The sequence below is a fragment of the Streptopelia decaocto genome (genome assembly GCF_964273445.1).
Source record: "Streptopelia decaocto genome assembly, chromosome: 20".
Taxonomy (NCBI): Eukaryota; Metazoa; Chordata; class Aves; order Columbiformes; family Columbidae; genus Streptopelia; species Streptopelia decaocto.
Window position 1 is genome coordinate 682,437 of NC_138675.1, and position 143,000 is coordinate 825,436.

The 143,000-nt window shown below is 54.4% G+C and overlaps 1 protein-coding gene across 4 annotated transcripts; it reads right to left on the minus strand.

The window, feature by feature from the left end:
* Positions 1 to 11,376: 11,376 nt before the first annotated feature.
* On the minus strand, positions 11,377 to 117,759 carry EPHB2 (EPH receptor B2). 4 transcript variants are annotated; one of them, XM_082069709.1, is made up of 15 exons: positions 117,699 to 117,759; positions 112,778 to 113,462; positions 64,791 to 64,946; positions 63,901 to 64,236; positions 40,359 to 40,483; positions 31,257 to 31,419; positions 30,493 to 30,601; positions 30,263 to 30,327; positions 26,612 to 26,734; positions 25,943 to 26,190; positions 24,591 to 24,806; positions 21,069 to 21,218; positions 17,075 to 17,268; positions 16,266 to 16,421; positions 11,377 to 12,688 (listed from the first exon to the last, which is right to left on the minus strand). In XM_082069709.1, exons 1-15 carry the CDS (start codon positions 117,753 to 117,755, stop codon positions 12,580 to 12,582), a joined length of 2,892 nt encoding a protein of 963 aa, XP_081925835.1. In that variant the 5' UTR covers positions 117,756 to 117,759; the 3' UTR covers positions 11,377 to 12,579. The 4 variants fall into 4 exon arrangements, with proteins under 4 accessions (XP_081925835.1, XP_081925833.1, XP_081925834.1 ...); XM_082069707.1 differs by having other exon boundaries at positions 30,215 to 30,327; XM_082069708.1 differs by having other exon boundaries at positions 30,263 to 30,330.
* Between the last annotated feature and the right edge of the window lie 25,241 nt (positions 117,760 to 143,000).

Below are 143,000 nucleotides of genomic sequence, written 5' to 3' on the forward strand. Positions count from 1 at the left end.
GCTCGCTCTTGGTAAACTGGGGCCAGTGGGGTGGGAGGTGAGATTTCCAGACAGTCAATGCCTTCGCTGCCTTGAGACCCTCCTCCCTGCCTGTTCTGCATGGAGGGGCAGTGTCCAGGTGGGTGAGCATCCGCCGCACACACTTCCACATGGCTCAGAACTACTTGATCTCTCTCAGGGACCCCATTTTTTATGGTTTTCCTTCTCCTGGGGCTTGTGCCCCTTGCTGCTCATCAGTCCTGGGTTCTTGGAAAGAGTTGTCACTGCAGGAAACAAGGGGGTCTGCCCAAGCGCCTTCAGGGGCTTCCCAGGACCCCAAGAAAAAGGGACAACGTTATGCCCTATTTGGCTACTTCCAGATTTGTAGTGTGAGAAGGAATGATGCTGATTAACAGTCAAAGAAAAGCCCTGCTAGGTTCATTGGTTTCAATCTGACGCTTCCCACTGGAACTTCTCATTGACATTTCAGAACTCAGGTGCAGGGGATGGATTCGGCAGGTTCCGACCTCAATCCAGAGATTCAGATGTACATCCAGCTCCTGCTTTCTAAACGTGGCTGTGCACACGTGTCATGTGAATGCAGAAATATTTACCTCAGTTACAAACAGGTAAAGCTGAGCTTCTACTGACACATGTATGCGTATACTTCTTTTTCCTTTGGAAAGGAAGTAGGAGGGTGACAGAACCAGACATCATAGATCTGTGATTATGAACTAAATTATTGATGTTCTTATTATGAGTCAAACTCTTTATTGCAGCTGAATGTTAGATTATGACAGCTAATGGGTCTATACAGCCTATTTGCTATATTATTTGTATCAATCATCTAAACTACACCTAGTTCTTTCAGTGTGCCTGACTTTAGGGTTGAAAGATTGCTGCAGAGAAGAATTTGTGAATAATAATTAAAATAAAAGCATTGAGTTCATTTCCATGGAACTTGATCTTTTCGCTGATTTGCAATGATCATTTACATATGTGATTTTCCTTTTTTTACATGCAGGGTTGTCAAGGGAGCAGAATTCTCATGAAAACAGCAATGATTTACTTCCAACATGGGCTTCAAGCTGGGAGGTGGTTGTTTAGACACCAAATTGCCTTGAGTGTCCTCCTCCTGCTTGCAATTGTTTGTCAATGCATTGAGCAACTGAAATGTTGTAGGACTAAGATATCCCCTCTTGCTCCATTAATAATGAAGACCAAGCAAAACCACCACCAAAGTCATAATATTGAAGTTCTAATACTCAAACATGTACAGATATAAATTTGTAGCATCTTTTTAACTAAAGAACAAGTTCATGACAAACAAAATGTTCTCCTGGATAATTTACAAGTGGAGCAAATGGCTACATTTGTCAATTAATTATTCAGACTAAATGGTTTAAGCAGGGTAACAGTGATATCTGTTTATCTTGAATTCATTTCCCAGGCACTAAACAAGGCCTGGGTATGTTTTCCTCTGTCTAAGAGATCAATATCCCTCGTGTTCATCTACCATAATATTTATACCCAAGCAGGATCACTGGGAAGGGCAGAAGTTGGACGAAGCACCTAGAAAAGAAAGCCACAAGCAAATGCTTCAAACTTTACAATTCACATTTATTTTGAAAAAATGTTTTGTTAAAAATACTCCTACAAAGGCATTGGAGCAGCGGGTTTCTGTTTCCTTTATAAATACATCTGATTTATTTCTTTATTTTTCTCAGTAACATTGAAAGACATCTGACAAAGCCAGGGGGAGCCCTGGTCTGAATGGAAGACACATCCCTGTGTAACAAGGACCTGCACACTATCTCCCCATTCACAATTAAAAAAATACAAATACTGTCATGAAAAGTGTTACATTGTCCACAGGGCCATGGCCAACATACTGGACGACCATGAGTAGGAAACCAGAATTGAGGACGCCCCTGGAGCCCAGCTAACATCTTGGAGTAGTGTTAGGATGACAAGATGTAGCATTGACTAGACGTACTTGTCTTTGGGCAGCTGGAGGATACACATCATTTCTCCATCCTAATACCATCAGCCCCTTCCAAAGCCATGACCAGGAGGTCAGAGCCCAGCAAAACCTCCTCACCTTACAACCCTTCCCTATGACCCATGACTCTTTCAGTGAATTTCTGACAGCTCTGCACCTTGTCATGTTGGAGGAGACGTATGAGCAAACCACAGAAATGCAACACCCTGACAGCAAAATGGATTTTTTGCCACAGTTCTCAACCACCTTCTTCCCCGCTGCATCGCTGCCACCTCCCCATCTCACCTCTCAGACTCCAGCGCAAGGTTTTCTCCCCTCAGAACCTTCTTGCTTTCTCTCTTGCTTTAGTCTCTGGCCTTTAGTCTCTGAGCTAGGAAAAGGTCTTCCCTGCAAGGACTCTTCCAAAATGTTCAGCTATGTTGGCTCTTCAGTTCCTCAGAAGTCCACTGATACATGGCATCAGGGGCTGCAGAGGGCAGTTTGACCATCTGTGCCAAGTTTCCCCTGAATGGAGGTCTTTTTGCTCCTAGTTTCAACTCATCTGTGTCCTGAACCCCACCACCTTTGAGACCAAAGCTTGGCTAAGTGAGTGGGCATCATGTTTTTACTTGAGACAGCGCTTTGAAACAGCAGGCTTATTTCTCCAGCAGGAACCGCTGCTGCTTGGCTCTGGCTTCAACCACTTGAACACTGCCAAACATCTTAAAATAGGGTCTCAAAGCACACCCTGGGTAGATTGACTTCACAGCCCATCCAAAAGAGACAGCACGGCACGGAGTGACACAAGGATGGCAAAGCCTTTCCAAAGCAGACCTGGGAGTAGAAAGTGTGTCCTCAGACTGATGGGTTCATAATTTACCCGTGGGTAAGAGGCAAGGTTGGACCCTTTTCCCTGAACTATTCCATGGGAACATTGACCAAGGATCCTGACAAACCTCCCCCAGTTTCACACAATTTTCTACTTCTTTATCCAGGAAGATCTGAGATGTGAGGTGCCTGATGTTTCAAGCAAGGAAAGGGAGGAAGACAGATAGGCAGAGGGAGGATTTTTTCATGGGAAGAAATGTAGCTAAAAACAGACAATCTGCAGAAACATGCTGAGCCAGTTCTGAGGAAGGGAATCCTTGGTGATGGCCCAAACCTCAAATCATCCAGCCCTCCTGTACTGGAGGCAATGAAACAACACAGAGAACAGATGGCTGATGATGGCAAGCAACAAAAAGAAAAGTGTGCAAGGGTCAAGGTCTGAAAAGTGGATAGAGAAGTCACTGGAGGGCATCCAACAGAAGCCCCCTGTGCCTGGATCCACAAGGGAAGGACCAGATGCAAACCCCAGTCCCTGGTTTCTCCCCCATCAGCTCCAGCAGGATGGCACAGGGTGTGCTGTAGTTCGTGGTCTTGGCTCAGGAAGGCTGTTACGAAGAGGACAGAAGCCATACCAGGACCTCAGCAGGAGAATCTGGATGACCTAGGAGAAGGGCCACAGCCTGGCACGCTGGGCATGTGTGCACCAGTGACTGCTCTCCTTGCAGAAGGGGCTCATGCCAGGGCACCCACGAACTGCAGTTGTCTGAGAGCCCAAGCTCATGTTTCGTTTTTCCAACCTCCTCACCCACCACGGAGTCCTTCCTTCCACCCCTGGGTTTTCCCTGCCGAGATCTTCTCACTGTTTGATGGGAGAGGAGTGACCAGACTCGTACACCCTGCACACAGCTCATTCTGGGAAGGGTGAGCTGGGATGACTCCCTTCCTTCCTCTGTTGGATACATGGGAGAAAGCTCTGGAGCTTGGAGGCAAAACGCTCAGTGCTTCTACTGGCCTGAGGGACCTAACTACAACCTGACCGCGTGACCCTGAGCAAGTTCTCACTCCACAAAACCACAGTATTTTGGGAACTCCTGCAATTTGAACTCAGCTGTCTAAACAAGAATTGCACCCTGAGTTCTTTGTGGCTGTCAGTCTGTATCTGTCTGTACCTCAGTCTGGTGGGAAGCCTTGGCTCACCCCTAGGACACGTGTTTTACAGAGTGTGAAGTGCTCAGGTACGGTGGGAACAGACACAGCGGTCACTAGAAGCTGGGCTGGCCAGCATGAAAGCCATGGCCCTACAGCTTGGTTTCCCCACACGAGGGCTTCGCTGTCCCACAATAAAAGCTGTGGTTCTCACCTGACCCCAGTGCTCCTGGGATCATTAACAAAGACCCATCAGAGACCATATAAAATCATCAGCTAGAAACACCCTGGTTGTGTCCCTTCCAGTCCCCACTGGAGATCAGAGCCCAGAGGGGGCCAAGCAAGAAGTACAAGTGCACCAAACATCGTGTCCCTGCCCTGGTCTCCTACAGCTTACAAGGGTCTGCAGGGCTATACAACCAGGGACCGCTCTGCTCCAGACAGGCCCGTCTCCCACATCCCGGCCTGCTCTGCAGAGGGAAATAAATCACTGCCCGGGTCAAACAGCTTTTCACTTACGCTATGAAGGCAGCCTAAGCAGCAGAAGGGTTTTTTCACCTGGATCCAAGCTGTCTCCAGGTCAAAACCCCAAACTCAGCTTCAGAGCTGGGTCAGCACTCTCAACCAAACCTTGTATTTAATACCTGTATCTTGTCCTGGAGCCTCAACGCTCAGTGTCTGCTCTGGGTGCCTCTGGGATTTCACCGCACGCACCCAGCCCTAAATCACTCCTTTGCACCAACACCTCTTTGCCCATTTTAGCAGCTTTTTCCAGGCTCCTTTTCTGCATTTTAATCCTGAGGCAGCTCTCATGGGTCCATTTGGATTCGTGGTCAGATACCCAAGCAACCAGCAGTGACTGCTCACGCAGGCTGAGGAACCTCCTCACGCAGAGTGGCAACAGTCTCACCGTCACAAACCAAACCGTCACAAAGGAAAGAATGGAAGGGACCTCTCCTTGCCCCAGCAGCCCCCTCTGTGCATCAGGTTCTCTGAAATACAGAAGGTTTGAGGCAAGTATGCTTCCATAGGCAGCTTCCGCACCCAGAACACGGTGGATCATCAAGGCAGTCTCAATTTTTGTGCCATTGCTGCTGTTTGAGGCGCTGCTGACACAGCGCGGTGCTGAGCCCCAGGGACGCCTTGGGCTACACGGGAACTGGGAGGAGGATGCAAGTGCTTTGCTGACACGGGGAGCCCTCTGGCTCCACACAGAAATCCTTCACCAGGAAGAGTGAAGAGTGGAAAATCAATGATGCTCGATCTTTGGGCTTTTAAGAGATTTAAAATGTGCCAGTCGCAAGAATGTGATGGTATAAAAAGAGGTGTTGTAGGAATGCTGTTATACACCCCGTGCCCCCAGATGTCCGTGACCCAGAAAAACTGGAAGAGGTATTTTTGTGTTGAGATTATTCTTTCACAAATTTGTCCAGTCATCTTTTGAATCCATCAAGTGCACGGTATCAACGTCCTCCAGCAACTACTTCTGTCCTTCAATGATTGTGCTTTGTGCCAAAGAATATTCTGATTCATCTGTCTTAGTGCTTTTATTGTGAAAAATAGTGACTACTGCTTATTCACCTTACTTTCCTGATTCAATGGCATGAAATGTTATATCATCATGGTTTAACTCTGTCAGACCAAGAATCAAAATGTTTATCTTTTTCACCTCCCAAAGACTTCTGGCTGTTGCTGAGGCCCGTATCTGTATATTTCTTAGTTTCTGTGTTTCCTTTTCAAGTTGAGAACAAAGTATTGCTGGTTTTTGAGAGAAGCTGTACATCAGAGGTTTGCTGGCTCTTAACAACATTCTCCTGTGAAGGCCACTGAGCGCTCATATTGGTTACCAATCAGACACTTCACATTTATTGTCCACCAGTAAAGGCCAAACAAGGGTGTGGATTTGTCACACCATCTGTCTCAGGCTGGTGCCCACGATGCTCAGCTGTGGTCTGGTGCTTCTGTCAACCTCCATCTCCCAGGCTCACGAACCAGCTCGGTCCCCACAAACCAGAGTCAGTGGGGTGGAAGTGGGAAGAACGGCAGCTCAGGGGAAAAGGGACTGCCAGCCTAAACCTGAGGTTAGAACAATGTGTTTCCCCCTAGACTCCCTGAACTCCTTCCATTAGTTTTTGCTAACACAGCTATTGGCTATTAAAGACTTGACGAAGTTTAATCCTTTCCTCCTAAACTTAGTAGGAATCATCAAAGGATACAGAACGGCACCTGTGCAGGAGCTGACGACTAACCTTAGAGGTAGAAGAACAGTTGAGGCAACCGAAAAATTCCTGAAATTTACTGGAATGAAAGAAGTGGAAAAGAATCAACCAAACATCTGTTGTTCTTTTTTCACGAAGGCAAAATGTATTTCCTGAAAAAAAAGAGGCACGCGAGGTCAAGTCTTGTGCCTTGTTTGCAGGAACAGCAATAAGGGGCACTATGAGTATCCATCACGTCAGTGACCGATGGTGCTACGGAAGCGGGGCTGCTGCTGCGCTCCTGCGAGCACAACAGAATCACAAAAAAAGGGGGAGAGAAACTGCCGAATCAATTGTAAGACAGCTGAGAATGTAGATTAAGAGAAAGATCTGCGGGGAGAGAGGACTTCTTGCTTACAGACCCAAATTTCTGCAAGTAACGTTTGTAGGTGGAGTTGGCAGGAATAACGGAGGGAGAGTAATAAGGTAAATTCCGGGGAATATTGGCACAGTGCAGGGAGCGTTCCAGGAGAACTATGGAATATTGCAACACATATGGAAGCAAACACAGACCAAGGTTGTGTGCGGTCTTTGGGAAGGGCTCAAGAGTTATAAGAAGCAAAGTCATCCTGAAGAAGACTAAAGACAAGGCCAAAATGTGACTGAACATAAAAACCCCACATATATTCTGCATAGTAGGACTCAAGCAGCTCTCAGCAATGACAAGATGAAACAAAACATACAGAAGATAATTTTTTGGTGGGAACTGGTTGTAAGACAGCCAGTGGCAGAACTGTGTGAGTTGTGAACATGGTGGAACCCGCGCTACGAGCAGACAGGACCAGCGCTCAGGCCACAGAGCTGCAGGACAGAATGTGGCTGTGTTGACCGCAAGCAGTTACAGCTCAGATCATGCAACAATGAGGACACGTCCTTTGGCTTAACTGATTGATATAAAGGAGTATTGGTCCTAGAGATGAAAGCATGTCCAACGCCAGCTCACACAGAGATTGCAGTGTAAAGGGAGGAGAACACAGCAAAGAAGACAATTTTTAGGATGCCTTTATGGCATTGGATAATAGTCAGCAGAATATAAAAATGAAGTTGTTACTATATTAGCGGTTCATATACCTTTTAAGGGGGAAAAACTGAATCCTATATGTGAAGAATTTTTTTAAGATGGAAAAGACCTACATTAAATGAACCTCAAGATAGACATACAGAAAGGAAGATGAAATACATTAAAAATACTCTGCTAAAACAAACCAGACAACAGTGATACTTCCAGACACTTTGGATTTAAACACCCAAGGCAGCCACAGTTTTATTACATTATCAGAGGATACAACTGTTAATGATGCAGTGGAGTTCAAGCCCTGACTCCAGGTTTTATACAAATCAGCCTGGAAAATGTAACAAGAAGATTTCTCAACTGCTCAAACCCACCAAGAGGTTTTTCCCTACAGGCCACTGCTCATCGGCAGACTGCGTGACGATGACTGTGGGAGAGCTAATTCAAAAAACAACTTCGAGGGGTGTGGGAAAAGCATTATTAGCACTGCCAGCACCTCATACTGATAAAGCATCCTCCTTAGCTCATGATGCGCCAGACCAGGAGGCACCTGTGTGCTGGATGGTGCTTGAGCAGCCAGTGGAGGGAGCAGAACCTGCTCAGCAGACCCTTCCAGCAGATCTCCCAAGCCAGGGCTGCAGGAAGATGTAGCGGTGCTCCCTCCCCAGCCCCCACGGGTACTGTTTTATACACTTCCTTACACACGGTTCTCTTCTTGCTAACAGAGGTGTGTACTGGTTCAGTGATGCTAAGAAGATGACTCTGCTATATAATGACTGGCAGGGAGCTGTGGGATAAAACTCTACATTTTAATTATAATAGTAAATTAATACTGCATAACCTGTGAACCCTGTGACAGTCACCTTCACCTGGACCACATGGAAGCTCCAAGCGTGGATTACTGCCAATGAAAACTACTGCTTGGCACTGAGGATGCTACGGAGAGGAGAAATCAGACTGTAGCAAGCAGCTCCTTGGCTGCTGAAACCCACGAATCTCCATTATGTTGATGGAAGGCAGTTCTGAGATTTTACTGGGGAGGGAGGAAGATAATTTGGGGAGGGGAGTGCAGGTCACAGTGCCCTGTTTCTGTGTCCCCACAGGTGCAAGGGCAAGTGATTCCTCAAGGGCAAGCGATTCCTCAAGCCAGTGCCGTACCTCACAAGTTGTTTTCTTCCTTTTTTCTGGCACACCCCTGTGCTATTAAATCCAGATAAAGAGCTGGTGGCAACAGCTGAAAACGCCCCACTAAACCACTAAATATATTAGCATGGAGACTCTTTTAACTTTTTATTACCCACATATACTTTGCTTTCTCCGCTCTGACCCATGATTGTCTGCACGATTTGAACTTCCCGCTGCTTTCAGCCCAGCGTCCCGCTCGGCTCCGCTGCCCGCGCCGGCCGCGCCGACCCGCAGCAGATGGCAGCAGGGAACAGGAGAGGGCGGTCTGGAAGAGGCTTAGAAGATGGAGGGGAAATGCCAAAATTGCAACAAGCTGCCTGAAAATCTCATCGTCACGGTTCGTGTTAAGTATTCACACATGCACACATGCACATGCACAACAGTATTTCACAGTGTCAATGTTAGCAAGTGCCCTCTCCCCTTGTTACGTGTTCTCTCCATGAAGTTGAATTTTGCCATTAGACTCGTATGTCACAGCAGTACATTTGATATTCACAAAAATAAATAAGTTAAAGTCACTTTAAGAACGTGACTCTGCCCTCCACTGGAGCAGCTCCAGAGGCATCTACAACCAAAGTACTGTGCAGGAACTCGGTTCCTCGTGCTCCCAGGAGAGCTTGAGGGATGCAGAAAATTGCAGTCATTTCTATTTAAGATCATTTCTATTTAAGGTCCGGTTCTCCGTTAGTCCTACATGGTCAAACACAGGCAGATGTCACAGTGATGCCTGGTACAAACAGATGGGAACGTGTTACTCTTAGTACCAACACCGTGTGATTTTTGGTCAGAAGAGAGACGAGGATGTGCTTTCTGTGTCCTGCTGACAGCAGCCACGGCTCTGGCGAGCGGTGGACTGAGCTGGGGATGGTCCTGTCCTTCACAGTGTGCTGGGTCTGATAGGTAGATGTGTATAATGGTAGTTAGCCAGGAGATTCAGTGCAGTAAGACAGAATGTCTCCAAATGAAGAAGACCTGAAGTGCCCTTCCAAGCCCTGTCTAATAACGACTGGCCACTGCTCCTCCTTCGTGTCTGCTGGAATGCGAGGGATGGCAGAGAACAGTCAAGAATTGTCTGGGAAGGACAACTGAAGGGCATCACGTGCTCCTTCCACATGGCCGCCCCACAGGAATTTGCTGGTGAGCTTTCTAGACAGACCGTTCTCCCTGCAAAGCTCCCTGTGCATAAAGTGGCCGGTTGGCTGTGGCGAGACAACGTGGCTCAGCACCATGGACTGCCACCAAACAGCTTCAGACGCCTTTGGGAAAGACCGGCAACCGTTCCTTGTTAAATTACAGCAGCTACAACGTGCGATGGAGACGCGCTGTGTGAGCAGCTCCCGCTGCTGCTCCGCGCTCCTGCGGGACGGGGTGCAGAGAAACTGCTCGTTTCTCCGTGTCCTCTGCAAGCACTTCGTGTGGTTTAGTTGACACCACCGATTTTTGCATGCTGCTCTTTCAAACTTGAGTCCATTTCCTGACCAGGAGCAGTGATTTAAATGTAAGGATATTAAAAGCATCCCTTGGCTATAGACACACAGGCTAAAACAGGCCGGATACAGGACAGAGAGCTGGTTACGTCCAGACACCACCTGCACACAACATGCCTATAGTCCTCTCACCCCTCTCTGTACACCACCTGAAAGAGACATGGACAATGGCACTGCTGTCAGAGCGGGCGGACTGTGGACACTGAGCGCAGAATACGTCCCTGTGCACCCAGCACACACCTGCTGCTGATGTTCGCGTGACTAGAGATGCACTTTTGGATGCAAGAACACAAAATGCTACATACAAACGCAAATATAATCCTGCACTAGAGATTTCAGGTGAATCGGGGCTGGAGGGAACACTCCTCCAGGTGAGGCCCCCGCTGCTGGAGCTGTGCACCAAATATTGGGACACTGCAAGAGCTGAGCAGAGCAGTAACTCACTTGCTGCCACTCAGAAGTGCTTCATTGTTGGATCTGGTCTGGAAGCAGAAAACACTACATCTTTTATAAATGGCCCCGTATTTACAAGCAGTCTAGGGAAATGATGTCTGGCCACAGAGGTCTAGACAGCTTGGGAGTTTCGTCCACAGCAGACGCGCTTCCTTTTGGATTCAGCTCCTGGAAAAAACAGCAAAGCAGCTCCCAATGAACACGCCTTTACCACCTCATGCTGCTGAAAACCAGTGGAGAACCGTAGGAATGACACGGCAGTGGCAGACAAGGGGCTGTAAACACGAGTTATGCTGGCCATGGCTAGGAGATGTGTGGAAATGTGCCACGCATGGCCAGAGAGGGGTGGTCGTAGGCATGTTTGAACGGATATGAGGTGGAACTGAACAGGGAGAATAAGTCCAGTTCTCACTTGTAGCCCCCCTGCACTTGGCTGTTGGCATTTACACATACCAAAGACCTGGTCAGTAACTGAAGTATTTATTTCCGTTATTTGTAAATCCACTGATTGACCATTTGGCTCCAACCACAGAATTTTGCCTCCAGAACCTGAGCTACCAGATCAGAGCTTTTTGCCTTTGCTGTTGCAGGGTCTCCTTGCGGTGACCGAGACTGAAGCCATTTCAGAGCCCCCGGCACATCACCCAATGAAGGAATGGGTGCCCAAAGGCCCCAGAGCACATCTGCACCGTTGGGTGACCGTGGCGAACCACCCTCACCCTGGCAGCTCCCCCGATCAGACTCCAAACACCACGAGCTCCTCCTGGAGGCCCGGGCTCAACTGCCTCCTGTGGTACGTGCACCAACCTGACACCTCCCTAAGCAGCCAGATGTTTCCAAAACGCTCCGATATCCAGCTGTGGAGTCATTGCTTCCTCCCACAACTCATCACCCTCCTGTCTTTCCCTCCTCAACACAAACCACGCCCCCCCTCCCCAAACCCTCCGTGATGCCGCTCGCCCCTGCACCCGCGGCCCTGAATTGAGCGGGTGGTCATTTCATCTTGGCAAGCAACTGCAGACCCAACAGTCAGAAACATCTGCCAGGCCACGACAAACCGCAAAACAACAAACAAGCAAACGGGAGGAAATGTGCATATAAAAACATTTTTCTCCTGGCATATTGTCAATAAGCTGCAATTTTTCCTTCCGCAGGGAAGGGTTTTAAGTTCTTGGATGATATGATGCTTGGAGATGTTATTTCTTTTTCATCAAAAAAAAAAAACCCCAACCAACCAAAAATTTCCAACCCCAAACTCACAAACTGGTCTTAACAAAACAAGATAAAAGGACAAATCTCCCAACAATGACAACCGAAAAATAAAGGTACACGTCAGCATTTGTAATCAAAAACTACTACATACTGTACTTGGGAAGTCTTCCGGGAAAAGATCATTGGCATCTAGTGAGGACATCACTAAAAGTCTTGTGCATATGATATGTATGAGACAATGATGCCATTGGAGGGTAGATGGACGGACCCTTAGGAAACTGTCTCTCACAAAACTGTTCCATGACAAGAGAAAATAAGAGATGTAAAAAGGATTGGTTTTCCCCATCCCCACCCCCCAAAGCATTACAGATTCCTTCTCGTTTGTTGGAAACAGCCTCTTCTAGTCTCAGTTTATTTGTTTTTGTTTTTGTTTTTGTTTTTTAAAAAAAGTCTTCATCTTTTGAAGAAGTCCATCGGTTTCTGAGATGCACTTGGTTCCACAGCACCAAAGAGCTTCAGCTCGCTCTCCCCTTCGATTTGCTAACAGGGGTTTTCCCAGAGCCACCACCCCGTGGGACGAGGAGAAGTGCTTCTCCTGACCTTTCTTTCCATTCATCTTCTTGAAAAAGTCTCGTTGCTCCAGAGGTGACCGGGCCCGGCTGCAGCAGCCTTGTGCAAGAGGAAACAGATGAAGCTGCTCTTTTCTCTCCCTTTGGAGACTCCCATTGGTCTTGGAGCCTTTTTCAAGAATGTAATTGCTTTATTATTATTTAAAAATATTTCATAGAGTTTTTTGTTTGTTTGTTTGTTTGTTTCAAAATAGCTGTCTTTTTTTGTTCCCTTTTTCCATTGCTTAAATTCTAGAAGCTCTTGGCAACGTCTCGTTTTGGATGACAGGGCGTTTCTTCCTGTTGCCATGATCCTCAGAGCAGCTGCCTGTCTCTGGTCCATGCAGAACAGTCAGGAACTGGAGCTCAGACACACAGGGGCAGAGGGGAGCAGGGCCTCGAGGAAGAGGAGCAGGAGGACACGTAGCTATCAAACCTCCACAGACTGAATTTGGTTCATCTGTGCTCTCATCACCTGGATACTGTTCAGAATCTTCTTCTGGTGTCCTGCTAAAGTGACCCCAACTCGCAGAATGTCCCTTTGGGAGGAAAAGAAACAAACACCACATGAACATCAGGAGGCATTTTCTCACAGCAGAACAAGCCCGTGTACGACCGTCCCGCTGGAGCGCGGTGCGTGGGGAGCTGAAGTCTCCACAGATTTATTCCACAAACGCAACCAATGCATGCAAACCCGGTGAAACCTCTGTCTTCCTCTTTGACTCGTCCTGGCTTATCCTCCCCATCTTTTCATTTGCTACCTACCTGCAATGTCCCCAGAGCGCTGGAAGCCTCAATCGAGAGCGTGAAACCAAATACCACAGGCTCTGCTCACTGCTTGCATGGGGATTTGCCTTAGGTTTTCCAGCCTTGTATCACTTGGGGTTTTTTTCTATACATGTTTCGATCCTCTTTCTCATTTTGTGACACAGTAACCCATTTTTTTCACCCCTGGAGACCCAGGAACAGCGTGTGTTACACCCTCAGCAGTGTGAATCTCGGTGTAGATGATGGCTGTTCTTGCTACTTCTACTTTGATCTCATGATGCCATGAAGCGATAAACTTTTGCTAGTTATCCTCTTTGCTAAATTACAGCAATCTATTTTTCGCACTGCTTCTATTTTGTATAGGTATTCGGCACCTGGGAAAAGTAAAGGTCATGCCAAGAGCATGACTGTGACTCTGCATTGTTCCTATCTCTGATCACTCCAGCTGAGTTTGCTACTCGGCTCCCTCTTGGTGGATAAATCTCAGTCATGAATTCTTCTGATCGGGGAATGGGTGGAATTCATGAGGATTTTCAGTTGCCTTTTCTCCTTCCTTGAGTGTCAGGAGCAGACTTACAAGAGGAAGCATGGCAAAACCCTCTTCTGTTTTAGAGTGAAAGTCAATGAGCAAAGGGTAAAAAAGAGATCGAAGGAAAGGTGGGAAAAAACCCTCTAGCATGACTGGCACATGAGTCAGTAGATTTGCTTTAGAGCTTGCCTCTTTGTTCACACAAAAGGAGCATGAAGAAGGAAAGGTGGTCATGGGGTATGCCATAGGCAACTGACTGGAGACCACCCTGAACAGCTTCACACCAGTGTCCTCTGAGATGGGTGAACCCAAGGCACAGCTCTGCTGCTGCCCGGACTCGTGCTCAGCAAAGCAGCTGGAAATGCGCTGACACACCGCGCAGCTCTGGCAGCGGGACGGGGTCCCTCACAGTGGTTGCTTTTCTTGCTGAAGGGCTTCCATTCCGTCCTCTGCCACAGCCAGCTGTGCTGAGCCAGGGAACGTCCCCCTGGATGAGTCTGGCACTTGGTCTTTTGCTTTTGTTCTGATTAGGAACAAAGCCTAACGTCTTCACTCACGTCTGTAAACCAGAGTAAGTCTGTGGCTCTGCAGAGCCCTGTGCTTCCTAAGCTTTCTGCCCTGGACATAGATCCTTTGGCAGCCCAGGTGTCCCAGCCTGCAGACAATTCAGTGAGAAACCCTTCAAGTAGGTCAGCGCTGAAAACACGTGGATTCGGTGAACTGAAGCAGTATTAATAAACATTTACACTTTGCTGGCTATGAAAATTTGAAGAAAACTGTCTCATGGCACTTCAGCTCCACTTACATGATTATCTGCTTCTGCAAAGACCAGCAAACATTAGAAGGTGGTGTATCAATCCAGGCTGGGGATGGAGGGATGGAGAGCAGCCCTGCGGAAAAGGGCTTGGGGGTTCTGGGGATGAGCGACTGGACACAACCCGGCCATGTGCGCTCACAGCCCAGAAGCCAATGGTGCCCTGGGGTGCATCCCCAGCCCTGTGGGCAGCAGATTTGGGGGATCCTGCCCCTCTGCCCCGCTGCAGTGCTGGTCCAGCTCTGGGTCCTCAGCACAGACACACATGGAGCTGCTGCAGAGGGGCCAGAGGAGCCACAGGAATCACCCGAGGCTGGAACAGCTCTGCTGGGGGACAGGTGAGAGAGTTGGGGGGTTCGGATGGGGAAGAGAAGCTCCGGAGAGACCTTAGTGTGGCCTTTTCATACTTAAAAGGGACCGATAAGAAAGATGGGGACAGACTTTTTAGTCTTTTTGTGACAGGACAAGAGGTGATGGTTTTAAATGAAAGGAGGGAGATTCAGGCTGGACATGAGGAAGGAATTGTTGCCCTGAGGGTGGTGAGAGCCTGGCCCAGGTTGGCCAGAGAGGTGGTGGATGAACCATCCCTGGAGACATCCCAGGCCAGGCTGGACGGGGCTCTGAGCAACCTGAGCTGGTGAAGATGTCCCTGCTCATGGCAGGGGGGGCACTGGGGAGCTGGGAAGGTCCTTCAACACAAACTGTTCTGTGACTTCCAAAGGAAAAAGAGCTTGGAGAGTCGTTCTCTCTGTTCTTATGATCAGTCAAGCAGGTGAGAAATGTGAAAGGGAGGTTTGTCAAAACCAGTGTGGACATGAGCTGAGGACACCCTTGTGATTGTGATGAAGGCACCTGGAGACGAACATGGGGCATATTGTGTGGGACCTGGTAATGGACAGGGAGCAGTGGCATTTAGGGGCACTGAGCATGTCTGTGAAAAAGCAGACTGCAGTCTGAACTGTTTGCTGTTATATATGACACAACCCAGGCAGGGCTGGGCTGTGGTGCGGGTGTGATGTCCCAGATTGGTCAAAGTTCTTCTTCCCTGTCCTTCAGATTTTATGGACACTCCTCCTGTTGTACGGACACAGCCCATAGTGTGCCACAACCATCCCCAGGGCCCTGGGGTTGTACCACAGATACAGTCAGTCAGAATTACCATGTGATTTTCCTGGCAGCAAATACGAACAAAAAGCCAGAAAAGGTCAGTTTGGCTGTTTGCGTGAACAGATTCTGATTCATTGGTAGATTTAAAGTCTGGAATTAAGCACCAAATCCTGGTTACCAGGCACAGAGATGTTGTAGCACTTACAGATGGCTTCAATGCTTGGTGCTTTCTTAGGCAGGGTTTCTAAAGCCAACTGCAACCAACCACAAGCCTTTCACCGAGGCATCAAAGCCCAGCCAGTCCCAAGGGATTCAGAAAAAACCCCCGAATGGATTTCAGCTGCTTGCTTTCTCTGAAGAACTTGCTGAGGTTTTGTCACTGAGGGCCGTTTGTAGCGGGTGCAGGACAATTCAGAACAAACCTGAAACCATCTGGACTTTCAGAGGCCTTTCTCAGACACAAATTTGTTTGCAGTCTGCTTGTCTCCATCACCAACAAGCCAGACATCCAAGGGACTGCAGAGTCTAAAAGCGCGCTCGAGTGGATGGAGAATTGCCTGATGCTGGCCTGAAATCTCCTTTTGTTCCATGCTGGGGTTCTGGAGACCCGTATAGGGGTTTTGGTTTTCACAGTGGGGACACACAGCATGATAGTGTGGAAACGAATTTTGCAGCTATGGACCGACAGACAGATGCACAGTCTGGAGACAAGACAGAGCCTGCAGAACTGAGAGCTCTGCAGAAACTGAGCGGACCAAAAATGAGTCCACCAAGCAACACATTCTGTAAAAGTAAAACTACATCACGTGAAAATTAAAACTAATTCAATAACAACCAACTGTTGTTAAACTACTGAAACTTCTCCTTGTGCTTTGAGACTAGAAGCCTGGGAACTTACTCTACAGTCATCTGAGACACTACGTCAAAGGTGGTGAAGCCAGCACTGGCAAAGCTCTCCTTGTACTGGCTCATCTTGATGGCATCCAGCCATTCATCCACAGTGTTGAAGCTGGTGTAATCCGGGATTGTGCGGTCAAGAAGGGGGAGGTTCATCCTGCAACACAGAAATGGGCAATGAGCAGAACAGACAGCAGCACGCACACGTATTTCTTCACCCTCCATCAGCTGGAGGGACCCGGACCAGCACCATTCACAGTGCCTGCACCGCACCATATTAAGAAGTACCACCCAGAAAGTGCTCTGTTCAACTGAGGGAATGACTGTGTAGAGCATCAGAGAAGTCCTTCTGGGTCAGTCTGTACAGGAGAGGTAGGACACATCAAAGGTGATAGGATACAGCTCTAAAATCCTGGGTGCACAAGGGGGGAAAGTACATCCTCATAATGGGGCCAGCACTCCCCACAAGTTGGTGTATCCCCATCCAGTCCAGGGAAACATCATAATGCCAACTACCAAACAACGACATCCAGCCAGCCAGTTGTGTACATGAAACCAACATGCTGCTCTACCTGTGCACAAGGACACTGCCCAACTCAATGAGCTGTCTGCATACACCAGACCTAACCTGTTCAAGGAGAGAGATCAGAGTGACCTTTACATCTTTGATTGGCCTTCATATAAAGGACCAAACAATGCAGGCCAAGCTGCCTCTAAAATAGCTGTCCTAGAGAGATGCCCACCAGGACACAAAGGACAGCAGATCTGCAAATAGAAACCAAAGGACAAGAGGAAGACAGAGATACGTACCCAGAGGAGAGAGGTGCCATGGCTTTCAGGCTGTTGGGATTTCGGATCATTTTATCTAAGGTGTTGACAATTTGCCCAAATTTGGGTCTGTGGTTTCGATCCTTCTGCCAACAGTCAAGCATTAGTTGGTGAAGGGCATTTGGACAATCCATAGGTGGTGGCAGCCGATAGTCCTGCTCAATAGCATTTATCACCTGCAAGAGGAGAAAAAGAGAACAATACGGCGGCAATGAAACCTATTTAACTCCTAATGTTCTTGGATCCTGAGAGTGGCTGGCATGGCCAGCCATTCCACAAAGATGCTGCTGTGCCTGTACTTACTGCTGCCCATCATCTCAGCCGCCTATTCTTGCAGCAAAACATGACTCCATAGCTTCCAGCCCTCTGCATGCATGTTGTCCTCTAAGGTGATGCTCAGCCGACACACAGCCTCGCTGACTGCTTGTGATGGGCTGTGCCCATCAGTCTCCTAATCTGCGAAAAGAGACCATCCCTGCTACCTTGACAAGGATGTGTGAGCCTGCAGCTCCAGGCTTGAGAAAGGCGAGTCAGAGAGAAGGGTTCGTGTTTTCGGACAGGCACACAGCCCAGCCCAGCAGCTCACGGGAGGAGAACATCCCATCCAGTGACGGGTCTGCTCATGAGTTACAGGTGGGGGAACCTCCCTCTGTGCTTTCCTTCCTCCAGTTGTGCTTTCTACTCCTGCCAACAACCCAGCCCTTCCAGGTGACAGTGTCATGCCAGGGGACAGGGCTGGGGGTGCTGAGCCAGCAGTAAGAGCTGGATCTGCCCACAGTCCCGCGTACATGCAAACTGAAGCTCACAGTGGGAAGGACCGATACCTTGGTCAGAAGAGCCAGGCACAGGAGAACTTGGCTACAGCTTGCCCACGTCCCGCTGCAGCCCTGTGGGCCAACTCAGAAAGGCTTTGGCTGCTGACTTTGGTCTCCCCTTACTGCACCACATGACGTGGGAAAAAGCCTGATCTTGGAGTGTTCCGTGGAAACAGCACATGCACAAGGGCTAGAGGATCTTCTACAAGGGGAATTCAGTCTCCCTGTCACTCTGCACCTGTAGCCCTCCATCCTTCCCTGGGCAATCAAGGGGGATGGAACTGCACAGCTTCCTACAGAGACATATGTTCCTCCCACAGAGGCACTGACAGGCTTCTCCTTACACATCCTCTGGTCATATTCACAGCACAGGCACTGAGGGGTGAGCAGAAGCAGCCTTGGACACTAGAAACAGGCTTGTGCATGGCAACAAAAAACATAGCTGAGGATAAAAACCAGAACTGCAGTAAGAGAAATCAGGGGCAGCATTTGGAAATGACCAGCTCTTCACAGAGATGATAAAAAAGGGGAGGGAGGTTGATAGAACCCTCCCTCAGTGGTCCAGAGAAGGACCTCAATGTCTCTGGCTGTTCTCACTGTGTCCTGCATACTTCCAAGGACAGAAATCTGCCTGCTGGGCCACCCCAGGGCTGTATCACCCTCCTGGGGAAGGACTAGCCATACCCACACAGCAGCGTGGTGAATATATTGTTGAGCAGGAAGGCTGCATAGACAAGATCGACATTACTGCAGTTGGGACCGGGAGAACAGCAGGGAAGGTTGGTGGAAAGGTGACAGTGGCGTGCGGCGGTGGAAGGAGGCTGCTGCCCCAAGGGAGGGCGGGTGGCAGGTCCATGACAAGCAATCCAGGGTGTGAGGTGGGCATCTGGCAGGGTTTACGATGGACTGTGGGAGAGAACAGATTGGGAGGGTGCTCCAGACACTGGTGCGCACGGCCAAGGTGCTGGGCAGGCTGATCCCAGGCAGACAGGGCTGGCACTGCTGCTGCAGGATGCCTGAGTCCTCCCGCCCCTCTGCCCCCCGCCTGGACATGACGGAGCCCACTGGGCCTGGGAAGGTCTGAGCTGAGCCATCGCTGCTGTGCTTTGTGCAGCTCTTGGTGCCCCTTCAGGGACTCCGCCAGGAGGAGACATGTCCCCTCTCCCAGCCCGCTGGACGGCAGATCTATCTGAGACAGAAGGGAGGGGAAGCACGGGGCGAGCAGGGCTGGGGAGGGTCATCACAAGCATCAAGAGCTCGTCTACAGCATGGATGAAACCGTTTCCCGACAAGCTGCCCGCTCGCTGCCAGCAGACACGTCCCGCGAGGGGGCACAGGCTGCACGATCCGTCTCCTCTCCCCGCAGCCTCCCCAGGCGCTCACACCCCAGGGTCAGGAGGCTAATCTGCAGCGAATATTAATACTGTGTTCTCAATCACAGGGAAGATCAGCTGTAATTAAGTAGTGACAGCTCCCGGGGTGCAATGTCCTGCGGCAGAAGAGGGGGAAGAAGAGGCTGGGGACAGGCAGCGCGCAGCAGACGGGGCTGTGCCGTCCCTGCCAGATGAACCGGTGCCACGGCAGCACAGGGGTTGCGGCAGGAGAAACCACTGAGGGAAGAGGTCTGGGAGAGGAGGACACGGGAGGGGGACAGCAGAAGGCTGTGCGTACAGAGCGATGCCAAGGCAGGGACGAGGGCAGTGGCACCTGCCTGCAGGAAATGCTTGACACTGCAGGTGATAATGAAGCCTTAACAGGATGGAAATTGTCTTTTCCAAGAAGGACATGCCCCTAACCTCTTCCCTTTTGGCTCAAACAATTGATGTAAAGACTTTTCTGGTATGCTAGGGGCTGTGGCAAGGCCATGAACAGCCAAGGATGCTAAGATATCATCTGTCTGCTCCAGGCGTTGAGGACTCACTTGAACAAATTCCCCACCAGGCACTAGGGAAGAAATTGTCCCACTCTGGAAAAACCTGGCATGGCATGAATGGAGTTATATTGACTTGATAAAGGTCCGACTTTCCATTGGGGAGGAGGAGTTGCAGGACTCACTTGGCTCTCACTCTCTCCCTGTAGGGCAGGGTGTTTTGTGGGCCCCACAGGATGATGGAGATGAAGGTGGCAGTCTGAGCGCTTCCAACGGGCTGCCCAGGACAGCTCTGAAACAAGCTGGAAGCCAGGCAGATGCTCAACATGCAGGTTTGCAAGACCCATGCTTGCAGCAGGGTGGGAGGACAGGCCTTCTGCACACAAAGGGTGTACCCAGGACCTTGGTGTTAGATCCAGAGGGTTCACAAGGCAAAGACTGCATGAAGAAGAAGCCCCACACCAGAGGAGTCTTCTGGACACACATGTGCAGGTGTAGCACTCTGCATGGCGCTCATTGCCGCTGGACAGATGGGCTTTGGTCACCCAGGTAATCAGGTGAAGAGCAGCAAGGAGAATGGCACTGCTGTGCTGAAAGGAGACTGCAGCCACAGGTCATCCTCAGGTGGAGGAGAGGGCTCACAGAAACTGCCTGGGTCTCAGGGAACAAGGACTGAAAGTAACAGTTCCACGTGAATTAGAGATATAAAGTATTATATTTAAAATTAAGCATGTCCTGAAATACCTTGCGGTTTTGGTTTCTAGCTGTAAGTTGCTTGGCTTCTTATACACCGCAGTCCAAGTTTGCCATGGGAGATTTAATGACCATCTAGTGGAAGATATCCTTGACCATGGCAGGGGGGACTAGATGGGCTTTAAAGGGCCCTTCCAACCCAAACCATCCTGTGACTCTGTAACAGACCTTCACTAAACCTGTGGTCTCCTGCAGATGAAGAGCTGCCGACTGCTCCAGGAGCTCCCGGGTCAGTGGCAGCATTTCATTTCCCACCCACCCGCTCCCTCTCCACATGGACATCTGTCTACCACCCCCGAGGGTGCTCACATTAACCCTGTCCTACTGCAGCGGGTGTTGGACAGTCCCCAACCTCTGCCACAGCAACAAAACGCGACCAGAACAAAAGCCAAAGTTATCCCCATTACTTCTTCCAAAGAGGTTGACCTTGGACACATCTCCCATGACAGAGAAGGCTCTGGACATGCCACAGGTTGGGTCTGGCTGTAGTCATGCTCCCAATTTCAGTGTTTCTGCTCTTTTTTTCTTAACAACTCACATCTTGATTGGTCATATCCCAGTAAGGTCGCTCGCCATACGACATCACCTCCCACATGACTATTCCGTAGCTCCACACGTCGCTGGCTGATGTGAATTTTCGGTACTGAATTGCCTCAGGTGCCGTCCACCGTATCGGGATCTTCCCACCCTGCAGGAAACACAAAGGGGACGGTAACTGAAAGAGCAACGGGAACTGACCAAGATGAGTGTCCGAAACATCTGCGTCCAATGCGCTGATAAAATCCAGCAGGAAAGGACCGCAGGAATATCCCTGTCGTTAGATCAGGGTGGCTATGGTTTGTCTAGTCAAGTGTGGGAAGCCCTCAAGGATGATGATTCCCCCAGTTTGGTGACCTTTTCCAGGGCTGCACAACCCTCCTGGGGAAGATTTTCCTGTTATTCATCTCGAACCTCCCAAGCCATGATTGTTTCTGTTGCCTCTTGTTATATCATTGGTACCACTGCAAAGAGTTTGGCTCTGTCTTCTTTGTAACTGCCCTTCAAGTACCACAGGTCACTTGTAGATGTTCCCTCATCTCTTCATCATATTAACCAAGCCCAGCTCCCCCCACCTGCCTACTGCCATCACAGTCTTCAGCATGACAAAATGCCCATTGTGCTGGTACGGTCTTCTGTAGAAAAATTAATGGCTATGAACACAGAAAAATCCAAACTAATCCCCTCTGAATCTCCCTCCACCCTTTTGCTGTCACCTAGCTGCCTCCAGAGCAGAATACAAGGAATTAGAACACCGGTCTCTTCAGCTTTCAACATCTCTAGGCTCTCTGAAGGCGGTGATATATCATCCTCTCGAGCAGAATGCATCATGTGTCAGTCTGTTCGTTGATACATATGTGATCCAGCAGTTTTGGATCCTGTCCATTTCTGGAGGCAGGAGGAGTGAACATGCTCTTTAGTATGGCATGCTTGGTCACTGGGGGAAATGGGATGGACTGAGTGGGCACTGGGGTCTCCATGGTCCAGCAGCTCTGGAGACATCAGGACTGTCCACTCCCACGGGAGTGATGCACCACGGGGCCACAGGGACACGTGGTTCTGCTCCAGCCCTTGCAGCCTCCTGAATTTCCACCAGGGTCTTTAGACTTGAGCCGTTCACAACTCAAGGGACCTTCTGAAGGGAAAATCTTCCCCTGTGCTGGAAAATACGCAAAATTGTCTAGGTTTTGTGGCTGTGGGAAGATTAAGGAACATTATCTTTTTTTCATTATTCTAGCATGTACAGGGTCCGAGTCCCATTAAGTCCTAGGAGACCTTTAGTAAGATGTGGTAGTTATTTAGTGACAAAACAATGTTCATTAGTCTTCTCACTGCCACAAACCTCGGAAGAAATACTCTGTTTTCCACAAGAGATGGAGGACTAAGCATTCTATACCAAATATGAAGTTATCTCCATCAGGCACACTCTTCACAGAGCTCCTGACAAGCAGTGGATGTTAAAAATGACTAAAAAAGAAGTCCTAAAGTAGAAATCACAGACTGGATATACTTGGGGTTTCCTTGTGGGAATAATAATTATTAGTTAATTATAATAAAAAACACTCATGCATCTCGGGACATTTGAGGATGATGCATTTTGAAGGGAAAGATAACATTACTTCTGGCACTCTGCTATTGTGGGTGCACATATTCTGTGGCTATAGATAATATATGTCCTGCTACTGTACCTGCAGATCGAGAAGAATAAATGAGAGATGACAGAGAGGAAAGCTACAGGCACAAGAACAGGAACAGGAAACAGCAGTAAACACCAGAAGTTTCCATGTATTTAGCTTAACAAAGGGAAAGTTAATTGGATGTAAGGATCACGTTGTCAAAAACAAACGTTGCCAGTGTTTCTAAAAGTCATGGGACGACTGTGTATGACGTTGTTGTCTGACGTTACACAAGTTCAGATGAGAACAGAAGTGCACATTTTTAGGTGTTTGTTGGGTATTCGCCTACTGTTACAGTTCACTAAAAGCTATGGCAGACACCTCATTGTGGCCACTTTGAAAGATCTGGGAAGGATTATTTCACAGAATCACAGAATGGACTAGGTTGGAAAAGACCTCAGAGATCATCGAGTCCAACCCTTGGTCCAACTCCACTCCATTGACAAATCATGGCACTAAGTGCCATGTCCAATCTCAGTTTGAAAACCACCAGGGCCGGTGAGTCCAGCACCTCCCTGGGCAGCCATTCCAATGCCTGACCACTCTCTCTGCACAGAATTGCTTTCTCATCTCCAGCCTCAATTTCCCCTGGCAGAGTTGAAGCCCATGGCCCCTTGTCCTATTGCTGATGCCTGGGAGAAGAGCCCAATCCCCCCCTGGCTAGAACTGCCCTTCAGGTAGTTCTAGAGAGTGCTGAGCTCAGCTCTAAGCCTCCTCTTCTCCAGACTAAACAAGCCCAGCTCCCTCAGCCTCTCCCCATAGGGCTTGTGTTCCAGTCCCTTCCCCAGTCTTGTTGCTCTTCTCTGGACCCGCTCCAGCACTTCAATCTCTTTCCTGACCTGAGGGGCCCAGAACTGACCACAACACTCCAGGTGTGGCCTCCCCAATGCAGAGCACAGGGGAAGGGTCACTGCCCTTGTCCTGCTGACCACGCTGGTTTGGATACAGGACAGGACACCATTGGCCTTCTTGGCCACCTGGGCACACTGGTGGCTCCTGTTGAGCTTCCTGTCCATTAGTCCCCCCAGGTCTCTTTCTGCCTGTTCTTCCAACAGATCACGTGCCAGCTCTGTCAATACTTGCTTCCAAGAAGTCCTGTCATAGACACTGTAGGTAGGCACTGATCCTGTAGCATCACTCAGAGCGATGCTGTACACCTTCACAAGCAATGGTATTTATGAGAACTCCTGGCTGCAGTCTCACTGAACAACAAAGTCTTCAAATTATCCTTTGATCCCAGTGCACATTCTGTAGCCTGAGACAGGCCACGAATTCCCAGTGGCACTTGTGTCACTGCTAACCATGGTGTTCCTGGGAGGCTATAGGTGATCACGAAGCCATTTCTGGGAAAGTTTCTCTAATTCGGGAATACTCTCTGGATGTTTCGGATCTAGTACTGCAGGGCTTCTCCCAGCACAGTCCCCACACTTCTTGTTCCTGGGCCTGTGACATGACATGAAAAGGATCACGGCCTCCCAGACAACTGGGCAGCACAATCGGACAAAAACCCCAGACTTACTGCTCTGGTGACAAATCTGTCAGGACAGCATCTCAGAGGACACGTGCTGGATGGGAATAACACATCATCCCAACTCTGGCTTTATCGGGGACATGTTTGGAAGAGGCTCGGTTATATACAGAAGTGACTATAGGGCCCATCAACAGTCACTGGACAAGACCTTGCAAGAGAAAATCTTCTGTGGTTCATTTCATTGGTCTTTCCCATCTGGCACTTTATTTCCACTGCTGACACTTCGACAAAGTGCTCCTCAGGTCAGCAGGGAATGTCCCCATCTCCACGACTCCTTCCTTCACCGCCCTCCCTCCCCTCCAGAGAGCAGCTTTACCAGTGCGCTGGTGTAGGTGGGATCAGAGGTGTCATCCTCCAAAAAGCGGGAGAGGCCGAAGTCAGACACTTTGCAGACCAGGTTGCTGTTCACCAGGATGTTGCGGGCAGCCAGGTCCCGGTGCACGTAGTTCATGTCGGCCAGGTATTTCATGCCCGCCGCGATGCCCCGCAACATGCCCACCAGCTGGATCACGGTGAACTGCCCGTCATTTTGCTTAAAGGAAGAGAGAGAAAGAGGCCACATCAGAGGAGCAAATTCACAGCCCGCCATGGCCAGGCAAACAGCCAGTGGCCTCTTTCTGTGCTGCATATCCAGACACTGCTCTGCAATGAGTATGTGTGTTCCCTCCAAAGCAAGAGGGTGGGCAGTGGGGAGCTCACAGGGGCTGGAAGTCGCCTCCGCACACCCTGTGGGCATTGCTGTGGTGGCTGCTGTCATCTGAGGGTGGCAGATCTCCCACACCTTGCACAGGAGGGTTCAGGAGGGACAATCTATTCATATTAAGCAGATTATGTCCCTTCAACATAGTGAATTAACCACTTCAAACTCAGACCTATAAATATTTCGACAGAGCAGCTTGAGGTGAAGTCCTGCTGTGCTAAAGCTACTTCAGACTGTCCCTCCACGTCCACAGAAGCGGTTTGTAAATGCATCTGTGGGCATGTGGACAGGTAGGTGCAGCCTTTTGCTAGTATGAGTGGACACACATAGCAGATGAGAGCCTTGGTGCCACCTCCACGTCTGTTCCTGACGCACAGACCTCTGGACGGCACAGCAGCCGCCCCAGTGGCTGGGGACACTGGGCAGTGAAGGGCCCTGTCACACGGGGTCAGACCGGGAGCCTTCCTCTCCAGGTCCAGCTCTGGCCCAACACGACCTCTGGGGCTGCAGAGGGGCCAGAGGAGCCACAGGAATGACCCGAGGCTGGAACAGCTCTGCTGGGGACAGGTGAGAGAGCTGGGGTGTTCGGATGGAGAAGAGAAGCTCCGGCGAGACCTTAGTGTGGCCTTTCAGTGCTTAAAAGGGGCTGATAAGAAAGATGGGGACAGACTTTTTAGTCTTTTTGTGATAGGACAAGAGGTGATGGTTTTAAATGAAAGGAGGGAGATTCAGGCTGGACATGAGGAAGAAATTTTTTTACAATGAAGGTGGTGAGAGCCTGGCCCAGGTTGGCCAGAGAGGTGGTGGATGAACCATCCCTGGAGACATCCCAGGCCAGGCTGGACGGGGCTTTGAGCAACCTGAGCTGGTGCAGATGTCCCTGCTCATGGCAGGGGGGGCACTGGGGAGCTGGGAAGGGCCCTTCAACACAAACTGTTCTATGGTTCTATGCTCCTGGAATCTCATACCCGCAAGAAGGAGTCCAGTGAGCCATTCTCCATGAACTCGGTGATGATCATGACTGGCGAACTCTTGGTCACCACTCCCTCCAGGTGGATGACGTTGGGGTGGTCGAACTGTCCCATGATGCTGGCTTCACTCAAGAAGTCTCGTCTCTGCTTCTCCGTGTAACCAGACTTCAGGGTCTTGATGGCCACAAAGATCTCTCTTTTGCCAGGAAGTTTGAGATGCCCACTGCACACCTCACCGAACTCCCCTGCGAACAGAAGGAAACAGGTAGGGCTTGTCAGCCTCCCAGACCTCTGCCTTTCTCCCCCAGGGACCCTGCTCCGATGGGCTCCAGCCGTGCCCACCCTGCACACCCCTGAGCCAACCGCCCACCGTCTGCTCTGTGCTTCCTCCCTCACCCACACCAAGGACTCCCCTTCAGGTGGATTCATCACTGGTGAGGAGCACTGGACAATATACGCACATGGGAAGTCTCTGTCTCCAGCACTGATGGACTTGCTCCTCTAGCACTGGACCACCTGCTCCTGATAGCCCAGGCTGGGCCTAAGTGTAAGACCTTACTGACACTAGTCTTCCCAGTACATGTAAGGCTAAATCCTCATCAAAGCCTGAGACCACAAAGGAGACTGTGCTGCTGAGGACCAGCCCGACATTCACAGTTCACCTACCTGCCCCGATCACTTGCTCAATTTTGACACAAGAGATATCGATTTCTTTTGCAAATTCCCTGACAGCCTCATTGGGATCTTCATAGGTGAATGGATCAATATAAATCTTCATCCCTGGAGTCACTGCATAAAGGTGAGGGAGACAGTCAGACAGACAGATGCAAATGGAACGACCCATGGCTGGCATCAAGGAAAAGAGAAACCTATTTGCGCGAGCAAATGAAGCATATACAGCAAAGCAATTTGAGAAAGAACACGCAGAGCCACATTTGCACAGGACTGTTGAAGCTGGATTCTAATGAAACTGTTGGGCAGCGGAGGGCTGTGCTGTTAGCTGGGACTGCAAACTGTGACCACGGAGAGCCACACACGCTCTGCGGCTCGATTCAGCTTTAGCACATCCAGAGGGAAAGCAAGGGAAGCGTTAGCTCTCGGGAGGCGGTGCAGAGCACACCAGTGCCACGCGATGCTCATCGTGCTCTAACGCTGCGAGAGGACCCTTTGCAGAGACTGCAGCTCTGCCCCACTCCTGCTGCTTCCACCTCGGCACAGCGTCCGTCAGAGGTGCGGGGAAGGGGAGGAGGAGAGCCGGGCTCAGCACACGCGACAGGCGGTGCCGACGGTCTGCCTTGGGACGCGCACTGCGGCACGTGCTGCTCCTGGTTCTCTACATGGACATCTACAGCTCTAGGTGCTTGGTACTACTGACACAGCCACCAAAACAGATTCACTCCTCCATGGTGGGTGTCTGTGACCCCTCAGGGACACTGCAAGTGGGACAGACACTCCAGGCCCATGTTCTCCTGACAGGTAACCCTGTCGGAGGCTGGGTTCTCTCTTACTAGCCTCAGCATGACCAGGACAAGCTGTAAGGGACACTGGGGAAATTGCAAAAACCAACTCTTCCTTCTAGGCAGAGCAGAAGACACAACAACATGTTTACGTGGAAGGCAATGGCCACCGGAATGGTGAGGTTGGACTGCTGATGCCACCTTGCACGCTACCTACACCGTGGGACAGCTCTTACCTGCAGTCCTGCAGCTCTCCCCTTTCTATACTCATTTTGCTGTCCGCTGGCTCACCCCAAACTTGGGGGTGTTCGGAGAGCAGAGCTCACAGCTCACTAAATAAGGAGCCCAACACAGAACCAGGGACATGAGTCCCAGCTCCATGTGTAGGATGCTGGTAGGGTTGAGGGAAGTTGCTGCAATGCTTCCATAGTTTACAGGCTCCCCACACCTTGGCAATCATCTAACCATAACCTCTCCATAGCAGTCACTGCTGGGAGCCAAGCAGGGACTGTGCCTTGGACTGGTGTTTTGAGCGACAATGTGGCTAAAAGGCACCACACGCCCATTATCAGCTCATCTCTATCCAGTGGCATCGAGCCTGTTCCGACACTTGTGAGGCACAGCTACTAATGCCACCCCAGCCTGAAGCTGTCACGTTACGCACCAGACCCCGGGAGAAAGTGTGAATGTATGTTTACACATGCAGCACGCACTGACAAACAACTGAGAGCTGCATTTCCATAATCTTTCTCAAAGAGTGTCATTTTTCCTGGGAAGTTACAGCAACGCGGCCAGCACGCCGTCGCGCTGGCACCGAGCTGCAGTCTGTGCCTTTGGGGAGATGTTTCCCAGGCAAATAGAAGAAATAGTGTATCCTGTGCTGAAACTACTGGTGTTTTCCATCTGAACAAGGCCCTGGTCTGTACAGCAACAAGGTATAAAAAGGACAGAAATCTGCAAAAGCTGCAAGTATAACGTGAGGTAAATAACAACTGAGATTTGAACTGTCCTGGTTTTGTTAAAAACAAGTTTCTCTTTCAGTGAATTTTTCCTGTCAGCTAAAGCCTTCATATTAACTGCGTTTTCCTGGAGAACCAGACACATGTTTTGGTAAACCTAGCAATGGAATGCAAACTTATTGATAAGCATGGATGGACATCTCGCGAGAGGGGCGACGAGAAACAAGTGACCAAGAAACTGACCAACTGTGTATAACATCCCATTCACGTGAATACTTCATATAAAAGTGGGAGATCACGAGGATCTCGTCCCTTTTTCTTTATGGCCGACATTAGGAGAGGACCTTGCTAGTTGTCCTTGCGAACTGAGGCCTAGTGACAGACTGAATCCAGCTCCGGTTGGCTGCAGAGTCCAGTCCAGGACTTTGGTGGCCGGCTCTGCAGTTGCTGAGACTTTCAAGATTGGTTTTGTATATTTTGTATTATTTTCTCTATTCTTATTAGTAGCATTAGTAAAACATCCTTAATTTTTCCAACTCTCTTCTCTCTGTCCTTCTTTCCCTCCCGATCGCCTGTCCTGAGTGGAAAGGGGGGAGAGGGAGGGGCAAAAGGGGGAAGGGGAGGGGGGAGAGGGGGTTAACAATACATCTGCCAGGGTTTTATTGTCACCCCGCGATCTTAACCCTCGACATGAACGAAGCAGGATTGTAGTGACAGGGCTCTGGTAAGGGAGTAGAAAGGTGTTGCAGAGGGCACAAAGCCAGGGACTAATGAGGGGAAGGAGGATGCACCGAGGCAAGGGAGGGTGGCAATGAGGAGCAGGAATGCTGGATGTGAGGGAGCGCCCTGCAGAGATGTCGGAAGAGAGAGGCTGCAAGAGAGGGCATGTTACGCATTGCATTATATACCCATAGATATAGATACACCTGACACCTATTACGATTCTGGGAGCACTGGGATGGGCTCAAGCAAAGGCACCAGGAGGTACGTGGCTCCTGCAGAGGACAGCGCTCTGCAGGACGTGCCTGGGGTGGGAGACGGGTCTCGCTGCTGCCCACGAGCTGGGCAAAGCTCAGGAGCTGCAGCGGCAGGACAAGGTGCGGTGGCAGGGCCTGCGTGGCAGAAGAGGGTGAGGCTGCAGGGCACACGGAGGGGTGCGTGTTGGACACAGCGGGGGTTTGCAGAACACACAGGAGTGTTTACCGCACAGCTGGCACCCGTCAGCACACAGGCCTGCGGAACACGGGCTACACGAAGCAGGGCAGGGGTGCAGCTCACAGGGACTGGTGGGGAATCTAAACTGGAGAGGGTCCAGTGTAGGGCAACAAAGATGATTAAGGGAGTGGAGCACCTCTCTTATGAAGAAAGGCTGAGGGAGCTGGGGCTCTTTAGTTTGGAGAAGAGGAGACTGAGGGGTGACCTTATTAATGTTTATAAATATATAAAAGGTGAGTGCCACGAGGATGGAGCCAGGCAAACAATGTCGGTGGCAAACAATGATAGGACAAGGGGTAATGGGATCAAGCTGGAACACAAGAGGTTCCACTTAAATTTGAGAAAAAACTTATTCTCGGTAAGGGTGACAGAGCCTGGAACAGGCTGCCCAGGGGGGTTGTGGAGTCTCCTTCTCTGCAGACATTCAAAACCCGCCTGGACATGTTCCTGTGCGACCTCACCTGGGCGTTCCTGCTCCAGCAGGGGGATTGGACTGGATGAGCTTTTGAGGTCCCTTCCAATCCCAAACATACTGTGATACTGTAAACTGCACAGAGGTCCTGCCTACACATGCACCCAGCTGGGTGGCCTGAGCCCCCCCCACATGCCGCAAGGAATGAGTGAACAGGAACACAAACCGAAGAGAGAGCGGACCCCCAGGCCTGGCGGGGGCCCGCGGTACGTACTGTGGCCACTGGTATAGTGCTGCAGCTTGTCGGTGTACTCAGAGTCAGCACGCTCAAATCCCCGTCTTCTGGAAAGAAAGAGAGTCCTGAGCACCAGCACGGGTCCGGTGGGGCCGAGGAACGTGCTGCAGGGGCATGTCCTTCCCCTTCACCTTCCCCTGCCACCTCCACCCCAATCGCCCTGTCCTTGCACAGCCCCAGCCCTGGGTGGTGCGCTCAGACTGACCCACCTGTTGCACACAATAACGATGACGACGACAGCGATGAGGAACACCAGCCCTGCCGCGGAGGAGCCGATGATGAGCGGCAGCTTCTCCTGGACACTGGTCTGGTACTCGGCTGGCACGCAAGGAAGAGGGAAGAGGTTACCAGGGTACAGGATGGGTGTACACCACCAAGTTCATCAAGGTCAGAGCATGGCCCTGAGCACTGCCCTGCATTCGTGTGGCTGCTGCTGTGGGGCGGGTTTTGTCCCGGACAGCTCGTGCTCAGGCATCAGCTCAGGCGGCTGTGACAGGGGATGTGCTGCTGCAGGAAAGCTGGATGTAGCTATCCCTTTTGAGTGGGAAAGCTCAGTCCCACGGATGCATGCTGTGCCTTGCTCCTTGGCCTCGGGGGCACAAAACTGGCTCGGCCTGTTTTATTTAGCAGCACAAATTTAGAAAATAAAGACCCAAGTCTGCATTTGTCATCAACAGCTGTGCACATGAAAATCATAAATACTGTTTCTTCTAAATCCAACTGAATGGCCATGTCCCCATGCCAGAAGAGCCTGGGAGAAACTGGCTTACATTATATGATTCCCTGTATGGACCACCAAGTGCTCACACCTCTCTGCAGGTCTTGCCAGGTTCAATAAATGCCTGTGACTTGTCAATGCAGCCTTGAAGAGGCTAAAAGCAAAGGGACCAGCACCGCTGCCAGTGCATCTCCATCCTGTTCAAGTCTCTCTAGACCCCGTGTCACCTTTATGCAGAGGCAGCTGAAGACTCACCTTCAGTCATGGTCTGGAAATACATCTTGCCGCTATACCGGCCATACCCGGCCACGGTGCGTGCGCGCACCTGGAAGACGTAGATGGTGCCGGCTTTGAGGTTTTGCACTGCCACAGTATTGGTGGGACTCTTCACTGTTGTTGAATTTAACTCACTCAGATCCTGCCAAGAAAACACAAATCTGTCATCAGAAAAATGAGTCCAGAATCAGGTGCTGCATTTTGAGAAGAAGGAAGCACAGTTCACCAGGGCAGTGTGGGTGCAGAGACCGCCACGGGGACACCTGAACAAACAGGCCACTCCTCCACGCCTGCCGCCCCACGGGGAGACACAGAAGCAGGGATGGGAGCAGGGAGGCCCCTGGGCTCCCCACCACCTCTCAGGAGAGGCTCTGATGAAGGTGTCAGCTAGAAACCTCAGGTCGCTTCTCCAAGCCTGAGCTCAGTGGGGATGGGAACTGTTTCTCTCTTGTGTGCCGGCTTTCTTTCATCACTGTCCCCCTTCCTCAGCCTCTCCTCCTGTGCCTGGACTGGCCTCAGCACCCTCTCCATCTGCTCTTCCCAATCTGGAGGTGAAGTCGACCTGAACACAGGTGTTTGGACCCCAGAAGTACTGCACCACCCGCTGCCCAGAGCCTGCTCCTCCAGGGGCCACGGCCAGGTTTTCAAAGCTGGGAAATCAAAGAGCATATTTAAAAGATATTTAAAAGACACAACGAGACTACTTCCACATTTTTGTCTTGCCCCTTGTGCGCAGTTTTTCTAGCTGAGGACTTGAGCATTCCTATCATAATGGTATAGATGGTATTGCACTTGTGTAGGTGACGGATACATCACTGCCCTTGGCAATTATGCCCTTAGCTGAGCATCCAGAAGCACCGGTGGACGGGCCAGGATCTCCTTGTGCCAGGCACAAGAGTACAGCCACTGTCCCCACCAGGAACAGGCAGAGACAGGTCAACAGCAGAGGATGAAAGACCGTACTGAATGTGGTGCTTCCTGTGATCAGGGCAGGCTGGCCAGGTGCCTGCAGCCACGGGGTCCTGGGCATCAGTGCAAAGCAGCAACGCATGAAAACAGCACAATGCTTCTGGAAAACAGAGAAATCTTAGGAAAGCCAAACTGAGTACGAGCCCCCATTTTTATGGGGGACACAGGTACCAATTTTTAAATCAAATTTCTGTAGCTACTTTGAAAGCGCTTATCCCTTCTGGTAACACTTCTGCTCTGGCAGGTAGGATCACTGGTTGGAACAGATCAGCAGCTGACGGCTCAGAATCCGAGCGGGCAACTTTACAAGCGAGTCCCTGAGATCTGCTGGCTTCAATCACTGCAAAGGGCTCGGAAAACCCAAGAGCTCCCACCCACATGCAGACTCCCCAGTGAGGTGGGAGAACCTCACGAGAAGCAGGCAGGGATGGCAGAAAGAAGAAGTCAGCCACACCATTTGTACCGTCCCATCAAGTGGACTGAGGGACTGGCCTTTTGTCTCGGTGTGTAACTCCGCTGCGGGGCCATGGAGAGATTTCTTCTCATGCTAACACCAGGTGAGAGTGAAACTCTCAATCAGAAGCAAAGTTTCCAACCTCTGCAGTGGGCTCCTGGAGGACAGGGGGCATCAAAGAGGCAATCAGGTAGGAGGTCCCTTCTGCTAATGAACCAAGGTTTCCCGCGCGGTGATGCGGGTTGTGCAGGACGTGGCTCTCTGTGCTGCTTTGGCTGCCTGTAGGAGCCCATGGACAGTCTGCACCCAGCTCTGCAAACCCCGCCTGGAGGTGTCTGTGTCCTCAGCTGCTGGGGCACCGGATGAATCAGAGCTTGTCTCGCCCTCGAATAAATGATGGAGCTCTCCTTTATGGGCAGTTGGTCTCCTTTCTTTTCCACTGTCCACATTGTTAGCTATCTGGTGACTTTGCCTTCGTGTTCATCCACTTCTGAGAACAGCGCTGGTGCCTTCGCACAGAGGATCCTCTGCACAGCCAGAAGCTGCGGTTCCAACAACATTACAAAGAACAGCCATTCACTACAGGGCTCCATACGGCTGACCGTGTCGAACCAGTGTTCTCCTGCTCCTGGGAGAGTCTGGTGTGTTCTCAATTGGTCACCATGCTGCAGCAGAACTGCAAGTCCACCAGCATTTGCAAGGCTGATTATACTCTATATGACCTGGGTTTGTGCAGACTATTGGCCTCACAGCTGAAAAGCAGCTGAAAGACAACATTAATGGAGATAATTACTTCTCGCATTAAGCTCTTGATTGCGCAGTGCTCCGGTGTGGATGGCTGGTAAGAGTGGTCTGGCACAAATGTGTTTCTCCAAGGGTGAAGTCAAACTCAGAGGCTTCAAAATGCTGACGGCACGTCATTCTGCAGGTAATGCAGAGCAGCTCTGCCAACTCCCAGGAGACCCCACTATTGACAGCATCCAGAACAGTCTTCTCTTCAAAAATCACAGAATCACAGGATGTCAGGGGTTGGAAGGGCCCTGGAAAGCTCATCCAGGTCAATCCCCCCATGAAGCAGGAACACCCAGATGAGGTTACACAGGAAGGTGTCCAGGCGGGTTGGAATGTCTGCACAGAAGGAGACTCCACAACCCCCCTGGGCAGCCTGGGCCAGGCTCTGCCACCCTCACCGGGAACAAGTTTCTTCTCATATTTAAGCAGAACCTCCTGTGTTCCAGTTTGCACCCATTGCCCCTTGTTCTATCACTGGTTGTCACCAGAAGAGCCTGGCTCCATCCTCCTGACACTCCCCCTTTCCATATTGATCCCCATGAATGAGTCCCCCCTCAGTGTCCTCTTGTCCAGCTCCAGAGCCCCAGCTCCCTCAGCCTTTCCTCACACGGGAGATGCTCCACTCCCTCCAGCATCTTGGTGGCTGCGCTGGACTCTCTGCAGCAGTTCCCTGTCCTGCTGGAACTGAGGGGCCACAGCTGGACACAATATTCCAGGTGTGGTCTCCCCAGGGCAGAGCAGAGGGGCAGGAGAACCTCTCTGACCTACTGACCACCCCCTTCTAACCCACCCCAGGTACCACTGGCAGCTTTATCCATCTGGACCTGGCGCTGAAGGTGCCTGGGTGTCACTGGGGTGTTTGGGAATTAGACTAATGACAATGAAAATCTCAAGTACAGGTACACAGATAAGAAAGATCAAGAAAAGATGAGCACACAGAAAACGGATTGTCTTGTTTGTCTGATCAGCAGCACTCCCTTGGACCTTTCCCGGGCAGACTAAGAGAGAAACAGGACAGGAAATGTTCACAGTTTTAGTGTTTAAGGGCTCGGATGAATCCTCCCAGGCCCTTGGATGGCACTAACAACACAATTGTTTTAAAATCATTTGTCTGACTGTTTGAGGGAAGCTCATCTCTTCCCCTGGAGAACTTCAAATTGAATGCAATGGCAGGGTTACAGGACAGTTCATACCGGGGAAATTGATGTCTGTTCAGAAAGGTGTGCTTGTGTTGCTGCTCTCTAATCCCAGACCGCGAGGAAAGAGCATTTACAGCTCTCCACCCTCCCTTATCAGACTTATTCTTGGCACATTGCTCAGCCATCGCCTTTCCAGCCATTCACTTCAGACGCTTCTTTCCCCACTCTGCGCTTCTCCAGCAGGTCCAGGGCAGCCCCGGCGGTTTCAGTCCAAGTCCCTTTGCTGTTTCTCCCAGCTTGTTTTCTTGCAGGGGTTTGTGCTTTGTTGTTGTTGTTGCTGTTTTTCCTGCTGATTTTGGTTAGAGTTTGGAAATCCTAATTCAAAATAACACACTTCGTATTTCCTCATAGTTTTGATTTTGAGTCCTTATCTGGTTCTCCTTCCCCTGAGCCAAATTGAGGCTGAAACCAAAGTGTTATCAAAAAATACTCTCTTGAAACATGGAGAGTCCATGAAACGCTTGAAAGATTTGCAAAAATTGTTTCTAAGAAGTAAAATGTCAACCGACTTAATTTGGCAGACAGCTCCTCTGTGTGTGCACAGCGGCAATCTGCTCTGGTTCCCGAAGCAAACAGAGCCCCATGTACACAGCCAGGCCAGGGCCGGGTGCCAAACCGTCACACACACCCGAATTTCAGCCCCCGCGGGATCCAGTCTGATGGAGGGACGCTCAGGTGCGGCCACGGGGTCCTGGGCCGCTCTGGGGTGGGTTGTGGGGCTCGCACGGGGAGCACCGCTTGTGGGGAGACCTCAGGAGCGTCTCCCACAGACAGGTCACAGTATCACAGTATGTTTGGGATTGGAAGGGACCTCAAAAGCTCATCCAGTGCAATCCCCCCATGGAGCAGGAACGCCCAGGTGAGGTCGCACAGGAACATGTCCAGGCGGGTTTTGAATGTCTGCAGAGAAGGAGACTCCACAACCCCCCTGGGCAGCCTGTTCCAGTGCTCTGTCACCCTCACTGAGAAGAAGTTTTTTCTCAAATTTAAGTGGAACCTCTTGTGTTCCACTTTGATCCCATTACCCCTTGTCCTATCATTGTTTGCTACCGAGAAGAGCCTGGCTCCATCCTCATGGCACTCAATCTTTATATATATTTATAAACATTAATAAGGTCACCCCTCAGACTCTTCTTCTCCAAACTAAAGAGCCCCAGCTCCCTCAGCCTTTCTTCATAAGGGAGATGCTCCACTCCCTTAATCATCTTCGTTGCCCTACACTGGACCCTCTCCAGCAGTTCCCTGTCCTTCTGGAACTGAGGGGCCCAGAACTGGACACAATATTCCAGATGTGGTCTCACCAGGGCAGAGTAGAGGGGAAGGAGGACCTCTCTTGATCTACTAACCACCCCCCTTCTAATACACCCCAGGTCAAGTGTGCTGTGCTAGGAGTGCCCGGACACCTCTCACCAGAAAACTGAGCCCCGAACAGAAGCAGCGTGGCCCCTGAGCAGCGCCTGGGACTGCAGGAAAGCTATCACAGGTTTCTTCTTAATCTTCTTGATATCACAGTTTTCCACAGACAGAGCCCCCAAGGGTTTGGGCAGCATGAAGGGAAGGGGCGTCGCAGCTCTCGCTCCATCCTGGGGACAGGTGGGAAACACCAGGCAGACACTTTAGCCCCAGGCCTGGGGACGCTGGTGTCCAACACTTCAGGTGGAGATGAGGAATGTCCCCCGAGCCCGCCTGGAGCAGAGCACGCAGCTGTCCCTGCAGGAGCCCTGCTGGCACCCGTTCGGGGATGCTGGCCTCCTACAGAAGCTCCTGGCACCACGAAGGCCACAGCCAGCTCTGGTCCCACCTCCACCACCCAATGCCACCGGTCACCTCCCATCAGCCCCACACACCCCATGGCCTTTCCCAGCATCACCTGGAGACGAGTGTCAGGAGGATGGAGCCAGGCTCTTCTCAGTGACAACCAGTGATAGGACAAGGGGCAATGGGTGCAAACTGGAACACAGGAGGTTCTGCTTAAATATGAGAAGAAACTTGTTCCCGGTGAGGGTGGCAGAGCCTGGCCCAGGCTGCCCAGGGGGTTGTGGAGTCTCCTTCTGTGCAGACATTCCAACCCGCCTGGACACCTTCCTGTGTAACCTCATCTGGGTGTTCCTGCTCCATGGGGGGATTGCACTGGATGAGCTTTACAGGGCCCTTCAACCCCTGACACTCTGGGATTTGGTGATTCTGTCAGTCACAGCCACAGAGTCACAGAGTCACAGTGTCACAGAATCAAAGGGCCCCTGTGCTTCCTAAAACATTTACACAGGTGACCAAACTGGGTACAAGGGACGGGCTGAATATCTTCAGACTACAAAGTGGGTAACCTGTGGCATACCCTAAGCCCAATCATTTTGCATAACAAGGAGAACTAATTACTCTTTGCAGTGCCTGACACTGCAGTGGGTCTCCAGTTCCCACACTCCGGTATGAACTTGGCAACGTTGGACAAAAACTACCACACCCTTTCTAAATGAAGACAACATTAACTTCTTTAATGAGACAAACATTGCCAGGTGCCTCTTGGAGGTGAAAGAAGAGTGGAGAGGAGCACAGAGAGCAGACATGTCATTCAGTATTTACGTAACAATCTGCACTGATTTGCTCTAACTACATGTGAAATAAAATAATCATGTTGCCTCTGTACAGGCATTTTTAATGGCACCTAATAATAGCAATGCTATAAATAATCTGTGAAATGGAAACAAAAATATACCTTTGTTTCAGGTACTGCAAATAGTTCTTTCCTGTTAATTCTAGGACGCTTATTCCAATTTTTTTTATTTAATTTATGTCTTTATATAGAAAAGAATCAATTCAAAATGAAGAGCCAAAACACTTTTTACACAAGATGTATACGGTGCTATTCTTACATTTGAATTGTTTTCATGCTAATAAAACATCATTTTCTACTAGGGAAAAAGAATTCCATTAGAAACAGCTTAACTAGCTCCAGAGGTATTTTGTGAGCATTCAGGAGCACACGGGACAGTTTGCAATGAAACATTCTGGAAGAAAATCACCTCTGCAGAGCCCGGCAGTGAAGGGAGAGCACACCTGGGATGTGCCGCACGCCCATCAAACTGCAGTCCTGGCGGGAGCTGGGGACAGCGCAGCATCTCCAGAGCTGAGCGTTTGGGAGTGAGCCCAGGGATGAAGTGAACGGCCCTCATCGCAAAACTCAGCACTGCAGTGGCTCAGACAACAGGAGATTCAGCTCTGCCACGCAGGCAGAGAACCATACAGAGTCATTGCACTGCTGGAAATGCAGAGGCCAAAGCATATGAAGAGCTTGGCTAGGGCTGACCACCAACAGATCAGGCCCTGAGCGTGCAACTGGGACTTCGGAGTGAAGTCTGACACACACACAGGAGTCTGGAGAGAGACAAAGCCCCGGCCATGGGCCAGGCCCTGACTCCAGCTCCTGGCTATTCCACTTATTTTTTAAGCTGTTTCCAAATCCTCCCATGTTTGCTTGCTGTGGGACTAAACTCTGACCCAGTGATCCAGAGATCCAGAGTTGCCCAGAGAGCTGGTGGATGAACCATCCCTGGAGACATCCCAGCCCAGGCTGGACGGGGCTCTGAGCAACCGGAGCTGGTGAAGATGTCCCTGCCCACTGTATTGGACTAGACGACCTTTATAGGTCCCTTCCAGTCCAAACCATTCTACGATTCTATGATCCCTTTCTGAGAATGACATACATCTTGGCTGGGGAAGAGATAAAGACATCCCTTTCTTCTTGTGCTCTGCCCTGGGGAGACCACACCTGGAATATTGTGTCCAGCTGTGGCCCCTCAGTTCCAGCAGGACAGGGAACTGCTGCAGAGAGTCCAGCGCAGCCACCAAGATGCTGCAGGGAGTGGAGCATCTCCCGTGTGAGGAAAGGCTGAGGGAGCTGGGGCTCTGGAGCTGGACAAGAGGAGACTGAGGGGGGACTCATTCATGGGGATCAATATGGAGAGGGGGATTGTCAGGAGGATGGAGCCAGGCTCTTCTGGTGACAACCAGTGACAGGACAAGGGGCAATGGGTGCAAACTGGAACACAGGAGGTTCCACTGAAAGATGAGAAGAAACTTGTTGGGGGTGAGGGTGTCAGAGCCTGGCCCAGGCTGCCCAGGGGGGTTGTGGAGTCTCCTTCTGTGCAGACATTCCAACCCGCCTGGACACCTTCCTGTGTAACCTCAGCTGGGTGTTCCTGCTCCATGGGGGGATTGCACTGGATGAGCTTTCCAGGGCCCTTCAACCCCTGACATTCTGGGATTCTGGGATTCTGTGAGTGTGGCTTGGGCCACTTGTCCCCATGACTGAGGACACACTGTGTCCTGAGCTCTGATGACGCTCACCCTGCGTGACTGGCCACAAACAGCAGACCACCCTTTGGACAAAAATTCCTTTTATTTACAGCCTTCCCCAGAAAACAGACTGGGGCGGGGGGAGAAAGAAAGAGGGGGAGATTAAGAGAAAGTAAGAGGAGAATGAACTTCATGAGATCTTCTGTCTCTACTTCAAGGGTCCCCAGGGGAAGGACCCCTCTTGCTTTCCAGATCTGTCTTGCTGCCTACTCATCCATCTTGCCACGTATTCTGGGATAATTTCCAAGGGTCAAATAAAAGGCCGTGATTTATGTAATATAGGTCAGGACCTATTTAACAGCTCACAAAGAAGCTCCCCCCCTCCCCATTCTCCCTGTGGCTCTTGGTGACAAGAAAATAGGTCACAGGCAGGCAGTGGGGGGGATTAATCATTTCTTCCAGCAGCTGCTGGGAAAAATATTTTCAGTTCCATTTAATCATAAAGCTTTTTAATTAGTTAGTTTGCAATTTTTAATGTATAGTTTATAAGCTCTTGTGTAAGGGGACAGATTCCTGGAAGAAGAAATCTCCTGCTCCCCACTTCCCCCAGGTAGCACGGATGAAGCTCACCAGCCAGGCAGAGCCCGGCAGGCCCTGGGACTAACACTGACGTGTTTTTCAGGTCCCTCAGCAGCCACCCACTCCAGCCCCATGTGTGGACACCCTGGCACAGCCGCAGCTTGCAGTCCCTCCGCTGCCTGGGCAGGGAGGAGGTGGAAGGGGTATGTTCCTCAGGGATGGAAGAGCCAGAGCTCTGGGACCCCATCACATCAGCCTCTGCCTCTGCAGTGCCACACGTAGCGTCCCTGGGAGGCTGGGACAGCTTCTGCCTGGTACAGCACCGGGGTAAAGGGGTTCAGGCTGCTCCACACAGATGCCAAACTCACCTTTGGTGTAAACGCACTGGCAGACAGCAGTACACAAAATCCCAAAGACTGGACACTCAGCTAGTGTGGTCCAGCCTGGGAACGGATGTTTTGTGACATCCCTTGACCGTCCCCATTCCCCACTAATGCCCCAGCAGAGGAAAGGCAACCTGGCTACCCAGTTCTCCCTGCAATGGGAGACCTGCCACAAGTGTTGGAGAGGTGAAGGGAGGAGAAGCTCATCTGGAAAGACCAACAGATTTTCCACACTTGCAGTGCCTGTGCAGGTCACTGGAACCACTGCTGAACTCCAAATGGCATGGCCAACCCCAGCAGGAGAAGCAACCTATCGATCAACCAACTGCTGGTGTTATGCCCTTATGTGAAGTTTTACACCACCTCCTCTCCCAAAAGCCCGCACCTGAACCCTGCCAAGGTCCCGCAGTACCTTCTCATAATATTGCAGCTCGTAATCCAGGATGACTCCGTTGGGCTGGTCGGGCTGAGACCATGAGAGGGTAATGCTGTCCACGGTGCGGCTGACCTGGTGCATGATGGACACGGCTGAAGGCGCTGGAAGAGAGAGCAAGAGAGAGGCCTGGGTCAGACACCGCACGGGCAGGACCACGTCCGGCTGGACACAGGCAGGGGCATCGCTGCTGTCTGGAGCTGCTGAATTCACCGCCAGCAGCGGCGGGGCTGCCCAGGGCTCAGGACACCCCGGCTGTTGCTGTGGGTAGAGGGCAGTTAGGGGAGAACAAAACATTTCCAGCGCTCCTTAACAGTTTGTAATTAGAAACCATGTAGGGCAGTGTGTCAGGCAGGAGAACAGGTCATTCCCAGGCAAAACAATCCCCGGGTTGGAGCAGACACAGCGTTGTTCCCCTGGAAAAAGCGCTACCAACCCAGCAATATGCAATCCTGCCTGCTTGCTACAGGGAAGTCGAGGGTTTTGTGCTTTGAGATTTGCATAGAGAAGCTTTCTAAGGCACAGGCAGACGCGGGAAGCAAGCGGCTCCTCTCCGCCTCAGTGTGCTGGGTCTGCAAGTTGCACATGCCAATCAAGGGAGGTGCATCCAGCAGCCTGAGCACGCAGCACAAACCTGACCTGACATGCTGACAATGGTGAGTCGCCCGCCTCGTCAGAGCGCCCTGGAAATCACACACCCACGGACGCCGCTTGTCCCGCTGCACACAATGGGCCTTCCCGCAGCTCCGCAGACGTCCCGGGCAGCCGCCCACCCTCCGCGGCCCCGCGCTGCCCACGCAGCTTGACGCGCGGCCAGGTGGGAATGGCGCAGCCTGGGCTGCTGCCACGCCGTGGGAAAACTGGCCTCCAGGACCTGTGCTAACAAGCCCATGGGGCAGGGACCACGGGGCGCAGCTGCCACCTCCCTGCGGAACTCGGACCAGCTCTGACCCCGCTTGCTGCGGACCGGGGCAGGGGAGCAAGCAGGCCGGACTGCTGGCTCAGGCGCCGATGACGGGGACGCCATGCAGGGACGCATGCAGAGCCGCACTGCGGGTACCGGCCCTCAGCCCCCGCCTCGCTGGAGGGGCTGACACGCGGATGCCCTTGCTGCCTCTGTGACTGCTGAGCCGAGCACGTGTCCTTGTCCCACCGTGTGCGAGCCTCCCACGGCACCACCAACACGGCCTCCATGGACGGCGCTGAGGCCACCCCAGGGCTCACCCAGCACCAGCCCATTCTCAGAGGGCGCTCAGCACAGCATCAGCCCTGGCACCCAGCACACACTTCCTTGCTCCGGCAGCGCCAGGGCACAGGGGAAGCCTCAGGGCTGGGAGAGGACTGGAAAGCGGCAGCGAGAGACCTTGTCCATCACTTGCATGCCAGGCCTGGTTACAAATGGACGCAGTGAGGCTTGCACTCAGAAGGGCTTTTACTAGGTCCAACCCTTTCAATATTTCATGGAAGAACAACTCATTTGACAGCTCTGAGAAACAGCTTGGAGGAGCGGCACACAAAGCCAAGCACATCTTGCCCATCTCCAGCCTGGTTTGCATTGGCAACACCAGCAGCCATGCCAGCTGGGGACTGCGGGCACCCGGACCAGCGCGGCTGCAGCGTGTTCTTGCACTTCCCCGTCATGAATTACAGCTGAGCACTTTCTCTCAAAGTACACAACAAAAGCCATTTTTCTGATCCACCATCTCTGCCTCTTCACTTCTCTGCTGGTCTTCTGGACTCAGAGCATTGCAGCTCCCAGATGTTCAATGCCTGTGTGCCCGGGAGAGGAGGCGCTGGGTATGGGTAAAGCAAGACCTGCCACCACACTGCTGCACCATTTCCCTTCATCTACCTGCGTTTTCCCATCCTTGAAGGAAGGTACAATGTGGGGAAGCCTCAGCAAAGTGTTGGTGACCTCTGGTTTTGTCCAGAACTTACTAAAATCGAACGAGTGCGGAGAACTTCCAGCACTGGAAGTGTTCAAGGTCAGGTTGGACAGGGCTTTGAGCAACGTGATCTAGTGGAAAATGTCCTTGAGGCAGGGGGACTGGACTAGGTGACCTTTAAAGGCCCCTTCTGACCCAAACCATTCTGTGATTCTAACAGATCCGGAGACTGAAGCCTCACTTCTGACCAAACACCCGTCCCTCCATCCACTCCTGGTTACCCAAGCCCCATCACCCACCATTCTGAAACTCTCTGTATCATCTGAGACCTCCCCGTGCTCTGTCACGTACAGCACTGTGTCCCTCGCACCTTCATGTCCCAGTCCCACCACTTCAGGGGCCACATTTACAAACTCCGGGGATTAGTTTCTCATCCTGGTGTTAAGACAAGACACAGGTAACATTTATGGAGCCTGTCAGCTCTTGCCAAAGCTTGCTGCTTCCTTGTCAACACGGGTTTCATAGGACATCTGCAGTCTCCAAGACAAACACTTCTCTCTCTGTGGAGAAAAGGCTTGGAAGGGAGATGTGCCCAGGCTACAGGTGTCCCTGCAGCAGGGGCTGGGGCTGCACTGAGTATGTGGCACATCCGAGCTGCACAGGCGCTGGGATCTGAGCCCATGCTCATACAGGCTGTTCCAGGACAGGGGCCGCATACACCCAGACCAGTCCCACCACAAAACCGGGATGTGGAAATGTCCCATGATTTAGACACAGGTTCAATAGCTGGTGTTGCAGCTGGAGAAGCTCCTTAGCGCCAGGTCCCTCTGGGCAGGACTGAGGTCCCCGGGATGCTCTTCTACCACTTCCATGCACCGCACGCCAGCCTGGGAGTACGTGGCTTCTACAAGGCATCTCCTGCTTCTCCAGGCCATGCTGAGGAAGCTACAAAATATAACAGCTAAAGCACCGTGTGTGTGAATCATTTGTGACCAGCCAGGGCCCAGGCAGCCGTGTACTCGGTGAATCTGCTCTCATCTGGCTCAGAAGAAAGAACCAAATGATGAGGTGGGGCTCATTTAATGAGACTTAATGAGCAAAATACGCTGTATGTTGGGGAGGAGGCAGATGAGATGAATGACTACAGCAACTTCAGCACTTTTTCTACACCTGGGGCAAAGGAGTGTCTCTGGATAGACAGGAACCTCCACCATGGCTTCTCCTCACTAACAGCTCTTGTTATCACAGACATCAGGGAAATGCACAATAATAAAATCACAGAAAGCTTTATGTCAGACGTGAACCCTGGAGGTTTCTAGTCCAACTGGCTTGCACAGTAATTTCAAAGTCAGATGACTTTGCTCAGGATTGCATACAGTTGAGATCTGAATATGCTCAGGGATGGGGAGCGCACAGGCTCCCGCAGCACCAGTCCCCAGCTGCCGTGCTCTTGTGGGGAAGAAGCTTTTCCTCACATCCCATTGGAACCTCCCTCATCGCACCTTGTGGCCATCACAGAATCCCAGAAGCCCAGGCTGGTCGGGCTGCAGGAGCTCTGCAGATCCCCAGCCCAGCCCTGCCAGCGCAGGGTCACAGAGCAGATCACACAGGTGGGCCCAGGGGGTTTGAATGTCTCAGAGAAGGAGACTCCACACCCGCTCTGGGCAGCCTGGACCAGGCTCTGGCACCTCCCAGCAAACAAGTTTCTGCTCATGTTCAGATGGAGCCTCCTGTGTTTCAGTCTGTGCCCGTTGCCCCTCACCCTGGCGTTGGGCACCACTGAACAGAGTCTGGTCCATCCTCTGACACCCACCCTGAGATATTGATCCATTGATCAGATCCCTCTCAGCTTCTCTTCTCCAGCTCAACAGCCCCAGCTCTCTCAGTGTCTCCTCATCACAAAGATGCTCCAGAGCCCTAAACTAACATCACTAAACCTAAACTCAACACCAGTATTGTCCGCTCTCTGTGCACCCCTGGGAAGAGTCTGGCTCTGTGTTCTCTTTAAACTCCCTTTCGAAGTGGCAGACTGTAGTTAGCTGCCACTCGGCCTCTCCGGGCTGGCCAAACCCAGCTCTCAGCTCCCCCGTATGTCTTGTGCTCCGTCCCCGGCCCATCCCAGTGACCCTCCTGCTGGACCTACTCCCATTTGTTGATGTCTCTGTAGTCCTCGGGAGCCCCAACATGGGCACAGGACCCCAGATGTGGCCTCCTGAGTGCTGAGCAGATGGGGACAGTCACTCTCCTCAATCTTTGCTGCACAACACGGTCCTTCTCACACGTCCTCACCACAGGCGAGGACAAAGGTTTGTGCAGAGAGAGGCTCCCGACTGTGAATAAGGCACCGACTGGGACTGGGTGTCTCAGTTTGAAGGCAGATTAGTGGAGTCAGCCAGCCAGAGTGACTTTCTGACGTCCAGTCAGAAGGAAAAGCTTCCAGATCACGACACAAATGCTCAGGTAGCTGGTGTCTGGCAAACAGCTCCTTCACAGTCAGCTGAAAGCTCCTGAAGACCCACGAGTTTCTGTCTCTTCACCACTTCCAAGGCTGGAAGGTCCTGGTTCTCTACCCTGCCCCTAAGCCCCTGTGGGAGACCTTGTGCAAATCCGCATTATCCCTCGTACTGCCATTTTCTACCTGGAAAATAAGGTTAGCTGTCCTGGCTTGTTTCCACTCCCTGCCTGTCTTATCTAATTTGACTGAGCACTTTCAGAGGCTGAGATTGTGCTCCGGGGCTTCATCCTCCAGCGGTATTTAATGCATGTAATATAACAGCTAAAAAGGAAGGAGGGAGATGAAAACATATGAAGTGAACATACAGAGCATCCGATCTGGGATAGTGCTGCCTGGTGACACCCTCATCGCCAGGTGTGCTCCAGCTCCGGCAGAAGCACCAAGCGCTTTGTGACCAGCCCGAACCACGATGCAAAAAGAGCTTTTCTGCCACGGGACGTGGCGAAGTGACAAACGCTACAGAAAAGGCTGAGAGAAGCGTCCTGAGACGTGACGGACTCAGCCGGGCAAAGATGACTAAAGTCCCAAAATATCTAAGCTGACTTCCCTGAGCTGTTGTTTCTGAACAAACCGTACACAGGTTCCCTCCATTGGCTTTCTGAGTGTTTCAAAGCAAAGATTGAACAAACTGCAAAAAGGATCAAAAAGCAAAGAAAGGTCTTTGTTGTTCAGGCTGCTTTGTGCCAAGCCCTGTCCAGGACCAGCCGGAGTACAGCGGGGCTGCTGCCACCAAAGACCCAGCGGCAGCTTTTAACCTGGCCCTTTGGGATCGGTCACCTCGTTCCACGAACCGTGACTCCTCTTTGTTCCCTCGTGACAAAAGAAACAGAGCTTTAGGGACCATTTCCAGGTTGGAAAAGGGTCACCTGGAACATTTCCAGGTTGGAACTGGTCACTGAATTGGTGACAATTGCCCAGTGGTGCAAATTCCCCAGTGCCAGACCCTCCCTCAGCTCTTGGCTCGCCTGGTTGTCCCTCACCCATGGAAGCTGTTTGAGTTACTACTCACAGGGAAAAGGGATGCTGGAAAAGGGATGCTGGAAAAGGGGTGCTGGAAAAGGGGTGCTGGAAAAGGGGTGCTGGAAAAGGGGTGCTGGAAAAGGCAACTGCCCTGTGACGCAGAAAGAAGATGAGATTTGGAGCATCCCAGCTCTCAGAGCCACTTTCACTTTGAGTTATCACCCCCATGAACGTGTCAGCAGAGGCAGATTGATCCTGATGCTGTCTCTGGGTGCATGTGTACAGCAACGATGCAAAATGAAACAGAACTTCACTTCCACAGTGGAGGGAACCTTACTTCTCATGACTGAAACCCCCGAGCCCCACTTCACTTTGTGGCAAAATGAATCAGTCCTTGAAAGGCACTTTTCTCCATCCTCTTCATCTGCGATGGCCTCAGATTCTTTGGATTCCTCCTAGTGGAGCCCCGTGGCTTTTCCAAATTGCTGAGAAATAAAGCAAGCCAAAACCACCACTGGAGTGTAAAACAAGCTTAATGAAACTCCAGCGATGTAAAGAGGCAGATGACCTGTCCCCTGCTGCAGAGCAGGGAGGGACGGAGACGCTTCCGTGGTCACCACCCACGGCCCCGCGGTCTGATCACAGCCAGGCCCTGGTCTGCGTGGGGCTCCGGCAGTTCACCTGGTGCTCGGGAGCTGAGCAGACTCTGCTGCTGGGGCAGCTCTGCAGGGTAAATCTCTGGAGGTGTCGACAGCTCTTCTTGTCCGGCTTTTCTGCAGCCCACACAGAAGGCTGTGCTGCCATTCAGTGGGACCTGGACAGGCTGGAGAGTTGGGCAGGGAATAACCCAATGAAATTTAACAAGGGAAAGTGTAGAGTCCTGCATCTGGGCAGGAACAACCCCGGGTTCCAGTATAGGTTGGGAGATTACATATTAGAGAGCAGTGTAGGGGAAAGGGACCTGGGGGTCCTGGGGACAGCAGGGTGACCATGAGCCAGCACTGGGCCCTTGTGGCCAGGAAGCCAATGGCATCCTGGGGTGTATTAGAAGGGGGGTGGTTAGTAGATCGAGAGAGGTTCTTCTTCCCCTCTACTCCGCCCTGGTGAGACCACACCTGGAATATTGTGTCCAGTTCTGGGCCCCTCAGTTCCAGAAGGACAGGGAACTGCTGGAGAGGGTCCAGCGTAGGGCAACGAAGATGCTGAAGGGAGTGGAGCATCTCCCTTATGAAGAAAGGCTGAGGGAGCTGGGGCTCTTTAGTTTGGAGAAGAGGAGACTGAGGGGTGACCTTATTAATGTTTATAAATATATAAAGGGTGAGTGCCATGAGGATGGAGCCAGGCTCTTCTCGGTGGCAAACAATGATAGGACAAGGGGTAATGGGATCAAGCTGGAACACAAGAGGTTCCACTTAAATTTGAGAAAAAACTTCTTCTCAGTAAGGGTGACAGAGCCTGGCCCAGGCTGCCCAGGGGGTTGTGGAGTCTCCTTCTCTGCAGACATTCAAAACCCGCCTGGACATGTTCCTGTGCGACCTCACCTGGGCGTTCCTGCTCCAGCAGGGGGATTGGACTGGATGATCTTTTGAGGTCCCTTCCAATCCCAAACATACTGTGATACTGTGAAACTGCCTGAGTTTAACTACTGGGAACACGTGGGAAGGATGGAGATCAAGATGGAGCCCATCCTCAGGTCTTGCCAGAAGAGCCACATACCTGTAACCTCCCCGAAGGACACACAGGTGTCCGCTGAATTTTGCCAGAGTCTGTAATGACAGCAAAGCCAGCAGCGTCCTCACAATCCATTCTGTGATTCTGTAATCCATGCTGGCTCAGTGCCACAGGGTGCACAAGTCCAGCCAAGAAGGTCTCAAATCCCACTGCACACCATATTCAGGCAACTTCATGGAGAGATTGGGATCTTATATGCTGCTTCACTGACTGTCTGCCAGGAAAACTCAAACATCTACCAGGGCAGAAATGGAGTCACAATGGGTTTTGGCAAGAGAAGGACCAAAGCCATGAGGCTTTTCAGCCCGTTGAGTATTTAACCTTCCCAAAAGCAGTGCCACACAGAGGACAACACTTCTTGTGTAGCCGAAGTTGGTCTTGCCAGTGTTAAGGTGGGTCTGGCAGGCACCCTGAGTTAATGAATCAGGTAAAAGAGTCACAGGTAAGGAAGCCCATCCTATACTCTTCTGTCTGTGCTTTGTACTGGGGCCATGTTGTGGATTGAGTCTACTAGCAAGACAGACATAACTTAGGCCAGACATAACCATGGTGCTCCGGCCTCTCCCAGGTCAGCGTTCCTGGCCTAGGTAATCCACTGAGGTGCCTTATTCAGGTGCAGCTCAAGGGCCTGTCCTGGGGAAAGGGATGAACTGAGAGGCTCAGGCGCCTGCACACCGAGCACAGAGCGGAGCCGCAGGGCTGGCGGGAGACGCCGACTGAGGCGCCTTCTCCCACTCCACCCTTCAGTTCCCAATAGCACCAAACCGGGGTGCTGGTGAGACGGGACCCCGGCAGTCTGGTCCAGCCTATCTGCCACACGATGATCTCCAACACCGGACCAGGGACAGCTGGGGCTTTGTTAGCCAAATCTTTACATCTCCATGGATGGGGCTTCCCTAATTATTGATCTCTCTGTATTAATACCCTTTGGTCTTTTTTTTAATTATCTCCAGAAATAAAATGACAGTTTGGGGTCATAAAGCACAACCTTTCTCTGCCACATTACTGTAAACGAGCCGCACCATGTCCTGCCTCCCACTCACTCTAGCTGAGGCACATTCAGCATTTTAAAAAGTAAATCTTCTAAAGAAAAACAAAACAAAAGGCAAGAAGAGACCAAAACTGATTATAAGACCGAAGTCACCCAGCTAAGGATCCCTAACAGGCACACAGGCCAGCAGAGCCGCCGCACCATTCAGAACGGCACCTGGAGCCCGCGCTGGTGCTTCGGCTCTGCCGCCCGACCCGCGGCTGCTGGATGGACCGTGGGCTGGGAAGAGTCTCTGTGCCAACCCCGGACCATGAGCGGGCAGAGCCTCTTTGACTTAGACAGCAAGAGCTTCCATTTGGGAGCTGTCACCTTTCTCCCAGCACTGCTTTCTCAATATCCTAAGATGACCTCCATCCTAGCCCTTTTCAGTACACACAGACCAGGAATAAGGACATGAGGGTGTATGAGGACTCACTTAACGAAGGAACAAGCAAGCACCTTCCTCCCAAACATCGAGCAACATCACCTGTCACCCTGTGACACAGTCTCATCCCTCATGTGTGCTGGTTCATCCCATCCCAAGGGACCCACTGGGGCTACGAGCATCCTATTCCTAACAGGCTTTGATAGCAGAGGCGGTTTTCTGTGTCAGGTCCTGACTCTTGGGCCACCACAACCGCTGCCCCCGGTGCTCAGCAGGTGTGACCCGCAGCTCCAAACCAGGGCAGCTACTCCCGAGGACGAGGCAGCAGCTTCTCATAGCTCAGCATGTGCTTCCAGATAACTAAGAAACGACGATTTGTTCAAGAAAGGGATCCTATTTTAACCTATTTGTGACTGTGAGTCTCTCTTTACAGGTTTACATCCTTGCTGGGGAGCATCGCCAGGTTTCCCGCTGTGATTCGCTGTGACGCGCCGGCTGATACCTCTGTGGAAGAGGGACCGGAGAGCTCCGTGCCCACCCGCCTCCAGGGCTACAGAAGCAGCTTCTGCGAAGAGAAACCAAAACCCCAGGAGGCACAGATCCACCGCGGCACAGGCAGCGACACTGCCGCTCATCCCTCCGCAACAGGCTTTGGATTCTTTAACTAAAGATTCGCTTGATCTCAGGTGCAGACAAAGGTATGTCGGTAGCACTGCTAAGCCTCAGGCTTGCTATAGCCAGTATTTTACTTCCATACCAAATAGTTACTGCTTTGTTTGCCTGCTGAAACTGATAAAAAAGATGAAGGGAAAGAAGGAAAGAGATCTGTTTTCCAGGAGAAATAGGCACTTTCTAATTGCAGCAAAACCAGAGAGAAGGTCACGCCAACCGCAAAACTCAGGGCAGCGTGATGAGACAGCGCAAGAACACGGTGATTTTGCAGAAAATTGGGAAAAGCTGCTGGAACATTCAGGTCTGAACATCTGCACGAGACTGGCGACGGGCAGTGAGTTAAATATAGCTGGGACGCTTGTGGTTGACCCTGTGCATATGTTATAGACACACATCCAGTGTTCTTTGAGGACTGCGAATTACGACGGGCCCACCGTGCCTCCTGGGAGGTTTTCCTCATGGCTACTTGCTCTTTTCTAAAACGCATATATTATTTTCAGATTGAAATGTATGGCTGTCATCTTCCCGCTGCTGGAACCTATCTGGTTTTGCTGGCTAAATTAAGGAGGAGTCTAGAAACAGAGTTTTATCTTTGTGAAAGAACGGAGAGATCATGACAATATTTTCTTTTCATCTGATTTTCTGTTATCTAAGCAGACTGAATTTCTCAAGTGCTTCACAGATCTATCAGCCCACATATCAATCTGATGACTCTCTCCTGAACCGTTTTCGATTTTGCGTTAACCTCCTTTTCAAACATAAACCTCGAAGCTGATCCCAGTAGCCAGCAACCGCCTGTCTCAACCTCAGCGACAGCGTCCCCCCCTCACTCAGGTCCGACACTCCTGCGAGGTGTCCAACGTGGCACTGCCCTGGCTCAGCCCGGCCCTCAGACGCTGGTGCAGAGCTGCCGTTCCCTCTCCATCGGGTGCTTCACTGTGATTTGTAGCTACGCCTGCAGCCCAGGGACGGGAGAACGGCGCTCCCCTTGCTCCCTGCACCCCCATGCTGACGCGGGTTGCACCGAACGCCCAGGGACCCCGGCGGCTTCTGCCGTTCCTACAACCCCCGTGTCCTGCTGGGAGCGGGGCGAGAGATCCTGGGTGCATCCAAAATGAGTGTAATTGGTGAAACTGCTCTGTAAAGCTTAGGGCAATTCATTACGATCAAACTGACAAAAAGCAGTAGGGGGGCATCACACAATCACCAACTGTACTGGGTGAATAAGAAATAAACAGGCTTATTTTCCTCCTTGGTTTGGTGTCTCGGAGTTGTACCGTTTAGAGCTGTTCTTAGGAAGCTCATGTGTTTCCCTCCCTAACCTATGTCCATGACACCAGGTCTTCTCAATCCAGCTGAACAAGACCAGGAATCCTCAGGACATGTGCTGGGGAACCCTCCTCTTTGATTTAGACAACAAGAGCTTCCATTTGGGAGCTGTCACCTTTCTCCCAGCACTGCTTTCTCAATATCCTAAGAAGACCTCCATCCTAGCCCTTTTCAGTACACACAGACCAAGAATAAGGACATGAGGGTGTATGAGGACTCACTTAACGAAGGAACAAGCAAGCACCTTCCTCCCAAACATCGAGCAACATCACCTGTCACCCTGTGACACAGTCTCATCCCTCATGTGTGCTGGTTCATCCCATCCCAAGGGACCCATCGGGGCTACAAGCATCCTATTCCTAACAGGCTTTGATAGCAGAGGCGGTTTTCTGTGTAGGTCCTGACTCTTGGGCCACCACAACCGCTGCCCCCGGTGCTCAGCAGGTGTGACCCGCAGTGCCGTGGTGCTGTGAAACGGCTGCCCACCAGTGTCCCCAGCGCCACGGCGCCGCGGTGCTGCCGGGAGGTCCCACCACGCGGGCTGGGGAGCCGAACTGCTGCTGTAACGGGAAGAACGCTGGACAAGGCCCCGCCACAGCAGCCCCGGGGAGCAGCGCAGGCCCTGGCTCCCCAGGCAGCGCCCTGGCTGTTCTGCGGGGTGGGCAGGACTGTGTGGCTCCAGCCTCCCAGGGGACACAGGGGTCTTTCCGCAGCTTCTCTTTCATGATCCGTACACCCATTTGAAACGCTGCCAGTTGCAATCTGCCCCCCATTTTGCCGCTAGACCCCCACGTCCTTCACCTGCCGGGCCCGCAGGGCTCAGCCCGCCAGCGGGTCAGCGCTGTTGAAATCCCGCTACAATCAAAGCGTCTCCATTCCTCCGCTGGCTTAGCTGGAAGAGTCAGGTTACAGGCAGCAAAACCCCTATCTCTGATCACTTTAATACCACTAACCCATGTCATGTCAGACAGAGTCAACATTTGCTCTGGAAAACACTCACGACAGAGAGAGAGCAAAGCCAACCCGGCCCGTGGCCTCTCCCAGCAACACTTTGAAATTACCCGGGGGGAAAAACGAGGTGAACAGCTGGGAGTTCTCCAGCATCTCCTCAGAGCCCTCCTGACAGATCTTGGTCCCTGGAGTGTCAGGTTACTGAACGGGGGAACTGCTTTTATTATAGGAGGGTCAGCAGGGAATTCTGGTATTTTCAATTACCCGCAAGCCGGAGCGGCTGCGATCCAGGGTCAGGATTAACCGCCTGACCCCCGGCTGAAGACAGAGTGGCAGGGAAATGCACCATGATGCTGCAAGGCACCAGCTAGTCCAGAGGCCACGGGACAGGGCAGTGAATGCGAGGATGTGGGGGAGAAAGTTGCTGACAGGGAATCTGCCTGAGGATACTTGAATTTCTGCAACTGCCCTGCAAATGTGGCAGAAGGAGAGACCTGGAGAACCCGGGGGTAAGCGGGCAAGCTTCTCCCCCAGGGGTTCAGCCTCACCGGGCAACTCACGTAGCTCCAACACGCGGAAACGGGGTGGGCAGCGGGATCCCCCGCGGGACCAGCGCGGGGACATCCCTCATACGGGCTCCCAGGAGGGCCCCGAGCTCCTTCAGGTGCTGCACAACCTCGCTGCGGCCGGACGGAGGGTGAGGCTGCAGCAGCGAGGACGGTGCTGTGATCAGCCATGGAGCAAGGGCTTCCCTGACCGGGTACACAGGGTGTGGAGACATCTAGGCTGCGATCCAGGCTCCAGCAGCGCCCAAAAACAGTGTTTGAGATGACAGGAGCACAGAGTGGCTCCATGCAAGGCTGCAGGCTGGTGAAATATGTACCTGGGGCTCCGGTGGCCTCTGTTTCTCAAGCAGAGTGGAGAGCCAGGACAACTCCCTCTGCACATCCTGCGGACCTGGAGGTCCTGTGCAGCATCTCACCCAAGGGACGCCTAATCCAAATCAGCTCTCCCTGCCCCAGGGCACCCCAGTCCCACACGGCCCCAGGAGGTCACTGTCACTGTGCATTGGTTCAGCTATCCCCTGTCCAGGTCCCATCACTGACCTCAAGACCTCAGCTCTTCATACTCCTACCAGGGTTCATCCTCAACACCCAAATGCATCCAGGTATGTAACTGAAAATTGATTTATTTCATCGAAATCTTCTCCATTCTTTGCTTCTCCATGTAAAACTAACTCTTTCCTGCCATTTAAGCATGACCGTGTTTCACAACCCCCTCCACGGGCACTCCTGGGTTTGGATTTGGGATGCCCTCCTCCAACACCAGCACTGAGAGCACCACAGGGAAGCTCTTCCCCACCTGCCCTCGGGGGCAACCCCGCTGAGCCCGCCCATGGCCTGGAGACCTCCACACGTTTGTGACTCTCCTGCTAAAAGGGGTCACGGTTGCTTGGACTATTAAAACATTCATCTCCTTCCCATGTTCTCCCTGTGACGGTGTGTTCAGGAGCCACATGTTTTTGAAATCGATTACCTCCAGCAGACACTGAAGAAAGCAATGCAGCATCGGCAGCGCACAGGAAATTTAATAAACTTTCAAAGTGCCAAAAGCCGCAGGTCTGGGATGTCCACCGGACTCACTGGAGCTCTAGAAAACTGGTATTTCATAGTTTGTGATGTTCTCTTTTCCGAGGTTCCTGGTGGGGTGGCCCCATCAGGCTGGTGCCCACAATGTGTGTGTGAGTCGAGTGTCTGGAAAATTCCCCAGCAGACGCAGCCCCCAGCCCCTTGAGTTTGTAACTACACATGCTATAAAATCTTAAACACAGCAGTGCACTCCAAAGCTAGTCCTGGCTCTGGCCCCATAAGAATCAGTGAAGACTTTGGTGTAGATTACAGCCTGTAAAGCAGTTCCTAATGTCACTAGCCCAGCACCTTGGCGCGGGCAGATGAAGGCTTTTGGCTGTCTTGACGTTGTTTGTTTGAGTTTGTAGCCCTCACCTCCACGCTGCGCCCCTGCCCACGGCGCGGGGACGGACGCTGTGCTGAGCACGGAGAGGAGGTGCTGCCGAGGACCCGCCACGCGTGCCAAGGCCACCCCACCTCCTGGCCGCTCTCCACGTGGAAACCTCATCTGCTCCAGAACAAGGCGATGGCATCGGCCAAAGGCTGGCAGGGAGCAGGAACGCCGGCAGCAGCCGGCCCTCCATCCCTCCAACCTGCCCTGCTCGGATTGTCAATACAACGGTACTTTCCTAGAAAGCGTCAGTTAATTACACCCAAAACTGTTCTAAGGAACATACTGATTTTGAAACGTCAAGCACAGAAAACTTAGACCAGAGAAATGATGCCTGCTGCAGAGCATCCCCTTGCACCCGCCGGGTCTTGCTGATTTGAGACTGAACTTGTTCCCCTGATTTCCTTCATGGCTTCGCTCTGTGTGGGTGGAAATCTTGGAAAGACCAGGGTTTTTTGTTGGAAAGAGCCCCTCCTGGCCAGCCCCCCGACGCCACAGCACACGGGCAGTGATGAAGATGGAGCGGGCTGCGGTGAGACCGGCGCAGCGAGGAGCCTCCTGCCTGAGCCGAGTCAGACGCAGACGTGTCGTTTGACACACAGAGGGGACGACTCAATCGCGGGGACTCTGGGATGGACCAAGGGACAACCGGCCAGTGGCTGCATTAACCCGACTCGCTACAACCATCTATTATGGACCACATAAACACACCACTGATCAGCGTCATCCCGCAGCGTCTGCTCAGCTGATCAAACACTGTGACCCCCAAACTGGCGTCTCGTGTGTCTGCAGCCTTGTCTGCTGCCTCCAGCATCTCCAGCGCTGGCACTCGTGCACAAGCGAAGCAATTAGCACCGTGGGCTGTGTTTGCCAAGCGCAGCAGTGAAGATAAATCACCCTCCTGCACACGCCAGTGAAGGTGAGTTCCCGAGCCACCCGCCAGCTCCTGCACACGCGGTGACGGCAGCACGTTGTGGGGAGAGGGGGAGGCGCTGCGTCACCAGAAGGGACTTTCCACCCCATCCATCACGGATGGGCTTTTGTTTTCTGCCCGAAGTCAACTCCAGATGCTTCAGAGCAGGTTTCTGAAGCTCCAGGCAGGTGTGGGAAAAATGATCCTCAAACTCACCGAGTAATTTATGCAACAGGGAGGCCTGGGAGCGAGCAGGTGGAGGAGCTGGTGGTGGCAGAGAGGAGCATCTGCTCGGAAAGCTCCAGCAGTGCAGCCCGTACCCTGCTCTGCCAACACCCCCAACGCCCCACGCGGCAGAGGGAGAGAAATCCTGGAGAGCCGGCAGCTGGCAAAGCCCCCGCCATCTGGGAGCCCTGGCTGCGGACGGGCTCCCGCGGGCACAGGACAGGGGGCTCGGGCACGGAAGGTCCTTCCCGGGCACTGACCGCCGGGTCTGCAAGTGGGGGATGCGGCGGCAACAGGCTGGGCCACCAAGCAAGAGGAGCAGGGCAGCAAAAGTCAAGCAGCATCAGGTTTTGGTGGCAACGGCCGTGTGTAAGAGGCAGCCAGGAGGAAGGTGGGAGCTGGGGATGAAGGAAAGAGAAGAGGGGAGAGAAGATGGGCTGCAGAGCCCATGTGGGTCCATGTGGAGGGTAAGGTCTGGCTGCTAATGCTGGGTAAAACAGGTAGCCATGGGGATATCAAGGTTTCAGGAAGTTTGGGAGCCTGGAAGCAGGGCAAGCTGTCACAGAAACACATCCAGTAAAGTCCCCGAAAGAAGAAACCTGGGATTTATGGGACCTCAGGAACAGATCTAGAGTAGCTCTGCAGACATGCTCCCATTCGCTCTGTCACACAGGCAAACGGGCTTCTGCTCCAGCTCCTCCACGTAGGAGATGGTTCCGCAGCTCAGAACATCTCTGATTTTCCATCTAAACCAATCACCAGCCACTCTGCACCATCTGCTCTTGTCCTTCTGCTTTCGTAGCTCTTCTCTCTTTCTGGTGTCCTTCCAGCCCAGCACGTAGTGAGACTTTACTACAGCTCTGCCCGTAGCCCATTCTTCACAAGGTTCCATACTGAATTGTCGGCTGCCAGGTCCTGCTCAGCTGCCTCCAGCTCTCAATTACTGACGTTTTTGCTGTTGGGCCCCAAATGGCCTCACTCTTTCCGTTGTTGAATTTCACCCTGATTCTGTTATTCTACCTCTCAGCATCTTCCTGGAGGTATCACTGTCCTCTGCTGCCCCGGCAACGTTTGTGCCAGTTTTCTGCACAAGAAATACTCTTCCAGATTTGAAACACCAATAAGTATGAGATCAAGTTCCATGATCTCGGTCAGCCACCTCAGTGCCGCCTGGTGCTTCCCCATTCAGGTGGTACCATCTCCCATTTAGACAGCTCCTGGAAAGGCTTCCAGCTTTACTAAATCAGATCTTTTACTGGTGTCCAGACAAGCAGAGTCTACTGCATTTCCTTAGAAAATCAGTGATCTCATTGGAAAAAAGGCAAAAACAAGCTACACAGACTCGTGTAGAAGGACTTGATGGGTCCTCTGTCTCTTGATGTCTCAAGTCAAGACTGGTTGCCATTCTGAAAGATGTTGTAGCCAAAGACAGGACTGAACGTGAGGATAATAGAAATGCAGGTTGATCTAAAGCATCTCTTGGCTTGAACCTCTGAATCTCAGTATAACAAAGAGCAATGGCCACAAGTCATTGCTTGGGAGGTTCAGGTTGGATGTTGGGAAAGTTCCCTCACCAGGGGCTGGTGCAGCCTGGGACACGGCACTGAGAACATGGGGAGGTGTCTGCCTTTGGGGGTCACCGGTAATTGTCTCACCCAAAGCCTCGGCTGCCCTGCTGGCACAGGTGAGAGGTTGGACGAGAGATCCAAGATGCTGGGAAGCCACTATCCATCTCCTGCCTTTCATTTTTACACTGGAAGACAAGAAACAGACTCAGTCACAGCTTTTAAGGGTAGGGAAGCTCATTCTACCTCTTCAAGGTGATTTCTGCCTACGCTGTCCCAGGCTGCTGTTCCACAGACAGGGAAATCTCATCTGAACAATTCCCGACTGCAGCTGCTCAGGACCAGGCTGGGAGCAGCACCAGAGAGCAGGAGATGCCACGACTCCTGCTCGTGTCCAGGGGTGCAGGACCTGCTGCACACCCCTCTGAAGGAGGACGCCAGACAGAACTTCCGATGCAAAATCACAGAATCACAGAATGGACTGGGTTGGAAAAGCCCTCAGAGATCATCGAGTCCAACCCTTGGTCCAACTCCAGTCCATTGACTAGATCATGGCACTAAGTGCCATGTCCAATCTCAGTTTAAACACCTCCAGGGCCGGTGAGTCCAGCCCCTCCCCGGGCAGCCATTCCAATCCTGACCACTCTCTCTGTAAAGAATTTCTTTCTAATCTCCAGCCTCAATTTCCCCTGGCAGAATTGAAGCCCATGGCCCCTTGTCCTATTGCTGATGCCTGGGAGAAGAGCCCAATCCCCCCCTGGCTAGAACTGCCCTTCAGGTAGTTCTAGAGAGTGCTGAGCTCAGCTCTAAGCCTCCTCTTCTCCAGACTGAACAAGCCCAGCTCCCTCAGCCTCTCCCCATAGGGCTTGTGTTCCAGTCCCTTCCCCAGTCTTGTTGCTCTTCTCTGGACCCTCCAGCACTTCAATCTCTTTCCTGAGCTGAGGGGCCCAGAACTGACCACAACACTCCAGGTGTGGCCTCCCCAATGCAGAGCACAGGGGAAGGGTCACTGCCCTTGTCCTGCTGACCACGCTGGTTTGGATACAGGACAGGACACCATTGGCCTTCTTGGCCACCTGGGCACACTGGTGGCTCCTGTTGAGCTTCCTGTCCATTAGTCCCCCAGGTCCCTTTCTGCCCGACTGCTCTCCAGCCACTCTGTGCCAGCCTGGAGCGCTGCAGGGGGTGTTGTGGCCAAAGTGCAGGACCCGGCACTTGGCCTTGTTGAACTTCATCCCATAGGAATCAGCCCATTTTTCCAGTCTATCCAGATCCCTCTGCAGAGCCCTCCTGCCTTCCAGCAGCTCCACACTCCCTCCCAACTTGGTGTCAGCAGCAAATTGAAACCAATGAAACCAAGAAGGCAAAAGCAAGAGTCCAACGAGCACCAGGCCATCCAGTTCTCCTCTCCCTGCCTTGCCTGCAGCACAGCTGATGTGACCAGCAAACAGCAACGTGGACAAACGAGAAGTGCCAGTCCCTACCAACCGTGTATCTTCGCCTTGTCACCACCCTGGCTCTGCTGCTCTCTCCTCACCCTTCCATGCTCCCTGTTGCGTTTGGCAGTAAAGCTCATGGACCGTTTCTGCAAGGGATATCTTTTTTTGGTTGAAGGTAAAGGAAAAATCCTCCCTTATGGTGTTTGTGCTTCCTAGGATCTGTCTCACCCGTGCATCATTAATCATGGCTGAACTCACCAAGCTTTGCGTGAGGACAGGACTGGGCTGAGCTGTCCTTGGGTTCACAGGCACCTCTGGGTCTTGGCAGGACAGTGCTGTCCAAAAGACATTGCCTGTCTGGGGTGCGAGCTCCCGGGCTCTGATAGCATCTGAAGCACAAATTCAGACCCCAATGACGTCTGGCGTGAACTGGTGCACAGGTGTGAACCACACATCTCCCCAGCCAAACGACCCACGTCGCGACATGCCGCCATATGACACTGAGAATAATAATGCAAATAATCATAACAAGTTAGCTGGATCCATAGGGAGGGAGTAAACTCCAATAAACTCCACCGCTGCAGATGCTGCTCCTGATTGGTTTATCAGGAAAGTGCATCATTTTTTCCTGTCGCACACTAGTTGGTATTCACACTGTATTAGGTCCTTATTACTCTTTTTGGCTCTGTTTGCACCCAGGAGCCTCTGACATTAGAGTTAATCCTCCCTTCTTATCCCATGTGGCACCAGAGTCGCTCACAAAAGGGACACATCCCCAAAAATCTGGATGTTCTCTTTCCCCCATCATTGGGAGGTCTTGGTTTTCTCTCTGGATACTTGGGAGCCCAGGGCTTCTTCCTCCCTTCTCAGCTCGCAGACTGTAGCCACAGTCTGCTGTCAAGAGGTGTCTTTCCCACGGGCTGTTGAAGTCACCCCTGCCCAAGCAGCCCCCACCCGGGGCACGGAGCCTGCCCGCGGTGCGCATGGAGCCGCAGATCCTCCCAGCACCGAGCGTCCACCCGCCCCGATCCTCCACAAAGAATGGCCACAACTCAGCAAGCAGGGGCTGCGTGCTGTCACCAGAAAGAGGGCTGATGTCTGGGATGGCTCTCAATTAGCCAAGTGTCATTATCGCAAGCGCTGGGCCATGCCCAGCTCCTTGACCCCTGGCTTCCTCCTGTGCCTCCCCTCTTGGATGCTGGCACGGCTCTCAGCCACCCTCTTGGCACAGATCTTTTGTCCTGGCATGGCTGAGAAAAGGCTCTTGGTGGCACCCGATATCTGCGTGATGGGCTGGTTTTCTTGTTTTCTTTGGCCACATCATAGTCCCTTAAGACAGGACGGGCTGTGTCACATGGAAATCCCTGGATCTCCCTCCTGGGAGAGCTGCTGAGCTTTGGGGAGAGGTGCCGCTCAGCTGCAGGTGCGATAGGCGGGGGAAGCACAGCATGGAGCTGGGGTGCAAGGAGAAGCCTGGTGGGAAGAGCAGAGAGAAAACACAACCTGGCCTCAAAGGGAACAGGCTGCCAAGGGAGGTTGTGGAGTCTCCTTCTCTGCAGACATTCCAACCCGCCTGGACACCTTCCTGTGTAACCTCATCTGGGTGTTCCTGCTCCATGGGGGGATTGACCTGGATGAGCTTTCCAGGGCCCTTCAACCCCTCACATTCTGGGATTCTGTGATTCTGTGACAGGAGATAGTTCCTAGGAAGGCAGTGGGGACCACACAGAGTTTGCTGGAAGGGTTAAAATTGAGTTGGCTGAAGACCAGTCAAGGAGCAAAGAGGTGATGGGAAGGGAATGATTATTCCAACCTCTTTTTATTCCTATTCTGCTCTTTTTATTTCTGTTCTGATGGTCCTGGTCTTTACTAATTTCCTGTGCTTTGAAAAGGGAAGAATTGTTTCTCGTGTTCTAACAAAACTTGCCTTTCTGGAGGTTAAACACCTTTGGTCTATTTAGGACACTCTGCAAGAGAAAGGTCCAGGACCCCCCTCTGAGCACGGGCTGGCGCTGCCTGTCTCAGCTGCTCCTTCAGGCTGCTCGAACCCCGTGCAGCCCGACTCGAACACTGGATGGGGCATCCACACCTGCTCTGTGCAGCCTGTGCCAGTGCCTCACCACCCAGAGTGAAGGATTTCTTCCTCGTATCTAATGTAAATCTCCCCTCTTTCAGTTTAAAGCCATCACCCCTTGTCTAACACTTGTAAGAAGTCCCTCTCCAGCTTTCTTGTAGGTCCCATTTAGGTACTGGAGGCTGCCACAAGGTCTCCCCGGAGCCTTCCCTTCTCCAGGCTGAACACCCCAGCTCCCTTGGCCTGTCCTCACGGGAGAGCTGTTCCAGGCACAGCAACACGACTCGGTGGTTGTAGCCTTTGTCAAACTGCCTTGATTTTTCCCCTGCACTCAGGAGTCCAGCACAGTGCACGGAGGCACTGGGCTCAGCACCATCTGCAACAGATGAGATTAGTGTTAAACAAGACTGGAATTCAATGGGGACGCACGCTGTGTCCAGCACAATGCAGCAGCGCCTTAAAATTAGTAGATATCTAGGAGATGATATAAAAACATTGCTGGCAAACCATTCACAAAGTGTTCAAAATAGCAGTGTTGGGAATGACAGCTCTGTGGAGCAATGATCAATGGCTTGATGGCTGAGCCCATGGGAATGATTATAAGGTTGTGCTTGGGTCTGGCAACCAAAATACAGGTCGTGGTTGTAGAACGGGTGACTGCATCCAGGGAAGCGGCGTCTGAAGGGACCAAGACAGCAGCCAACAGGGAGGAAAGAGCTGCCCACACAGACAACTGTGATTGCACTTTACACTTGATGTGCAAAGGGAAGAGTGAGACCAGCAAGAAAAGCAGTTTATCTGCTACTGGGTACAATATCTAGCTCAAAACATGATGATGAGGAATATAGAGGTGTCCACAAAGAGCTATGGGAAGATCCAAATTGTGGAAAGCCACTTCATAGCAAGAAAGTGTGATTCAGCTTTGTCTAATTAGCTCTTACTTTCCCTTGAGAGATGATACCTGCCACCTGTGTCTACATGAAGAGAAATGTCCCATCACCACAAGACTACAGCAAAATAAGTTATCTTGATGTAAAGGCAAATGTTAGTGAAATCCAGACCTCACTGGAGAGCGGTACGACAGTAATGACCACAGATTGTTCTCTGGAAGAACAAGAAGGTGAATGGTGAATGGTGTCTCACCTTCTTTGGTCTCAAATTCCCCTTTCAGGATGATGGTCACCATGCTGTCACCCCAGTGCCGCTCTCCCAGCCACACTCAGTGCCTGCCCTCTGCATGCTCTGCAGGGGTTGTTTTCTTACTCTCTCACAGCAGCTTTCTCCTAGGGTGCTGAAGAATTTACGATACCAGCAGGTTTAAAATGCTGCTGGTGAGGTCGCATCTCAGCCCCGAAAGCACCAGGCAGAGGTGGGGCCCCGTCCCCAACAGTGGGGTGAACCTGGGCCATCTTGGAGCTTCCTTTGGAGCTGGGAGGTCCCTGAAGGCCAGCAGAGTGGGAGCTTTGCAGATGGCCATTGTCCAGCTACGGCAGGAGCACAACCCCGTTGGGTATTCGGTCCCCAGCGGCTGCTGAACCCCGACAAAGGCAGCGGGAGGCTGCAATCGCCATCCCCACACTCAGCCCTCCCTCCGCTCGCTCCCTACAACACCCTCCGTTCTCCTGTCCCAGCTCTGCCTTTGTGTCTGCAGCTTCTCTTACCAACTTCTAATGATCTACATCAAGGCTGCCAGGCGGTGGGAGTGCAAGCAGAAGAATTCGGAGCCTCTAATTACAGAGGAATTAGCAAGCAGACAGTTACTGTTTAGTGCTAATGAACAGATACATTAAGAGAGACATCGCACAGGCTGAGGAGTGTGAGCCCTGATTATAAAGGAGCGTCAAAGAAGGAAAACACAAGGAGGAGGATCCAGGGGACTGAAAAGGATTCACCTGCAACTCAGCTCCCTGGTTTTGCTGAGCTGGAAGTAGCCCCAGGCAGTACATTAAGGTAGCAATCACACCATGTAACTGCGAAGTGCAAAATCTGAGCATTAAATAACTCGCCTATAGCGTGGGACGATGCTGGGGGTGTGCAGAGCCCCTTCCCAACCCAAGCAGCATCGCACCCACCCCGTCTCCATCAGCCTTCTCTGTAAGGGAACCTGCAACAGGTCACCATCCCAGCTCCTCTGTCCTCGTCACGTGCGAACGTGTTCCTGTGTGCAGTCAAAGTGGGTCCGACGCTACGCTAAACCTGCCTTCGGGGCTGCGATACTGCATTGAGAACACCGAGACCCCGCGGCTCCTGAGCCAACTCCAGATCACAGGTCAGTCTGCCAGTTCATGTGCAACCAAGACATTCCTATAGGTTACCTCTGTCCCAGAGCTCTGCATGTCCAACCAAGTGATGCCCACATCAACACCTCCCGCCCCTGCAGCCAGCACACAGCAGCCTCCAGGCAATTCAGTGGAAACGCAATCATGCACGACTGCTGAATTCAGTCTTGAAGGTCCGGGGCGGCCTGGGGCATGTCCACACTCCCCACACAGTTGCTGCAGTGCTCAGAGGGACCACAGGCACTCGCTCCCACACGTGTTTGTACCTTACTGGCGTGCTTCCCCCGTGCAGTGGGATTAAGCAAAGCCCCGCTCTGTGCTGCAGCTCCAGGTGGGCCGGGAGAGCAGCGGCTCCGTGGGACGCGCTGCAGGAGCGGCCCTGCCCGCCACCCGACACAGCCCCAGCAGAACCGCCCTGCGCAGGAGGAGCGCAGCAACCCCCAGCCAGCACAGGGCTGGAGACCCCAATGACACCCTGCCAGCTCTGCTGCTTGGTCTTCACCCAGGAGACTCTGCAGCAGCACAGGACCTGGAGCTGCTTTATGGTCATCCCATATATCCACCTCCCAGCCACTCTTCTATGCAGCTTTCCTCTCCTTTCATGCCTGTCCTGGCTTTCTCTGCAGTCAGAGCAGAGATTGCAGTTTGTGTCAAAATGCTGGAGCTAATCTTCCCTGCTCAGGAACGAGGAGCGGGAGCTGCAGAAGGCTGCCAGCAGCTGCTGTTGGCAGCACAGCAAGGCTGCACGCAGCCGGGGCTCCCAGCACTGGAGAGGGATGCTGAGACACCAGGGGACAGGGCCATGAGCTGTTCTGCTGCGGGGACAGGGCGGGCAGCTCTGCCTTGAGGCAAAGTCCAGATTTCACAGAGATAAGGGATATTTTTCACACCCAAGGCCTTGGATTCATCCTGGAAGTGCCAGGCCCATGCACTTTGGTCAGCAGCAGCATTACAGAGCAAGCAACACCGTCGAATCATAGAACAGTTTGGGTTGCAGTGCCCTTCCCAGCTCCCCCAGTGCCCCCCCTGCCATGACAGGGACATCTTCACCAGCTCAGGTGCCTTCATCACAATCACAAGGGTGTCCTCAGCTCATGTCCACACTGGTTTTGACAAACCTCCCTTTCACATTTCTCACCTGCTTAACTGATCATAATAATAGAGAGAACGACTCTCTAAGCTCTTTTTCCTTTGGAAGTCACAGAACAGTTTGTGTTGAAGGGACCTTCCCAGCTCCCCAGTGCCCCCCCTGCCATGACAGGGACATCTTCACCAGCTCAGGTTGCTCAGAGCCCCGTCCAGCCTGGCCTGGGATGTCTCCAGGGATGGTTCAGCCACCACCTCTCTGGGGACCTGGGCCAGGCTCTCACCACCCTCAGGGCCAACAGTTCATTTCTCATGTCCATGCCACATCTCACCCCAGCTCTTCTCCACTTCCAAGCCCTGCTCACCCCGCAGGGTTTCACCTGCACCTCTTGCCCAGGAGATCCCTGCCCACACCTCCCCTTGCGGGTCAGCTCTGCCGGGAGACGCGGCTCCGCATCTTACCGGCCTGGTTGGTGGTGATGTTCACTGATGCGAACTGCGGGGAGAAGGGGCTCTGGTCGGTGACGCCGTTGACCGCCTGGATCTCGAAGGTGTACTGCGTGTGGGCCAGCAGGTCGCTGATGTAGATGCGCGGCTCCGTCAGGCCCAGCTGGCGCGGGGCGAACTGCACGTTGTCCCCGCAGCGCGTGCAGGCCCCGCGGCCGGAGCCGCAGCTCTTGCAGATGATGTTGTACACCAGGTCCTCCCGGCCCCCCGAGTCCCGCGGCGGCGTCCACTCCAGCATCAGAGAGGTCTCGTTCACGCTGGAGATGACGGACTGGGGGGCAGACGGGATGGCTGGAAAGGGAACAGACGGAAGGTGTAAGAGCCGGAGCCCTGCTCATGGAGCAGCTGCACCCGCTCCGCACCCCCGTCCCCGCACTGAACCGGGCGCTTCTGCTGGCGTCAGGGATGCGTGGCCAAGCTGGACAGCCAAAGGCAAGAGCGGGAACAAAACCTGTCCTCTTACCCCTGGCTAATTTGATTACGTGGCAACCCTTGGCAAAATCCCCCTGTTGTTTTTTGTAGTGTTTGTGATTCCTGGCCCTTGCACTAATCTCCTGTGTGTCAGCTCGCAGGTCTTATCATCCAGGTACAGCCGCGGAGTGAAGTCATCCCACTGCCTACAACAGCACAAAACCCCCTGAATTTCTGTCCCCTTTGCACATGCAATGTCTGCAAGACACACGCCTGCAACGCTCCTCTGGACGAGCTGCTCTGAGCCCCCTGGACTCCCCCAAACCCTCCCCGAGGCAGATGCCTTTGTTACACATCGCTCGGTGCTGTGACTGGTGCGTCTCCGTCCCCTCCACATGCAGCCACCCCTCCCCAGTTGCCCAGAACCCACATACTGGTGCACGGCATGTCGACAGGATCGGCGTCTGCCCGGTAATATCCGTTCCGGCACACGCAGTTAGTGGCCCCTTCCGAAGTCGTCCGGCTGTTAATGGGGCAGTGGACGCATCCTTCGTCCCCTTGGCTGGCCTTGAACGTCCCCGACGGGCAGCCTGGAAGAGAACCGGGAGCAGCGGTGAGTGGGGAGGACGGGCCACCCCCAGCCCCGCAGCGCGGCCAGGAAACACCCTCGGGGCTTCGCGGGGTCCAAAGCCAAACCCTGACAACTGCAAGTAAACGAAGCGGAGAAGGAGCAGCTGCTGGAGGCTCTGAGGCCGGCGCTGCCTGTCGGGATGGGGAGACACCTCCCCGCGAGTTCCCAACCACCGGCCAGAACAGGGGCCGCTCAGGGAGTCTGGCGAATACAAATGGGATTTTTAGCTGCTGTCACGCAAGGAGATGCAAGCAGCTGTGCCACATCAGACCAAAGGTCCACGGTCACCACCAGCCCAGCAGTGGCCACCCAAGGAGCGGGGCACGAGCCACACACACACACGTTGCCCATGGGACTGTCCCACCCCCCGAGGAGTCACAGCTCAGGGACTTTCCAAGAGGCAGCTCTCTGCATGTGACACCCCTTGTGTGCTGCTTCTTCCACTACGTTATCCAGTTGTTTTTTCATGCCATGCAAATGTTTTGCCACCATTTTATCCTGCAGCACGGAGCCTCGTGGTGTAACTGTGTGCTGCTCCGGCCTCCTGCTTCGGAGCTGGAGCTGCCGTTCCCTTTGCTGCAATCTCACACTTGCATTGGCACTGAACATTCAGTTGCCATCCACCTTCTCTATGACCATTTCAGTACTTAAAAGGGCCCTACGAGAAAGAGGGAGACAGACCCTGCAGCAGGACAAGGGGTGATGGTTTGAAACTAAAGGAGGGAGATTCAGGCTGGACATGAGAAGAAATTGTTGGCCCTGAGGGTGGTGGGAGCCTGGCCCAGGTTGGCCAGAGAGGTGGTGGCTGAACCATCCCTGGAGACATCCCAGGCCAGGCTGGACGGGGCTCTGAGCAACCTGAGCTGGTGAAGATGTCCCTGCTCATGGCAGGGGGGGCACTGGGGAGCTGGGAAGGGCCCTTCAACACAAACCATCTGTGACTCTATAACTCTGTAGCCCCTGGGGATTCACAAACCTCCATCATGCCCCAAGCAAGCTGCATAACAACATCCACTATTTTATTCTCTACTCTTTTCTCATAATTAGCATTGTCCAAATTGTTATTTAACCAACGTACCAACCAGACTACCTATTATAGCCCCACGGTCTCTTTCCTGAGAGACACCAGCCAACTCACAGCCTCTGTGCACCCATGTGTGGAGATGGGGTTGTCTTCTCCCACTTGCATCACCTCATGTCTATTGAGTTCCAGTTGCCTTCTCACGGCATCTCATAACGTCCTTCTGCAACTCCCCACAGCCAGTACTTGTCTTCACTGCTCAATATCACAAGCGAATCCTCACTCCTGTCCCGACGGCAGCGGCGTGCGGGGTTCTGCCCGCCCTGGGGCTCAGACCCTGGATCCTCACAGAAGATGCTCCACCAGCAACAGCCGCTCACAACCGCGTGTTGAGCCGGGCAGGTGGGCGAGGGTGGTGAAGGCCGGACCACAGTGTGAAATACAATATTAACAGATACGGCACAGGTGGCTAAAGATATCCATGCAAAGCTTTAAACACCAGCAAGTCCCTTCCAAGGCGAGGGATCAGCAGGGTCAGAGCACTCATCACCATGGCTCTCGGTGATCGCTCTTGGTTGAGCTGTTAAGTTCTTGTGCGGCACCAAGAGCCCGGGGGTGGCAGGTGGTTCCTGCTCCCAAATGAGTTAAACAAACTTCTACTGCAGTTTGCTGCCAAGGCTTTTGGGAATGAGACGGATCAGAAAAGCAGCCTGGGAAAAACTTACGCTCGGGGTTGCTGTAAGCAAGAGCTATTACTATGATTATCTATTTTTTTCTTGGAATAAAAATCTAGGTTTTTCTTTCAGTTTGCATCTCCCTTCCTTCAAAATTATCTGGAGTTTCCAATGAGAAAAGCTCAACTGAAAAAATACCAGCAGCTTTCCTGCTTGCAAAGTCCCTCCTGACTCCCACGGTCAAAGATCTGTTGAAAAACAGGGTTCTCCTCGTGCTCGGGGATCTTTGCGCCTCCGCCGTCCCCGTCCCCACACGTGTGACTCCATTGCCGACCCTATTCCCAGCGGTACAAACTCTACACCCCTCAGTACAAAGCCCCGCGGAGGGTGTTAAGCTGTCGGGAGAGGGGCCGGCTGCGTGTTCTCCGTTACACAGCAGTGACGGTGGCTCCGCAGCTGGAACGGTAACGGGGTCCCCCTGCTAATACCCATTTTTGAAACACGATAAGACCAACACACAGAATTGCTCCAGTCTGACATCCAGGGTGAAATATGGGGTCATTTGATCAAAGATGTTTTCAGACACAGGCCTCTTTCACCTTCCCAAGGCTTATTTTAAAAATAACAACTTTCCTATAAGGTTTCTTCTGCATCAAGATAGAGATACATCAAAAAAAATGCCTCTGCTGATGAGATTTAGTGAGTGGCCCTGAGAGACAAACCCCATTCCCCAGGTTTGGCTGGCACAGGCTAACAGCTGCAATTAATACATGTGCTGCTCTGAGAGCCAGGCAAAAATCAGGGGCTTACCGATCGCTCACCAAAAACACCAAGCGGGGATGTTAAAACCCATTGCACACACTGTCAAAACGCAGCCAGAAGTTTTGGCAACGTTCTTCCTCCCCAGGAGGTCCCGCACACCGACACGGGATAAAATAATCCTGGAAAATCAGAACTTCTCCCAAGATAATTGTTCTGAAATCACGCTGAAAGACGGGAAAATCACTGAAATTCGATGCAAAGCCGGCCTTTGTTTTTTTTTCTTCTCCTCGCAAGTAATGACAACCTCCAGAAGTAAAATAAACCAACATTGTGTTTGAAACTGTTCTGTTCCCTCCAGGTCTTCCTCTGGGTGAGAAAGCAGCTTTTAATTTGGAATCCATCCAAGTTCTTGCTTCCAGAGTAAACAGCACATCAAAAGTGAAATCTTCACAGGGGGTTGAAGCCCCTTCTACGCGCACAGCGCGGATGGACTCACCGCTTGCTGGAGGACACAGGACACCCCAGCGCTGCCCCGGGGGGCGACAGCACCTTTGGGACACGCTGTGATGAGGGCAGAGCATCCTGAGAAACTCCCCTTGGGAAGAGGGAACGGACGCAGTGCAATCACAGAGATCTGTACTGTATCAGAGCATCCCTCCTCCAGGAGGGCGGTTGCCGTGGCAGCGGCTCCGGCCCCATCGCTGCGGCAGGGGCGCTTTGCAGCTTCCCCCGTGGTGGGTTCCCGCATCTCTGGCACCAATCGGACGATGCTAATAGGGGTTCACAAGAGACAGATGGACCTTTAATTGCCTCGCCGCTGCACGCAGGCATGGATGGCTGCCTCGCTGGGTCTGGCTTGGAGACGGCAGCGGGTCTGCTAACAGCACTGGCTGTGGATCTCAAACAGACCCGGAACGTCTGAGCAGCACCGGGTGTCCTTGTTTACCATCCACTCATTCCCTGGTTGTACCTGGGAACACGCTGCTTTGGGAAGGGAACGGCACGGAGAAGGACCCACGGGGCGTCCTGCCCTCTGCTGCAGGAAGACCAGGCTGGGGATGTGGGGGGCAAGAGCACCCCAGGCTCCAGCATCTGCTGCTGGAGGCGGCGCTGGCACCAGCTCCAGCCCCCCCACCCCGGGGTGCTGCCCGCCCGGGGCAGCTCGGGGGAGAAAGCATCTCGTGTGTCAGCCTGAAGGAAAAGCCTTTGGCCAAACGTGCAGGAAAGGTCACAGAGAGGTTCCCTGTTTGCTGGCCCCACGTCCCACCGCCTCTCTCTAACCAACTTTTTAATTAATCCAGTATGATCTGCGTAGGCTCCAAACAGGCTCCTCCGCATCTAAAACTGTCCTGGCCCTCACAGCCCGCCCCACGCCACTTCTGCAAACAGCTCATAGCAACCAGCTCTCTCTTGCCATAAAAGTTCCTAAAATGGCACCTTCGGTCTGTGCTAAGGGCTCTGAGGACGGGTCCTCCCGGCTCCCCGTGCCTGCCTTTGTTTCTGCTGGCAGCAGGGCTCCTTCCACTCCAGCAAGGCGTTTTTAATGGCTGATGGAAAACAGGCAGCCCTGGCTCTGTCAGGGAGGATCTGCCAAGAGTCTTAAATCCCCGCCTTATCTTCCAGCTGCCTCTGTGCTCCCCGCGGGGCAGAGCGGGGGCAGGCAGGCTGGCTCTGCATCCCCGCATCCTCAGCATCCTGGTGCCGCGGTACCCGGAGCGGTTCACCTCGGTACCCAGAGCGGTTCACCTCGGTACCCGGAGCAGTTCACCTCGGTACTCGGAGCGGTTCCCCTCGGTACCCAGAGCGGTTCCCCTCGGTACCCAGAGCGGTTCACCTCGGCCGCATCCCGCCGCTTGCCCTGCCCCGTGATTTTGGGAGCCCCCCCCCCGCCAGCTCTCCCTGCTCCCACCGGCATCCTCATCACCTCACAAACCCCACGCAAGCCTCTGGCGCCCTTGGCCACACACCACGGGACTGCCCCTGCGCCGACCCCGCACCGAATGGGTGCCAGCGATTGGAAAAAGGAAAAACAATGTCCGGGGCCGTGCCAGGAGGAGCTTGGCCAGCACGTCACAGGAGGTTTTTTTACCACTGCCAGGCACTGGGGACGCTGCCACAGCTTGTTTGGGGTTGCCCAGTTCAAGGGTGATGTGGAGGAACAGAAGAGTCAAGGGGATCACCAAGATGGCCAGTCCTGGGGCATCCGAGGAGTGGGTTAACTGGGGCAACGGGGGATCTAACGGCAGCTGCAGCTATTTGGGGCCAGATGATGCAGAGCAGACAGACCTGAACACTTCTCGGAGTGCCAGAGCGCGTAGTGACAGACAAGGGCCACAAGTTCAGACTGGACTTTAGGAGAAGCTCCTTCTCCATAGGACGGTGCAGCCCTGGGACAGGTCACACAGGGGTGGTAGATCTTCCTTGGGGTGGACTGCTCATGGCTGTATCTGGGTATTTATGATGTCCTATGCTGAAGGCTATTTCTGAATTTACCCCTTTTCCCTTCCATCAGCCATGCCTTTCTTACAAGATGAGATGCATGTTGCAATGACATTGTCACTTTTTCCATATTCTGCCCATGCTGTCCCCTGTGCCCTGACTCTGTTTCAGCCATGCATGCGAAGGGCCCTCACCAGGTCCCTCAGACCAGCGAGAACACCCAGAGCTGCATGAGCTCACACGCATTCCCCTTGCCAGAGCTGTGCAGCCTCCTCGGGACCAGAACGGACAAAACACTTCGTGTCACCTGCACGAGTTGCCCATTCTCCGCTTGTCCATGTCCCCAGGTGCTCACACAATGGTGTTTGTCAGCTGAGCTGGCCAGCCCAAAGGAGCAACGCTGCCCATTGCCAGCAGGTCTGCTTACGCTTGTGCCGTGGCCTCTCCAGCATGGACATGTTAGAGCTGGAGGACCCAATCCTGCCCTGCAGGACCGCGGTGCAGGAGGCAGCTGGTAACAGCCGAGCCCCTTGGACTTGGCTTTGGAGTTGGCTGGGAGCTCTGAAAGAGAAAGATCTTGGACCTCTAGGTGCCAGCTCTCTCCACTCATCCTCCCCGGGGCTGCCCAGGTCCTCCGGTTTCCCTCCTGATAAATTTAATTAGCAGCCTACACTGTTACCTCATACTTGAGATAAGCAATTAATCCCATTGCCAGGTGCTGTCACTGCCAACACTGACAGCATTCGGAGAGCAGAGGATGGAAATAAAGAAGGGAAAACAGGGTTAAATGGGATTAACTGAAGGGGAACGCGGAGCTCAGCTGACTTCTGTGATGTGGATTAAAGACTTGTCAATGAAGGAAGAAGAAGTCGCAATGCAAATGTTCCTGTTTAACCCCATCATTCTCTACAGGACAGAAACAGAAGTGCATGGCACAGGCCTGCAAAAGCCTCCTCCCATTGCTGGCAGCTCTAAACAGGCCCCCATGCTGTTGACTGGACCAGCAAGCTGCACCTCCCCAGCCCCCCAGCACAGGAGCTGCCGGGACTCCAAACCCACGGCCCCTACACTGGTGCTCCCCAGAGGTGCCCCCAGGCCACCTCATCCACCTTCCAGCTTCAGCCCAGGGCTCCTGCGACACAGCACCGCGGAAGTGCCCCGGTAAGGATTGCCAGGCTGCCCCTGCCCGTCTGCAGCTCACGGCCGGTGGTGTCGTATCCTCACCATCACTCAGTCCACACCTTTCACTCGGTCCGCAGGCAGGTGCAGAGGGGCAGCACCGGGGCAGCGTGGGACTGTGACAAGACCTTAGTACTGGGGTGTGACCGAGATTTGGAGGGGACTGGGTGAGGCAGAGTGATGCCCTGTTTTGGGAGGTCCCCAAAAGAGCACACTGGAAGGTGCTGCAAGGGACAAACAGTCCCCATCCTTCTAGCCAGGCTGTCCTCAGCGTGGCTCCAGCAAGATCCAAAGACCAGGGGAACTGCACGGACCAGGGATTCAGCCTTTGGACACCACGGCACAAACCGATGCTGGTCATCATACAGTGACTCGGCAGCACAGCCTGGGCCAAAGCCAGACAGGTATAGTCACCGAATCCCAGAATGTCAGGGGTTGAAGGGCCCTGGAAAGCTCATCCAGGTCAATCCCCCCATGGAGCAGGAACACCCAGATGAGGTTCCACAGGAAGGTGTCCAGGCGGGTTGGAATGTCTGCACAGAAGGAGACTCCACAACCCCCCTGGGCAGCCTGGGCCAGGCTCTGCCACCCTCACCGGGAACAAGTTTCTTCCCATATTTCAGCGGAACCTCCTGTGTTCCAGTTTGCACCCATTGCCCCTTGTCCTGTCACTGGTTGTCACCAGAAGAGCCTGGCTCCATCCTCCTGACACTCCCCCTTTCCATATTGATCCCCATGAATGAGTCCCCCCTCAGTGTCCTCTTGTCCAGCTCCAGAGCCCCAGCTCCCTCAGCCTTTCCTCACACGGGAGATGCTCCACTCCCTGCAGCATCTTGGTGGCTGCGCTGGACTCTCTCCAGCAGTTCCCTGTCCTGCTGGAACTGAGGGGCCACAGCTGGACACAAGATTCCAGGTGTGGTCTCCCCAGGGCAGAGCAGAGGGGCAGGAGAACCTCTCTGACCTACTGACCACCCCCTTCTAACCCACCCCAGGTACCATTGGCTTCCTGGCCACAAGGGCCCAGTGCTGGCTCATGGTCACCCTGCTGTCCCCAGGACCCCCAGGTCTCTTTCCCCTACGCTGCTCTCTAACAGGTCATTCCCCAACTTATACTGGAACCTGGGGTTGTTCTGCCCAGATTCAAGACTCTACACTTGCCCTTGTTCTATTTCATTAAATTTCTCCCTGCCCAACTCTCCAGCCTGTCCAGGTCTCTGATGGCAGCACAGCTTCCAGTGTCAGCCACTCCTCCCAGCTTGGTGTCATCAGCAAACTTGCTGACAGTCACTCTATTCCCTCATCCAAATCATTGATGAATATATTGGATAATACCGGCCCCAGCACTGCCCCCTGAGGCTCTGCACTGGATACAGGCCTCAGCTGGACTCTGCCCCATTGACCACGACTCTCTGGCTTCTTCCCTTCAGCCAGTTCACAGTCACCTCACTACCTGATCATCCAGACCGCACTCCCTTAGTTCAGCTGTGAGGATGCTGTGTCAAATGCTTTACTGAAATCAAGATAGACCACATCACTGCTTAGCCATCATCTATCGTTCCCTGCTCTTCTGCAAGAGCATCCCCAGCCTGCTTGCTGGGCCAGCCTTGGGCAGGCAGCACCTCACGCAGACCCTCCCAGCTCTCTGCAGTGCCCACAGCAGCAGCAGGGCTGAGCCCCAGCCTGGGAGAGCCGTTGTGCCGGGGGCTTGCCGGCAAATCCCTCCTGCAGCTTCCACCAGGTTCGCAAGGTCACGTCCCCGCCAGCACTGCTCAGAAGTTCAGGCATCTGGTGAGACCGCGCACCTGTGGGCACACACCTGCGAGCCCCCCCGGCCTGCTCTGGGCGGCACATCCATCACGGGGACGGGACTCAGCTGTCACGGAGAAACGCCTGGAATTCCTCACCTGCCCGGTCAGCCTGGTGCAGCCTCCTCAACCTGCCATGGGGCTCTTAAAGAGAAACGGAGAGCTTTCCGTCCCTGCCTGAGCGTGGGGGTGCTCGCAGCATCCTCCGGTTACAGACAGCGAGTACCACGATCCCCCATTTCTGCCGGAGCTGCTCAGTGGACACCCCAGAGGAGAGGGCTTCCCTACCCAAAGGAGACGTGGAACTGTGTGTTCACCACATGCTGTAGACCACAGGCGACCAACCGCATGAACTTTAACAAGGGCAAGCTCTGGGTTTTGCATCTGGGACACGGCAAACCTGGTTGCACAAACAGACTGGGGGACGAGATGCTGGAGAGCAGCTCCATAGAGAGGGCTCTGGGGTTCTGGTCAATGGCCAGTTGAACATGAGCCACCAGTGTCCCTGGAGCCAAGAGGGACCCGTGTCCTGGTGCATCCAGCACAGCACGGCCAGCCGGGCACAGGGGGATTGTCCTGCTCTGCTCTGGCCTCATCTACAGCATTCACTGTGTGCAGGGCTGGGGACACGGGATAAAAGGAGATAAAGCTACTGAGAGTGTCCAGAGGAGGGACACAAAGTTGGTGCAGGGTTTAGAGGGGAAGCCGTGTGAGCAGCGGCTGCAGTCCCTGGGTTTGCTCAGCTGGAGCAGAGCAGCCTGAGGGCAGAGCTCATGGGCTGCAGGTTCCTCAGCAGGAGCAGGAGGGGCAGGGTGAGCTCTGCTCTGTGACAGTGACAGAGCCCAGGGAACGGCAGGAGATGTGCCAGGGAGGGGCAGTGGGACATGAGGAAAAGGTTCTTCCCCCAGAGGTGCTGGACACTGAACAGGCTCCCCAGGGAGGTGTCACAGCCCCAACCTGACGGTGTTCAAGAAGAGACTGGACAACGTCCTCAGACACACGGGGTGACCTGTGGGGTGTCCTGTGCAGGGACAGGAGCTGGAACCCATGATCCTGTGGGTGCTGCCAGCTCAGGACATTCTGGGGTTCTGTGAACCCATGGGCAGGGTTCAGAGCTCACTTGCAGTGTCACCCCTGGGTGAAGCCAACACCAGAGGTGAGGTGACAGGTCAGGAGCACAGCTCTGGTGGCAGCAGATGCTTCGTCCCTCCTCGTTCCTGCAGACACTCCAAGAGCACCCTAGGACGAAGCTCCAGGACCACGCTCAGTGTGTCACCCACCGCTCTGGGGACACTGGGTGCTTCTGGTCTGGGAGCAACCCCGGTCCCAGCTCACGGGGCGATCAGGACACTGCAGCACCTGCCCAGTTCCACCGCACACCGTGTCTGGCAGCTCGGCACGGACCCGGACACGCTCACGTGCGCGGGGCAGATGTACCAGACGAGGTGCCACACCATGGGGCTGTTGCTGTGCAGTTACACGCCACCAGACACACCAAATGTCACGTTCTCCTTGTTCGGCCTCTCGTTTTCTTCAGGTGCAGAGGATGGACTGACGTGTTTTCCACCCTCTGACTGCAAGACTGCAGGGGTAGGTTTTTTTTGGTTTTGCTTTAGATTCTTTACAATATCCTCATTTATTTTATTTTGATATATTTAAAACTGCTTTTCAGGAAGCAGCATGTCCTTTTGCAATAGGCGTACACACTGCAGCTCCACATACTGAAGGAGAGTTGTGTAAACGGTAAGCCAGCTTTCTCCAAGTGGTCTCCAGAAGAATTTAGGACTTTCACATTTTGTTGCTTTGTTTGGTCTTTGTTTAAGTGTTTCCCAAAGCTTCTGCCTGGGAGAGCTGTGCTGCGTTAACCATTACGGGAACGGCTCCCAACCCTTTAACGCAGGGAAAGAAGAAAACCAAGCAAGTGGTGACATCAAAGTTGCACTGATGGAAAACCCCTAATCCTATAAACCCTTCCCGCTTTAATTGGTGTTAAAACAAAGATAATCTTATCTCAGCCCTATAAAAGAAGGGATAGGATGTACTCTCTAAAAGCCTCTCTAAAAGCCCTCATAAACTTGACAAACATTCCGTGTTCCCAGCCCGAGGAGAACAGCTTTAATCCTAAAGGAAACATGAAATAAAAATGGCGCTTTTCCTGGGCAAGACCCCTTTGAGTGGACGGTCTCCATGTCCCCGTGTGAATCCAGAGTCACTCCCTGGCCCCACAGGGCTGCTGGGGATGGACACGCGTCCACCAAGACCAGAGACCCGGGGACCGAGCACCAGGGCCCAGTGTCTGCACATCCCCAGGTACGAGCAGAGCCGGGATCAGGCCTGAGCGGCCTCGTTTCTCCACCTCCAGGGACTCCAAGAGCATCTGTGGCTGCTCAAGTGTTTTATCTGCGAACCGTTTGTCTTGACCCATCTCCCTCACCCCAGAGGTCGGAGGAGCAGGTTTCAGGGTCAGGGGTGCAGAGCCTGGGACGGGGTCTCTGAAGGACACCCCAGGCTGACCCAGAGCCCTTGGCCAGAGTGCAGAAGTGCTGACAGCAGCATTCCCAAATCACTCTGCCACCATTTCCCACAGTGTGAGGACCAGTGGCCCTCATCCCGTCCTCTCCGTTTCCCTTTCCCTTTCCCTTTCCCTTTCCCTTTCCCTTTCCCTTTCCCTTTCCCTTTCCCTTTCCCTTTCCCTTTCCCTTTCCCTTTCCCTTCCCTTTCCCTTTCCCTCTCCCTCTCCCTCTCCTCTCATCATCTCCATCTCCATCATCTCCATCTCCTCCTCCCTCTCCAGCAGACACTGCAAACCCCTCGGGGTGCAGCTCCCCAGGGAGCCTCTCCAGGGCACAAGCAGCTTTTCCAGGTGGAGGTGGCCAGGAAAATTTGGAGTGGGCATGTTTAATCACTACATTTTAACACCGCTTAGCACCCAGTTTAGACGAGTTTAAAACACGCCAGCTGGTTAAGTGCCAGCAGCCGCTTTCCAGATGACAACATTGTTCTTTGTCAGCACTAGGTGCTGAGTGGAGCTGGCATAAGGGCTGATTAAAAATGGTTAGTTATGGTGGTTTAAATCACTGGGGGTGTAGCTGCACGGTAACTTTCCTTTCCAGCCCGCGGAGAAGCTGCGGGCAGGCAGCACCGCATGGGACGGGACGTCACAACTCCGCGCTGTCCACCTCCACCGACCAAAACGCCCTGAAGCTGGAACACACACTTGGGAAGGGTGAAACCAAGGAGAGCCACCCTTCCTCCAACACGAGCTCCCAAGTGCTCTGGCTCTTGTGAGACCTGTGTGGAGCACTGGGTCCAGTTTGGGGCTCTCCAGTGCAAGGAAGGGACTCCAGGGGATGTCACCGGGACAGCTGGGGTGGGCCAGGACAGTCTGAGGGGCAGATGTGAGCCTGCAGAAGAGAAGGAGAAGGAGGAGAAGGAGGAGAAGGAGGAGAAGGAGGAGAAGGAGAAGGAGAAGGAGAAGGAGAAGGAGAAGGAGAAGGAGAAGGAGAAGGAGAAGGAGAAGGAGAAGGAGAAGGAGAAGGAGGAAAGATCTTATCGCTGCCTTCAGCAACCCAATGAGGGGTGTAAGGAAGGTGGAGCCAGACCCTCAGAGGTAGAACATGGGAAATGCCAGCTTGACACAAAGGGAATGCTCTTCATCACGAGGGAGGTAAAGTATTGGAAGGAGAGCTCAGGCAGGCGCAGGGTTCTACATCTCTGGGACAGTCAATGCCTCTCCCAACGGACTTGCACATATTCGGGTCACCGAAGCTGCTCATCACCAACAGAGCTTCCACTCCTCAAGCTTTTGGGTGCCCAGCCTGCCCCCCACTTCGTGGACGAGCACAGCAAACAGGGTTGTGCAAACACGCTGCTGGTCTAAAGGCAAAAAGAGCCACTCACACCAGAAGCACAAAGGTCAAGCACTTGTTTGTAGGAGCAGCCCAGGGAATAAAAAACAACTCATTTTTTTAGTTTGTTAAAATTCACAGACTTTGTTAAATCGATCCCAGCTGAAAGTGACGGTCCCGTCCCCAGGCAGAGCCCCCGGTGCTGCCACCGCGGCACAGCCTGCGACTCCCGCTCTGTCCATCTGTCCCTGCCACCTCCCATTCACTCATGTCACAACAGGCACACTTCTGGCCCTCGGATGTCCCCAAGGACTCCCCAGCGACCTGAGCTGAAGCAGCCTCACCCAGCAACGAGCTGCCGTGGCAACACGGTGCGATGGACTCTGAACCAACAGGTTTTGAGTTTGCAAAGGGAACTGCAAGAAGGAACCAAAATCACTGTGGCTCCAGGCGGCTGATCTGCCGAAAAGCTCCCTTGGAACACCCTGCTCCTGAGGAAGATGCACAGACAGGCTCCGAGGTCCATCCCGCAGGGGCAACATCGGCTTTAAACCAAGGTTAGAAGGAGTGTTGAGGGACCAAGGGTGACCACGACCCACGTGTCCTCCCTGGGAGCGGGCGCAGCCAGTGTCTGTCCCTGCACCCATCTGCACCGATGCGGTCTGTCTGTCTGCAGCATTATTTAGGAGCTGTCAGCTTGCTATCTCAGCACTGCTGATGAAATAAAACACGCAAAGTATTGTAATTGGAAGCACTCGCAATGGGGATAAGGTTTTTGAAGCAAGACAACGTGAGTGCTACAAGGTTTTGGAACAGCGGGAATGAAGCCACTTGAGCAGCCTCCTCCCCGCTTCGCAGCCCCCGAGCTCTCGTGTGTGTGACCGCGGTGTTTGCAGCACACACCGCACACAGCACAGAGGGCCGGGAGCGCGATGGCTTCTGCAGGAACATGGGCCACCACCGAGAGCCACCAACCCCAGGGAGGCGAGCAGCAAGAAAGATAAAGGCTCCTCAGCTCCAGCAGGACAGGGAACTGCTGGAGAGAGTCCAGCGCAGCCACCAAGATGCTGGAGGGAGTGGAGCATCTCCCGTGTGAGGAAAGGCTGAGGGAGCTGGGGCTCTGGAGCTGGACAAGAGGAGACTGAGGGGGGACTCATTCCTGGGGATCAATATGGAAAGGGGGAGTGTCAGGAGGATGGAGCCAGGCTCTTCTGGTGACAACCAGTGACAGGACAAGGGGCAATGGGTGCAAACTGGAACACAGGAGGTTCCACTTAAATTTGAGAAGAAACTTGTTTGGGGTGAGGGTGGCAGAGCCTGGCCCAGGCTGCCCAGGGGGGTTGTGGAGTCTCCTTCTCTGCAGACATTCCAACCCGCCTGGACACCTTCCTGTGTAACCTCATCTGGGTGTTCCTGCTCCATGGGGGGATTGACCTGGATGAGCTTTCCAGGGCCCTTCCAATCCCTACAATTCTGTGATTCCATGAAGACGCACTAAACCTCTCTAGAAGAGCTCGTTGTTCCCATATTTGATGGAACTTTTGGAAAATGTGGATGACTCCGTGATACGGCCATTGCCACTGTGTTCAGTGCTGCCCAGGACCTGGTGTGGACATCCAGGGATCCATTTGTCGTGGTTTAACCTGAGCTGGCAATACAGCCACGATAGCTGCTCACTCACCCCCTCCCCAATAGGGGAGAGAATCAGAAGGGAAGGGAGAAACTTGGATTGAGACAAACAGTTTAATAAAATAACAAATGCTAATACACTACTAGTAAATATATATATGTAAAATAGAAATAAAATACACTCAAGGCAATTCCTCGCGGATTCTCTCCAGTCCCGGGAAGCAGCACCCTGGTCCTGATCCCAAAGAGAGGGAAAAAGGCAGAAAAGCCAAGAGGCCTCTGCAAAATGGTAAAAAGCTGAACTAAACATCCCACACCAAAATGCCCCCAGCTCAAGAGACAAGGGGCCCGAGAGCGAGCAGGAGTGAGAACGCCCCAAAGAGAGAGAGAATGGAAGGTCCCTCCCACCTTAAATACACAGCATGGCGCTAACGGGGTGGAATTGATCATTGATCAGTGTGGGTGTCAGTCCAGCTCTGTCCGTCCATCCCCTTCCTCGCTGCCTCACACCTGTGGGCAGAGCTCAGAGTGTCCTCGGCTCTCAGACCAGAGCAATTAAAACATTAACTCTGTGCTGGGTGTTCTCTCTTGTTCTCAAACAGAAGGTCTGACCACCCCGCACTGAGGAAAAGCAGCACGGCCGAGCCAAGATCATGTGCCGGGGATGAGCGTGTAAGGAGAGCTAAAGTAGGGATTCTATACGTTATTTTCTAGGAAATCTTTTAAAAACCCTCCCTATTTTTCACAACCGTAACAACTTCAGCAATTTGTGGCTGAATAAATACCCAGGGGCCATTTGCACTGTCGGCATTCCCGCTGCACTCAATGCCTCAACCCGGCGGCGGTGTTTGCACAGCATCAAGGGTGGCAGGCGATCAACATCAGGAGGAGAAGGTTGATCCCGAGGTCCCCTGGCTCTCATTTCCCTGATAACTTTCTCTGAAAGGATGCTCTGCTGGGGGAAAAGCAGCAGCAGATAATGATCTGTCTACATCCATCCGGAGCAGCGCTGTACGGCCGGACCCCAGCGCCACTCGTGCACCGTCAGAACGGGGAAGAGGCGGTTTTCAACAGCTCGTAACTCCCCTTATTTGGGTGGGTCTTGCCTGCATCCATCAAAATGCACCTTCCACACCTGAAAGCTTTCTTCCAGCAGATTTCACGCTCCCACACTCTCAGATTTCCGTGCTCCCACTGGAAAGCAGAGAGGCCTTGGAAAGGCATCACGAGCAACTTGAGACGGAAAAAATGCGAGGTTGCTCCAGCGCAAGGCGGGGAGTTCGCTGACGGGTTTCGGCTGCGCAGAAGTTGAAGTCGGTTCCTGCCTCTGTGCATCGACAAGGAAATCTCAGTAAATGGGCAACGAAGATGCTGAAGGGAGTGGAGCACCTCCCTTATGAAGAAAGGCTGAGGGAGCTGGGGCTCTTTAGTTTGGAGAAGAGGAGACTAAGGGGGGAACCTTATTAATGTTTATAAATATATAAAGGGTGAGTGCCATGAGGATGGAGCCAGGCTCTTCTCGGTGGCAAACAATGATAGGACAAGGGGTAATGGGATCAAGCTGGAACACAAGAGGTTCCACTGAAATTTGAGAAAAAACTTCTTCTCAGTGAGGGTGACAGAGCCTGGAACAGGCTGCCCAGGGGGTTGTGGAGTCTCCTTCTCTGGAGACATTCAAAACCCGCCTGGACATGTTCCTGTGCGACCTCACCTGGGCGTTCCTGCTCCAGCAGGGGGATTGGACCAGATGATCTTTTGAGGTCCCTTCCAATCCCAAACATACTGTGATACTGTGATACTGTGAAATCAGGGGTCTTCTCCAGCTTCCCGCATCGCCAGGGCTGCCCCCCCGCACTCAGTCCCGCTGCCAGTGCTGGGTACTCTGGGTGCCCAGAGGTGCCAGCAAAGCCACCAAGGGCAGGAAGTGCTAACAAAACGCTATGAATAACAACTAAGATATTGCCTCAAAAACAAGTTGTCGTTGCCCCCAGGAAAACGCAATTCAGATTTTCCTGTAAAAATTAATTCTGGCCAAGAAATGACACTGAGGGAGTAAAAATGCATCTTAAAGAGTCAGGAACTGGCAGCAGCCGCTTTAAATTAGTAAGCGCAAAATACAAGCAGTTGGTTGATAAGAGCAGCTAAATTGGGCAGTGGAAAAAACAGGGCCCGTAAGATTAACAACAACAGGATGGAAACAAAGAATGCAAGAAAAATGAAGCCATAGGAAAGGTATGTGTGTGCCCCAAAATAGGGCAAATTTGTCCTTTATGACACAAAAAGAGATATATAACGATTTAATGTATGCATAGAGAAGGATTGTTTCATAAGCAACACTTCCTCAAAATTTTCCATTCCCCCTGAAAGTAGGAAGAATATCAGCAATGGTCTCCCAGCGCCAGGCGGGATTAGATAACTCGTACCCAAGAGTTTAAGAGTCAGCCAAGGAAAACTGTGATGCGAGTGCTGGTGGGTATGAAATCAGCCGCAGTGAGACCGCGTCAGGGGAGCAGACACACCGATAACACTGCGGCTGTGGCGTTAAAGGGTAAGAGATGCTTAGCTCTCTTGGCCGAGATGATGGCACCGCTGCCAGGGGTAAAGAGTGGGACAAGTGACACCAAATAAAGTCACCCGATATATCTGCTATGTGTTGTGGGGTTTCCTTGGTTCACCGGTCACTTTGCAGAGTGGGATCAGATACTGCACTGGTGGGGTTGAGCATCCTCCCGGTCCCATTCTTCAAGAAGTGGTTCTCGGCACCATGTGCCACGTTGAAGAAAACAGGCTGAGAAGCAGCGAGGTTGCTGCAGAGAAAGGGCTGAGCGTGGCGACCTGGCGTGAAGCTGCAGCAAGATCAGCGAGATCCTCAGAGGAAGGAGGCAGCGAGTGCCCAGCACAGGGACTCAGAGCTGGAGGTGACGTGAGAGCTGCGCACGGGCAGCGCTGTACAACCAACCATTTGAACATAAGACCTATGGGGAGAGGCTGAGGGAGCTGGGCTTGTTTAGTCTGGAGAAGAGGAGGCTTAGAGGTGACCTCATCACTCTCTAGAACTACCTGAAGGGCAGTTCTAGCCAGGTGGGGATTGGTCTTTTCTCCCAGGCAGTTAGCAATAGGACAAGGGGCCATGGGCTTCAACTCTGCCAGGGGAAATTTAGGCTGGAGATTAGAAAGAAATTCTTTACAGAGAGAGTGGTCAGGCATTGGAATGGCTGCCCAGGGAGGTGGTGGACTCACCGTCCCTGGAGGTTTTTAAACTCAGATTGGACATGGCACTTAGTGCCATGATCTAATAAACGGACTAGAGTTGGACCAAGGGTTGGACTCGATGATCTCTGAGGTCTTTTCCAACCCCGTCAATTCTGTGATTCTGTGATTTCCTGGTCCCTCAGCAGCCGTACAGAAATACAGATAGATTTGGGCTTCTTAATCTACAGACTGCCCAGCACCACGCTCGTTTGGCTGTGAGGAGTCCCAGAAGTCCCTCTCCAGGGACCCTCACTGCATCTCCCCCAGGTCAGATGGCTGCAGAGCCCACGGCACAGCGGTGGCTGACACGAGGATTTCCTCTGTCTGCGCAGGAGACGGGGAAAGCAACCACGCTGCTCTAGGTGGGAAGCAGCTGCATTGTTCGGAGCAGGGACCGCAGTCGGAGAAGGGTTTTCTTCAAAGCACGAGGCGCTTGGAGCAGTTCCAGCCGGGGCTGGAGCAGAACAGATGGCAGAGCCCCACTAATCCAGACAGGCAAGCCAAGCCCGGCACTGCGCAGCAACCTGGGACGCTGCCAAGCATGAACTCCCACTTTAAAGGCCCCACTTGCTCTGACAGATTACCACAGCCCCCCGAGAGGGTCCCGCGGGGAGACGCTCCTGTTTGAGAAGATTTGAGCCCTGCCTGATGAAGGAGCGGGGAGGGGAAAGCAGGGCCGGGCGGGAGCGCGGGGTGCACGTCCCAGCCCGCTCCTGTTGCAATCCTGCTGTCCTGGTTTTGTTAAAAATAAGTTTCTCTTTCAGTGAATTTTGCCTGTCAGCTAAAGTGTTCATATTAACTGCATTTTCCTGGAGAACCAGACACATGTTTTGGTAAACCTAGCAATGGAATGCAAACTTATTGATAAGCATGGATGGACATCTCGCGAGAGGGGCAACGAGAAACAAGTGACCAAGAAACTGACCAACTGTGTATAACATTGCATTCACGTGAATACTTCATATAGAAGTGGGAGATCACGAGGATCTCATCCCTTTTTGCCTTTTTGCCCTTCTGCTTATGGCCGATATTAGGAGAGGACCTTGCTAGTCGTCCCTGAGAACTGAGGCCTAGTGAGAGACTGAATCCAGCTCCGCTTGGCTGCAGAGTCCAGTCCAGGACTTCGGCTGCCGGCTCTGCAGTTGCTGAGACTTTCAAGATTGGTTTTGTATATTTTGTATTATTTTCTCTATTCTTATCAGTAGCATTAGTAAAACATTGTTAATTTTTCCAACTCTCTTCTCTCTGTTCTTCTTTCCCTCCCGATCGCCTGTCCTTAGTGGGAAGGGGGGAGAGGGAGGGGCAAAAAGGGGGAAGTGGGGGGGGAGAGGAGGCTAACAATACATCTGCCAGGGTTTTATTGTCACCCCGCAATCTAAACCCTCGACACCTGCCTAACGGGGGACAAACCCCAAACTTCCCACCCCGACACATCCGCATCCCTCAGCCCTGCAGGCCGCATGCTGCAGCGTAGGGATGTTAGCAAGGAATTGCCTTATTATCAGGGCTGCGTGAGCAAAACTCAAACTGCCATGCACATCAATGTAAGGTCTGTCTTCTCCTTTCTCCTGCTCCTTTCCGCTCTGGGATACAGAGCCTGGTTTTCCATAGAAAGGCAACGCATGGGCAAGGTCCCGCAGACTGCCTGTGGGCAGCTTGCAAGGCAGAGCTCTGCTTGGCAGGACAAGGACTGGGAGACCCTCCTGTGCAAACAGCAGCTCTGCTGGGACTAAACACAAGCACTCACAGCATCTCTGTGTTGCTAAGGCTCTTCCTGCCTGGTGACTTCTCCTCCTCCTCTCTCTCTGGGGTACTTATCCCCGCTGCTTTTGTTCCTGTGATTTCATCTGCTCATATGGGAAAGCATCATTAGGAGTGTCTCCACGTTGTTCTCTGCCCATCTCCCCCACGGGATCTCAGCATCCCTCGCACCGCCACAGCGGGACGTGGACTCCGCTCTCCTCCCACGCTGCTCACAGGTCTCTGGCTGATCTAACACAGGGATATCTCCTGCGGGAAGGAGGTGCCAAAAAAGCAATGAGGAGGAAAGTGCTCAGTGGCTGCTCTGCACCGGGAGCTCCTGGTACAGCAGTGCCTGAAGCCAAAGGAAGAGGCACCAACAGCATGAGGACCAAGGGCTCTCCAAACCTATTGGCCAAGCAAGGAGCAGTGACCAGCTTCCTGTGTCCTTGTCTCAAGGAGACCTCACACAAGGCAGCGCATCCCTGGACGGCTCCAGGCAATGAAGGGCACAGCTGAGCAGGCACCAACACCACGGGCAACACCATGTTCTCCTGCGCCAGAACAGGGAAAGGGTGGCAGCTCGCTGCGCCACCAACCACAGCTGATGCAGGCAAAGCAGCCGTGTGAAAGAGCATGGGGGCAGCTAATGACGTGTCCCTCGGCTTGTCTGCAGCCGCCTGTCCAGCCAACACAGCTGGTGTTGGATGTGACAACACGCCTGGGAACCCGCAGAGCTGGGGTCGTGCAGCAATGGTTACTCGTCCTGGAGAAAGCACAGTGGATGGTGCAGGGCAGCCGCGCTTCTCCCCCGTGCCAGGATGCCCGGCTGGCCACCACCGCCCCACCAGTTCGCCCCAGTACAGACAGTGCCGTGGTACTGGAACCCAGATGCTCACAGGATGCTATCTCTGGTCTAGAGCTGAAAATTAAATTAAAACCATGACAGGGACAGTTAATTAAAGCAGATTAGTGTGAGACTAATTAGGGACGCTGACACTGCAACCATCAAGCCCTGCGATGTTAATTAGCTGTTCATTAATGTCAGCTCCCTGTTCAGTACAGAAATATGAAGTGCCTGTCTCCTGCCTTCATGCACAGCAGAGCACACAGCACCACGCGGCCGTCTCCTCCGAGGGCACACCCGGCCTCCCACCACCCCCGCGGAGACACCATCGCACCAACAGCAACACCATCCTCACCACCACCAACACTGAGACCTTCATCAACACTGAGACAAGGCCACCACCGGGCAGCAAAATCCTGCCACCATCCTGAACCACTACAGCCACCGACAGCCAGAAGGGCCCCATCACCACCCAGCAGTGCTACCATGCCATCATGAACAGCACCTGTGAACATCTGCCATGTCCCTCATTACTGGGCAGAACGCTCAGAAAGTTGAGTGTTGCCCAGGACCCACCCCCAGAACTCCCTAGAAGTAGCACCCGCTCTCTCCCACATCCATAACGTGCTGGGGGACACGCAGGACCATCCTTGTTTCCCTCTTGGCCCTGAAAAGGTGCCAGAATGGTGCTTCCCCAGCATCATGCCCATAGCTGGGACACCAAAAGGAAGGATGGAGAACTCTAGAGTGACAAAAGCAAAAGAAAGGAAACCCACCAAGCTCCTTGGTGTGACTTCCCATCACCACAAGAACGTCTGTCCTGCCCAGTCTGGGAAAGGCAAGGAAAAGAAACAGCTGTTCCTCGGGAGGACGAGAGCACACACGGGTGTGCAGGGAGCGCACAGTGACTGCAGGAGGCACACGGGCCGTGGACAGACACGGGCTGCAGGGAGCACGAGTGAGATGCAGGGAGCAAACACGGGGCTGCAGGGAGCAAACACAGGGCTGCAAGGACCACAGACGGGCTACAGGAGCTGATGGGGGCTGTAGGGAGCAGCACCAGCTGTGCGGACCACACGTGGGCTGTAGGCATTACACAGTGCTGCAGTGAGCAACACAGGCTGTAGGGAACACGCACAGCGGCTGTTGGGAGAAACTCATGGGCTGTTGGGAGAAACTCATGGATGGTGGAAGCCAGCAGGTTACATGGAGCACAAGCAGAGCCATGTGCAGCACGAACAAAGGTTGCAGAGAGCGCACACAGGCTGTGCTGATAACATGCTGGCTGTTGGGAGCACGCACAGGGCTGTAAGGAGGACGAACAAAAAGTATGGAGAAAAATGGGGTGTAGGGTGCTCACCCAGCCTGTAGGGAGAACACATGGTTGTAGGGAACACGCACCAGCTGTAGGGACTACACAGGGGGCTGCAGAATGAACACAAAGGGCTGTAGGGAGCACACACCAGGTATACGAACCACACACATGGTGTAGGGAGGGTACTTGCGGCTGTACAAACCACACACAAGGCTGTATGAGCAGACACTGGGGAATGACTGGGTATACGGAGCACACGCAGGTTGTAGGGAACACACACGGGGTGTAGTGAACACACACACACAGGGTGTAGGGAACACACACAGGGTGTAGGGAACACACACACACAGGTTGTAGGAAACACAGGGTGTAGGGAACACACACACAGGGTGTAGGGAACACACACAGGGTGTAGGGAACACACACACACAGGGTGTAGGGAACACACACAGGGTGTAGGGAACACACACACACAGGGTGTAAGGAACACACACAGGGTGTAGGGAACACACACACAGGGTGTAGGGAACACACACAGGGTGTAGGGAACACACACACACAGGGTGTAGGGAACACGCAGTGGCTGTAGGTGCACAGGGGTGGTTGTAGGGAGCACTCACCAGCTGTATAACCCACACACAGAGCCACAGGGAGCACACACAGGGCTGTGAGGAGCACGTATGGGCTGTAAGGAGCACACACAAGGGTACAGGGTAAACAAACGGGCTGTAGGACACACCTGTGGGCTGTAGGGCTCCACACAGGCTGTAGGGAGCTCACTCAGGGGCTGTAGGGAGAACACACGGACTGCAGGGAGTAGACACAGGTTGCGGGGAGCATACACCAGCTATAGGAAGCACACGGGGCTGTCAGGAACATACACAGAGCTGGAGGGAGCACACATGGGTTGTACAGATCACATGTGGGGCTGCACACATGACACAAGGGTGGGAGGACATGTAGGCTGTGGGGAGCACATAGGGGTGCAGGGAGAACACACCAGGCTGTAGAAGGACACACAGGGCTGAGGGAACACACAAAGGCATGAGCACCACACATCTGGCTGTAGGGAGCACACAGATCACCGAATCCCAGAATGTCAGGGGTTGGGAGGGACCTGGAAAGCTCATCCAGTGCAATCCCCCCATGGAGCAGGAACACCCAGATGAGGTTACACAGGAAGGTGTCCAGGCGGGTTGGAATGTCTGCACAGAAGGAGACTCCACAACCCCCCTGGGCAGCCTGGGCCAGGCTCTGCCACCCTCACCCCCAACAAGTTTCTTCTCACATTTCAGTGGAACCTCCTGTGTTCCAGTTTGCACCCATTGCCCCTTGTCCTGTCACTGGTTGTCACCAGAAGAGCCTGGCTCCATCCTCCTGACACTCCCCCTTTCCATATTGATCCCCAGGAATGAGTCCCCCCTCAGTCTCCTCTTGTCCAGCTCCAGAGCCCCAGCTCCCTCAGCCTTTCCTCACACGGGAGATGCTCCACTCCCTGCAGCATCTTGGTGGCTGCGCTGGACTCTCTCCAGCAGTTCCCTGTCCTGCTGGAACTGAGGGGCCACAGCTGGACACAAGATTCCAGGTGTGGTCTCCCCAGGGCAGAGCAGAGGGGCAGGAGAACCTCTCTGACCTACTGACCACCCCCTTCTAACCCACCCCAGGTACCATTGGCTTCCTGGCCACAAGGGCCCAGTGCTGGCTCATGGTCACCCTGCTGTCCCCAGGACCCCCAGGTCCCTTTCCCCTACCCTGCTCTCTAATAGGTCATTCCCCAACTTACACTGGAACCTGGGGTTGTTCCTGCCCAGATTCAAGACTCTACACTTGCCCTTGTTCTATTTCATTACATTTTTCCCCGCCAAACTCTCCAGCCTGTCCAGGTCTCTGATGGCAGCACAGCTTCCAGTGTCACCCACTCCTCCCAGCTTGGTGTCACCAGCAAACTTGCTGACAGTCACTCTGTTCCCTCACCCAAATCATTGATGAACATATTGAATAACACCGGTCCCAGCACTGCCCCCTGAGGCACTGCACTGGATACAGGCCTCAGCTGGACTCTGCCCCATTGACCACGACTCTCTGGCTTCTTCCCTTCAGCCAGTTCACAGTCACCTCACTACCTGATTGTCCAGAGCACACTTTCTCAGCTTAGCTGTGAGGATGCTGTGGGAGACGGTGCCAAATGCTTTCGATGGACTGTATAGAGTCAAGACAAACCGTAGGGAGCACAGACAGGGTGCAGTGAGCCCCCATTGTGGCTCTTAGGCTGATCCCATTTGGGACCATGGCCCGAGCTGCTGATCCCACGCACGGGCCCCCCTGCACCCTCAGACAACACCAGCTCCAGCTCACACCTCACCTGCAAACACAGGACCCGCCTGCCCCACACACCCAGCGAGGCCCTGGGACCCAACAGTCCTGCTGAGCTGTCACCAGAGCAAACGCTCCTGCAGCGAGCATCTCCCAAACGCCTCACAGCTGCTAGGCTGAACCGGCCCAGAAAGCCCAGGTATGCTCCTCAAACACGGCCACATTTCCAACCACACAAGCCCGCACTGGTCCCCTCCAGGGCCGAGACGCATTTGCACATCCCGCCCTGTAAAACCAGCAAGGACGCTCACACCTTCTCCCCTGACCCTCATCCTGCTCCCGCACTGCAAAAGCCTCTTTGTATGATGCACTCAAATCCTTCAGCCCGCTCGGAGATAACAAGGTGTCTCGTGCCTGGTGCAAACTGGGGCTGGGTGGGAGTTCAGCGAGGACACCCTAATGGGAAGCAATCAGACTGCACTGCTTCTCCTCCCCCAGAGCGTATTTAGAACTTTCAGAAGGAAACAAAACTTGTTTATCTTAACGCTAATCAATTTATAGCAATCAAAATAAAACCCATTAGGAGCCATTCCCCATTTGAGTTTCAAAGAGGCTTCTGACCCCAGGAGGCCCTGAGCTGATTGATTAGAAATTTCTGACACTAATGTGTGTCTTCGAAGGGTCCAGTGTGGCTTTAATTTCTCTCTCCCGAGACACTGATCGTGTGTTAACATCTGTCAGCCCCTTCCTGCACTTAGGGGAGGGGGAATTCATGAGCATACTGAGTTGCATGGCACAGCTGGGGAGAAGGCAGCATTTGCTGGCTTAAACAGCTTCCAGAAACCCCTCGGGGCAAATCATTTGCATGATCCTTTTCTCCTTGGGCTAAAAAGCTGGAGCGCACCAAGGAATAAAAAGCCCTGATGCAGAGCGGGGGCGGCAGGTGGAGCGGCCGCAGCTCTGAGCTGGGACTTTGACTTTTGCATCCCAACTTTGTCCCCGACTTGTGTCCCTGGGCAAGCGCTCTCCCCCCTTCACCCAGTGGAGCTCAAATGGCAAAACGCATACAGGAGAGACTATTTCTAATTGCAGTTGGAGACATGCAGGGAGGAGCCTTTATCAAGATGGGCACGCTTGCTCCATCAGTGTTTTGTATCACGGTGAAGACAACAGCTGCCTCCAGTCGAGGACAGAGCTGGAGCACAGAAACCACCGTTCCTGGCGTGTGTGCATGCACAGGAGCTGTGTGTGCATGCACAGGCGCTGTGTGTGCATGCACAGGAGCTGTGTGTACATGTACAGGAGCTGTGTGTACATGTACAGGAGCTGTGTGTACATGCACAGGAGCTGTGTGTACATGCACAGGAGCTGTGTGTGCATGCACAGGCGCTGTGTGTACACGCACAGGAGCTGTGTGTGCATGCACAGGAGCTGTGTGCGCATGCACAGGAGCTGTGTGTACATGCACAGGAGCTGTGTGTGCATGCACAGGAGCTGTGTGTACATGCACAGGCGCTGTGTGTACATGCACAGGAGCTGTGTGTGCATGCACAGGCGCTGTGTGTACATGCACAGGAGCTGTGTGTGCATGCACAGGAGCTGTGTGTGCACGCACAGGAGCTGTGTGTACATGCACAGGAGCTGTGTGTACATGCACAGGAGCTGTGTGTGCATGCACAGGAGCTGTGTGTACATGCACAGGAGCTGTGTGTGCACGCACAGGAGCTGTGTGTACATGCACAGGCGCTGTGTGTACATGCACAGGAGCTGTGTGTACATGCACAGGCGCTGTGTGTACATGCACAGGAGCTGTGTGTACATGCACAGGAGCTGTGTGTGCATGCACAGGAGCTGTGTGTACATGCACAGGCGATGCTGTGCAATACACACCATCACCCTGGTGACCATGACCCGTTTGCTGGAGCTGGACAAACGCAGCCAGGCAAGAAAATGCGTAATTGACCCAGTGATGAAGGGATTCTGACCATTTGCTGCAATATTTCTTTGTCTGATGCAAAAAAGCTGAGGGTGGCCGTGTGTGTGTGCAAACACGTTTAGGCTAAGGGTGCACACAAGGTCACGGGCACCCGCATGGGGGCAATCGCTGAGGGGACAGCACGGGAACAGCGTCATCCATCCGTGCAGAGAAAAGCAGTGGAGAAGGGGTGGGAGGAGGTAAATGTGTCTGTGCAAAGGGCACACAGCACAGACCCCCCAGCCTGCCCTCCCCACCGACACCCCTCTGCGGCACTCCCAAGCGGAACCCACGGCCTCTCACTTTCTGCAGATGAAAGCAACTCATCTAGTTAATGAAAGCAAATCAGCCCAAACGAGCTGCTCTCCCCCCCAGCAGAGCAAAGCTCTCTGACCTGCCTGGTGCTGGAGCTCCCGGCGAGGAGGGTGAGCTGCTGCTGCTGCTGCAGCAACACGGTGAGCAAGGTGAGCAAGGTGAGCAAGGGCAACGAAGATGCTGAAGGGAGTGGAGCATCTCCGGTGTGAGGAAAGGCTGAGGGAGCTGGGGCTCTGGAGCTGGACAAGAGGAGACTGAGGGGGGACTCATTCCTGGGGATCAAGATGGAAAGGGGGAGTGTCAGGAGGATGGAGCCAGGCTCTTCTGGTGACAACCAGTGACAGGACAAGGGGCAATGGGTGCAAACTGGAACACAGGAGGTTCCACTTAAATATGAGAAGAAACTTGTTCCCGGTGAGGGTGGCAGAGCCTGGCCCAGGCTGCCCAGGGGGGTTGTGGAGTCTCCTTCTGTGCAGACATTCCAACCCGCCTGGACACCTTCCTGTGTAACCTCATCTGGGTGTTCCTGCTCCATGGGGGGATTGCACTGGATGAGCTTTCCAGGGCCCTTCAACCCCTGACATTCTGGGATTCTGGGATTCTGTGCAAGGCGAGCAAGGTGTGCAAGGTGTGCAAGGATGCACCTGGGACTCGGTGGGAGCCTTTGGCCTCTGCCCCCAGCTCACATGGGAGGCGATCAGCCAGATTCATCACAAAGTCCCTGGTGCAGGACACTGAACCTGCAGGACACAGAAAATCGTTCTGGGGGCACAGGGCAGGGTCGGCTGGTGTCAGGTCCCGGGAGGGAGCGAGATGCAGCAGTGGGATCGGTGGGGGCAGCGAGGGGTGTCTCAGGGTGCTCCAGGGGATGCTGTGGGCTCGTCTCATTGCAGAGGGCACATCCAAGGGATGCTGCGCTGGCCACTTGCTGTCCTTCAGGCCCTTCTGCAGCGCGGGAGCCGGGGAAGGGCAGCCCCTTTCCGCGGACACTGGAGGCAGGAACCGCTGCCTGCCAAGCTGCTGCACTCGGTCATTGCACCATCTTTGAATGCCTCCATCATCCTCCACCAGTATCCCCAGCTGGGCAGTCAGTGCCCACAGTGGCAGCACAGGACGGGGGCTCGGGGCGGGGGATGTTGGCAGTGCCTGCAGGACAGTCCCCTTGGTGCGTGCTGACAGTGGGATCAGGGTCCGGCCGCCGAGGTGACGCTGCCACCACCCTCACCAGCACTGCTGGGTGTTCTCAGCCTCCCGGGCTGCCTGGTCCCTCACCAACCCCGCACAGATTCCAGGGCTCTGGACCCCGGGGTCCCACACTGTATCACTGATCCCCGTGGCTGGTCCTCGGCTAAAGCCCAATGCTCAGAAACGAACCATCTTGCTTTACACACTGCGAAGTGTGGGGAAGTCCCTCTTTTCTCATTAGCTTGCTCTAGTGGTTAATCACTTAGAAACACATGCCTCATTTTTTTAATTTGTCTAGCTTCAATTTAACCCTACCACTTCTTGTTATCCCTTTCTTTGCCAGATTAAAAAGCCCTTTAGAGGCTGGTGTCTCCTCTGGGTAATCATCTCACCTCTTAATCTTCTTTTGAGAAGCTAAGCATATTGAGCTCTTCCAGTCCCTCGTGGAAGGGCATTTTCCATGGCTCTTGGGCCCACGTTGTGTTTCTCTGCAGCACCCTCCACGTTTATTTCTCACATCCCTCCTGAACCCTGGAGCGCGGGGCGGCCGTCACAGCCGGCAGAGCTGGGTGTCCCCATGCTGCTGTCCTCACCCTCTTGCTCAGGTCTGCTCATGTGGAGTCATTTTTGTGACCTCAGGCCTACAGAACAGCCAAATTTTGCATTTAACGTCTTTGTATGAGATGTGGCTCGGCGCAGCTTCCCAGACCTCCTCACTACCGCTCGTGCTCTCACAGGCTTTCCCAGCAGGGATTTTCAGTCCCTGCTCCATGCAGGTTTGGCTCTGAGCGGTGGGGCCTCCTGTCACCCCATGCCACACTTACCACCTGAGGAAAATAATTAGACCCCAAGCTGGTTTTAGCACCGAACCACGGCTTCTCCGCCCTTCTCCAGTGCAGACGTGGCACTCAGGTCAAGCTGGATCCATGGTCCTGGCGCATGATTTTCATGGCATCCCAGCAGGTCTGGTGGGAAGAGACCTCTGGGGTGTCCAGGCCAGACCCCGGCTCACAGAACGGCTGAGTCCAGCCCAGCCCAAGGACTGAGCCCAGCCCTAAACCAGGGCAGCTGCGGCTGCGTGCGGCCAAGCCTTGGAAATCCCTGAGGACAGCGACGCTCGACATCTCTCGGGAACTGTCTCAGCTTCTCCAAAGCCCATCCTGAGCTTCTCAAGCTGCAGCTTGTGGCTTCTGTCCCTTCCTACACGATCTGGCAGCAGTGATGGGGGCTTGGCTCCATCCCGTAGCTGCGCTTAGATCCCTTCTTGTGTTCTTCTTCACTGGGTTCCCCCCACCTCACTGAAATCTCCTTGTGCCAAACGCAAGGGCTGGGTACCCAGTCAGAGCTGCATCCCTCCAGGATGCCATCCTGCCCGGACACTGGGGAAAAGTGTCCTGAGACAAGAGACAAAGCGGCTCTGCCAGACTAACAGTGCTTGAAGAAACCACACTGAGATCTGGAACAGAGCTCAACACGTCCACAAAAACCCCACGCAGACAGAAAACCCCAGCAATGTGACACATCCAGCGACATGCAGAGCTCTGGCGCACCAAGGGTGACCCATCGCTGCGTAACGCATGAATAACATCCCTGCGAACGCACATATTCCTGAAGATGCTGAGGATGCCGATCATCGATCATCGTGGTGCCGGAACAAGGAGCCACGCTGAGCACCCACCTGCAGGCTGGAGCGGGGGGTGACGAGTGACACGGTGAAGTCTCCTGACGTCCCCAAATTAGCCGGGTTTAGTGGAGCTAAAGCCACTCACAAAGAGTGACAGCAAGATCTCAGGGTGGTGAGTGACTGGGCAATAACACGGTAAATGAAATTCAGTGGTGACAAAAGGAAACTAATGCACTTGGGGGAAAAGAGCCCTAATTATACAAACACAATGATGGGCACTAAATTAGCTATTAACATGCAGGGAGGAGATCTCGGCAGCACTAGAGATAATTCTCTGAAAACATCGGTTCAAAGCTCATCCATCATCAAAAAAAATGAGAAAATGTAAGGAATTATTAAGAAAGAAACCCAGTGCAAAACAGGAACGTTATTAAGCTACTGCATGGAGCCACGTTCTGAGCTGTGTTTGCACCCTTAGACCCTTAGACAAGGTCAGGAGGCAGATGATAGAAATGATTAGGGATACAGAGCAGCTTCCATATGGAGAGTCAATCAACTCAGGACCATCCATTTGAAAAGAGACCACTCAGGGAGGTATATAAAGCCATCAGGATTATAGGAGACACGAATGGGAATAGATTGCTTGCAATTTCTTACAGGACGCAAGGACATATTTTTTAATACGGCGCATAATTAAATTGCATAACTTACTGCCACAAGGCACTGTGGGCACTGAAAATATGAACAGCAAACCAGAAAACAGGAGGAATCCGACCCCGTCCATCCCTCCTTTCTGCCACTGTCAGAACAGAACAGACATTCGCAAACCACGTTTCTTTTTCTGGAAAGGTCATTTTTACAATCACACACGCAGTCGTGCTCAACACGTGGGGAACCCTCTGACATCTCCTGGATGTGTTTCTGGGTCTGCCTGGACCCACTGGTCAGCACCCAAGAGCTGCAGCTCTTTCCCAGGGGACATCACCTGGAGGGTGCCCATTTCTTGCTCCGGCCCCAAAGACCCAGCCAAGGTGAGCCAAGGTAATAACACAGCAGCTGGAGCAGAAAGCGGAGGGGCCACCAAACGAAGGAACCTTGTTCTCCTGAGCTGTGTGTGAGCAGAGCGCCCTGGTCGATGGGCTGAGGACGGTCACTGATTCCCATGACAGCAGCAGGACCTTCAGCACAATGTCGCACTAAGGGCCGTGAACCATGTCCCCAGAGCCCCAGCATCCCACGATGTTGCACTAAGGACCACGGACCGTGTCCCCAGCATCCCATGATGTTGCACTTAGGACCACAGACCATGTCCCCAGCATCCCAGGATGTTGCACTAAGGACCATGGACCGTGTCCCCAGCATCCCATGATGTTCCACTAAGGAACACAGACCGTGTCCCCAGCATCCCATGATGTTGCACTAAGGACCACGGACCGTGTCCCCAGCATCCCATGATGTTGCACTAAGGACCACGGACCGTGTCCCCAGCATCCCATGATGTTGCACTAAGGACCACGGACCCTGTCCCCAGAGCCCCAGCATCCCACGATATTGCACTAAGGACCACAGACCGTGTCCCCAGCATCCCGTGATGTTGCACTAAGGACCACAGACAATGTCCCCAGCATCCCATGATGTTGCACTAAGGACCATGGACCGTGTCCCCAGAGCTCCAGCATGTCGTGATGTTGCACTAAGGACCACAGACCGTGTCCCCAGCACCCCATGATGTTCCACTAAGGACCACAGACCGTGTCCCCAGAGCCCCAGCATCCCATGATGTTGCACTAAGGACCACGGACTGTGTCCCCAGCATCCCATGATGTTGCACTAAGAACCACAGACTGTGTCCCCAGAGCCCCAGCATCCCATGATGTTGCACTAAGGACCACGGACTGTGTCCCCAGCATCCCATGATGTTGCACTAAGGACCACAGACTGTGTCCCCAGCATCCCATGATGTTGCACTTAGGACCACGGACCGTGTCCCCAGAGCCCCAGCATCCCATGATGTTGCACTAAGGACCACGGACCGTGTCCCCAGAGCCCCAGCATCCCATGATGTTGCACTAAGGACCACAGACCATGTCCCCAGAGCCCCAGCATCCCATGATGTTGCACTAAGGACCACAGACTGTGTCCCCAGCATCCCATGATGTTGCACTAAGGACCACGGACCGTGTCCCCAGCATCCCATGATGTTGCACTAAGGACCACAGACCGTGTCCCCAGCATCTGACGATGTTGCACTAAGGACCACGGACCGTGTCCCCAGAGCCCCAGCACCCCACGATGTTGCACTAAGGACCACAGACCGTGTCCCCAGAGCCCCAGCACCCACAGCCGCAGCACCAGGCTCTCTGTGTGTCCAGCCCGGCCCATCTGCCGCCCGTGCTAAATCCAAAGCACGGCGCATTTAAACCTGTTCTAGGAGGCTGCTCCAACCCTTCTGCTGGCCTCCAGGAACCTTGTGTGGAATAAGAAACCACCCCAAACCAGATCAAAGATGTGCACAGAGAGGCTGTTGGAGGGGAAAGAGCTTTTGAGGGGTATGTTTCCCTTCATGCTCAGCCCAGGGAATTCCTCAGGGAATCAGAGCTGCAAAATGAATTTGAGAAGACAGAGCAGTGTCAGGCTGTTAGTAGCTCAAAAAGGATCTTGGCTCCCCTGAGCCCGCAGGCTGAGCACTTACCGTCCAGGCCGCCGCGGCAGATTTACCAGCCCAACGCCTCCAAGGCAGGCGGTGCCGGCCCCGCCGGCCTCTCCCGCGCCGCTGCTCCCCGAGGAGGCCATTAGCACCTGCAAACCCAGAGCCACGGCCTTGGCCACCGCGGCCGCGGTTGGACGCGGCGCCGCAGAGCGAGGCCGGGCCGGGCGAGAGCCGGGCCCGCGAGACGCTCCACGTGCTGCCGCCGCGACGGGGCTCGTATTTTTGGAAACAGCGTCCCAAGAGGGCTGCAGTGGATGCCGCTTGTTCTCGCACCAGCCCTGACTGTTTCGGAAAGTTTGGTTAAGCTCCATTTGGCTGCCTCCGAGTTATTCAAGCACAGAAAGGCGGGTTATTGGTTACAGGAGGTTTCGGATTCTTTTTCTGAGCACGGTTTGGTCAAGAAAGCAGAGATTTGGCCCGCTTGGTTGGGCTCCCGCAGTGAGGCAAAGATTAACAGTTTAAAAGCTTAACAATTTAAAAACCACTTTTTCTCTTTGCGTTTGTATGTTTTGTGGGTTTTTTCCTTTAAATGCAAGAAATTCTGGCTGTATACTGGGCTCTGGATGCCTGAACAGGATATCCCATGATAACCCTGGAGAGGGGCAAAAATTAACCACCTAATGCCATGGCTGGAGTTCAGAAAAACCTCACTTAAGGCAGAAAATATTCCCTGTGTGTCCAACCCAAGCAGCTCCCGCTCTGTTGGGGACGGGGACGGGACGGGCACAGGGGACCAGGGGACATTCAGCCATGAAAAACTGAGAGCAAAGTAGGTAGAGATGAGTCTCCTAAAGAAGAACAGTTATAGACGTATATTTTCTGTTATTTCTGATGTACGATAAAATAATTAAACAAACAAACCTACAGAACAGTGTTAAAAATTTCCAAACTTAACTGCTTTCTTCATTCCGCTCCTTCAACTCCTTGAGGAAAAGAACCGAAGCAATCAAATTCAAAGCTTGCCTCTTGCTTTCATAGCTGCTGGCCAAGCTGAAGCCTGTGTAGATTTTATAATAAATACACTTGCATTTATATAATGGAAAAAACCTGATTTTTAACAACCGCTTGGTCACCTTGATGCGCCTTCACACGGGCGTGCAAAGTCACGGCTATGGCGCGGCAGAGCGTCATTTCGACGGGCACATGCAGAGCTCACAGCCCAGTCTGCGCCGTCCTGACCCGCAGCCAGGGCAAGAGCCGCCTCCTCCGCAGCCCAAACGCCTCCATTACCGTCCGCTCCGTTTCCCTTCACGCCTCCGGCAAACGCCGCTCTCGGTGCGCTGGCTCAGCAGGCTGAGGGGTGCGGGAAAGGCTGGACACGAGCAGGCTGGGGGGCTCCCGCTGCCCTGCAGGGCCAGCGCTGCACCCCACAGCACCCCGGGACGGCCCTGCTCCCCCAGCTGCTCACCAGCCATAACGCGGGTAATAAAGAAACCTCTGTGCGTCTCCAGGGAAGCGGGACGCGGAGAGGGGCACAAAGACTCCCGCAGCTGTGTGTTTGCAAACAACCCAGCTGAGCTGTGAAGAGGGGCTGAAAGCAGTAATTGTCTTTAATTAAAGGAGGTTGGAGGCATCTCAAGCTTTGACAAAAGACATTTCCAGTCTGCTAGCAGCTCCAGCACTCATCGCTGCTGCAGTCGCAACCCGGCCCGCGGGTTCGAAGGCGGCAAGCGACAGTGGGGACTCGGGGACGTCAGCCCAAGGGTGTGGATGCAAAGGGGCCAGGGCAATGCCACACACCCACCGGGCACAACGGGCACACCTGCACGTCAGGGAGGGCCCAGCATGTCAGCTGGGACCACCGTGAGCCTCGTAAATCACACCAGACCGGAGCCCGATGTGCCAGTGTCAGGACTCGGCAGCTGTCTGAAGCATCCCACCCTCTGCTCGGCCTGGCTGCGCATGGCCCTGCCCAGGGTGTCACCTCCACCCTGGACGGTGTCTCGTTCCTGTGCCCATCGGCCCTCATCACCCTCCCAAAGTGGTACCTGCAACCCCGTGCATCGCCAGGGAAGCCGCGATTCACATGGGTGATGCACACAGGGGTGATGCACACAGGGGTGATGCACACAGGGGTGATGGACACAGGGGTGGGGCACACAGGGGTGATGGACACAGGGGTGATGCACACAGGGGTGATGCACACAGGGGTGATGGACACAGGGATGATGGACACAGGGGTGATGGACACAGGGGTGATGGACACAGGGGTGGTGCACACAGGGGTGATGGACACAGGGATGATGCACACAGGGATGATGGACACAGGGGTGATGGACACAGGGGTGATGCACACAGCAGTGGTGCACATAGGCAGAGCCTACAGACCAAATGCCAAGAGTGCTATTCCTGCAGCTCCTTCTCAGCTAATTAATTGATCCTGCCTATTAGCAAGCTAGCTGGGCTGCTGTGGAGCTCTGTCATGATGGCACATTCGTGCACCTGGGCAGAACAACCCCAGGTTCCAGTGTAAGTTGGGGAATGACCTATTAGAGAGCAGTGTAGGGGAAAGGGACCTGGGGGTCCTGGTGGACAGCAGGGTGACCATGAGCCAGCACTGGGCCCTTGTGGCCAGGAAGCCAATGGGACCTGGGGTGGGTTAGAAGGGGGTGGTCAGTAGGTCAGAGAGGTTCTCCTGCCCCTCTGCTCTGCCCTAGGGAGACCACACCTGGAATATTGTGTCCAGTTGTGGCCCCTCAGTTCCAGCAGGACAGGGAACTGCTGGAGAGAGTCCAGCGCAGCCACCAAGATGCTGCAGGGAGTGGAGCATCTCCCGGGTGAGGAAAGGCTGAGGGAGCTGGGGCTCTGGAGCTGGACAAGAGGACACTGAGGGGGGACTCATTCCTGGGGATCAAGATGGAAAGGGGGAGTGTCAGGAGGATGGAGCCAGGCTCTTCTGGGTGACAACCAGTGACAGGACAAGGGGCAATGGGTGCAAACTGGAACACAGGAGGTTCCACTTAAACTTGAGAAGAAACTTGTTCCCGGTGAGGGTGGCAGAGCCTGGCCCAGGCTGCCCAGGGGGTTGTGGAGTCTCCTTCTCTGCAGACATTCCAACCCGCCTGGACACCTTCCTGTGTAACCTCATCTGGGTGTTCCTGCTCCATGGGGGGATTGCACTGGATGAGATTTCCAGGGCCCTTCAACCCCTGACATTCTGGGATTCTGTGAAGCTCATGTTGGGCTCAGCAGCCCCTCCCCGGCAGAAGCACACACTGTGCTGGACACCCCACGCGTGGCTGCTGCTCCCAGGAGCCCCCCCCATGTCTGTCCGTCTATCCCACAGGGAGCTCAGGTACCGACACGTCCTCCTCCCTCCTCTCCTCCGCGCTCACGGATGAAGGTCCCCGGGGAGGACACTTTCCTCCCTCCCGCCACATTTGCTTTTGGCCTTCCAGCACATCGGCGTGCAGGGAATCACGGCTCTGGTTTCCACAGAAACCCCATGTGGGGTGGGGGTGTGGAGAAGATCCCCCCAAAACACATGCACCATGGTCAGGCTAGTGCGACAACGGCACTGCCACCCCATCCCCAGCTTGGGAACCTCCTCCTGATTCTCACCAAAGTCTTTCTGAGCCCTTCCCATGGCGCCAGCCCTGGTGCCAGGCAACCTGCTCTGCCGGGAGGACAGACACCCTGTGCTCACCCCTCTCTGCTTTAGGCAGGACCGAGCAGCAAAACTGCACTTGTGTCCAGCCTGAAGTCTCTGCTCAGCCTTGCACACTTTGCTTTTGCTGCTTTCCCACACAAAGCCCCTCTTCCCACACTGGGCTCAGTGTCTGCCTCGCAGCTGGGAGCACCGGGGAGCCATCCCTCGCACACGGGCAGCCCCGCCGTGCGCCCTGCGGAGCCGCAGAGCGCCAAACACACCCAAAACCATTAAAGATGTCGAGCGTGCACAGGCTGCGTGTGAAGTGCACGTGCGCTGGGCTCGACATGTCCTAGAGGAACCCCCGTGCACGTCGGGCAGGTCCCCATGCGCATATTTTTGCCTGGGAAATCCTGGAAAGAGCAGCCGTGCTCTAATTCAAGAGCAACAAAAACAAACTGGGATTGCTTCCATCTGAGCCAGACAGCAAAAACCTTTCCAGAAGCAAAAAAAAAAGAGACCAGCTCTAATTATAGGGTATCCTGATGATACACACACTTAGATTTGTCACTCTGTTTGCAAATGAACCATACTCGTGGTGGCAACGCGAGGAAGTGGTGGGCACGACAAAGTCCCTCTCCTGGCCTCCTAATCCTCTTTAGAAAGCAGAACAAGCAGTGTCGGTAGTAACCGGGTGAACCGGCGCACACCGCAGCTTCCAGCACCACAGCCCTCTGCAGGTCCTGAGGCCGGGATTTGCTGCAGCTGCAAGGCTGAGCTTGAGAAAGCCTGGAGATTATTGTTCCTACAACGCCTACCCCATCTCCTATTGTTCAGTCAGTGCCACAGGTCCACTCCCAGGGTGTAAATTGAGAGTGAAACACCAGCATTACTGCTTGGATCAATGTCTGAGCTGATGCAGGTGATGGTAACGACATAACCACTGTACTTGTGAGGGCGACCGCAAACCGCGGCGCGGGCCCCGCGGGCCGTCCCGCGCGCCGGGGGCACCGTGGGCTGCAGGGAGCAACGCAACGGTGGATTAAGGCAACTGTTAATCCATCGCTGGGGTGCACAGCAGGGAGAGGTGAACAAGACGCTTCTCTGGGTGTGAGTCATTCCCCGAATGTTTCTCCTAATCCTGTTTTCCCCGCTTTTACTCTATTTTATTAGCTCAGGCCGTGCATATAGACCAAAAGGCTCGGAATTATTTCTTCTCACCAAGTCGCAAGGAAAGGCCTGCAGTAGCGTCTCCACTGCGGTAAACCGTTCCAAGCTTCACGCCTTCAGCTCTGGGAATGCTCTGGGTGATGGTTGGCACTGGGAGCAGCTCCCGCAGCCGCTGCCCAGCCACCCGCGGCACCGCGTCCTCCTGGCACCTCGTCACAGCGCCCGGCAACACAAACGTGGACCTTGAGCCACCCAGGTGGGGAGGTTATCTGCTAAAATAATGTTCTTGATCATGGATTATTCAATATATTCATCAGTGATTTGGACAAGGGAACAGAGTGACTGTCAGCAAGTTGCTGATGACACCGAGCTGGGAGCAGTGGGTGACACTGGAAGCTGTGCTGCCATCAGAGACCTGGACAGGCTGGAGAGCTGGGCGGAGAAAAATTTAATGAAATATAACAAGGGCAGGTGTAGAGTCTTGAATCTGGGCAGAACAACCCCAGGTTCCAGTGTAAGTTGGGGAATGACCTGTTAGAGAGCAGCGTAGGGGAAAGGGAGCTGGGGGTCCTGGGGACAGCAGGGTGACCATGAGCCAGCACTGGGCCCTTGTGGCCAGGAAGCCAATGGGACCTGGGGTGGGTTAGAAGGGGGTGGTCAGTAGGTCAGAGAGGTTCTCCTGCCCCTCTGCTCTGCCCTGGGGAGACCACACCTGGAATATTGTGTCCAGTTGTGGCCCCTCAGTTCCAGCAGGACAGGGAACTGCTGGAGAGAGTCCAGCGCAGCCACCAAGATGCTGCAGGGAGTGGAGCATCTCCCGTGTGAGGAAAGGCTGAGGGAGCTGGGGCTCTGGAGCTGGACAAGAGGACACTGAGGGGGGACTCATTCCTGGGGATCAGTATGGAAAGGGGGAGTGTCAGGAGGATGGAGCCAGGCTCTTCTGGTGACAACCAGTGACAGGACAAGGGGCAATGGGTGCAAACTGGAACACAGGAGGTTCCACTGAAAGATGAGAAGAAACTTGTTCCCGGTGAGGGTGGCAGAGCCTGGCCCAGGCTGCCCAGGGGGTTGTGGAGTCTCCTTCTGTGCAGACATTGCAACCCGCCTGGACACCTTCCTGTGTAACCTCATCTGGGTGTTCCTGCTCCATGGGGGGATTGCACTGGATGAGCTTTCCAGGTCCCTTCCGATCCCTAACGTTCTGTGATTCTGTGAAACCTTTGCAAAAAACCCATCTCCTGGTCTCATCTGGCCCACAGGGCTCTTGGTGCCTGAGAGCACGACGCTGTGCTCAAGCCCACCTGAGCCCGTGGGCTGGCCGACCCCTCCATGGTCCCACCGAGGTGCTGCTGGAGGTCATGGCCGTGCCTGGACCACGAGGGGACAGTCCCACTGCAGGTCCACAGGTTTGGTGGGCCATGGCTTGGAATAACTATGACTAATGGAGCAAATTCAAATGTATTTTGAGGGAGCATCTGGTCCTTCAGTGTCTGAGCACTGACAGTTTTCAAGGATGACAAGCTCCTACTTGCAAAGTCTTTTTGTGCATTCAGACTATTGTCCCGTTTGGAGCTCCTGGAGACCCTGTGCTCAAGAAGACAATTCTTAAGTCTGAAACCAAAACTAGCGATTTCCTTTCTAAAACATTGTGATCCCAGGAGTCCCACCGTTGTTACACCCGCAGCTGTGACAGGAGCAGAGTGAACAATAAACGGGCACGTGACAGAGCTTTATTCATCTCGAACTATCAAAATGCCCAAACCCTCAAGTTTAGTAAGAATGAAAGTGCAGCCTGAAGTGGAGCCCATAAAGCAGAGCAGCACGGATGCTTTGCTCCAAATGGCGTTTCTTCCAGCCTGGATGGCTTTTGAAAAGATCGTAGCAACTTCTTAAGCAGCTGTAGGAGCAGATAATATTTGTCAAACAGTGAACAGCACACTCCATTAAATGTACAATATCAGGTCTCGAGGAGGCTTTTGGAGACACGGGAAGGGTCTGTGCAGCATCGGGGGCACGTTTGCTCTCAGACATCAGCGGGTGGTTTCCATCTCACCGTTCCACCCTCCTCCTGCCCCCCGAAAGGGCTGTGCTGGGGACGGTGGCCACATCCTCCTGCCCATGCAGGGACCAGAGGTGCCCCCGTGCTGGGGACAGGTGGGACGTGGGACATCGCTGGGCATCTGACCCTTCACCAGGGATTTCTAAGGTGCTGATCTCTCTCTTGAGGCATTTCCGTGGAAACCAACTGTTTTTCATGAGCCTTACTCTGCCTCTTGACCTCTTCTCCCTTTTCCTTACTCCTCCAGTCTCTTGTGTAGCAATGGTTCTCCAAATGTCCCTGTGGCTGTAACCACAGAATCCCAGAGTGTCAGGGGTTGAAGGGCCCTGGAAAGCTCATCCAGGTCAATCCCCCCATGGAGCAGGAACACCCAGATGAGGTTACACAGGAAGGTGTCCAGGCGGGTTGGAATGTCTGCACAGAAGGAGACTCCACAACCCCCTGGGCAGCCTGGGCCAGGCTCTGCCACCCTCACCAGGAACAAGTTTCTTCCCATATTTCAGTGGAACCTCCTGTGTTCCAGTTTGCACCCATTGTCCCTTGTCCTGTCACTGGTTGTCACTGAGAAGAGCCTGGCTCCATCCTCCTGACACTCCCCCTTTCCATATTGATCCCCAGGAATGAGTCCCCCCTCAGTCTCCTCTTGTCCAGCTCCAGAGCCCCAGCTCCCTCAGCCTTTCCTCACACGGGAGATGCTCCACTCCCTCCAGCATCTTGGTGGCTGCGCTGGACTCTCTCCAGCAGTTCCCTGTCCTGCTGGAACTGAGGGGCCACAACTGGACACAAGATTCCAGGTGTGGTCTCCCCAGGGCAGAGCAGAGGGGCAGGAGAACCTCTCTGACCTACTGACCACCCCCTTCTAACCCAGCCCAGGTACCATTGGCTTCCTGGCCACAAGGGCCCAGTGCTGGCTCATGGTCACCCTGCTGTCCCCAGGGCCCCCAGGTCCCTTTCCCCTAGTTTCTGGCACAAGGAGCAAAGCCAGTGTCCCCAGTCTACCTCCGAGGGCTCCGGGAAGACGCCAGCACCCTGGCAGGTGCCATTTCAACCTGCCGAAGCGAAGACTTCTCTGTCCTTGCATGCCTTGGTTCGGAGACCCGCAAAGGCCTCACAGGAGTCACCTACCCGCAGAACACATTCACACGGGTGTCCCTTTTGGGATGCATGAGGAGCAAAGCACTGAGTTGGTAGCTCCTGATCTCAGTAGGACTTTTTTCTGTCTCCCTTTAACAGGGTGCTTTCCATAATGCACTGACTTACAGCTTCTTGCCACCTTCCAGCCTGTAAGATCTGCCATTCTGCAAATTACTGGCTTCTAACTACAAGCAGTTTCTCCACTCCTTGGACAGATACTGGACTCCAGCAAAGGCACCTGAGCCAGACGGACATGGGGCTGCCGCTCGCTCCGAAGAAGACTCAGCTCACCGGTAGGAAGGAGTCAGGGACGCTGGTTCAGAGCCTTTTCTGCTTGTAAATTCATTTCCAGTGTGGCCCCAAACCATCTGCTGGCCATGTCCCATGGGCCAGGCCGTGCCCCTTATTTCACATCTCTGCTCTTTTTAATACATATGAACATCTTGGGGCTTTTTCATCTGCTTCTCTTAGACACCAGTTCCCCAAATGCCGAGAAGCGAAGGTGACAAAGGGCCGTCCCGCACTCAGGAGGTGGGTCCCACCGCGCCTGCTGTTGTTCCGCATCCCCCATCCCGCTCCTTCCTTACGGAGCTCGAGCTGCAGCGCCTGCCCACGCCAGGACCAGGTACTGCCAACGGGTGTTACACAGCTCACGGTCTCCTTCAGAATATGAAAATGTTGTATTTTGCTTGGCCAAACCTAATTTAACATTGTTTGAAGTCTGGTCTATGCAAACACAGCCATCGTGTTGAGCTAAGAAATACTTTGATTCCATTTCCTAACCTTTATGGGGACTTTTATGTATACTTTCCAGTGATATACTGTGCTTCTAAGGCATATGGGGAACAATAAAGAGTTTCCCTGGAGCTAATTAAGCTAATCATGGCTTCTAGATTAAATTTTCTGTAAGATTTTTACCTTGTATTGCTAAAATAAAACAACTGCGCTCTTACACAGATAGCATCTGATAGCAGACGAACTTTACATTGGTGTCTCTCTCCACAGGGAGAACGTCTGAGGGTATTTCCCAAAATTAAACATTCAAAATAATTGGTTTTGGCCTGACTTCCAGAAAAATCTCAAATCAACAAAACATCCTCAAAAGCAGAACTTTCCCCAATTTTCCTCAAGTTACGTAGGATGAAGAACATTTTCCTCTTGCCCCATAAAGACTCAGCACTCAGCACAGAAAAACCTTCTTTGCCCCCCAGATCTCCGAGCACCTGACGCAAAGGGAAAACTAATGGTAAGAAACATGTTCCCTTCATTTTATGGCAATAATGAGTTAAACCCCTGGCAGCCCGGGCCTGGATCCCAGCTATTCATTCCAGTTCCTATTAATGTTTACCACTTTTCTCCAAAAAAAAGGGGGAGGCCTATGAAGGAGAGAGGAGAAGCAGAATAAAGGAGTAAACGCTGCCAGAGCCGCTATTCCCCCTCACATGGGTGTAGCAAGAGCAGGAATGTGGTGTTTGATCCAAAATGATGTTTCATCTGTAAAAGAAGTCAGGGGGAGATTTTCTTATCGCTACAGACGTGGGCTCCATGCAAGCTCCATGTTAGAACGGGGGTCCCGTCCCTGTCCCCCAGGCACAGGGGACCTTCCGCATTGTGACCCTGCGGCCCTGTGACCACCCTCCTCCTCGCGTCTTCTCGCTAATCCCAGCACGACGACGCGCCTGGGGGTGAGGATGGGGAGCAGCCTGTCCCAAAGTGGGAAGGGGAGCAGAGCCCTTCCCTCCGCGGGGCCACATCTTGAGCGGAGAGAAGAAAGGGCTTTGTCACAGCAAAACTCCACCGTGTCTCCCCGAGGAACCCCGGCTTGGCATCATTTCCACCAGGGAACTCCCTGTGTGCCTGGCTGGACCTGAGCTCTCCAGCCCTTCCTCCAGCCCCAGTGACTCCTGACCTGCCCGTACCAATAAACCAGCATATGCTGTTCCCGTCCAGCGGGCTGCAGCCTGCTGGGGTCCATCCTGCACCTTACAACAGCGCTGGGAGCGCTCAACACTCTGCTGTCCAAAAACCACACTCATGTTCTGCAAAACCTCGTCTCCTCCCTTTCTCGATAGAGAAAACACTTCTGTGGAAGGTCTCAGCCCATCGCTTGTCTTGACAGCTACATGAGGAAGCAGTTCTCATTTCCTTCGCCTGCCTTTTGGCCACAATGGTCCAGTCCCTCAAGAGCAGCATTTCCATTGTAAGAAGGACACTGAAATACTAGAGGGAGTGCTGAGGAGGAGACTGGGGCTGGAGCACAAGTGTGATGGAGCGGCTGAGGGACCTGGGGGGTTCAGCTGGAGAACAGGAGCTGAGGGGAGACCTTCTGATCTCTGAACTGCCTGAAAGGAGCTTGGAGCCAGGGGGGTCGGGCTCTGCTCCCCAGGAACAAGCGCCAGGAGCAGAGGAAACGGCCTCAAGTTGCGCCAGGGGAGGTTGAGGTTGGATTTAGGAACAATTTCTTCCCCAAAGGGCTGTGGGGCATTGGAACAGGCTGCCCAGGGCAGTGCTGGAGTCACCATCCCTGGAGGGTTGGACAGACGGACATGAGGTTCTCAGGACATGGGGCAGGGACAGGGGTGGGTTATGGTTGGACTTGATGAGCTTGAGGGGCTTTTCCAACTGAAATGATTCTTTGATTCTATTATTCTATTCTGAGGCGAGTTGTCCATCTCCCTCCGTCAGCAGCAGATGTCTTGCCCTGTCCCGGGGCCACCCGAGACCCTCCTGGCGAGGTCAGCATCTCTTCAAGCTTCGGACCGTCGCACAAACCCTCGCTCTGCAGGGCTCCCCTGGTCCTGCTCCAGCCTGCAGAAGCCCAGACCCTACCCAGCAACGTGCAGAGGACAAACCGGCATCTCCTCTGGCTGCAGAGCGCACCAGGCAGGCTCGGAGCGGTTAATGCCGAGCAGCTGCGATCCCCACCACAGCCCTAATTGGATTCACACCGTGGAGGGGTCAGCGAGAAGCAGGACGGAGAAGAATTAAAGCAATGGAAAGAAAGACGCTGTATTCTTGCTTCCCAGATGGAGAGGGAGGAGAGGGAGAAGCCCAAAGAGCAGCATCCACAATGACACGGAGCCGCGGCCGGCTGGGAGCATTCAAATTGTCAACAACCCTGTAGAAAAGGCAGACAAATTCCTGTTTTGTACTTGGGCAGGAGCCAGGTGATGTAATCATCTTATAGGACGATGGTGAAATACTTTCCATTCCAGCAGTAACTCAAGATGTTAAATAGCAGCTCCTAAAGTTAAACATTGTTAAATCAGTATGTCAGGATAGCATTTACCTAGGAGCTTTTAACGAGAAGGCTGATGAGGCAGTGGACGGTTAACGTTCACTTTCCACACGCTGTGAAGTAGTAGGATGCTTCGGAGACGTAGGAAAAAGCTATTTGTTAAATGAGGCAGCCCTGGCTATTTTAGGACTGCCACTGCAACGTCAGGACCGGTCAAATAAGGATGTGCCAGCTACAGGATTCAGTCAGCCAAGGATTAAAGGAAGGTTGTAATAGTAGTGCCAACCTACATACATTTATGGAAAACAGCTTAAGGCAAATTTGCCTCGTATGGTTTTTGATGCAATTACAAGATTGGCTGGGAGAGGTAACCGCGCTAATGCAAGGCACCCAAACTTCTGCGGAGCGTTTCCCTCGGTAACACATGATATTTTGATTCAGGAATTAGAGGGTCGACAGACACCGTGGGACATACTCAATGCATTAAAACTTGGCGAGCTGATCCCGCTCTGGTCTGAGATCTAAGCGGGGGATATGCAGAGAGCAGGTCTGTTTCTACTAGAGCCAACAAATTTGGTTCATGCCTCTGGGCTATTTAACATTTTTATCAATGACCCAAGAGAAAGCCCAAAGCGTTCCCAATAAAGTCAGCTGATGACACGGCAGTTGTACTGTGGTTAATACTGGAGATGTCGGGTTCCTGATACACAGGATGCCTCGCGAGCTGGGCACGAGCAAGGAATGTGCATTTGAGTACAAACACGTGTCAAATCCCACCTCTGGGGACAAGGAGCCACAGGGTCTGCTCCCAGTCCTGCAAAAGGGTCCTGCAAAAGCACCCAGTGAGACACCAGTGCCAAAATGGTTAAAGCAAAGCGGGGCTGTGGGAAGAGGGAAATCTCAGCGTCCCCCCGGCTGGTCACTGTACGTGGGCCGGTGGTTCTGCTCTGCAACGGAAAGGCTAAAGCAGTGCCAAGGGCCGGGAAGAGCCAAAAAGGTGGCCAAAAACCTCACCAGAGGAGCGGGGGGCTGAGGATTACTCTGAAATGGGCACAGAGAAAACAGAAGGGATGGACAAAGCTCACCAAGGTCCACGTGCCAAGTCACAGCCAGGGGTGAGAAGGCAGGAGCGACCACTGGAAGCGTTGAACGGGCAACTCTCCATCTCCGGAAACATTTACACCACGGCTGGCTGTATCTGCTCCCGCTCAATCGGGAATGCTTCCTGCAAGAACTTCATTACCTCTAGGGCCTTACAATTTACTGGCTGAGTCCAGCACTATCCGTTGAGGCCCAGGCCCGAAACAGGCAAGGAGCCAGAAATAGACTCTTATCTTCAAAACATCACGTACTTACGGGACGTGACTGTAAGACGGCTCTGACATGCCCTTCTCCAGCACATCAGAAAGCCGCACGCCCCTCCAGGCCCTCAGCATAAGCTTTGAAACCCAAACGCAGCAGGGCAGGGACAGAGCCCACCACGTCCTCGGTGACGCACGAACAGCTCCGGGTCCTCGACACACGTGTACGTGCACATCGCGGCCCCCGCACCCGCGTCCCGGCACACGGTGGGGCGGTGGCAGATCTGCTGTGTTCGACCTCAAAATAACATGTAAGCACACGCAGAATAGCCCATCATGGAGCCCACCTGTAGGACCCACTTCTGCAAGGCCACGGCCATACCCAGACCCCCCAGCCAGCGCTGTACAGTCCCAGACTGCATGTACCTAAGGTCCCTATAGCCCAGGTACAGCCCAGCACAGCAACAACCCCAGAGGTCACAGTTCTCCCTTTAGAGCTGGACTTGGGCTGGGTCAGTGCTGGAGCTGCCCTGGGAGCACCCAGCTGGGCTGGCGGTGGAGCCAGGTTGTGGTGTCGGTGGGCTGGATGGGACCAGCACCAGGCCAGGTGCTGGAGCTGGAGCTGGGTCAGGACCCCACATCCTCCCTCCTGGCTCAGGGAAGGAGCAGAGGAAGGCCATGCAGGCTCCCTCCCTGCCCCCCATCTTGGTGGGACACAATGTTGACCCCTCAGGCTGCCACAGGGGTGGCCCAGCTCCACCTCGAGCTGGAGAAGACAGGTGGCAGCCTGTACCTTCCACAGACCACCTAGATGACCCCGTTTTCCTCTTCCCAGCACATCACCAGCTCCTCTCCTCCTCAGAAACACCTGTCACCCCAAGGGATGATGCCACATGTCCCTCACAACAAGATTGTGTCACCACAAGCTTCTGCAATGCAAAACCATCCCTTGTCACCGTGACAAGGCCAGGACTGTCCACGCTCGAGTGCAGCGCAGAAGAGGCTGCCCGCTGTGACTGCAGTGACCAGACCCATGGGGAGATGTCACACAGAATCACAGAATCACACAGAATCGACCGGGTTGGAAAAGCCCTCAGAGATCATCCAGTCCAACCCTTGGTCCAACTCTAGTCCATTTATTAGATCAGGGCACTAAGTGCCATGGCCAATCTCAGTTTAAAAACCTCCAGGGCCGGTGAGTCCAGCACCTCCCTGGGCAGCCATTCCAATCCTGACCACTCTCTCTGCACAGAATTGCTTTCTCATCTCCAGCCTCAATTTCCCCTGGCAGAGTTGAAGCCCATGGCCCCTTGTCCTATTGCTGATGCCTGGGAGAAGAGCCCAATCCCCACCTGGCTAGAACTGCCCTTCAGGTAGTTCTAGAGAGTGCTGAGCTCAGCTCTAAGCCTCCTCTTCTCCAGACTAAACAAGCCCAGCTCCCTCAGCCTCTCCCCATAGGGCTTGTGTTCCAGTCCCTTCCCCAGTCTTGTTGCTCTTCTCTGGGAGCTGTAGATGGATGCAGGGAGGACCGGCAGCCAGTGTTTGCCATCCCTGCCGAGGCGGAGATCTTGCAGCAGCGTTCAGCCACCGGCCAGTGCAAACCGAGCGAGCAGGCAGCACAATAGCTCTGCCTGCGCCGCTGCACAGGGAGCCAATGAATACGGGCGGCACAGAGAGAAACGCGCTTCATGTGCTGCATGGGAGGGACGGGCGGGGGAGCGGGGGAGGCGGCAGACAAAGAACAGGGAGATGGAGAAAAAGATGCAGGCGGGGAGCAGGAGAAGGTGAAGCGGAGAAGGGGGAGGATGGGGCTGGGGGCGGTGAGGGGAGACACGTGCGGGGAGCGTCTCGCAGCGCGGCGGAAAGGAGCCGGGAAGCGAGCGGAGCACGGGACGGGAGGAGCGGCAGCCGGCCCCGCGCAGGGCCCTGCGGGACCGGCCAGCGAGGCCCAGCGAAACGAAAATCTCTTAACCACACAGAATTGTTAACTGCCCCCAAATCCTTTTGTGCTGGGGCTGCAAGCTTAGAAGAGCTTAAGCTGTTAGATGCATGAACTTCCTCCATAAATATCCCCTGTGTGCGCTGCCGTGAGCGGGCTTGCGCTGTATTAGCCAGATGAAAAACCCAACGGAGAAGCAAGCAACTCCTTCCAGCGCCTTGCGGCTGCACCGGCATGGCTCGGGATGCCCCTCTGCACCAGGAGCCCTTGGCGGGGCCATGTCCCCTGCAGTCCCCGCCACATCCCGTTTGGGCGACCGAGCTGTGTGCGAGCGCTTTACCCTGCAAGCCAGCTCGGATTTGCTTTTGTTTTGCTTCTGGAAAGAGGCCCAGATTCCCTCCCACCCCTCGAAACATGAGAAAACCTGCCGGCCACATGTACAAGTGAGTCCCCCAAACCTGACGGCTTGTACACTGCCTCTGCACGGACCGGGGACAGGATGCGACAGGAGGGAGCAGGGATGCAGGACAGTGTCCGCAGGGCATCTTGAGCTGAGCTACGGAGGGGACTCTTTTCTCTGCCCAGCCGAGCCAGGGTGACCAGCCTGTCCCCTGTGGGGCTCACTGGGGAAGCTGGGGGAGGATGGGGATGCTGTGGCTGTCCTGCCAACCCATGGCCGGCTCTGCTCCTGGTCCCCACTCTTCTTCTGGGGCTGCTGGGGGAGAACGCAGCTTGTGTCCCAACCCGGCACAGCCCTGGGGTCCCATCAAGCCCCCATCGCCAGCCCAGTGTGGGAAGGGGAAGAGGAAGGGGAAGGGGAAAGGGAAGGGAAGGGGCTGGGGAAAGGAAGGCAGGCAGCCATGGAGCCAGCAGCCCCACAGAGACGGCGGCTGACAGACACCACATGATTAACGACAGTGGGGAGCGCAGGGCCGGGCACACATCAACACCGGCTGGAGAAACAGCTGCCGAGGTACCGGTCCTCCCCAAATCCTGCTGTTACGCAGACAAAGAGGAGACGCGGCCTCTCCCTCCTGCTCGCGCCCTCCAGCTCGGCCCCTCGCTCCTGCCGCTCCGTCTCCCCTCCCGGCCCCGCTGGTCGGGCTGCAGGAGCCCTGAGACGTGCGAAGGGCCCGTCCATCCCTCGGCTGGGCTGGGCTGGCAGTGGGAGCAGGGACCCCCGAGAAACCGCGGCTGCAGAGCAAAGCGCCGCACAGGGCTGGGTCTGCTCGGGAAAAAATAACAACAGGCTGAGATGGAAAAGCTGACATGAATCATTTTGGCTTTCTGGTGTTGCTACGAGTGCTCCTCTTGGGTGTCGTAAAACACCCGTCTTCCCTTCGGCGCGGGGATCAGCCCGGCTGCCGTTCCACCCCGCGCCGCAGCAGCACCGCCGTGCTGTCCCCGTCCCCAGCCCTGGCCCTGCTGCGGCGGGGGGACACTTGGTCACACCGAGCTCAGTGGGCAGAGCCGTTCAGTGGGTCACTGAGGAGCAGCTCAGAGCACAGGTATTAAATAACACACCCAGCACATCAGGAAGCTTCACATGTGAGCAGCCCAGCCAGCAGCAGGAGACATGGTGCCCTCTCCGCGGGGACCGTCCAACCTGCAGTCCCGACCCAGCGCGGCCAAAGACTGTTCATCCCCTTCTCTGGTGTGTCCAGCTCCTCACCACCAGCACCTTCCCCATCCTTGTTTGGTGCCCCCAGCCACCCCCACCCACATCAGAAGAGGAGACACAGCAATGCCCACTGGCACATCTAGAACTGATCTCAGCGAAGCCCCCGCTCTGCTCGGCGTGTGCCGATGGTATCAAACCTGCAATGGGATTTTGATGTTCAGGCAGGACAGTGGGGAGAAGAGCCCGTGGTTTGCGCTGTACATGGTGGAGCCACAGGTTCAACACGCAGCTCTCAGGACCTCATTTCTCCCAGTAACCCCACGGCTCCTTCCCCTCCCTCCCCAAGCCCAGGTTGACTTTCCTCCCCCTGTACCTTCGGCACAACTGAGGAGGAGCACGGAGAGGGGTCTGCGCACGGCGCTTTAAGGGCGGGTGGCACAGAGGCGCTGTGTCCGTAGGACCACACTGGCTCCATGGAGCTCCTGGAGTCCGCTTAGAACATGTACAGGGCAGCAAACCGCTGGCTGCTGAGAGAGCTCCAGGGTCAGGCCTGGCCCGGGCTGGGAAGGTGAGTCCGGCCCGGAACAGCCTGTGACCACATCCCACCCTGGGCTGCTTGCACCTCACCAGGAAAATGCTGCAGACAACTTGCTCCCTCCCACAGCATCACCTTGGGATGCCTGCACCCCTGCTCCTCTCACCCCACACGCATTTCAGTTCATGACAAGGCACAGGGCACAAACTGAAGTGAAAACAGCCCTAGTATTTTGGGAGGTGACTGAAGACACGTGTGTCCCTCCAAGACCTGCAGAGCATGGAGGGCACCAGGACAAGCTGGCAGCACTGAACCCCATGGCTCTGAGGACGCAGAGGTAACACAGAGTCTCTGCAATGGATGGATGTGCCCAGGGCAGGAATGGAGGAGCTGGGGAAGGAGTCAGCGTCCACACACACGCTGCTCTCCCCGGCTCCGTGTGCTGCTCTCCCACCCCTGCCCAAGGAGGCATCCCATGGAAATCCCAGCTGCACATCCCGACCGGCACCACCGGCACAGCCCATGGGCCGCAAGGCGAGCGCGCAGAGCGAGACCGACGGCGAGCGGTTACCTCTGCAGACGGTCCCGTTCTCCACTGACTCGTAGCCCGCCCGGCACATGCAGCGGCCGATGGGCACCAGCCACTCGCCATCCCCGTTGCAGTACAGCTTGATGGGCACGTCCACCTCCTCCGCGTTGCTGATGCACGTTCCCCGGGCTGCCACCAGCGAGGTGCTCTCTGCTCCCGAGAGGGTTTCTTGGAAGACAGCCCCATTCTGGATCACGCGGGGACACTTGCGGTAGAAGACGCGGACGGCAATTAAGGACATGCAGCCTCCATAGTCCTGGAAGGCCAGGTAGAAACCATTCTTGGAGACAGGCCCAAAACTGCGCACCTCAGTGTTAATCTTCATCACTCGTCCACCCAGGTCCACCTGCGAGAAGCTCTCGTCAGCAGCGATTGTGTCCACCTTCATCCAAGGATTCTCCATCCAGTTAGGAAAAGTCTTGGTGGCCGAGTCAAAGTCTGACTCAAAATAGTAAAGGTTAAAAGTCTCCTTACAGGAGCCTGGGACATTCGGGATGCTGCTGCAGTCCCGGACAGAAAACTTCATCTCCACGTGGATGCGATGCGCTCCTCGCCTCCGGATGTACTTGGTCCGGAGCCAGTTGTTTTGGCTGGATTCAAAGACGTTGCACACCTGGTAGGTGCGAATCGTGTTCATGTTCTCGTCGTACCCGCTCACCTCTTCCCACTGCAGACAGGACACACAAAGTCAAGGGGCTGCATCGAACCCATGCTCCCCCCCCATCTCACTGTGCCCCACACCATGGCCACCCCATCACAGCAGCAGGCCCATGGGCGCCCAGCACCTCACACAGCTCCAGCACCTCCTGCACACCCCACACCCACACACCTCCACACTGCGCACCGGACAGGCTCCGTGCCACGGGGACGAGGTGGCACGAGCCCTCGGCAGAGCTTGGGGCCATCTCGGCGCCAGCAGCACCGCGCTCCCTGCCCGATTTCTGCTAAAGCATCTCTGCGGGGTGGCCGGGCACGGGGGGCCAGGACCCTCCCCTGCAGCAGCAACGACCTCAGCAGGGGCTCTCGCCCGTGAGCTGCACCGCGCTGCGGAGCCTTTGGCAAAGCAACAGGATGCTGTTAGCAGACCTTTCCCCACCGGTGCTGCTACGGTTATAGATGTGGCAGACAGGACCTGCTTTCTCAGGAGTGCTTAAAACAGCCATAAACCCTCCTGGCTGGAGGAATGGAGTAGCAGCAGGGAGACGCTGGGCTGGGCCCCGCTGGTTCAGCCTTGGGCCCCTCATGCCAAGAGAGACCTTGAGGTGCTGGAGCGAGTGGAGAGAAGGGAACGGAGCTGGTGAGGGGCTGGAGCACAAGTGTGATGGAGCGGCTGAGGGACCTGGGGGGTTCAGCTGGAGAACGGGAGCTGAGGGGAGACCTTCTGATCTCTGAACTGCCTGAAAGGAGCTTGGAGCCAGGGGGGTCGGGCTCTGCTCCCCAGGAACAAGCGCCAGGAGCAGAGGAAAAGGCCTCAATTGCGCCAGGGGAGGTTGAGGTTGGATTTAGGAACAATTTCTTCCCCAAAGGGCTGTGGGGCATTGGAACAGGCTGCCCAGGGCAGTGCTGGAGTCACCATCCCTGGAGGGTTGGACAGATGGACATGAGGTTCTCAGGGCATTGGGCAGTGCTAGATTTAGGTTATGGTTGGACTTCATGATCAAAATGATTCTATGGTGACCCTTGTCCCTGCCCCTTCAAGAGCCAATATGCTTTGCGGTCCTTCCTGCAGGTGTGCACAGGTCCCGGTCCTGGCTGTCTCAAATTGGACCTGTGGGATGTCCTGGGAGCTCTGGCACAACAGTAACATCCTTGTCAGAGAGACAGCTTAATGTGACACACTTCCCCATGGGAAGCTCAGCCCAGCTCCCCACAGCTGACCAACATCTGACGGGGGGAATCTCTGCAGAGCTCGGGGCTGTTGTGACACCTCCTGGTCCTGTCCTGCTCCCGGCCCTTTCCCCGGGCTGACTTTTTCTAAATCCTTCAGTGCTTTTATTGTCTCCATCCTTTGTGGGACGGGGAGACTTCAGGGCAGGTGATGAACCAGGCAAGGGCAGAGCTGCAGCCTGTAACCGGCCACCACTCTCCTGCCGTGAGCACAGATGGGAAAGGGTCTTATTGGGGAGGAGAACCTTTCAGTTGGCTCACCAGAGCGTCCTCCCCAGCCCAGACCTTTCTGGAGGGCAGAGCATCCCCTGCGCTGTCCCCTCCCCACCCGCGGCACCTCGTGATGCCGGCAGCACAGACCGGGGTCCAGCCAGCGTGTCCACGGCCCCGGCCAGCTGGAACGGCCTCTCGTGCACTTGTTCATAAACCTGCTCAAGCGGAAGCCGAGCTGTTTCCCATGGACCTGAACCTCTGAGCACAACCCTGCCCTGCAAGCGGGACTGCGAGACCCCGGGCAGGGCGGCAGCACCAGGGGCACATCCAGCCCAAAGCCAGCACCAGCGCCAGGACCGAGCCCTGCACCCCCAGCCCCTCGGACCGCAAACGGCCTCACAAGGGCAGCCAGGACTGCGGAGGGAGGCTCACGAGATGGAAGACAGATTGCTCCTCGCATATCAAGGCTAACAGCCCAACAGAAGGCTGTCAGGGAAGATTCCCAAACAGCTCCAACCGCTTCTGACTGGCAGTGGTTGCAAACCTGCTGCCATGGCAGGAGGAGGAGGAAAGCAGCCTTGCAAAACGCAGGGGAAGCATTTGTTTTATTTTCCAAAAATAAATGTGTTGTGGTAGTGGAAAACTGAAGGATCTCCCCGTTTTTTAGGGCACCAGTTGGGAGGGGAATGAAAGAATCGAGGACAAGGCACAGGGAAGCAATTCCTTCCCCTGCCCTGGCCCTGATGTGGCTCCCCCCTGCCTGGACCGCTCTGGACACCCACTCTGGAACAGCGCGACACCCACCAGGACCCAGGGGTGCCCGGGACCTGCCCACCCCCACCCCCACCTGCACAGCCCCGGGGAGGGCTCGGGACCAGGCTGAAGAGCTCAGCCTGGCCGGGCAGGAGCAGCACCTGGTGGTACCTGGGGATGAACAGCAGGGCACAGGCAGACCTACGAGCAGCGTGGGAGCTCTATGGCAAGGGAAAAAGCAACCGGTTGGGCTTTCAGCTCATTAATAATCACCAAAGAGCAATAAATAAACAGGAGAAGCATCCAGCAGCTTGTTTTTTTCCAGGTGATGCTGGCTGCACCCAGCCTTGCCAGCACCAAGCCGCCCATGGGTGGGATGCTCTGCCCTGTCCTGCCCGTGGGCGCACGGCCACGCGGGAGCAGCGGTGAAGGCACCGCGGCATCGGCACCCACGACGTGCACAGCGCAGGGCACGACGTGTGCCGTGTCCCCCCGGGGACCTGCCCAGACGTGGGGATAGGAGGCGATTCCCACCAGCAACGTTGGGGCTGCACTGGAGTTTCCAGACAAGCATCTCCATCCCGTTGGGGCCCTGGGAGCACCCCGGGGTCAGGCCCAGGACCCCCAGCACCCTCCCGCATGCCCGCAGTGCTCGGGGGGCTCCCGAGCCTCCTTTTCTCAGCTGAGAGAAAAAGTCACCCCCGTGCACCAGCCCCTGCGCTTCCTCGATGCTTAATTAGAAGCCTCTCCCTTTCTCCTCGCTCTCTAATTAACATGCCGGGAGCTCAAAAGAAGAAGGCAGCACAATAATACGGGGAGACGGCTTCCAGCAGGCCCAGGCCTCATTACCGCGGGGCTGGGGAGCCGGGAGCAAGGCGTGCTTTACATATGGAAACACCGCAAACAAGAAAGGCTGGGCCAGGAGAGAAAAAGACTTGACCTGTGCTCCCACCTATTGTGCGCCCGTCATCCCCCTCGGCGGCCGGGCCGGCGCTGGCGGGGCCGCGGCTGCGGGCGGGCGCGGGGCTTTATCATGGTGATGGGGACGGTGCTGGCAGCGCCCGTGCCCCAGCGCGGCGGGCCTGCTCGGGAACCGGGTTTAATCTCCTCAACAGAGGCTTTTCTTGGCCACTTATGTTCTTCTGCCAAGTCGGCTCAGGGAGGGGACTTGCTGTCAGCGCCAAGGTGAGGTCTGGAGAAACATCTTCATCCAGGGTGATGGAGGGGAGGATGGAGGGGAGGATGGAGCTGAGCTGCAACCTCTGCACAAGGCGATGGGGAGCATCTCCAGGCTTTGGCTGGGCTGGATTGGGCCACCCAAGCCCGGGGGAGCAGGCTGGGGATGTCGGGCGCCACAGTCCGAGCCGGCGGGATGCTCTGAAGCGCCTCGATGCCCACGCAGACCCCGTGGGCCACGGAGGTGGCTGGGGCAGCGGAGGGGAGAGTGGGGGGGTGCAAAGGTGCGCTGCCTTGTTTCAGCTCTTCTTTAAAGGAGCTTGTTCTAGGTGGTCTTGGGATGTGGCTCAGGGAACTCTTGGCACAAGAGAGACAGTCACTGCTGAGCCAGCAAATGTCCCTCCATGAGATGCCAGGGATGCTGGACAGTCATTTCAGGGCTGTGGGTGCAGCCTCACAGGCCAAAGCCTCCACATCCTTTTCTGCTGCAAGTGACAGGCAATGGGATAACACGTGAAACACTGGGGACTAATGGCGGTGGCCTTGGCATTTCATTACTCCCTCTCCCCAGTTTTTAACTGGCTGCAGGCCAGCTTTATGGAAGGTATGATTTTCCAAACATCATGTTGGCCTGATGCGTGAGGTGAGAGTTACACCCAACCAGCATTCAGGTTTTTTTTTTTTTGAAGCATAACCTCCTAGAAAACTACTGGAAACCTCAACTGTCGTTCTCTTTTGTGCTTTTCCCACTAGACCGTTTCACGTGGCCAAGGCACTTTGCTTCAGCAGGTGACTTGTTGAGCCGTCCCACCTGCACTCACGTGTGGCAGGAGACCCCAGGTTGGGCTCTGGGTAAAGTGACCGGGTAACTCACCCCCGAGGGAGGATGCACCGTCCAGCCCAGCTCTGCCGTTGCCGTTGTGGAGTCCATCAGCGTCTCTGCGGGAGGAAGGACAAACAAGGAGTCAATGGCCACCGAGTCAACGCCCCGAGGCTGGCAAAGGGGAAGGGGGTGGAGAGGAGCCAGAATCGGGCCGCAGCCACCGAGCCCGCACGGCGCCGTGCCGTGGGCACATCTCGGCCGTCATCCCTCTCCACCAGAGCGGCTGCCCCATCCATTGCCCATTCCTCCCCTCCTGCAGTGCAGAGGGGTGTGCTCTTCCACCTACCAGCCCAGATGGACTTTCCTCCTCAAAATCCAGGACCAGGTACCACAGCGCAGAGCAGCTCTGCTGCTGAGAAACCCTGAGAGGGTTTCCTCCATCATCGCCCAGTTTCTTTTGCAACAGCAGGGTATTTTTTAACAGCGTTTTGCACGGTAGGCAGAATCCTTGGTGATGCAGTAGCACACGGGAAGGAACAGCACTTTTGGGACTTAAAAGTACTAAAAAATTAAACCAACACTAAAGCAGGTTTTCCAGGCAATTTAGGTTGAAATAGGTCAGGCGATGCTACCGCTGACCAGCGCGGAGCAGACAAAGTCTCCCTAAGCCACACGGGAGCAAAGTCTCCTTGTCCTGTCTACAGCTCATCACGCTTCCAGCACTGAAGTTTTTTGCATCCCAAATAGCTATAGGTTGGCCTAACTACACTGATGCCATGAGAAGGGATGCTCGGGTTATGGTTCTGCCATACTAATGTCGGTAGGTTTTCCCCATGCAACGCGGGAATGGGCCCGACGGCCCCATCAGAAACACATTGGACAGACACTTCCACGGGTGTAACTGTCCTTCCTCCAGGTCTGTGGTCGCACGCTCATTACAACACAGGGATTTTTCTGCACTGTGCTCAATGCTGATGTTGTAAGAAAATAGGATAATGTTCCAGTGTTTAGGAAACGGGGTTTAGAAATGGCACCCAAAGGTTTCAGCACACCAAGGCTGCGCTTGGGAAGAGCATGGAGGGAGCTTGTGGGACAGACGGCACAGGGCAGCGTGCAGCCCGCGGTCCTGCGGCTGACACCCGGGTGATGCCCACGAAAGAAATGACATCCCTCTGCTCTGCAGGGAGAATGTGAACCTGCCCTGCTGTCAGCATTGCACTCGGGATGCCAGCTGCTGGAAAGCATCCATCACCACACACGCGAGACACAAACACTAAATCAAGCTTGCAGCTTCACTTTCCCTGCCCTCCGAATGCCGTCCAGCTTTAGGGCTCCGCAGCTCTCAAGACAAATCACAGAATCCCAGAAGCCCAGGCTGGTCGGGCTGCAGGAGCTCTGCAGATCCCCAGCCCAGCCCTGCCAGCGCAGGGTCACAGAGCAGATCACACAGGTGGGCCCAGGGGGTTTGAATGTCTCAGAGAAGGAGACTCCACACCCGCTCTGGGCAGCCTGGGCCAGGCTCTGGCACCTCCCAGCAAACAAGTTTCTGCTCATGTTCACATGGAGCCTCCTGTGTTTCAGTCTGTGCCCGTTGCCCCTCACCCTGGCGTTGGGCACCATGAACAGAGTCTGGTCCATCCTCTGACACCCACCCTGAGATATTGATCCATTGATCAGACCCCTCTCAGCTTCTCTTCTCCAGCTCAACAGCCCCAGCTCTCTCAGTGTCTCCTCATCACAAAGATGCTCCAGAGCCCTCAGCATCTTTGTAGCTCTCGCTGGACTCTCTCCAGTAATTCCTTGTCCTTCTGAAACTGGGGAGCCCAGACCTGGCCCCAGTTGTGCAGATGGGGCCTCCCCAGGGCAGAGCAGAGGGGGAGGAACAACCTCCCTGACCTGCTGCCCACACTGTTCCTCACACACCCCAGGTCCCACTGGCCTCTTGGCCACACGGGCACATTGGTGACTCACAGCCAAAAGCAGCTTATGCACAAGATGCACCCCACCCTATGCAGCCCAGGGAGAACATTCAACCCGCAGAACCCCAGTGCTGTCGAGATCCCCAGCCACCCTCCTATAACCCAACAAGCGGTACCAGTTCCCATGGCCACAAGGATGGAGAGTTAGTGGCTGTAACCGTGTCCCGCTGCACCGCAGCACCGAAAATCCCCAGAAAGCATCTCCCCCTTCTCCACTTCCACTGCACTGAACAAAACCAAAGGAGGAAAACTTGGCCTTGAACGGGCCCGTCACCGAAGAGACGAGCCCGGCCGAGCACGGGCCGCGGTGCAGCACGTGGGCTCCCCGTCCCATCCGCAACCCGAAAAGCGCCTCGGCACAGCGCTCCCCGCACCTACCGCTGGCACTAAATCATTTTCAGCCCGTGGGCTGTTCGATCCTCCTGGTTACAGCCAGCGGTTTCCAGTTCACAGGAAACCAGGATTTCAAACTTTGGTTCTATTCCAAGAGTAAAAAGCAAAAATAGTTCTGTTCAGATTTTCCCACTAGGAAGAGTTCTGGAAAACAGCTCGTCCAGAAAGTTGTCATTCGGATTTATGAAATTCCTTTTTTAACTGAATACTTGTTTACATAGTTCTATAATGGTGTTTATTTTATCAGAGTATCTGGCTTTTTCATTAAAACACCAGTGGCACTTTGATCTGGAAGGAAAACACCATTTTTCACCCAGTGCCAGCTAGAAGCTTGGAAAAAAGACTTAAAATTGTTACTTTATCTCAACTATCAATGACAGGGAGGCGTTGTAAGGATATTAACAGCAGTGACTATCATGTAAAAGGAGATATACTATAAAACAGTACAAATAATTCCCCAAATAAAGTTAATATTTTGAAGCGATTTTAGAAATCTTTTATTTAAGGGGAACTCGATGTGATGTCAATGATGTTCTGGAGAGCCCCACGGTCCGACCCTCGGCTGCAGAGCCGCCTGTCCCCTTGGAGATGAACACCCGTCCCCTTGGAGATGAACAACCATCCCCCCCTTGGAGATGAACACCCATCCCCTTGGAGATGAACACCCATCCCTTTGGAGATGAACACCCGTCCCCTTGGAGATGAACACCCGTCCCCTTGGAGATGAACACCCATCCCCTTGGAGATGAACACCCGTCCCCTTGGAGATGAACAACCATCCTCTTGGAGATGAACACCCGTCCCCTTGGAGATGAACACCCATCCCCTTGGAGATGAACACCCGTCCCCTTGGAGACGAACACCCATCCCTTTGGAGATGAACACCCGTCCCCTTGGAGATGAACACCCATCCCCTTGGAGATGAACACCCGTCCCCTTGGAGACGAACACCCATCCCTTTGGAGATGAACACCCATCCCCTTGGAGATGAACATCCATCCCTTCGGAGATGAACACCTGTCCCCTTGGAGATGAACACCCATCCCTTTGGAGGTAAACACCCGTCCCTTTGGAGATGAACACCCGTCCCTTTGGAGATGAACACCCGTCCCCTTGGAGATGAACACCCGTCCCCTTGGAGATGAACATCCGTCCCCTTGGAGATGAACACCCGTCCCTTTGGAGATGAACATCCATCCCTTTGGAGATGAACACCCATCCCCTTGGAGATGAACACCCATCCCCTTGGAGATGAGCATCCATCCCTTCGGAGATGAACACCTGTCCCCTTGGAGAGGAACATCCATTCCCTTGGAGGTAAACACCCGTCCCCTTGGAGATGAACACCCGTCCCCTTGGAGATGAACACCGTCCCCTTGGAGATGAACACCCGTCCCAGCTGGCCCAGGGACACCTTGTTGTGACAGAAGACAAGGAGGAGTAGAAATTCAGAGGTTTTAAGCAGTTTTTTCCAATGGTCAATTATCTTCTCATTAAAAAAGATCCTCCGTTAATTTAAGTCTGAATTTACGCTATTCATCTGCCAGCTATTAGATTTCCTTTTACTTGTACAAAGACTCTGCTATCCAAAGCCTCCTTCCCCTCTTGTGGTGCTTAAGGGTGGCAAATGAATCATCTCCAGCATAACTAAATTAGCTGAGCTTCTTTATTCTTCCAGCTTAAAACAGGTTCCTTTCTTTGAGGCTCCCGTTTGTCAACCTGCTTTGTACCAGGTGGACCCCAAGACTGTGATCCCCATTGCTCACAGGTGTAGCATCCAGTGCGCCCCTTTTTGAACACCTTTTCTACCAAATCGCTGCCCTGTCTGCAGGCCATCTGGAGATGGGTTGGTACAACAGCACTTCACGGCATTGCCTGAATTACAGAAAACGGTGAATAACTGGTCCCCATGAACCAGAGCGAACCTGGTTGGTCGCAGTGACCGCAAAAGCGGGTGTGAAGCCAGGATGGGTTTCAATGGTGGGGATGGGTTTGCTCCACCATTCCGCGATGGTTGACTTCAAAACATCTTCTTGCTCAAATACCGGCGTGACACGGAGTTTTCGTGCCTGTCCACCCGGCCAGGATCAGCCCTCACGCCCCACCCGCGGCGAGGAGGCCACGGGGTCCTCCAGGGACGTTCCCTGTCTCACCCCTGAGAAGTTTCTTTCTTCCACACAAAGGAAGCACATGAATCCATTTCTCCACCAAACAATATCAGGAGCGATGTCCAATGAACCAACAGATCCCTCATCTGCAGGGGCTTCTCTCTGCCACCCTCCCAGGCTCGGATCTGCTCACATCTCCGCACAGGCAGACCATGGTGGGAGGACGGCCAAGCCCTGCTCTGACATCCCATCCTGAAAGTGCCAGCGCAGAGGCCGAACCAGGAAGGTTTAAGACAGCAAGACAAGGCCCCACCACCTGCCTCAGCCGTGCAAGAGAGGTTGAGGTTTCCCTGGGGTCCATTCCTCCTCCAGCTGATGGGTTTTTATTGCCACAAGGGGACTGCGGGAGCTCATCAGAGAGGAGTTTGCGAGATGATTGATCATGGTCTGCAAGGATCTACACCAGGAGAAAGCAGCAGCAAATGGAGCTCCTTAACCCGTGAGGGAAATTGCAGCTACAGCTTTGCCTGGGGGCTGAACCCAGTAAGACACGTGGAAAACAAGATTCAATTTCACTAGGGGGTTGATGGCCCCTGAAGAGCCGTGGCCAACAGATGCAGATCTGGCACCGTTTGCATCCTTCCCCACGGCAGGTGAGCCAGGAGCTGGAGCAGCACGTGCTGCAGGAGGTCTGCTTGGTTCCCTGTGCCCACTGAGTACGATAACCGAGGAGACACCCACGGACATCTCCGAGTAGATGGGTGACGCCGGGCACCACGACACCAGTGACAGAGTCTGCTACAGGAGCAAAGCCCACGCAGGGCGGGACAGGCTACAGGAGTACAGGTACAGGTACAGGTACAGGTACAGGTACAGGTACAGGTACAGGAGTGTCCTCCTGACACTCCCCCTTTCCATCTTGATCCCCAGGAATGAGTCCCCCCTCAGTCTCCTCTTGTCCAGCTCCAGAGCCCCAGCTCCCTCAGCCTTTCCTCACACGGGAGATGCTCCACTCCCTCCAGCATCTTGGTGGCTGCGCTGGACTCTCTCCAGCAGTTCCCTGTCCTGCTGGAACTGAGGGGCCACAGCTGGACACAAGATTCCAGGTGTGGTCTCCCCAGGGCAGAGCAGAGGGGCAGGAGAACCTCTCTGACCTACTGACCACCCCCTTCTAACCCACCCCAGGTACCATTGGCCCAGAGAATGGGAACCCCCATCTCCAGAGGCAGCTCCGCCACCCGCAGCCGCTCCACAGGGTTGTCCTCAGTGTGATCAGCCCCCGGCAACGTGTGTGCCCGCCGTGACCTGCGGTCGGTTGCCACAGCCAGACCCCCAGCAGGTCTCCTGGTGCTACCTGTGTCTGCCCCGTGCTGACACCCTGCTCCGGGCACCCAACGGGACCAACCCCTGCGCTGGGGACAACAAACACAGACCTGTTTCCAGATGGGCAACTCCAAACCCAACTGTTAGCGCCCTGCCAGCCACGGAAAGGAGAAGACGCCTCGCACCTTCACAACCAGCAAACTTGGCAGCTTTGCTCCCTGTCACAGCCAACGTTTGCACGATACCATCCTGCCAATGTGGCGGTGCCAAGTAACGGGATGAGGGGTTGGTGCCTCAGCAGCCCCAAAAAGACCCCCCTAACATCCCGGACAGAGCAACCCCCGGCAGTGACGGTGACGACACGGAGCAAGGCGCGTGGGAGCGGCCGCGGCGGGCGCCTGGCCCCTGGCCCATCGCTGGTGGCTGCCGATAGCTGCAGCTCAGTGAAATGCTCTCTCTGGAGCAGCGTTTTCTCAATATTGTTGTTTGTGTTCTTCCCTCCCGCGTGTTTATCTGCAGATTCACATGCTACCCACGGCATTATAAATAAATCTGCAGCTGCTTGAAACCAGCAGACGCAACTCTGGCCCGCTTCCCACCAGAAACCGCGCTGCTCCCCGCGGGACCGTTAGGAGATAAGTGCCTGTCCTTTTCACTTTGAAGATGCTTTCAATAAGCAACTTTCTGGCAGTGCCGGGGCCCAGTGCCGCACGGCTGCCTGTGCCGAGGGCGCCAGGGCTCCGGCTGGAGCACTTTGTACCTAAAGACGGATCATCGCCACCAAACCACCACCTCCAGGTGCTCAACAGCTACACTAAGGTGCTGTGTAGGTGATGATCTGCCGTGACAATGATCCTGCGCTTCTGCGTGGTCTTCTCGCTGCTCCACATGTGGGATCACAGAATCCCAGAATGTCAGGGGTTGAAGGGCCCTGGAAAGCTCATCCAGTGCAATCCCCCCATGGAGCAGGAACACCCAGATGAGGTTACACAGGAAGGTGTCCAGGCGGGTTGGAATGTCTGCAGAGAAGGAGACTCCACAACCCCCTGGGCAGCCTGGGCCAGGCTCTGCCACCCTCACCGGGAACAAGTTGCTTCTCGTATTTAAGTGGAACCTCCTGTGTTCCAGTTTGCACCCATTGCCCCTTGTCCTGTCACTGGTTGTCACCAGAAGAGCCTGGCTCCATCCTCCTGACACTCCCCCTTTCCATATTGATCCCCAGGAATGAGTCCCCCCTCAGTCTCCTCTTGTCCAGCTCCAGAGCCCCAGCTCCCTCAGCCTTTCCTCACACGGGAGATGCTCCACTCCCTTCAGCATCTTGGTGGCTGCGCTGGACTCTCTCCAGCAGTTCCCTGTCCTGCTGGAACTGAGGGGCCACAACTGGACACAAGATTCCAGGTGTGGTCTCCCCAGGGCAGAGCAGAGGGGCAGGAGAACCTCTCTGACCTACTGACCACCCCCTTCTAACCCACCCCAGGTCCCATTGGCTTCCTGGCCACAAGGGCCCAGTGCTGGCTCATGGTCACCCTGCTGTCCCCAGGACCCCCAGGTCCCTTTCCCCTACGCTGCTCTCTAATAGGTCATTCCCCAACTTACACTGGAACCTGGGGTTGTTCCTGCCCACATTCAAGACTCTACACTTGCCCTTGTTCTATTTCATGGGATGGGTGTGAGGATCTCAGCTGCACCAACTTTTCCCGTCTGGCCAGGTCAGGCCTGGGACTGGTGAGCAGAGCTGGAGGGACACAACTGGGATGTGGTGGGGTGACAGGGCTGGGGATGGAGGGTGACAGCACCGAGGGACAGTGGCAGCGGGGCAGGAGGGGCGAGGGGAGCTGTGTGCATTGAGACACACTTCTCTGTGTCCGGAAAATAACTTCCATGGAGTTTTGCCAATTTAGACCAATTTAGAGTATCTGGCCCTGAATTTCTCAGAAGTCCTGGCAAATCCTTCACATTCACAGGCTCCAAACTCATCCAGATGAAGAAACAGCTGGACAAAAAAATAGCCCCACAGATAGCTGGAGCCTCCACCCTCATTTTTCCACCCACAACATTTTCCCTTCCCCTTCCACTTCTCAGGCCAACTCCTCCCTCAGGGTAGGGAACTTGCCAGCGTTTTAATCCTGGTATAATGTTATTAACACCGAGAGCAAACTTCTAGGTTGACCCAGGATTGCACCAGCGCTGGACGCGCAAAGCAGGCAAGAAGTTGCCCAGACTGCTCTGAAGGGCTGGAAACAAAGCCATCCCAAGGCAGACACAGAGACCGTGACTTGTCACCGTCCCCCAGCCGTGCCCCCATGCCCACCTGAGGCACCACACCGGGCCAGACCCGGCTGGAGGGACCCGGTGGGTGAGACGGGGACCCGGCCGGAGCCGCTGGGACCAGCTCCTTGGTGCAGGCACCAGAGCTCCCGAAACCGCCTTTCCAGGCTGGTTCCAGGCACAGGCACCGCACCCCCGAGCAGGGGGGCGGCTAATGAGAAACCCGCCTGTCCCCCGCCCCGAGGAGCCCTTGCTGCAGATCTATTTACCCTTCCAGAAGTTGAAAGGCCCCTCTCTGCCTCCTGTGCTTTACTGGAGCCTTATTATAATATTTTTGCCAGTGAGAGCTGAGAGGGGCTGAGCAAACCCAGTGGCCCTTCTCCACAGCCCCGAGTTTGCTTTGCCTGGCCCGTGGCCAGCGGAACAAACTGAAACCCAATCCCCCCCGGCCGAGCCGCTGGCGCAGGAACAGCACACTGCATTGTGAGCTGGCGGCTACAGGATATTTTGGATACTTCACTCAGGGATCCACTTAAACTCCAAGAGGGAGAGTGATTGATAGGGAGCGAGAAGAGGCAGTTGACTGAGGTGGGAAGGGGACCAGCATCCCCCCCTGCACCCAGAGCCATAAAGGCCACCCCAAGGGCACCGTCTCCTGCCAGTGGTCCCAGTGCTGTGGGCCCAGATCAGTCAACCCCCTTCCCTGGGAAATTAGGTCCAGTCAGACTCAGAGACCTAAGAATAAGGGTGATGTCCAGCATCTCCAGCACCCAGAGCATCTCTGACCTGCCAGCCAGCCCCCCAGGCTCATAGTCCTGGGGGCCAGCAGGGCATGGAGCACCGAGACCTGACCCCAGGGATAAAAGATGGCGCTGGGAAGGGAAAGATGTCACCACTTTTGGGGAGCTACGGAGCCTTTCTGGCCCCTCAGTTCACCAGGATGCCACTCAAGCCCACCTGCAAGCCCTGAGAACCAGGAGCCAGCCCCAGAGCACACGAGGGGACCGGAGGACGGTGCTGGGAGCTGCTGGGGCTCAGCAGTGCCCACTTAGATGCCTTCACCCGTCTACTGGGTGATGTTCAGCTGCTTGTGACACTTGGAGACAAGGCTGGTGTCACACAAGGGACGTGTCCCAGGTGTCTCAGCACAGCAGCTCAGCAGCCGCTCTGGAAACTCCCCCTGTGTTTTTCCGCACCTGACCAGGGGGCTGCCATGAGCTGGGCTACGCTGCCCCCATCCTCACCTGGATCCCTCCCTTCCCCTGATCCCCCGCATCCCGTCTGACCACACGCATCACTGGACCAGACCTGAAGGGACAAAGCCAGGGCTGAGGATGCTGTGCAGAAAGGGGGGACACTGAGGCCCTGGGCTCCCAGCCCTTGCCAGACTGGGCGCTAAGGAAGGCAGGTCTGGGAGCGGAGCTGCACCTCGCTGCCGGGCACAGGGACGATGGGGACAACGGGGAAGCCGGGGACAAGCACCGTCATGACCCAGAGCCAGTGCACCAGGAGGAGCTTCACAGCTCCGCTGCACAGCCCCTCTCCTCCCTTCTCCGAGCCTGCTGGCCGCCACAGGCAATGCCCTGCATGGTGCTGGCTGCTCCGACGCTGGAAGGCTCAAAACCAAAGGAAAAGCCCAACTCAGCAGCCCCAGGGTCCTGCAAGTCACCCAAGCACGTGTCCTGCTTCCTAAGCACCCAACTGACCACCAGCCCGCCCAGGCACCATCACTGCCAGGCTCTAAGGATTGTCCCCCTCATTGCCTGGCGGGGAGGGGACAGCCCAGCTCTGGCTCTCAGCTGAGAGGGATTGGGGCTGGGAATTCAGATTTTGTGACCTTTCAGCCTGGGGCCTCCGCTGAAGAAGCACGTTAGGCTGGACGCGAGGGGGGACCACGCTCCATGTGCTGCCACATCACCCCCAGCCACCGCTGCAGATGCGTCCTCTGGCCCCAGAGGTCAGCAGAAACATGGTAACCCCACCACACCCACCAGAGACCCCCGAAAGCTGCTCCAGCAGCACCCGGGAGCCAGGGTCCTTGCTGGCAGCATCTGTCCCAAAGGGAGCGGGACGTGTAGGTGGTCCGAGTTCAGCCGAGGGCAGGCTGCCGAGACAATGCAGATGCTAAATGCCAGCGAGCAGGGGCCCTCCCGCTGCTGCCGGGAATGCGGTAGCCACACAGAGAAGACACAGATGCAGACGTTTAACAGCCATTGCTACTGTCAGCGCTAATGACTCGGTCCCTGCAGTGGCGTCGGCCCCATTGTCTTTGAGATACCTTGCAGGAGGGAATCCCAGGGTTAAGTGTCCTCAGCTGCATCCCAGCCTCTCAGAGCAGGCTCAGCAAAGACTAAATTCCCCACTGAGCCACCTTGCAGGGGGATGTCCCTCCTGACAGCCACAGGGGTGCTCCAGGAGGCTGGAGGCCCCATGCCCACAAGCTCCTTCCGAAGATGCTCCAGCCCTGAAGGACCAGCAGCCTCCACCATGCGCTGCCCTGGTCCAGCACAGCCACCATATGGGGCTGACCCCGTGGCACAGACAGACACACAGCATCACCACTGGAGCCCAAACACGGGGCCACTGCCATCGGAGTGCAGCAGCAGATGCCCCATACAGCTCCTAGTTGCAGCATCTGGGGGAAAAAGTTGCTTTATAACATAATAACCTGCTCCCATCACTGTGCCCTGGGGCCAAAGGGTGCCAGGCGGAACGCTCAGTGGGCAGGCTTGCACTGCTTAGTCCCCCTCGATACTCTAGACCCACTCCCCTATGTCCCAGACATAGCATTCTGTGTCCCCAGACCCACTTTTCTGTATCCCTGGGCACAGGGGCAAGGCAACCTGAGATTTGGGATGCAGCAGGAAGCCTGGAGGCTGCAGAGCACCACCGGCTCAGGGAGCACATGCTTGGCTCTCGCACAACATCCATCCCTTTTCCCCACTAACCCCTGCCCATCGTTCAATGTGATGAGTGTCAAGGTGACCAGGAGGGGTGACATAAGTCCAGGCATGGGTTTTGGGCCAGCTTTGCATGCCCCCTGGGGCCAGTGCCACCGGCCACCCCAGCTGGAGCGGGAACCGGCGCTGCAGTGCACTGAGCGCCCATCCCACCTCCCGGCACCGCTGGCACTAAATGAGCTTTTGTCACCCTGCGTGGTGGCACGGGCTGCAAGCAACTTGTTCCCAGCAGGCTCCAAAGCCCTGCTCAGCATCCCAATTGAGCTATCCTTAATGGGCTTCAATTTTAATTTGCTTTTATTGGAAAACACAGATGGCGACCCCCTCTTTCCCCCCGACCGAACATATACAGGGTAATAACATTTACGGGGGAAAGATATTATCTGCAAACACAGCCAAAGCTCCAGCGAAAGCCCCCCCACCACGCAGCAACACGCAGCTGTGCCGCAGAGCCCTGTGCCTGGCTCGTAAAGGCCACCCGGAGCCACCGGGGCCAGCAAGGGAGGCAAGACCAGGGTCCGGCAAAGTAGCAACAGAGACCAGGGCCAGCGCCGGTGCAGCCGGGCCAGCCTGGCAGACGAACCTGATTAACTTCTTCTGTCACTGGGTCTTTGCAAAGCAACGTGGGGAGATGCCTGGAGTGCGGAGATGCCCAAAGCTGCTGCTCAGGACTGGGGGGCTGCACTGGGGTAACTCCCCCACGACTCAGAGCCTGCCTGCAGCCCGACGGCTGCTCCGAGCATCCCTGGCTCCGGCCCCTGCAGCCGGTTGGTGTTGGCTCGGGTGGCTGCGGGAGGTGACGGCAGCGCAGGGACAGGCACCGCGGCACAGGGTACACCAGCCCCAGCCAGCCGGGGCGGGGTGCCCAGCACACAGTGAGCATCGAGCAGCCCTCGACCTTCCATCTGCACCTGGCACCCAAACGCTGGTGCCTGCGGATGCTCCCGGACCCCCTTGCACAGCTCCCAGCACCGCAGAGCACGTGGCTGAGCGAGGATGCGCTCCCCGCGCCGCGCGTCTGGCTCCCTGCATCTACCTGACAGCCAAGTGTATCCTGCTTTTCACTGTTTGTACTGACAAGCTGTAAATTTGCTTCTGGTTGGCAGCTCTGAGCAGGAACGGCTCGGGAGGAACCGCAGGACCAGCTGCAGGCGTGTTTCTGCCAAGCCGCAGAGGGCTGCCCCGTGCCCGGGGCTGGTCGTGGCAGCCGGGGGGCCGGATCGGGCTCCTCGCCATGGGAAGTGTCTCCCTGGGAGAGACGCAGGAAATCCCAAAATCCCTACATGGAGATTAGCTTCCTTCTAGCAGCTCCCGAGGCCAGAGCATCCGCTGCCGCCGTCCCTTTGGTATCTCTGGGGGGTTCGCTCTCATCCATGTGAGGATCGCAAACCCTGTGTCCCCTCCAGGCCCCCCCGCTACAGATAAAGCCACGGCAAAGCCGGCAGCTGCGGGCAGTGGGTATTTTTAGCAAATTGCAAACGTTTTCCTCCTTGGGAAAACCCCATCTTCAAAACCTCAGTGTGGAGAAGGCTTCCTCCTTCACAGCCGGGTAATTCATTACACACTAATACAATCTCCCCGGGGAACAAGCTGAATCAAGGGGATGCTCCGCTGGGGGATGCTGCGAGGCTCCTGCTCACCGGTGGTTCTGCCCAGGGAAGGGATGTGCTCCAGCCAGCCAGCCAGCCACTCATCCATGCATTCATCCATCCACCCATCTGTCTATCTGTCCATCCATCCATCCACCCACCTATCCAGCCAGCCAGCCAGCCAGCCAGCCATCTGCCCATCCATCCATCCATCCACCCATCTATCCATCCATCCATCCATCCACCCATCTGTCCATCCACCCATCCATCCATCTATCCATCTATCCATCTGTCCATCCATCCACCCATCCTTCCATCCATCTGTCCATCCAGCCATCCACCCACCCATCCGTCCATCCACCTCTCCATCCATCCACCCATCCATCCATCCATCCATCCACCCAATCATCCACCCATCCATGCATCCATCCATCCACCCATCCATCCACCCATCTATGCATCCATCCATCCATCCACCCATCTATGCATCCATCCATCCATCCACCCATCCATCCATCCACCCATCCAACCATCCATCCATCTATCTGTCCATCCATCCATCTGTCCATCCATCCATCCACCCATCCATCCATCCATCTGTCCATCCACCCATTCATCCATCCATCCATCCATCCATCCATCCATCCATCTGTCCATCCATCCATCCACCCACCCACCCACCCCAGTGCTGCCCGTGAGGCAGCAGCCAGCCAGCTGCCCCCCGTTGGGAAAGAGCACCCCCGCAGCAGGCAGGAGACGGGCTGTGGGACCACAAGGAGACAGAAACCCCTTCAGGGCTGACTCGGGTGTGCCTCCCATCTGCAGCACAGCAGAGCTGCCCCCCCTGCCAGGGCTGCACGACGAGCTGGGGCAGCGGGGACATGACAGCAGTGGGGAGACCCTCACCGGGACGTGTCTGCAGGTCTGCGCATCAGCCTGGAGAACGCGGCAGCAGCGTCTAAGCCGCATCTGTTACTCACAGGGCTGGCACGGAACACACGCCGGGGTCCAGGCTACCACGGGGATGGGGTCCTGGAGACCCCAGCGCTTGTGAGGACTCATTTCCATCACAAAACGAATAGAGCTGATGTGGGTAATCACAGAGCAAACCTCGTTGTGAGAGCTGAAGACAAGGGCAGCAGTAACCCAAGGAGAGCCGGTGCGTGGGAAGGGACAACCATGATCCTGGTACACGAATGCGGGAAGAGGCTTTTGCGCCCACCAAAAAGAAACATGCCCGGAGGTAGAAAAGGGGCAATTTCCAGAAGTTGAAAGGGATTATTAGCAAAAATTGATTAGGGGGACATGTAAACAAAAACAATGGAGAGTAATTACAGCTAGCTTTAAAAGGCTTTGCCAAAATCTCATAAATCTGCGATCATAAAAGGAGGCGTCTCTAGCTAAAAATTATCTTGGCTTTGCATAAAAGAACAAAATCGCAGTAAAAGTAAACATATTGTATAAATTAAAACTGGGGGAAGTTGGCAGCAGTAAATTAGCAGTTATAAGATGCAGACAGTTGCGAAAGGATGTATCAATGAAAAACTGACTGCCAGCAAACAGTAAAAAAGAGAGAAAAGAGCCATTTTTAAATACACCGAAAGCAAACACAGCCAGAGCTGTGGAAAGGCGAGTCCACGGGGCTGCTCAGCGTGAAGTCAGGCGGCAAACGCACGGCGCAGAAACACGGGCCAGGCCAACGGGGGCCGGCAGACGCGGCGGCCCCAGGCTGAGCCTTGGCTGCCGACGGGGACCAGCAGGGACCAGGGCACCGAGAGCCACGGACACCTGAGACGCCCCCTCGCCAGCAGCATCCCCCGCCACGAGCATCCGCACCCCCTGCCCCGGCCAGGAGCGAGGGACGGGCGGTGTCGGGGCCACGAGTGGGAAACATCCCCAAGACAACCACTCGCTCCCAAGCAGCTCCTTCGTGTGGTCAGCAGAGCCCTGCAGGGACAGGACTCTGGTCCCCTTCCGACACCGTTTGCCGTGCACCGAGCAGGGATGGTGCAGTCCGAGGACAGGGAATGATTTTGTAGCATCCCATGGGGTTGGTGGAAAGGGGCTCAGGGTCTTGGACCAGCCCCATCCCCACCATGAGACTGGGGCAGCCGGGGCTTTGCCCAGCGGAGCCTGGGAGAGCTCCAGGCCTGGGGACGTGGCAGCGCCGGGCCCACGGCAGAGCCCCACAGGGGTGTCCGGCCTCTCCGCACCCTGCCTGGGCCAGGAGGCCGCCCAAGGCCCGTGGTGCGGGTGCTGCCTGCAGAGAGGCCACGGTGGCTCTACAGGTGCCGCTGCAGGGTCCATCCTGGCCCCCTGGGCACGATCCGACCAGCAAACCCGAGAGCGGAAACAACCCGGCGGCTCTGCAAGAGCTGCGGCCGTCGCCCAGGCCCAGCCAACATCTTGGCAGGAGTCAAAGCAGAGAGAGGCCCCGGGCGCTGGCTGAGCAGCCAGGACCACATCTGGAATATTGTGTCCAGTTCTGGGCCCCTCAGTTCCAGCTGGACAGGGAACTGCTGGAGAGGGTCCAGTGTAGGGCAACAAAGATGATCAAGGGAGTGGAGCATCTCCCTTATGAAGAAAGGCTGAGGGAGCTGGGTCTCTTTAGTTTTGAGAAGAGGAGACTGAGGGGGGACCTTATTAATGTTTATAAATATATAAAGGGTGAGTGCCATGAGGATGGAGCCAGGCTCTTCTCTGTGGCAAACAATGATAGGACAAGGGGTAATGGGATCAAGCTGGAACACAAGAGGTTCCACTTAAATTTGAGAAAAAACTTCTTCTCAGTAAGGGTGACAGAGCCTGGCCCAGGCTGCCCAGGGGGGTTGTGGAGTCTCCTTCTCTGGAGACATTCAAAACCCGCCTGGACATGTTCCTGTGCGACCTCACCTGGGCGTTCCTGCTCCAGCAGGGGGATTGGACTGGATGATCTTTTGAGGTCCCTTCCAATCCCAAACATACTGTGATACTGTGATACTGTGACACAGGACAACGTGGCAAGTGTCGGGCAGGGCAGATCCAGCGCCGACAGCCCTCCAGGTGATAAAGCCAGGTGGTTCAGCCCCGTGCTCCCCTCGCCACGCTGTTACATCCTTGTTTTGTGCCTCAGTTGCACTAAGAGGTGTAGCAATGGGGACAGACCCCGAGCAAGCTTTGAGGACAAAAGCAGCAGAGGTATCAGCGTGGATGCTGGCCGGACATGGCCGGGGTTCACGGCCGGTGCCACCCCAGCCAGCACGGACGCTGCGCAGCTCCTGCGCGCTGCAGGACGGGCCAGCGCGGGCCATGGGACTGTCCTGCTGGGAAGGACAGGCCACTGCCGCTGTGCTCCTGCAGCGGGAAGGTCCCTGACTCGCTGCCTTTTCCCACTGTGGATAAAAGTCTCTTGTCGCAATGGGCGGCTCCTCCAGAGCGTGTCTGTGCAAGGAGGAGGTATCACATCAACCCCACTGACTGGGAGGGAAACTGAGGCGGGGAGCACTGCCATGAGATGCTCCAAGGAGAGGCTGGAAGCATGAAGGACCTCTTGCCCACGGGTTTGGCTTGGCACTGATCAGCACACCCCGACCCTCCCAGCACACGACACTGAAGTGACACCGGGGTGACCAGCACTACCTGTGCAGACACGCACTCAGCAGCAAACTCACCCACAGGCACCCACGGACCCTGCAGGGAAGATGTGTCCTCAAGACCCGCTGTGTCTGCACCCTGTCCCCATCGCCCCACATCCCCATTGCTGTTGGCACAGCTGCAGGGTGGGGAGCACAGAAAGGACCCACTCACGTCATCCCCGCTGCCTCCTCACGCTCACAACCACCCTGCCGAGAAAAGCGCCAGCCCTGCGTCCTCCGAGCAAAGAGGCAAACACCTGGAGCTTTGCAGGGTTCAGGGTTTGCTGTCTCACCCTCATAAAAGTACAATACCACACTCCCAAAAATGTAGTGTACAAGGTGACCAAGGCGTTACCTGACAGTCTCCTCAGCCTTGACACTGGAAATCAGGCGAAAAGTCTTGTGCAGGGAATGCACCATCCCCCAAATTCCCGACTCAGCATGAAACAGCCTTTATAAATCAATGCCTGCAGGAGGAAAACACGTGAGGGAGCAGCAAGTTCATCCTCCCCTTGCTGCTGCACTCCTGATGATCACTGAATCCCATCAATGTGGTGGGAAGCAACCTCTGGATGGTATGAGTCCCATCTCCTGCTCAGGGGACCTACGGGATGTTATTGAGCACCCAGGGATGCACCCGGGAGCACTAGAAGAGGGCTCTGCTCTTCTCCCACTTCCAAGTGCTGTGCTCGGTCCTCGGTCATCGCAGAACCTTCTCCTCACCCACCTGCAAAGCCCTTCCAGGAGGTGCAGCCCCTGAGAACATCCAGGCACATCTTGCTGCCACCAGACAAGAGCCTGGGCCAGCGGCCGTGACGGCCGAGCCCTGGGACACCCGCAGCACCCTGATCACTGCCGGGGCCTCTGGAGCAATGAGCTGTTGGCTCTGGGATGCACGGGGTGTTCAGGGTGGGCACAACCTCAGCGGGTCTGCGTGTAGCCTGGAGTGAGGGTGGCCACAGAAATGTCCTCCGGAGCAGAGCACAAGCCCACACACGCAGCTTCTTGCACGGCCAGCACGTCCCCTCCAGCGCGGCTGGGACCACAGCACAGCCCAGCAAGCCTGACGAGCCGCCGGTGCCACGGAGAGCGCAGCGGCTGCGGTGCCGCCACAGCCCAGACGTGACCCTGTCCCCAGGGGGGCTGTCACAAGCAGGGGGTGAGCACAGCGCAGGGCTCGGCAGCAGCACCGCTGCTCCGAACGGGGACGCGGGAGCAAACCCAGCTGGTGTGACCCCAGGAGAGGCGTCCGACACGCGGCAGTGCGGCCGAGCCAGTGAGAGCGTCGCTGCCGCGGTTGATGGGCTGACACCAGCACCAGGGATCTGCCCACCCCGCTGCAAACCCTCCCCTGTAACCGCTGCTGGTGCTGCAGAGTCCCTCATGCCATAACACACACCTGCCCACTCACCAAGAACACCTGGGGCATGGATGCTGCTCTCCGAGCTGCTCATCCCAAATGCACAAGGCAAGTCTCCCCAAAACCCACGTCCCGGTGGGCAGCAAAGGAGGGACCACCAGGTCCCAGCCCTGCCAGGAGCACGTCCATGCTCCATCGCACCCCAGCAGCCCACACAGTGGGGAACATCTCCTTGGAGGTATTTGCAGGAGGCACCTCTCTGGCCCGCAGAGGACGCAGAGCTCCTCCGCATCTCCTGATTTATCCTGCCCGGGGAGCTGAGGCGCTGGGGCTGCCCCTCAGCACAGTCACCGGTGGGACACACGGGGCTGCCGGCCCCAGGTACCCGCTCACACTGCCAGCGATTTATAGACGAATAAAAACCTGTTGGTTGAGTCTTTGTTTACTCAATCTTGGAGAAAATAATTAACTCTCGATGCAGTTCTGACTCACGGGATGTCGATTTAAAGAACTTGGTCAAAATGTCCCTAAGGCTGCCCTGCTCCAAGCACAGGCAAAAGCAAATGGTAATATTGCCCATATCCCCAGCTGCATACACACCCATTTGTCCCTGTGCCATGATGTCCCCAGGCCGGGACTCATCCCCAGGCAGATCCCACCTGCTTGCAAAAGCAAAAGCTGGGAGAGTCAGCAAGGAGCAAACCCTGCACCGAGGAGCCCGGGACAGGAGCCACGGAGGGACGGGGGGACAGGGGACAGGGGGGCATCCCTGTGGGACCGGCCATGCCAGACGGGGAGGTGACAGCTGCTGGTCCCCAGCTGGTTTCCCCCCCAGCGGAGTGCGAACCAAGACAATGGGACCTTCAGTGCCTTTCACCCCTGGTAGCTTTTTTCCTTCAGATGCTGCAGGTTTGCCCGACGGGATCGCTCACATGAAGAAGCCCTCAAAAGCAAAAATGCTGCATTGCAGAGGCACAGGTGACAGGAGGGGGCACCCAAAAGGCTCGGCCACCACCAAACATGTGGCTGTGTGGTGGGCTGGGGTGATGTGCTGGGAGCTGGGCCCTGACCGCGTTTGCTACAGGGATGGCGAAGGCTTCAAATGACCGCTCAGTGCCGGAGGGCAGCATTGGCTTGGGCTGCCCCTAAAAAAAGGGGGTTTTTCTGCTCCCCACAGAGCAGGGGAACATCAGATCCTGGAAAACACTACAGTGAGTGCTCCAAGTGAATGCATGAGCAAAACCGATTCCCTTTTGCCCCTCCCCAGCCTGAGGGGACCCCCAGCCCTGCCGGTCACTGTCTGCAGCAGGGCTGGTTGTCACAGCCTCGGCAGCAGGTGTCCAACCGCGAGGACGAGCGAACAAAGGACAGTTCACGGCTCCATCGATCGGGAGGTCAGATGGGTGAAGCACGAACATCTGGTGCGACACTGCCCAGCGCCGGCCAAAGGGCTTCCCTGGGTTTATTTAGACAAGGCCAAGTCTTTCAGAAGGAAGCATCTATTATGGCTGTTAAGTTTCCCAGGACGGGAAGCCCCCCCAGTCCCGGCTGTGCCCGTGGGGAGGGACCTCGAGCAGCACAGGTAAGCGCAGTCGTGGTGTGTGCAGGTGGGAGACACCCGCGTGATCAGCACCTTGTGTCCAGGTGTTTTCGCATTTATGAGCATATCCCTTGAAACTGTAAGATATAATGAAATATAACAAGGGCAAGTGTAGAGTCTTGAATCTGGGCAGGAACAACCCCAGGTTCCAGTGTAAGTTGGGGAATGACCTATTAGAGAGCAGTGTAGGGGAAAGGGACCTGGGGGTCCTGGGGACAGCAGGGTGACCATGAGCCAGCACTGGGCCCTTGTGGCCAGGAAGCCAATGGGACCTGGGGTGGGTTAGAAGGGGGTGGTCAGTAGGTCAGAGAGGTTCTCCTGCCCCTCTGCTCTGCCCTGGGGAGACCACACCTGGAATATTGTGTCCAGCTGTGGCCCCTCAGTTCCAGCAGGACAGGGAACTGCTGGAGAGAGTCCAGCGCAGCCACCAAGATGCTGCAGGGAGTGGAGCATCTCCCGTGTGAGGAAAGGCTGAGGGAGCTGGGGCTCTGGAGCTGGACAAGAGGAGACTGAGGGGGGACTCATTCCTGGGGATCAACATGGAAAGGGGGAGTGTCAGGAGGATGGAGCCAGGCTCTTCTGGTGACAACCAGTGACAGGACAAGGGGCAATGGGTACAAACTGGAACACAGGAGGTTCCACTTAAATTTGAGAAGAAACTTGTTCCCGGTGAGGGTGGCAGAGCCTGGCCCAGGCTGCCCAGGGGGGTTGTGGAGTCTCCTTCTGTGCAGACATTCCAACCCGCCTGGACACCTTCCTGTGTAACCTCATCTGGGTGTTCCTGCTCCATGGGGGGATTGCACTGGATGAGCTTTCCAGGGCCCTTTCAATCTCTAACATTCTGTGATGATCCGGGCGATGTTGGTTCTGTGGTACCCACGGAGAACCGGCCCAGTCCCTGCAGCAGGAGCCGGGATTCGGGACGAGGCGCTGGCATCGCACTCGCACTCCTAAACCAGCACAGCACCGGCTCCTCCGGCCCAGCTCGTGCCCACAGACGCTGCAGACACAGGGCTGCGAGCTGGAGGGAAGAGCCCTGGAGGTCACAACAGTTTATGAGAAATCAGTCACCTTTGATCTACAGATTACGAGCAATAGCGAATCGACTACATCCCTGGGTGAGCTGCTGCACAGTTAATTAGACACGTTATTAAAAACATGCTCCTCTACCAGTCTGAATTAGTCCAGCTTCCAAGCCACAGAGTCCTGCCCTGCTAAATGAAACAGACCTTCAAGATTAACAAGCCCTCCTCCAGGCCAGCGCCAGCACACGAGGCAGAGGACACTCCTTCATCTGCTGGATAAAGCAAACGGCAGGCGGGTTTTCCATACGGTTTATTTGAGCAGCTGGTATATTGTTATTTTGATTTTCCTTCAGCTACGGACACCAGAAACAACCCCGGACCCACCATCACAAGGAAAGGATGAACTGGTATGTCCTGGCTCAGCGAGGAAGGACCTGATGAGCTCTTTCACTCCATGGAAATGCATTTCAAAGGTGTTTTCAGGGCCAGGGATTTCCCAGTTTGCATCTCCCATCCCATAGCCATGGGCTACACTTGCTGCTCCCAAATATACCACGGCCCTACTCAGACACTTTCGTTCCCCTGATGCACCAAATACAAACATATAAAAATATAACTAACCCATCCCCTCCCATCTTTGTTACTCTCCCCACACTGGCACTTGCTGCAGACAGGGATCTCATCAGCAATGCTACTCAAAAAGCGGTGATAACCCACTTAGAGTAGTTTCCTATGACCACCAATATAAAGCCCCTTCAGCACATGCCTGTAAATCCGTTTCTTGCTGGAACACCACAGGAATCCCCCCACACTCCTCAGGCTGCTGAACTGCACAGAAATGGCTTGAAACCCCTGCTCACCTCTGCAAGAACTCTTGAGGGGACTCATCCATCCCCCACTTTGAAAGCACCATGTGCTTTTCTCCGCACTAAAGCACCCTGCAGCACTTATCTCCACAATCTCCCCATCTTTATGGTCAGCCTGAGCAAGAAGACATCTCCTCATGGTAGCTTTGTGTCCCATGTCCTGCTGCTGCCCTGCTCCCCCAAACCCCACATCTTCACCCCACATGCCCCATCCCTGGAAGTGTTCAGGGCCGGGCTGGATGGGGCTTGGAGTGATGTGTCTAGTGGAAGGTGTCCCTGCCCATGGCAGGGGGGGCACTGGATGATCTTTAAGGTCCCTTTCAATGCAAACCATTCTAGGATTCCATGATTAACCCCACACCTTCACCAACAGAGCTGAGAAGGGACAACTCTCCTGGAAGAGCATCGCTGTGAGTTGGGGATATTCCTTAGTATGTATTCTCTGCAGGGTTTCACGTGGCTGTTTCACAGAATCCCAGAGTGTCAGGGGTTGAAGGGCCCTGTAAAGCCCATCCAGTGCAATCCCCCCATGGAGCAGGAACACCCAGATGAGGTTACACAGGAAGGTGTCCAGGCGGGTTGGAATGTCTGCAGAGAAGGAGACTCCACAACCCCCCTGGGCAGCCTGGGCCAGGCTCTGCCACCCTCACCGGGAACAAGTTGCTTCTCAAATTTAAGCAGAACCTCCTGTGTTCCAGTTTGCACCCATTGCCCCTTGTCCTGTCCCTGGTTGTCACCAGAAGAGCCTGGCTCCATCCTCCTGACACTCCCCCTTTCCATATTGATCCCCAGCAATGAGTCCCCCCTCAGTCTCCTCTTGTCCAGCTCCAGAGCCCCAGCTCCCTCAGCCTTTCCTCACACGGGAGATTTCACCCCACAAGAGCCACCCCAGCTCCCCATGAGCCTCGTGGGCACAACACCCACCGGCTGTGGGATCCAGCCCCCCCCAGCACCCCGACCCCCCAGCCGGAGAGCCCCCACCTCCCTCCCGGAGCCTGTTATTAGAAACACACCGTCACGTAAGGTTGCAAGTGGAACCCATTACACAGCATTTAATACGTAACATTGCTATTTCACAGCCAGCGATCTGATTTCAGAAGGAAATGGCTATTGAAGGGCCTGGTGCGTGGGGTGGAGCCGTGATGGAGGGAGCACTCCCAGGTTCGGGACACACCTGGTCCCGTGTCTGCACATCTTTCTCAACCACAGCCTCTCCTGCTGCATCCTCCACTTGCGAATGCTGTTGGTGTGCAGGAGGCAGCTCTGCCGTCCGCAAATAATTCACCCCCACCTGACTCAGGTGCTTTTTGAAGCTGGGATGTGATTGCAAATTATTACTCCAAGGAAGCAGAAGCTCTGAAGCGCTCCAGCTTTAGTTCAGCAGCACTGCTGCCAGCGATTCTGTTCGTGCACAGCGGGAGAGTGGTGAGCTGTGCCTTAGGAATAAATGAACACATGGATCAGCTCCTCTCCCACCTTCTCCTTGGTGCTTCAGTCCCCAGACCTCCAGGCCTAGATCTCTGGGACAGAGGGGTCCATGGCCAAATGGGATCGTCACATGGGTAGCTTTGTGTCCCATATCCTGCTGCTGCCCTGTTCCCCCAAACCCCACATCTTCACCCCACATGCCCCATCCCTGGAAGTGTTCAGGGCCAGGCTGGATGGGGCTTGGAGTGATGTGTCCATGGGGCAATGATATTCATGTAGCACCAATGTTTGGGCAGAATGAGAAGAGAACAAAACACAAAGACGTGGTTTAACACCTGAACCTGGCCATTCCCAGAGAGATGCGATTTACTAAAGGCTGAAAGGAATGAAGGGAAAACAGCTTTCACCAGCTAAGCAGAAAGTATCTTATCCCACAGAACAAGAACAGCACGTGACCCCAGGGTGGGCATCTTGACCCAGGAGAGTCCTTTTCAAAATATAAATGGTGACTTGGGAGTTTCAGGTCACATATTAAAAGATTATTCACGGTGTCGCTACCTCAGAAGGGCCGTACAGCCCCACAGCAACAGCCCGAGAGACACGGGACCCCCAGCACTGGGGCTGCCAGGACTCGACTGGGCAAACCCACAGCCAACCTGACCCTGTACAGCTGGTACAGCTGGACCCTGGGGACAGGGACACCAGAGCTGGCAGCTGCTCTGATCAAAGATGGAGGTGCCTTGTTTTACTTCTGGACTTGAACAATCTTGTTCTCCTAGAAGGTGAGGAGACGCAGCAGGCGCACAAATCCCTTCCCCAGTACATCTCCCGTGTAACAGTGCCAGCCGCTCTCTCATCCAGAGCCCCACTTGCACCCCAACTCTCCCCCTGGCAAGCAGAGCTGCAACACACAGCTCTGAATTTTGCCCACAGGGAGCTTGGCTGGAAACAGGCTGGGAAACACCGGTACATCACCCAGACCCACCTCCCCATCCGCCACCCAAGGAACCCAGAGCTGCCGCATCCCCTGACAGCACAACCCCTCTGCCTACTGCAAGATGCCCATCTGGTTTGTATTATAGCATATTGGTGAGGGGAAAATAGCACTGATTTCTCTGTACTGTGTTTTAGAGCAAAAGTCCCACGGAGGCACAAAGAGAGCGAGGCACGAGCAAGGCAGGGTGTCCCAGGTCTAACACTCGGCTCATCCCTTAACAGTGAGTCTCTGTGCCTGAAAATTCAGATGCTCACCCACCCTCCAGTGGGTGCCCAAAGGATCTTCTTCCTTAACCAGCAGCAATACATTGAGTCAGCTGAACTTGCACAGCCCAAACCCAACAGACACCCGTGAATGTTTAGCAGGAGCCACCTTCTGAGGTGCAAGCTGGTTTTGGCAGGGCTGCAGGTCCTTGTCCATCAGCAGAGCAGGCCACGTCACCTGCTCACAAAGGCTACTGTCATTGCACATCTTCTGGATTCCAGACAGTGCTCTTTCCTCAGTCCTAAAACATCCCATCCGGCTCACCTGACACTGTGCCCAGCCTGAGCCTCAGGCCGTCTTAGACTCCCCTCTCCGTTTCAGCAAGTCTTGCCAGGGCTCCTGAGGAGGATGATGATGAGACCAGGGAGAGGTGAGTGCAGGGTGACCAAGCTGCCACAGCAGACTCCGCTGTCACCTCCCCAAACCTTGTCTCCTCCAGCTCCCATCTCGTCTATAAAGGAGGAGTTCCAACCAAGCCACCACTGGCACATCAACCCACCGGAGCTGGGACTAGGACTAACCTACACTGCAAACTCACCACAGGGCAGTTAAGCTGAAGCGGATCACAGAATCATAGAATGATTGGGTTGGACAGAACCTTAAAGATCATCTAGTTCCAGCCCCCCTACCACGGGCAGGGACACCTTCCCCCAGCCCAGGCTGCCCAAAGCCCCGTCCAACCTGGTCTGGAACACTCCAGGGCTGGGGCACCCACAGCCGCCTGGGCAGCCTGTGCCAGGGCCCCAGCACCCTCACGGGGAGAATTCCTTCCTTATTTCTAAATGCTGAAGACAACACCACCGTTGGCACCGGTTCAGCTGAGCCACCGTTGCACCAATACAAACCAGAAACACTCTGAGGATATGAAATGGCACAAGGACACACGTGATGGAAAGCCAACACGAGATGGGCAACAACTCAGCTCGCACCACCAGCATTCTGCTTCTCGCCCTGCCTGGAAACACTGGTGCCTTGTACCTGTCAATATCTGTCATCATTATGCTACATCACCCCCTGCAATCGGTGAGAATGGGCTCGTTACATAATTTTAATGCACAAAGTGCATTAAAGACCCTGAGGTCTATAATTTCGGACTGCATAATGACATAGAAAGCATCCCTGGATGGGAAGCGTGTGATGGCCCCAGGAGCAGGGACCACAGCCTGTGCTGGCCACAGGGACAGGCCAAACCTGAACTGGCCCTGCCCATTGCTCCAAATGCATTAATTTCCCAAATCTCAGAGAATTTGCAACCACCGTCAACCAAGAAACACGAGTAAAAAGTACAAATGAAAACCAGCAGGGTTTTGGACTCGATCTTTGGAGATCCCTTCCAACCCAAACCATTCCATGATTCTACAGCTCAAAGAGAAGTTTAAACAACTTATTGCTTTAAAGGCCACAATTTGACCATCTAGGAAGACAACAACTTCAACCGAAACCAACCTCAGAGTAACAAAGCACTTGTGACAACTGCACATACAACGGCAACGCATGAGGAACGGAAGGAGAATAAGCAGGCAACCTGGTTTGTATTGTGACTGGCACGAAGTGAAGCAAGATAATAAGGGAAACCTAT

Bases quoted from the DNA above. Each gene is read 5' to 3' on its own strand.
- EPHB2 (XM_082069706.1), bottom strand. From the start codon at position 117,755: ATGGACTCCACAACGGCAACGGCAGAGCTGGGCTGGACGGTGCATCCT. The intron at 113,463-117,698 runs GTGAGTTACCCG...TCCTGTCTGCAG, and splicing joins CGGTGCATCCTCCCTCGGGG to TGGGAAGAGGTGAGCGGGTA. The intron at 17,269-21,068 runs GTGAGTTGTTAA...CTCCTCTTGCAG, and splicing joins GGGATATGACCAATCAAGAT to GTGATAAATGCTATTGAGCA.